This window comes from Geotrypetes seraphini, chromosome 10, assembly GCF_902459505.1.
Source record: "Geotrypetes seraphini chromosome 10, aGeoSer1.1, whole genome shotgun sequence".
In the NCBI taxonomy this organism is placed as follows: domain Eukaryota; kingdom Metazoa; phylum Chordata; class Amphibia; order Gymnophiona; family Dermophiidae; genus Geotrypetes; species Geotrypetes seraphini.
The window spans coordinates 3,296,573-3,404,574 of record NC_047093.1 but is presented as its reverse complement, the minus strand read 5'-3'; the positions used below and the strand labels follow the sequence as shown (position 1 = coordinate 3,404,574).

The 108,002-nt window shown below is 44.0% G+C and overlaps 2 protein-coding genes across 8 annotated transcripts; one reads left to right on the top strand and one right to left on the bottom strand.

Annotated features, from left to right (window-relative positions):
* Nucleotides 1-5,206: 5,206 nt before the first annotated feature.
* AFMID (arylformamidase) lies at nucleotides 5,207-47,262 on the bottom strand. Of its 7 annotated transcripts, none has more exons than XM_033962121.1 (13): nucleotides 47,169-47,262; nucleotides 36,001-36,164; nucleotides 35,158-35,248; nucleotides 32,823-32,927; nucleotides 25,384-25,432; nucleotides 24,404-24,489; nucleotides 24,248-24,320; nucleotides 18,420-18,517; nucleotides 17,916-18,029; nucleotides 17,455-17,533; nucleotides 13,631-13,766; nucleotides 6,620-6,724; nucleotides 5,207-6,433 (listed from the first exon to the last, which is right to left on the bottom strand). In XM_033962121.1, the coding sequence occupies exons 2-13, from the start codon at nucleotides 36,028-36,030 to the stop codon at nucleotides 6,281-6,283; spliced, it is 1,119 nt and encodes a 372-aa protein (XP_033818012.1). In that variant the 5' UTR covers nucleotides 36,031-36,164; nucleotides 47,169-47,262; the 3' UTR covers nucleotides 5,207-6,280. The 7 variants fall into 7 exon arrangements, with proteins under 7 accessions (XP_033818012.1, XP_033818014.1, XP_033818013.1 ...); XM_033962123.1 differs by having other exon boundaries at nucleotides 36,001-36,161; nucleotides 47,169-47,247; XM_033962122.1 differs by lacking the exon at nucleotides 47,169-47,262 and adding an exon at nucleotides 47,055-47,163.
* Nucleotides 47,263-47,339: 77 nt separating this feature from the next.
* On the top strand, nucleotides 47,340-105,110 carry TK1 (thymidine kinase 1). The gene is made up of 7 exons (XM_033960058.1): nucleotides 47,340-47,476; nucleotides 51,770-51,801; nucleotides 75,095-75,208; nucleotides 75,304-75,397; nucleotides 76,696-76,785; nucleotides 76,879-76,998; nucleotides 100,948-105,110. The coding sequence occupies exons 1-7, from the start codon at nucleotides 47,411-47,413 to the stop codon at nucleotides 101,149-101,151; spliced, it is 720 nt and encodes a 239-aa protein (XP_033815949.1). The 5' UTR covers nucleotides 47,340-47,410; the 3' UTR covers nucleotides 101,152-105,110.
* Nucleotides 105,111-108,002: the final 2,892 nt, after the last annotated feature.

Sequence of the window (108,002 nt, the reverse complement as noted above, 5' to 3'; positions counted from 1 at the left end):
TCTCTGTTTTCAGACCTATTATTTCTTCCCCTCATTCCAGCATATGCCCCTCTTTGGACCCCCTCTGTGTAACTTCTAATAGTATCCCAGACTAAAGCAATGACTTCGCTTTCCTTCACTCTACATTGTATCATGTTGTATTTTATTGTATTGTATAACATTGAATCCGACCGATTCCTACTGTATCTTGCATCTTTACTGATATGCCTCAGTTCTCTCGCTGTGAACTGCCCAGATCTTTATTATTATTATCATGTTGGAGGAGGGGCATGACTGCAGCAGAGGCTGATGGCAGCCTGCTAGAATCACACCATCAGAAAGATCATCGGAGAAGGACATCATGTTTGGGAAAATCGAAGGAACCAGGCAAAGAGGGTGACCTGCAATCAGAAGGCTGGACACATTGAAAACAACCAGGGGATGACACTGGAAGATCTTATTGGACTACCACAAAATCAGTTTCTTTTTAGATCTGTAATTCATCAGGTTGCTAAGGCTCGAACATGAGTCAATGGTACCTAACTATCTATGATGTGAAGTGGCCATACTTATATCTGCTGCAAATAACACTTGTAAGGTACAGTCATGTTGATTTGATGCTGAGTTTAGCCTTTAAGAAATTACATAATAACAGCCAGCTAAAGCAGTTCTTTGCAGCTGTCTATCCAGAATACACAGATGGTCTCTAATGCTATTTGCTGCTGAAGCCTTACCGTCCTGTAAATGTTTTTATGATATTGTCTTTCCATCTTTTTGGATGAATTTGAAAAAAAAAAAAACTAACTAAACTAAGCCTTAAGTTTATATACGGAAGTGGAGCTCGACACAGTTTCATAATGCGACTGTTAATGTTTTATTTTATTTGTTCTGTTGAAAAATGTATTTTTAATATGTATGCTTGTAATTTTGTAAACCACAATATTTATGCTGTATATAAATTTTTAAATAAATAATAAAAATGTATATTTCAAAATTTCTTATTGGGCAGTGCCATTTTCAAATCCAACATATTGAGAACCAATAGAGTATCAGTAAATGACTACAGATAAAGACCTGAACGGTCCATCTAGTCTGCCCATTAGTTATTCTCATTAAAAATACATGATTAAATTAACTTGTCTCTGATATTTCTGGGCCATAGACTAAATCCACCTGGAATTGTCCTAGGTTCTAATTGCTGAAGTTGCCATCTAAGCTCACTCCAGCCTATCCAACCATCCCGTTGTTTGCAAGATATCTACTGTAAAGTCTGGCCAGTTAAATCCTCTTGTTCCAAGTGAGTGATTGAGTCGGGGCAGAGCCCGGACAGGAGAAGCAGCCTCCTGTCACTGCTGTCAGGGCTTCTGCCGGTTGTTAAAAAACATGCAAAATAACTGCCCAATTGAAAAAAAAAAAAAAGGAGCTCCCCCCCCCCCCCCATGACAAGATGCCCCTTAACCCCCAAAAATGCCTGCTGCCTCAAAATTATGGCAATCTCAAGTTTTACTATTTTCCTTTCTGGAAAACATTTGGTTCTATATTAATACCTTTTAAGTATTTAAATTGAGGTAGACATTTAATCCTGCCCTCTGTTCCACAGTATTTCTTTGTCATCATTAGTGACAATAGCTCCTAGCCCAATTGAGTCACACCTGTCCTCATTTCTTTTCTGCCTGTGAATACTTGGAGTCTGAGACTCCCCCCATCCCTTTGTTTTTTTGGGGGGTTTTTTTTTCTGAACTTCTAAATTTGGGCTGTTTCTCCCTCATTTAAAGGGAGGGAAAACAGCCTTCCCTCTTCTGGCTTTTCTAGTCGGTATTTCCTTGTCTCTAGAGCAGGGGTGCCCACACTTTTTTGGCTTGCGAGCTACTTTTAAAATGACCAAATGATATTATAAGGAAATTCAAGTGATGTATTCAAGTTTTAACAGATATATTATTGTGTAAACTAAACTAAATCTTGGGTTTATATTAGAGAATGACACGGTGACGGTTTACCCGCGGCCACCGCATTTAAGCCGCAGGTCACCGCCGAAAACGGGGAAGAAAAATAGCAGTCGCTGCGGTGACGGGGACAAGGCCATTCACCGACCGCGGAAACGGTGAACAGGTTTGTCCCCGCGGGCCAATGTACCCCCTTCTAGGAACCGCTATTTCACCGTGCTCCTCATTTGTCATTTCAACCCTTCCTGCCAATCGCAGCAGAAGGGTACCCAACCCCTCCTGCCGGTCCTCCCAATGGCCTCCCCTAAGATCGCCGGCAGGAGGGTACCCAACCCCTCCTGCTGGACCCCCCCCCAACGAACCCTCCCACCCCGGAACCCCCTTAGTCTTACTTTTCAAGTTGGACCGGACAGCTCCTCGCTCGTCTGGCCAGCAGGCCTGCCTCCGTCCAAATGAGGCGGGCCCGCCCCTCCCCTCCCCTGCCTCCCAATGGCCTCCCCTAAGATCGCCGGCAGGAGGGTACCCAACCCCTCCTGCTGGACCCCCCCCAACGAACCCTCCCACCCCGGAACCCCCTTAGTCTTACTTTTCAAGTTGGACCGGACAGCTCCTCGCTCGTCTGGCCAGCAGGCCTGCCTCCGTCCAAATGAGGCGGGCCCGCCCCTCCCCTCCCCTGCCTAACCCACAGGATCCTAGGGCCTGATTGGCCCAAGCACCTAAGGCCCCTCCTATAGCGGGAGTGGCTTTAGGTGCCTAGACCAATCAGGCCCTAGGATCCTGTGGGTTGGGCAGGGTAGGGGCGGGCCCGCCTCATTTGGACGGAGGCAGGCCTGCTGGCCAGACGAGCGAGGAGCTTTCCGGTCCAACTTGAAAAGTAAGACTAAGGGGGTTCCGGGGTGGGAGGGTTCGTTGGGGGGGGGGTCCAGCAGGAGGGGTTGGGTACCCTCCTGCCGGCGATCTTAGGGGAGGCCATTGGGAGGCAGGGGAGGGGCGGGCCCGCCTCATTTGGACGGAGGCAGGCCTGCTAGCCAGACGAGCGAGGAGCTGTCCGGTCCAACTTGAAAAGTAAGACTAAGGGGGTTCCGGGGTGGGAGGGTTCGTTGGGGGGGGGTCCAGCAGGAGGGGTTGGGTACCCTCCTGCCGGCGATCTTAGGGGAGGCCATTGGGAGGACCGGCAGGAGGGGTTGGGTACCCTTCTGCTGCGATTGTCGGGAGTGCCGTTGGGGGGGTCTACAGGAGGGGTTGGGTGCCCTCCTGCCGTGATCGCTGGGGGGAGGGGAGACTTGCAGCCGTAGCCGCGGTCACTATGCTAATCACGGCAGCATTTAAAGTACATGTCGTGTTTGTTTTTGCATTGCTAGCCCCAGGGGTGGTGGAAGATTAGTGATTGAAAAACTGTATGAAAAATAACTATTTTAAATTTAGTGATCAAAATGTGTCAGTTTTGAGAATTTTTATTAATTAATTTTTTCTCTGCGTGTTTTGTTTTTGTATAGTTATTAACTAATATTTAACTAAGTTTTAAAGTTTTAAAGAATGTTTCCTTTATACGTAAATAAAGAAAAGTGAATGGGATTGCAGTGGCGGTGACGGGGCGGTGAATGGGGTGGCAGTGGCGGTGACGGGGCGGTGAAGAGGATGGTGAGACGGGGACGGGGCGGTGACGGGGTTGGTGAGACGGGGACGGGGCGGTGACGGGGATGGTGAGACGGGGACCAATTTTTTCACCGTGTCATTCTCTAGTTTATATACCGTATCATCTCCACAATGTGGAGCTCAGCACGGTTTACAGGGATTGGGATAGAACGGAACTCCAATGGAAGTATAGAAATAAGTATAAAGAGAGGTTAGGGCTTAGAGTACCAGAGAGGGGGAGAAGTTACATTTTGGAGAAGAGCCAAGTTTTCAGATGCTTATGGAATAGTTGAAGGGAGCTCAAGTTACGAAGAGGGGAAGTAAGATTATTCCAGAGCTGAGTGATGCAAGATGGAAAAATGAATAGAGAATTTGAAAAAAAAAAAAAAATATGACCAAGTCAAAATGATCTACCAACAATAAAATTTTAAAAAACACAAAGCACACTGTACACAGAGAAAATGTTAATTATCTTTTATATTCAGGTTTTTTTCAGAGGTCAAGGCAGATGACTTTAAAATATGCAATGTCACCTCAGTAACAACTATACAAAAATAGACAAATATACCCTTTCCCTTTTTGCTAAACAGCAATAGCAGTTTTTAGCGCAGGGAGCTACGCTGAATGCCCCGCATTGCTCTCGACTCATAGGCTCCCTGCGCTAAAATCCGCTACTGCAGTTTAATAAAAGGGGTCCATAGTGCAAAATATAGACAGCAGATATAAATTATCAAAATTGACACATTTTGATCACTAAATTGAAAATAAAATCATTTTTCCTACCTTTATTGTCTGGTGATTTCATGAGTCTCTGGTTGCACTTTCTTCTTCTGACTGTGCATGCAATATTTCTTCCCTCCTTTCTGCCTCCTGCATGCTTCGTCTCCTCCAGACCTCATTCCATTCCCCAACCAACATCCCTGTCCTTCCACGAGTCCAACTTTTTCTTCCTCTCTCCCTGTCTGCCACCTGACACTTCATTTCCTCCCCCTTTTTCTCTCCCCGCCCCCTCCCTTCTTTCTTTGTCTCCCTGCCCCCTTTCTTTCTTTTTATCTCCCTGTCTGTCTTTCTGTCTCCCCTTTCTTCCTCCCTGTCTTTCTGTCTCCCCAAGCAACCACCAGGGCTGTCGTCTGGAAACAGGCCCCCAAGCCACCGCTGATGTCTGGAAACAGGCCCCCAAACCACCACCGGCATTTCTACCGAGTTCTCCCTGTTTCCCGACGCCGCAGCCTTCCCCCGACGTCAATTCTGATGGAGAATGAGTTCTGGGCCAGCCAGGCAGCGATTGGCTGGCCTGGAACTTCCTCTCCAATGTCAGGGCAAGGGAGTCGGCTTGCCCAGCGCTTCTGCAGTTGCTGATGGCCTGTTGCATCAGGGAACAGAGAAAGCAAAGGCAATGCGAGTCTATCGCGGAGCCCGGGTTGCCTTTGCGATCGACCTTTTGAATACCCCTGCTCTAGAGGGTTTACAATCTGTTTGTACCTGAGGTAATGGAGAGAGAAGTAACTTGTCTTAGACCACAAGGAGTGCCAGTGGGATTTGGGGGTAGGGGACCTGGTGTGGGATGTACCCTTCCTTATGTCAGCTGTTTCTGCACCAAAACTTAGAGTAAAAGGCTTCATAGTAAAGAAAAAAAGAAGGGCTGCATTGTTAGTTTATTGAATTTTAATGTTCTGCTTTTCCTCATTGGATAGCAAAGTACATTACAAAAATTAATTTAAAAGAACAGGAACTCCATCATGTAAAAAGTCAGGAAAGTAGAGATAAAACAGTAGAAACTGCATACATCAATGAAACTATTACTACTATTTATCATTTCTATAGTACTGAAAGGCATAGGATAAGTAATTATTATTTTACTGGTTTTCATAGCCATTATCCTCCCTGGCTGCTGTGTGGGGAAGAAGTATTATAACTTGTCATCAGTTGTAGTGGTGGCCCCAGGAGAGTTCCTCACCTCTCTGGTACTCAAGGAAGCTTACTTGCACATTCCCAATGTTTCCAGTCCACCACCGCACATTACTAGTTCTTGGCTCCACCCTTCAGACTGGTAAAAACTCCCCATACCTTCAACGAGGTGCAGTGGTGTAGTAAGTGGATGGGGGTGTGGGAGTCTGCCCTGGGCGCCATGGTGGTATTAGCTTTGGCATTAGGATCTAATCTTCAATTTCTGCATTGCTCTTTGCCTATCTAGCTTCAAGGCGACTTACAAATCGAGCAGTTTACATTACTTTTAGGAGTTACCATAATGGAAATATTAATAAAGCAGTATACTATGAGATAGTTACCAGAGATAGGAGATGTAGTAATCATTTGTTAAGAGGAGCATTTTGCTGTCATTTCAATTACTGTACAGCAGTTTGAAGTTCAATACGGTTGACTTAGATACATGTAGATTGGTGCAATTATATTATGTAGAGTTGGGAGAGGGATCTCTTGAGGTTTCTGGCAGGGTGAAATGCTGTGTAAGTTGCTGTTGAAGAGCATACTTGTTCTCGAAAAGGAAAGTCTTCAGTTTCTTTCCAAATCTGGGGTCGCTAGATTCTGTCTTGATAGTAATTGAAAGATTATTCCAAATCTTGGTACCAAGGTAGGTGAGTAGTGGTTGTTCGACCCAGCTGAATCATCACATATACCGTGACTTTTGTTAGGATGGGAGTTCTTGTCTGCTGCTAGGGGGATATAACCCACTGGTCTGGCAGGATTCCAGGAAAGGAAAATTTTTAATGGTAAGTGCAAATTTCATCTTGGCCAGCAGGGCATGCTGCAGGAAGAGAAATTTCTGGTACATATAAAACAGGATCTAAAACGTCACTGTTCACTTGGCTGCAGCTGGAGGCTTTTGATGATATGCTTAAAATCATAGTCAAAATCATCTAAAATAAAAAGAAGCAAACATCTTTATCAGACTCTCTATTTCAAGCTGTTTCAAGCTGCTTCTTCCCATTAATTCAGTGTTGAACTCAGCAGAGATCTACCTACCCTTTACTTTGAACCTGAGACTAGTTCTAGAGACCTGATCTTGGAGAAAGGGAGAGGAGCAGTTCTGTCAGTAAGTGTACCTGAGTCAGGATATAGTCCTCTTGAGACAATTTCTCAATCACATCAAAATGATCAACCCCAGCCATGTCCTTAAGGCAGACATTTAATCCTAAGGCCTGCAAGCTCTGTAAAAGAGAGGGCAAGTGTGAAAGAGCAGAAGGACACACACACCTCATCATGCCTGCTCCTTCCTTTCCACTGGAACTGTGGACCTAGGGCCGCCTACTTTCCTGCAGCAATGTAGTTGAGATTATGGCATATCTGTCTAAATTTCCTTGTAACAATACATTGAATTATGAGAGAAAAAGACTGATCAGTCCTGTCTGCCCAGCTGAAAAAAATAATGTACTGCCAGCCTTAGAGTAGGGCTTGTGTAGGGCTACCCAGATGCCTGGGAAAACCTGGACATGTTCTCTCTTTAGAGGACTGTCCGGGAGCCTGAGGGGATTTCTAAAACCTAGCAGTTTGTCTGGGCTTTGGAAGGCTCGGAGCGCCACTAGTATCTGCGAATGCTCGGAGGCCCTCCAGATGCTGCCCTGAGCTTGGGGAAGAAGAAATTAAGTTCATGGGGGGAGGGGGGGTGGAACAGGTGGGGCCACGTGTCCTCTTTTTGCTGATAGCCAGAGTGTGACCTTATAGCGAGATCACGTCATTCTCCCTGGTTCTAGCACACAAATTCCCATGCTTAATTCATCAACTCTCTTCCATGCCCAAAGTCTGTCATAATATTTATAGTTATAAAACTGTGTGGCTATTCACTGAGCATCTGGCCTCCTATGTCCCAATGCTCTTGCTGGGTAGTTCTGACCACCACTGACCTGGTTGGTTTCTGGGGAATTGTATCTTTCTGGTAGCAATCCAGCAAAGCCATGGCCTATAGTATTGCAAAGGTTATATCATCTTTATCTGCCTGTTTTCTTCCCTAGTGATACTAAACTGGTTTCTCTTCATCTGCAGTGCTACATGCAGGTCAGAAAATGCTCTACAGTCACCAAGCCTTTTCTATCTGAAGGCACAGACCTAAATGCCCTTTTTTTCTGCCCTTGATGATCTACATCAGTGTTTGTCAACTTTTTCAAGCCAAGTACTCTCTAAGCCTAATAAATACCAACCGAGTACCCCTGCCCAAACTCCACCTCCATAATAATAATACTAATTGTAATGCAATTTCTTCCATCTGGGTCAGCCTGGGGGCAGGCAGGCTTCAGTGCAGCATAAAGGGACGGAGGAAGGACAAAGGCTGGAAGGTAGTGAGGGCCTCCCCCTCCAGTCACAAACTCGGGACATAGGCAGTGAGGCTGCTGATTCCTCCTCCCTCCCGGTCTGCTGCCACCCCCTGCCATCTGCATTTAATTATCCCTCTCCGCAACTCCGGGAAGGGAAGGGCCAGGTGGCCCACAAGCCTTCCCCCCAACATCAATTCTGACGGAGAGAAGGTCTGGGCCAGCCAAGCGGTCAGAAAATACCGCAAATGACTGAGTCCGTGAACCGCAAATTCATGGGGGTATACTGTAATTCAAAGCAACTCAAGAAGTGGAACCTAACTCCTTGGTATCATCCTTCACTATCATTACAGTTAGATGTAAAATAAAATCCTAGGAACAATTCACAGATATTGCTTAAAACTAAGCTTTAGGTCGATGCATCAGAACACAATAGTACAAAATTCTAGGGAGGAATTCACAGATATACATTGACAAAAAGTTTTGTTTTAAGCAATCTCTTAAAGCTAAAACGATCCGGACATAGTCTCAATTGACCCTGTAAATTACTCCATAGAGAAACACCCATGCAAGAACATTTTTAGTTGTATGGCCACATACCTTATGTTCGTAGCTGACTGAGATATCAATCGCATACTACCATCTGATCTTAAAGCTCGAGATGGTCTGTAGACCTCCCAAAGATCCTGAAACCAATTAGGCACAGAATCGAATAGTGCTGTACAGACAAGTTTCAAGTTTTATTCAATATTTGATTAATCGCCTATCGTAACTACTAAGCGATTTACATTTACAAAAATTACATAATAAAAAGTTAACAATAATATAATAAACTCTAAAAATCAATTTAAAACAAACTAGACAAATTAGACAGGAAACATTGGGAAAGAGGGGGAAGAAATACAATTTATAATAGGAAAGGAGGGATCAATAAGGGTAAATACACAGAATGGATGGGAAAACAAAATAAATATATATAGCTGACTGAAGTGAAAGGGAGTTGTTAAGAGTAATTGTCAATTCAATTAAGGATTAAAAGCGTCTATAAAAAGAAAACTCTTGAGTTGGCTTTTAAATTTGTCGAGGTTTTTCTCCTCCCTTAAATAAAGTGGTAGAGAATTCCAAGTTTGCGGTGCTGTGACTGAGAAAATATACTGTCTTCTGGTATTTATGATTTTGAGAGAGGGGATAACTAATAAACGTTGCTGATTGGATCGTAAAGTTTTTTGAGAAGTGTATGGAATTAGATTTTTGTAAATGAATGATGGAGTTTTGGATGATAAAGATTTAAAGGTGAGTAAAGATAGCTTGTATAAAATTCGATGTCCCACTGGGAGCCAATGTGCTTTTTGTAATAATGGGGTTACATGGTCAAATTTTTTGGCCCCAGTAATTAATTTAATAGATGTATTTTGTATGATCTGTAATTTTCTGATTTCTTTTTGGGCCATTCCTTTAAACAAAGAATTACAATAATCGATTTTTGCAATAATTAATGAATGAATTAATATATTTAAAGATTTGTCACAGAGAAATTTCGAAATAGAACGAATTTGACGTAGTCTGTAAAAAGAGGCTTTGACTACATAACTAATGTGGTCATGATAAGTTAAGTTTTCGTCAAGGATGACACCTAAGATCCAAATTTTGTTAATTTGTTTGAGCGTTACTCCTTGGATTTTAATAGGAACAGATATTTTATGATTTTCTTTCCAAGGGAAAAGTAATGTGTTGGTTTTATTAATGTTTAGGGACAGTCTATTGTTGTCCAACCATAAATGAATCTGTTTGAGTTTGTCATTGATATTGACGATTTCGGATTGATTATTGGGGTCGATGGGATGTAAAAGTTGGACATCGTCAGCATATGCGAATACTGTAAAACCGATAGATTGACAAAGAGTCAAAAGGGGTGAGAGAAAAATATTGAAGAGAAGAGGGGATAAAATAGAACCTTGGGGAATACCGTAAGGATTAGAAAAACTTGCAGAAACAGTATCGTTGAAAGAGACTATAGAAGTTCGATTGTCCAAGTACGATCTAAACCATTGAAGAACTTGCTCGGAAATACCTATAGACTCTAATCTATTTAATAATAGGTTATGATCGATTGTATCAAATGCTGCCGAGAGGTCTAATGAAATCAAAAGTACAGAAGAGTGGTGGTCCAAATGATAGAGTATTGAGGATGTCATACCTATCAGGGAATGTTCGGTGGAATGGTTTTGCCTGAAACCAGTTTGATTAGGGTGTAAAATGTTTGTTTGCTCTATATAATTTGATATTTGAGTGAAAACAATTTTCTCTATTATTTTTGCGAGAAATGGGATATTAGCAATTGGTCTATAATTAGTTTTATCTTCAATGCTTATTTTGTGATCCTTGATAATGGGATAAATAATAGAGGTTTTCCAGGCCAATGGCATAGTATTATGTTGTAGACTTTCCTTGATCATAAAAAGTATTAATGGTCCGAAAAAATCGAAATGTTGTTTAAGAAAAAAAGGAGGAATAATTTCATTTTGCATACCTTTACTGTTGATTGTCCTGATTATTGATTTTAATTCTTCAAGGGAGGGGAGATGAAATTGTGTACATTTAGCCGATAACTCTGAGAAGGTAGCTATATCGTTTTGTTCAATGATAGCTTTGTCATTAGTATCAAATTTTTCTCTAATTTTTTTAATTTTTTCAACAAAATGGGTTGCGAGTTCTTGAGCTGTTGGTAACTGATTTGCAGAGCATTTTGGTTTTCCACAAGATGAGGTAATTGTTTTTAATAATTTATATAGAGTGGAAACATTTTTAGTTTTTGAAATTTGGTTCGAATAATATTTCTTTTTGGCTTGATTTATTTTTTCCTTATACATATTGGAGTGAATTTTAAATTTTTCTAAATTAGTTTGATTCTTGTTTTTTCTCCAACAGCGTTCAATGGATCTCATTTGCTTTTTAATTAATGCGAGTTCTGCAGTAAACCAGGGATTAATACGTTTCCTTGCTGAAATAAATTTGGTTTGATAAGGAGCTACTTTATCAAGCAAAAGTTGGATGTTCTCGTTCCACAAAGATAGGTATTCATCTACAGTAAAAGAATCGGAGTTTGAAGGTGTAAAATGAAAATTATCAATTAGTTGGTTAGCAGACATTTTATTAAATTCTCTAAATTTTATGCTTTTCCCTACAGTTTCGTTTTTTATGAAGGAGACAGTCTCTGCTCGAAAGAGCAGTACCCAACCATTTTGGGCAAATGCACACAAGACCTCCCACCTCAACTGAAAGGACGGTCTTGAATGAGGGGGCAGAGGAAAAAGGTGAAAGGGGACAGACTCAGAAGTAACCTGAGGAAATACTTCTTCAGAGATAGGGTGGGTGGTGAATCTGTGGAACAGATGAAAGCTGTATCTGAATTCAAGAAAGCTTGAGACATGTACCCAGAATCTCAAGGAAGAGGATGGGCAGACTGGATAGGTCATATAGAAACATAGAAAAATGACGGCAGAAAAGGGCCATAGCCCATCAAGTCTGCCCACTCTAATGACCCACCCCCTCGACTTTACCCCTCTAGAGATCCCACATGTGTATCCCATTTACTTTTAAAATCTGGCATGCTGGTTGCCTGAATCACCTGCAGTGGAAGTTCGTTCCAATGATCAACCACCCTTTCGGTGAAGAAATACTTCCTGGTGTCGCCATGAAATTTCCCTCCTCTGATTTTTAGCGGATGCCCTCTTGTGGCAGAAGATATCATCTTCCATCTCGATACGGCCTGTGATATATTTAAACGTCTCAATCATGTCTCCTTTCTCTCTACGTTCCTCGAGTGAGTGCAGCTGCAATTTATTCAGCCTTTCCTCATACGGGAGATCCCTAAGCCCCGAGACCATCCTGGTGGCCATTCTTTGAACCGACTCAACTCTCAGCACATCTTTTTGGTAATGTGGCCTCCAGAATTGTACACAATATTCCAGGTGAGGTATCACCATGGATCTGTACAATGGCATGATGACTTCAGGCTTCCGGCTAACAAAGCTTCTGCGGATGCAACTCATCATTTGTCTAGCCTTGGATGAAGCCTTTTCTACCTGATTGACAGTTTTCATGTCTTCACTGATTATCACTCTTAAATCCCGTTCTGCTACAGTCTTGACTAAGGTCTCACCATTTAGTGTGTAAGTTCTGCACGGATTTCTGCTGCCAAGGTGCATGACCTTACATTATTTTGCATTTAAGCCGAGCTGCCAAGTCGAGGACCAATGTTCCAGTAGAAGTAGGTCCCGCATCATACTGTTGGGCAAAGTGCTTTTACCTACTATGTTGCAGAGTTTGGTGTCATCGGCGAACAATGTTATTCTACCTTTAAGCCCCTAAGTTAGATCACTTACAAATATGTTGAATAGGATCGGACCTAATACCGAGCCCTGCGGCACTCCGCTGGTCACCGCCGACGTTTAGGAGAGGGTACCATTTACTACCACCCTCTGAAGTCTGCCGCTTAGCCAATCATTGACCCATGCAGTTGAGTTTCTCCCAGTCCCATTGATTTCATCTTGCTCAGTAACCTGCGGTGTGGGAGCCTATCAAAAGCTTTACTGAAGTCCAAGTACACGACGTCTAGGACTCCCCCGCATCCAGCTTCCTTGTTACCCAGTCAAAGAAGCTAATTAGATTGGATTGTCAGGACCTATCCTTAGTGAATCCATGTTGGTGGGGATCCCGTAGATTCTCCTCTTCCAGGACCGTATCTAGTTTACGTTTAATTAGTGTTTCCATGAGTTTACTCACTATGGATGTGAGATTCACCGGTCTGTAATTTGCAGCCTCCGCCCTGCAGCCCTTTTTGTGAAGTGGGATGACGTTAGCTGTTTTCCAGTCCAAGGGGACTCTTCCCATACTCAGGGAAAGATTAAAGAGCACGGATAACGGCTCTGCCAGGATATCAAATAACTCTCTAAGCACCCTGGGGTGTAGATTGTCCGGACCCATGGCTTTGTTCACTTTGAGTCTTGATAGTTCGCAGTAGACACTGCTGGGTGTAAACTTGAAGTTCCAAAATAGGTCTTCCGTGCATTGCCTTGCTTGCAACTGTGGACCGGACCCCGGCGCCTCACAGGTAAAACCGAGCAGAAGTATTCATTTAGTAGTTCGGCTTTATCGGAATCCGATTCTACATAATTCCCGTCTGGTGTCCTGAGGCATACTATCTCATCCGTGTTTTTTCTTCTATCACTAATATATCTGAAAAAGGATTTATCCTCCTTCTTAATATTCTTTGCTAGATTCTCTTCTATTCGAAGCTTGGCCTCTCTGATAGATATGGTCTTTGTTTCCCATCCTGCAAACAAACCTCACTCCGTGGCAACCTGCATGGCCACCAGGAGTTCTAGCTCTTGAACAGGGAGATCTAGATGCTGGTTAATTCTACAATTGCAGCCTGCATTTCTGCCAGGTGTTCTACTTGTTACTGAATTGGCAGCCTTCAGGAGAGATCTACTTTGTTACTTGTGCTTCTGCTGGGACCTATAACAGTTCCTATTACCTTTTTTGCTATTCATTTTGGCAGCCTCAAGGCATTACTGTGTGAAAATAGGAAAACTCAGCCTTAAGATTAGACCACGTGTTACCTCGTGAGAACTTTTGGTGGGTATCAGTCACTACTAGTGCTGACATGTAACTCTCAGAACCAGCATGTGAAACCTATCAGTGAATGGATTGAAAAGAACATAAATGACTGGTATACATTCCTATCAAAGAACAGAGAAGTCTTCTCAGCTTCTTGCTCCTCCTCAGTGCAGTGGGCTGAGATACCTGGACATACTCCTGTGACTGTCTACGGAACTCTGGTGTGTCATATTCTGCCACAACCACCATAATAGAGCAGTTCTCGGCCCGGGACTTCACCTCCATCACATGCTGCATGGGACTGTTTCTTACAGCAAACTCCCTGCAAAGATACAGAGCAGCTTCAATCATGACGGTCCTTCAGTCTGGAAAGGCCCCAGCTTGTCAGTGTAGTCTGCCTTCTCACTTTTGGAGAGAAGGTTGGTGGCAAATGTTAAGAAAGCTCACAAAAATTGGGGTGCCATAACAGCTTCTCAAATTCAAGTTCAATTTATTTAATATACCACAAATGTAAAACCAGAAGGCAAATCTAAGTGGTTTACAATAAAAAAATTGAAATAAAACCCCCCCAATTAAATAGGGTAAGAACAGAAAAGACAAAATGTAAAGGAAAACAATTGAGAACATGGGGAAAGAGGGAATCATGGGGGTTACAATAAAAATTAAAAGGTTGGGGGAAAGGGATGAACACTGTGGTATGGGAACAAAGAATTTCAATCTGCCCACACAGAAGAAAAGTAATCATTAGGAGGAAGTAAGTTAAGAGCTAAAGGCCAAAGAGAAGCAGTATACCTTTAATTTTGCCTTGAAGGTTACAAATGATTTCTCTGAATGAAGGTAAAAAGGCCAAGAATTCCAGAGAGTAGGAGCCATAACACAGAATGAAGAATTCCTATGGGAATCCAGAAAAAGTTGTCTAAATGAAGGAATGACTAATAACACCTCAATCTTTGCCTATGGCCCAGCTACTAAGAGGGTAACCAGGAGTCACATCAAGGAGGGACTCTGCAGAAGGAAGGCCTCGGTGCAAGCCTCTAAAGATTCTTCTCTTTTGCATGGCTGAGGCTTCTGAAGGTAAAATAGGCACAAGGGGAGCTGGGGAGAAAGGCTTAGAGATGCTGACCCAAGTGAGGGGGGGGGTTGCTGCTGCCACTGTACTCATGTGGGGGGCTGCTGGACATGGTGGGGCGATTCTGCTGCTATGACCCATGGAGTGGTACTGGCTACTTCCAGAACTGAAGGGAAGAGAGAGAGAGGTTTTGGACCTGGTCTGGGGAGAAGGGAGATGGAGACTGGCTGGAGCTGAAGGGAAGAGGGTGACGAGCTAGAAGGAATGGAGAGAGACGCTGGGGCTGGACTTGCAGGGTGATAAACCCATGGGGGGCTGGAGGGAATGGAGAAAGGTGCTGGACCTGCAGAGGGATGAATGGAGCTGGAGGGACAGGAGAGAGATGCTGGACCCATGGGGGGTAGCTGGAGTTTGGAGGGGAGAGAGGTGGTGGACCCATAGGGGGGCTGGAGCGTGGAGGGGAGAGAGGTTCTGGACCCATAGGGGGGTATTGACTGGAGTTTGAGTAAATGGAAATGTTGGACCTGCAGGGAGGAGGGGAGAGAAGGGAAGGGAAAGAGATGCTGAACCAAAGAAATGAAGGAAGAGGAAGTGAAATACTAAGCACAATAAAGGGGGGAGAAAAAAGAGGGGGCAAGAGACACATTGATGTAAGGGAGTAAGAGGGGAGAAGCTGGACACAGGGAGATATACAAAAAAGGGGAGTTATTGGGCATGGATTAGAGAATAGGGACAGGGTCAGGGACGTAAAGGGGAACACTGCATGGGTGTGGTAAATGGAGACAGAGGGGTAAGACATGGGAGGGTATATGGCTAAGGGGGAGAATAGGAACACAGAAAGAAGTTGCTAGACGGGGGGGGGGGGGGGCAAAGGAGACAGAGGAGTAATGCTGGACTTGGGGGGGAGAGGATGGGGACATAGGATTATGATGAAGGCAGGGAGATGAGCACAAGAGAAATATTAGAAAGGGAAGTATAGGAGACACAGAGAAAAAAGATGCTGAACATGGGGAAAATTGCATACACAGAGATGGTAGGTGGATGGTAAGCTTAAATAAAGAAGCAATGTCAAACGGGTAGGAGACCCTGGTGAGTAAGTTAAGAAAAGACAGAAGGAAACAGAAACCAGAACCTAAGACCAACGTGATTTGAAACATAAAATGACCAGACAACAAAAAGTAGAAAAAAAACTTTTATTTTCTATTTTGTGATTAGAATATATCAGATTTGAAATGTATATCCTGCCAGAGCTGGTATTAGATAAAGCTGAGGACCACAAAGCCCACTACCAGGCTGTGACTTCTTCAGCTTCCAGCAGGCTTAGGGCTCTCTGGCCAGAGGTCTGTTGCCCTAGTTGCACTCCCCTAACACTATTCCTGCCATGTGTGACTGAGGTATTCTGTTAGTAATTTGGCTTGTTCAGTTTTCTCAATAGTGGGGGGGGGGGATATTTGGGAGGGGAGGCATGGATTTTGTTATCATTGTTCTGTATTGTTTGCGATTTATAAAATGACTTCAATATGTTTGCGGGGATGGGCAGGCACGGGGATTGAGCTCGCAAGGACAGGGACTGAGCTCATGGGGACGGGACAGGGACAAAGTTTGTCCCCATGTCATTCTCTAGCTTCCTCTCAAGAGTTTGTTAAAGGGAGTCATCCCTTCAAAGTTTGCTGAGCTGGGGGAGGAGGTGGAGGACATGTCTCCCCCTGTCAACTGGCATGCTACGAAAGGGAGATGGCAGAGAAGCAGATTCCCAGGGATCTGGAAGATGGAGTCAATAATAATATTTCTAGATTTCTTGAAATTTGGCAGACCTTTCCCTTTCTCCTGCATGTCCCACTAGAAAGCTTGCTCCCTCACCTTTGTCACCCATCTGCCCTTCCTACTCTTATCATTTTCCCTTCAATCCTCTCCCTTCCCTCTCTCTAATCCCCTATCCCATCACACCCTTACTTTCTGGCTTCTCCCATCTCAGATGTCATTTTCTTGCTGGTGGAACCTAAGAAACCCATCAGCCTTTTTGCTACTATTGCTATAAACACAACACATTTCCTTCATCTTCTGCTGCTAGGGTCTGAGAAACCCTCTTTGCATTTCTGCTGCCACCATGCACAGAAAAAATTATCTTCCTTCATGGGTCTGGTTCAGCTCTAACGACCATAATTTGGAGACCCAGGATGAATAACTTAGAAACATGGTGGCAGATAAAGGCCAAATGGCCCATCCAGTCTGCCCATCCGCAGTAACCATTGTCTCTTCCTCTCTCTAAGAGATCCCATGTGCCTATCCCAGGTTTTCTTGAATTCAAACACAGTCTCTGTCTCCACCACCTCTTCCAGGAGACTATTCCATGCATCTACCATTCTTTCTGGAAAAAAGTATTTCCTTAGATTACTGCAAAGCCTATCACCTCTTAACTTCATCCTATGACCTCATCTCATGTACTTCAGATTACATCACATCTGTGTGAAGGAAAACTATCTAGTCTGGCCATTCGACAAGCAACACTACACAGCCAGTCCAATTTCAGGCGTTAGCCTCTCATGGTCATTGATAAGGGCCCTCTGCGTTTATCCCAAGTTTTAACCTCTCATCCTCAACGCTAAATGTTGTTTGTGTTCCTTCTAGGTTTTAACCTCTTATCCTCAAGAGTAAGGCCCTCTGTGCTTATCCCAGTTTTAACAACTCATACTCATTTCTAAGAGCCCTTTGTACATATCCAGTGGTTACTGAATTCTGGAATTGATTTTGCCTCCTCTTGGAGGCTGTTCCATAGATTTGTTCCTTTCTGTTAGCCTTTTTGGACCCTTATACCATTAGACCAATGTTACTAGAGCTTCATTGCCTTTCAGGTACTTGAATTTCTCTGTACTATCCCCCACCCCTTTCCTCGAGATGAGAGTGTAAATATTTAGATGCTTATCAAGCTCCCAGCACTCACTCTGACATGTGAAGAACCGCATTGACGTAGGTGTGTGTGATGGGCAGCAGATCATAGATGCCACTCACCAGGAAAGCCCCTGAAAAGCCAAGAGGGAAAGAGATGAGCCAGATTTCTTTATGCTTTCATTTCATAAACCTACTTATGGTACTTCAGAAGACAAAGTTTTACTAATGTTTTGGATTGAAAACTCTCATTCATGGCACAACTTGATTCAGTCAACCGCTCAGCATCACATTAACTCTCTCCGTACTTTGCTCTCACCACCTCTTCTTGGCACTCTTCTGCTCGCTCTTATGAAACCACATCTATAGGTGCTGAAGCTCATGCAAACCGCTCCAAATTGACTCCCCAGTCATAGAAGCATCCAATAAACAATAATCTGCTCTAGAGACAGACGTGTGGGAAGCCAGCCACTGCTTGCTTTAAGCTCCCCTTCATAGCTCCAGAGCAACACTTGCCCTGCAGCTTCTGAGGCGTTTTCCCTTGTTCAGTTATGCCTGCTTGAAGATTAAGTTGAAAGTCGATAAGGGGTGAAGCTATTGAGCAGTTTTTGCTACCAGTGCAGATTTCACCTGGAGATATAGTAATAGTTTGATTTGAAGATTTTCTCTGGTTCCTCTATTTTTTATTTGTTATACAAAAAAAAAAAGACACACACATTACAGCAAATGACATCATGGGGGTCTTCATAATTTATAGATGTAAAACTCAAAAATGGAATAATTGGCTAAACTAAGTACAAGGTATTAAAAAATGATAAAAAATCAGAAGCCGTCACCTCCAAAGAGGAAAATAGCTAAGGCAAGGTAATAACGAAGCCGTTCTTTCCTACAAGCAGAGGAAAAGAACCACATTGAATGTCAAATCATCATCCACTCATAAGGAGCTTCTTTTTCCAATCGCATTCATAAATGCAGAGCAGTCAAAATTACTGCAACAACACTTGCCGTTCAGACTCTTACCTTTGATATTAGGTGTTGCCTCGTAGTCTGTCCAGTCTGTTGAAAGTGCCATAGCAACCAGGTGAGCACCTGCTGAATGGCCACAAAGGTAGAGGCCACTAGAAGGAAGACAAAGAACTTTTCTGACTAAAGTACTTTCCATTTTGACACATACACACCTCATTTAGGGGTCCTTTTACTAAGGTGCGCAAGCCGATTTAGCACAGCTAAATGCTAACACGCTCATTATATTCGATGGGCGCTATATCGGCTAGCGTGCCTTAGTAAAAGAGGGGGTTAGAGAGCTCATGTACAGTGACAGGTGTGTCATGGGAGCAGACCCAACCTACCCAGGAAGGGCTAGCTCCTTAGCATTCCACAGATCAGTCCAGAATGTGTGGGTTATGTCCATCGACCAGCAGATAGAGCCAGAGAAAGAAAGTAGTTCTTCATAAGTCACCCCTTATGTGTGCCTTGCATCTCTATGTCCAGTGGATGGTGAAAGTGAACCATGCAGATACTTGGCTACTTAGCCTTAATAGCACCAGAGCTAGCATATTCTAGCTTTTCTCAATTAAAGCTACTTTTGGTCTTAAAAGGCATCAAAATTTAGGAAATACTTGGAAGTCTCCCTGTCCTATTACTCCCCTTACCTCAGGAGGACCACTTGGGGTTAAGAAGCCTCCAGACTTGTCATCTAACACTCAACTAGAATCTAATTGAGTAAGGAGAGCTCTTAACTGGAATTTATTATAACCTGAGGGTAATACTCTGGTGCTGTTGCTTCCCTCCACCCCCCAAAGTGTTGATGTCTGGAGCTTTCATTTAGCAAATTGCAAATATACTCTTTTTCTTGTTTTGGGGCTATGATTTTGCATGTGGGTTAATGATGTTCCAATTTTTAATGTTTGTCTGTTATTATGCTGGCTGTGGTGCTTTACTTCCGTTCTGACAGAAAAATAACCCTTTGGTACTTTCATTTATAAAAAGTTAAAATGGGCAATTTTCTTGTTTCAGTTATTCATGAGGAGGATGTTTCTCATAATGTGGCCATTACTCCACTTTGTGCTATCTCCTTCCCTCTAGAACTGAGTTCCTGTCCACCATATTGTTCTTGATTGTGTGTGCATGTTAAACTGGTGACAATCCTTCTATAGAGTGGCTGACTTATCCTGCTGTTCACGGAGAACTCCTGTTACAGGTAAGTAACTTCGCTTTCCCTCTCACTTAAGAGAATATTTCATCTCACGGAGATTAACTAAGAGGCTTTTTCAGTAGACACTTCAGGGAGCTTATGAAAGGGCTGGGATGTACTGGGGAGGGGCCTAAGGCCCTGACTAGCCCAGGCACCTAAGGCCTCTCCAATAGGAGAGGCTTTAGGCGCCTGGGCCAACCAGAGTCTTAGGCCTCTTTCCCAGTACTTCATTTTGTACTAAACACAATCAATGACATACCCACGCGAGAGGGCTGGGCCTCCCACGTTGAGCTTAGGCCTCTTCAAAATCAACATCACCAGCTGATGACCACCTCCTGCCCCTCCTCAGGTCCAACAACTCAAACTTTCCAAGTTCTGCAGGTCGTAACAGTATTTCAGAGCTGCTGCTGCCCCCTCTCCCCTCTTTCATGCAAGCATGACAGCAGTGGCAGCATGAGGATATATACATTACAAATATATTTGTATTGTATTCAGTGGCATAGCCACACAGCTGATTTGGGGGGGAGGGGCTGGAGTCCAAAATGAGTGAATAGGCACCAAGTTTTCCCCTTGCCTGAATGCAAAATATAAATACTTCATCTGAAGACCTTTTCCTCCAGTCTGGCAACCAGAAATCTCCAAGCTTTGCAGCTAGTGGCCATATCTCAAAGCTTAATCAAACACCAGCAACGCAAGCACACTCTTTGGATACCATTTCAGTCTTTGTTTTGACAAGTAAAGACCAGGAGATGTTCATTTGTTAGCATATGTTCAGTTCCTCATGCAATTCCGTTTCTCAAAATTAACATATTCCAGTTAACACATTCTAAATAAAACACTTTTTTCTACCTTGTTGTCTGGGCATTTTGGTTTTCTATCATCTTGGTCCCAGTTTCTCTTTTTGTCTTATCTTCTCTTGCCAGTGTCTGTTGTCCATTTTCTTCTCCTCTTCTCTATGTTCCATTACCTCACGTTGCCTGTCTCCAACAAATTGATTTTTCCCTTTCAGATTTCTTCCCTTTTTTCTTTTCTGCCTCTGTCCACTCAAATCTCGCACTCTCTCACCCTTCTCCTCCTTTTATAATTTTCAGCTACCTATCAATTTTCTATCTCCTCTCAGTCCCTAGATCTCCCATTTCCCATCTCACTCCTTTCCCAGCCTCCTATTTCCTTCTATCAACTCCCCATTACTACCACTGTACTCACTGTTCTCTTACTCATCTTCTTGTCATCCCCCTTTTGACCTCTTCCACATGGCTCACCAATTCCAGAATCCCCCTCCCTCTCTCCACACTTGTCAGTCTATATCTCTGCCCTGCCCTCCCAGGGGTCCATCTCTCCTCCTCTCTCCCTCTCTTTTCTGTTGTTGTTCTTCCTTCTCTTGATACTGAACAATGGGATGGAGGGAAAAGAGAGACGCTGAATCTCTCCCTCTCTCTCTGTTCCACCCCCAGTTCTAACATTTCTCCTTCGTACCCAGGTCCAACTTCTCTCCTTTTCTTTTCCCAACTTCCCTCCCCCAGGTCTACCATCTCTCCCTTCGTGTGCACCACCAGCAAGTCCACTACATTTCCCTTTCTCTTCCCAACTGTCCTACCTTCAAGTATCTCTCCCTTCCTCCACACCAACCCACATCCAACTTTTCTCCCTTTCTCTTCTCTTCTTCCAGACCATTGCCCACTCTCTCACTCGCAATGGGAGAGTACCTGAAGAAAGAGCTGTTAGGATGGGAGGACATAAGAGAAGTGGAAGACAGTGGTCTAAGCTGAAAGGAGCGATAAAAATGGCTACGGACCTTTATGTGAAGAAAATAAATAAAAACAAGAGAAAAAGGAAACTAGTGGCGGAAAAAATAAAGGTGAAAGAGTTGGCATTCGTGAAATATAAAAAAAACCCAAGAAGAGGAGTGCAGAAAGGACTACAGGGTGAAACTAAAAGAAGCCAAGGGAGAGATACGTCTGGCGAAAGCACAGGCGGAAGAACAAATGGCTAAAAATGTAAAAAAGGGAGACAAAAATGTTTTCAGATATATTAGTGAAAGGAGGAAGATGAAAAATGGAATTGCTAGGCTAAAAGATGCTGGGAACAAATATGTGGAGAGTGATGAGGAGAAAGCAAATGTGCTAAACAAATACTTCTGTTCTGTGTTCACAGAAGAAAATCCTGGAGAAGGACTGAGATTGTCTGGGAAAGTTACACGAGAAAATGGAGTGGATTTTCTGCGCCATTCACGGAGGAGAGTGTTTATGAGCAACTTGAAAAACTGAAGGTGGACAAAGCGATGGGACCAGACGAGATCCATCCCAGGATACTAAGGGAGCTCAGAGAGGTTCTGGCGAGTCCTATTAAAGACTTGTTCAACAAATCTCTGGAGACAGGAGTGATTCCTGGGGATTGGAGGAGAGCGGATGTGGTCCCTATTCATAAAAGTGGTCACAGGGATGAAGCAGGAAACTACAGGCCGGTGAGCCTCACTTCAGTTGTTGGAAAAATAATGGAAGTGTTGCTGAAAGAAAGGATAGTGTATTTCCTTGAATCTAATGGGTTACAGGATCCGAGGCAACATGGCTTTACAAAAGGTAAATCGTGCCAAACGAACCTGATTGAATTTTTTGATTGGGTGACCAGAGAGCTGGATCGAGGACATATGCTAGATGTAATTTATTTAGAATTCAGCAAAGCATTTGATACAGTTCCTCATAAGAGACTGTTGAACAAACTTGAAGGGCTGAAGTTAGGACCCAAAGTGATGAACTGGGTTAGAAACTGGCTGTCGGACATACGCCAGAGGGTGGTGGTTAATGGAAGTCGCTCGAAGGAAGGAAAGGTGAGTAGTGGAGTCCCTCAAGGTTCGGTGCTGGGGCCAATCCTGTTCAATATGTTTGTGAGTGACATTGCTGAAGGGTTAGAAGGAAAAGTGTGTCTTTTTGCAGATGATACCAAGATTTGTAACAGAGTTGACAGCAAAGAGGGAGTGGAAAATATGAAAAAGGATCTGCAAAAGTTAGAGGAATGGTCTAATGCCTGGCAACTAAAATTCAATGCAAAGAAATGCAGTGTAATGCATTTGGGGATTAATAATCGGAAGGAACCATATATGCTGGGAGGAGAGAAGCTGATATGCATGGACGGGGAGAGGGACCTTGGGGTTATAGTGTCCGAAGATCTAAAGGCGAAAAAACAGTGTGACAAGGCAGTGGCTGCTGCCAGAAGGATGCTGGGCTGTATAAAGAGAGGCATAGCCAGTAGAAGGAAGAAGGTGTTGATGCCCCTGTACAGGTCATTGGTAAGGCCCCACTTGGAGTATTGTGTTCAGTTTTGGAGACCATATCTAGCGAAGGACATAAGAAGACTTGAAGCGGTCCAGAGGAGGGTGACAAAAATGATAGGAGGCTTGTGCCAGAAGACGTATGAGGAGAGACTGGAAGCCCTGAATATATATACCCTAGAGGAAAGGAGGAACAGTGGAGATATGATTCAGACGTTCAAATACTTGAAGGATATTAACGTAGAACAAAATCTTTTCCAGAGAAAGGAAAATGGTAAAACCAGAGGACATAATTTGAGGTTGAGGGGTGGTAGATTCAAAGGCAATGTTAGGAAATTCTATTTTACGGAGAGTGTGGTGGATGCCTGGAATGCGTTCCCGAGAGAGGTGGTGGAGAGTAAAACTATGACTGAGTTCAAAGAAGCGTGGGATGAACACAGAAGATTTAGAATCAGAAAATAATATTAAATATTGAACTAGGCCAGTACTGGGCAGACTTGCACAGTCTGTGTCTGTGTATGGCCGTTTGGTGGGGGATGGGCTGGGGAGGGCTTCAGTGGCTAGGAGGGTGTAGATGGGCTGGAGTAGGTTTTAACAGAGATTTCGGCAGTTGGAACCCAAGCACAGTACCGGGAAGAGCTTTGGATTCTTGCCCAGAAATAGCTAAGAAGAAAAAATTTAAAAAATTTAAATTGAATCAGGTTGGGCAGACTGGATGGACCATTCGGATCTTTATCTGCTGTCATCTACTATGTTTCCAGCCCCATATGTTCTTCCCTTTCTTCTTCCCCCACCCCCGGTCTGGCACTTCTCTCTGAATCCCCTCCCTGTTTTACTTTAAAAAACCAAGCAGGTCCAGTGGGCCTGGTATGTCCTTTCCCTTCTATCTGCCCCATTCCAATATTGCCCTCACCTTTGTCTTCTTGCTGACAAACCCCCCCCCCCCCACACACACAAACAAACATTTTTGTTTCAGGAGACTGTGAAGTGTTGCCTGTGGCCTCCCTCTGTGCTTTCCTTCGGCCGCAGTCTGCTCAGGCAGAAACAGGAAGTTGTGTCATTGAGGACAGACCGCAACTAAAGGAAACCACAGAAGGAGGTCGCAGGCAGCACTTCACAGCCGCTACCACTTCCAGCAGTTCCCTGCAACAAAAATGTTTTTTGTCAGCAAGAAGGCCGAAATTGAGGGCAATGTCGGAACAGGATGGATACAAGGGAGGAAACATGCAGGCCTGGGGGGGGTGCAGTTGACCTGTTTGCCCCCACCCCAAATACCAGCCCTGGGTGAGGGGAAGGGAGGGAGGTTACGTAAGGTCCCAAAAATATTGGGGGTGCTCAGGCACCCATAGCACCCACAGAGCTTGTGCCTAGGCCAAGGATTCTCACCTAATGTGGGGATACTGCTGTACAATGAAGACAATACTGCGCCTGACCTGCGAGATCATCAGATCCATGTGACCTAAAGGAAATGGCAGCAGGTTAAGTAGAAAGAACTGTGCACAGGCAACGTAGCAATTCACACATACCCAACATTTCCCCTACCTTTAGGAGCGATGTCATAATCAAGGGCTGCCACAGCAATTCCGTTTCTCACCAGTGGGGCAGCCATGAACCCAGATTCCTCCTTACTTGGGATAGACAAATGAACACAGGAACACATCATAAGCAAACCGAAAGGGTGAAGCAAGCAGTGAGTGATGGAAACCTGTGAAGAAGTAACTCCAAGGACACCAGCAACGCAAGCATACCATTTCAGTCTTTTGACAAGTAAAGACTAGGAGATGTTCATTTGTTAGCATGTTTTCAGTTCCTCAATGCACTTTAAATTGATTTTGTACACTAATAATTTTTAATGTGTGTTAACCTATAAATTAAATTAGTATTAAAATGAGGTCATTAATATTAAAACAAGCACTCCGACTGATGGCTTGACATCGCTAAGGCATGACCTGAAAAAAACATGTTACCTGTATTACCAACAGGTCTGCTATAAAAAATGAGATGCAGGAAGGATGCCTCGGAAACTCCCCCCCCCCACACACACACGAAGATTGCAGCCACCAGAATCCCCTGTGCTCCCAACCTCTCCCCCCATCTACACCCATTAAAAAAAGAAAAAAAACTAAAGTCTTCCTGCCCTGAACAGCTGAGCAGCAGGAGGCAGCTTCGGGGCTTCCCCTGCCAGCTCTGTGCATGTGTGAAAGTCGCTTTTCCAGCGACTGGTGGGATTGGATTACGGCTGGCCTCTACAAAACTAATTTGCATGCAGTCAGTTGTTTTAAAATCAGACAATGAATTGGCCCACAGAAACCCACTTAGCTAGAGCAACCATATTTAGAGCATCCGGGCCTCAGTAAGGATTTAATCACGCTGTGAACCTTGTAAATATGGTAGAGTTAATTTAGTTCTTGCTAGAGAACACTGCTCACTGCTCCAAGACAGAAATTTCAGGAAAGCAATAAAAGTAAAAAGCTGCAGAAACTGTAAGATACCTTCATCACTGAGTCAGCAGAGGCACCCACCTCAGAAACTGCCAGTATCCTCCATGGACAAAGACAAAGAATGGGAACTCTGGAATAAAGCAATGACAAGAAAGAAATGAAGACATTTTCATTCATTACCTGCTAAGTGGGAAGCACAATTTAATGCTTGACTCTCAGCATACTACTCAATGATCACTAAATTTTAGTGCTGGGGTCCAGTGAAGAAAGCCCAACAGCAGCCCCTAGGAGCACAGTTGGTGCTTGGGGTTCAACAATTGGTCCCTATGAATACAATCTGTGTTCGAGCCACTGCAATCATCAGACTTAGACCCACCTTGTATGTCCAGCAAGAGGGTGAGATCTGGGGGTCATGGGATGAACAGGGGGGGATAGATTCGGTGAAGGAGCAGAAGGACAGGTAATACTATCACTCTGAGAAAAAAAAAACCTAAATGAAGGAACAAAGAGATATGTTTGAAGCTACCACTTTGATAAAGTGACTGACTGGCTCTAAGAATACTGTGGAAAGGTAACTTTATAGGTTACTTATCAAATACCTCGCATCAACAATGCTTAGAACAGTGTTTTTCAACCGCTGTTCCGCAGCACACTAGTGTGCCGCGAGATGTTGCCTGGTGTGCCGCAGGGCCGCCGGGCCCGGAGCTGACAGGGGGCCCGAGGCAGGGGTGCCAGTAGCTCGCCAAGGCAAAGTGAGTCGATCACCCAGGACTCACTTTGTCTTGGCGATCTAATCTATCGAGCCGATAAGTCTTCTTCTCCCCGACGTCAATTCTGCAGTCGGAGAGGAAGTTCGGGCCAGCCAATCGCTGCCTGGCTGGGCGGAACTTCCTCTCCGATTGCAGAATTGACGTCAGGGAGAGCATGCGTCGGCGTCGGCTTTGGGGCCTGTTATCCATTGGTGGGTCCTGTTCCCCTATGGCAGCGGCAGTGGCAGTGGCTTGGGGAACGGCAGGGAGAAAGAAAGAAAGGGGGCAGGCAGGGAAACAGAAGGAAAGAAGAGAAACAGAAAAAAAGAAAGAAAGGTCAGGGAGAGAGGAAGAAAAAGTTGGGGGAGGGAATGAGGTGTGGAGGAGAGAAAGCATACAGGCTAATAGAAGGGAAGAAAAAGGTAGGAAAAATGATTTTATTTTAAATTTAGCAAAGTGGAGGCAGTATTACCACAGTTTTCAAAGGAATTTGCCCAAATAACTTAATAGTTAAGTGGGTAAATTCCCAGAGATGAAAACTTCCCTTCACTTACTATGCACAGTTCTGAATTTATATCTGCTGTCTATATTTTACAATATGGTCCCCTTTTACTAAACCGCAATAGTGGTTTTTAGCGCAGGGAGCCTATGAGCGTCAAGAGCAGCGCTGGGCATTCAGCGCAGCTCCCTGCGCTAAAAACTGCTATTGTGGTTTAATAAAAAGGATGGAGGGTATATTTGTCTATTTTTGTATGCTATAAAAACCAAATGCAGAGAGAGACTGAGAGCTGTTGACGAAGAGCTACGTGTGTGTCTTTCTTCGATTCCAGCCAGAATATCAGCTTTGTGTTCAGCCAAACAGGCCCAGGTTTCGCACTGAATAAAGTATTTTATAATTTTTCACTATTCTGTTTACTTAATATTTCATAATAAAGTAATTATAAAATACTTTCTTTGTGTTTATTTGATTCCTATTCAAGAGAATTACTTTATATACAGTCAATATAGGCAGAGAGTTAAATTTTTTAACATTTTCTAATGGTGGTGTGCCTCGTGATTTTTTTCATGAAACAAGTGTGCCTTTGCCCAAAAAAGGTTGAAAAACACTGGCTTAGAATATAAGAACATAAAGAGTTGCCATACTGGGACAGAGTGAAGGTCTATCAAGCCAAGTATCCTGTTTCCAATGCAGGTCACAAGTACTTGGCCAGATTTTACATTGCTTGTCCTAGAAATAAGAAGTGGAATTTCCCAAGACCATCTTAATAATGGCTTATAGACTTTTCTTTTAAGAAATTATCCAAACCTTTCTTAAACCTTGCAGAGCTTACTGCTTTGACCACATTCTCTGGCAATGAATTCTAGAGTTTAATTACATGTTGAGTGAAAGATTATATACAGAAATAAAACAAAAGGAATAAGACCAACAGTCCATCAAGCCCAGTAGCCCATTCTCATGGTGGCCTGGCCAAAGCACAAAGAGTAGCAAGATTCTGGAATTCCCAGAGTAGCAGCATTCCATGCTACTGACCCAGAACAAGCAGTAGCTTTCCTCAGGTATCTTTTTTATTGGACTAACTTACAGCAGGATGCACAAAGCTCTGGCACCACGATAAAAAAATATGGTGGTGGAAGCGACTTTTGTTTTCCGGGTGATGCTCTGCATAAATGCAAATTACATGCAAGCTATTTGTGCAGAGCAGCCTGGTACATGCTCAGAAGAACAATCTCAGGCACTTCTCCTCCCTCCCCATCCCTCTTGTCAAAAAAAACCCCAACAACAATTTTTTTCTGCTGTTGATGCTTCTCCCTGCCGGCTCAGCTGATCAGGGGATTCCTCTGCCGCAATCAGCTGAGCCATCAGAAAGAGCAGGGCTGCCTTACAAAAGTGACCCCTTGATTCTTCCCTCACAATGATTCCCCTACTGAGCCCTTCAACAATAACTCCCCCATCCCCTCTCCTGCCACCACCAAGCTCCCCCCCTCCTGCTCCAAAGCTTGGTGATCTAGCGGGATGGGCCAGACAACCCCAACCCCCTTGTACCTTCACTGAAAGAAGGGCTGGAGGGTTGCCAACTCCCTCCTGCCTCTGGGCCTGCCTCTTCAAAATGGCAGCCCTGCCCCTATTCACTGCATCCTGGGATGCATTGCAAGAGGCCTAAAGCCCTGATTGGCTCAGGGCCATAGGCCGCTCCCATTGCATTCCATTTTGAAGAGGTGGTCCTTGAGGCAAGAGTGAATGGGTATCCCTCCTGCTCTTCTTCCATTGAAGGTACCATTTGGGTTGTCAAGGGTGTCCAGCCAGTACGGACCGGTTGGGGGGGAGGGGGTGGCTCCTGAGCTGTAGAGGCTCACCCTGCCCACTAGACCACCAGGCTTTGGAGTGGGAGGAGAAGTGGGACCAGGGGGCTATCTTTGGAGGGCTCAGAGGGGGAGAATCAGTGGGAGGGAAGAATTGGGGGAGGGGCACTTTTGTAAGGCAGCCCCTGCTCATCCTACCAGCTCAGCTGATTGCAGCAGGGGAATCCCCAATCAGCTGAGCTGGCAGGACTCCCCGAACTCACTGATCGGCAGCTTCAGGAAGTCCTGCCATGATCTGCTCAGCCGGCAGGGTAAGCAGGAGCTGCTGGCTCATTGTGGGGTTTTATAATGGGGGTGCAGCTATTGTGCATCTTCTGTGAACAAGAACAGCTACAAGCAGGTCCAGACCGGCTGGAAAGGGTTCCCTTTTGTGCATCACAAGGAGGGCTGATTAAAATACTAATGGGCTCCTTGCAATGCATTTGCATAGGGTTCTCAGGGGCTGCTACAAAGATTGTTAGCAGCCACGGAGAAACCTTTGGCCATGACAGTAAGGCTCATTAAAGCAGTTTTACTGCCATGGAAAGCTTTTGTGCATCAGGGCTTTAGTGCATTGTTTGATTAACTTTCAAAGGTAACCCTTCTTCTTCAGATCAGAAATAAGCAAATGTTGACAAATACCAGTATATATAAGTAAAACATTAAAGCAGGGTTCAGTGCTTGGGCCTGTGCTCTTCAACTTATTTATAAATGACCTGGAAATTGGTACGACGAGCAAGGTGATTAAATTTGCAGACGATACAAAGTTATTCAGTGAAGACACAGAAGGATTGCGAAGACCCTGCAATGTCACATAAACACGCTCGAGAAATGGGCCGCAACATGGCAAATGAGGTTTAACGTGGATAAGTGCAAGGTGATGCATATCGGTAACAAAAATTTTATACACGAATACAGGATGTCCAGTGCAGTATTCGGAGAGACCCTCCAGGAAAGAGTCTTGGGAGTAACGGTAGACAAGTCAATGAAGCCGTCAGCGAAAAGGGCGAACAGAATGCTAGGAATGATTAAGAAGGGGATCACAAACAGATCAGAGAAGGTTATCATGCCGCTGTACTGGGCCATGGTATGCTCCCAGCTGAATACTGCATCAAGCACTGGTCACCGTACATGAAGAAGGACATAGTACTACTCAAAAGGATCCAGAGAAGAGCGACTAAAATGGTAAAAGGGCTGGAGGAGTTGCCGTACAGTGAGAGATTAGAGAAACTGGACCTCTTCTCCCTTGAAAAGAGGAGACTGATAGGGGACATGATCGAAACGTTTAAGATAATGAAGGGAATATACTTGGTAGATAAAAAAGGTTGTTTACCCTCTCCAAGGTAGAGAGAACGAGAAGACATTCTGTAAAGTTAAAAGGGGATAGATTCCGTACAAACGTAAGGAAGTTCTTCTTCACCCAGAGAGTGGTAGAAAACTGGAATGCTCTTTCGGAGTCTGTTATAGGGGAAAACACCCCCCAGGGATTCAAGACAAGGTTGGACAAGTTCCTGCTGAACCAGAACGTACGCAGGTAAGGCTAGTCTCACTTAGGGCACTGGTCTTTGACCGAAGGGCTGCTGCAGGAACGGACTACTGGACACGATGGACCACTGGTCTGACCCAGCAGTGGCAATTCTTATGTTGTTATAGTTTCACACGAGCAGAGGTGGGTAAGGTGAAAGACAAAGAGGGCTGGGTGGGTGAGAGAAAGAGATATGGGGAGGTGATAAGAAGGTGACAAAGCAGTAAAAATTCATAGTTTGTAATGCCATAGAAAACCAAGGTCTTTGTTGAGTCCTGTCCACTAAGCAGAGGGTTTCAACCAGTGTTCCCGCTAAGCTGCGTTGGCCTGCGCTCGCCCACAAAATATTACATCGCAGCGCAAAGTTTCTCTTCACAGCGCACACACGCGTCGGTAAGGTAAGGGGACGCATTGGGGGGATTGCACTTCCCCACAATTGCCATGCTTCGGTTCCTCTTCTTCCTTCCTTCCTCCCCCCCCCCCCCGCGGGACCCTGCGGCACCATCAACTCTTACTCCCTCTAATGTCGGCCCTGCAGCTCCAGACTTCCTCGCACCTTCTCCCCTCCCCCTTTGGATCGCTATTATTTTAAATGTTATAGCCGCGGAGCTGTATCCATCAGTGGAGATGTCTAACCTCGGCCTGCCCCGGAACTCTTACTGCAACAGTGACTTCCTGTTCCTGCCTAGACGGGCGGCTGCTGCAGTAAGAGTTCCGGGGCAGGCCGAGGTTAGACATCTCCACTGATGGATACAGCTCCGCGGCTATAACATTTAAAATAATAGCGATCCAAAGGGGGAGGGGAGAAGGTGCGAGGAAGTCTGGAGCTGCAGGGCCGACATTAGAGGGAGTAAGAGTTGATGGTGCCGCAGGGTCCCGCGGGGGGGGGGGGGAGGAAGGAAGGAAGAAGAGGAACCGAAGCATGGCAATTGTGGGGAAGTGCAGAGCTGCAGGGAAGAGTGTTGCGGTACCCAGCTGGAGGGAGAAGGAAGATGAGGGAGGGAATTAAAGGAGATGCCAGGGCTTGGAGCGTAGGAGGAAGGTATGCCAGTCTAAGGGAAAAGGAAGGGGGAGATGTGAGAGCATGGAGGGGGAGCGAAAGATGGAAGAAAAGGAAAGGAGAGAGATGCCAGAGAATCAGGGAAGGGGAGATACCAGACTATGAGGAGAGGTGTGGGAGAGGGAAGGCGAGGAGAGAGATGCCAGACCAATGGGGTGAAAGGAGAGATGGAAGGGGGAGGCATACAGTTTCTGGAAGGGGCATAGAAGGAGAGAAGATGCCATATAGGGGAAGAGAGACGGCAGACAGTGGATGGAAGGAAGAGAGTTACAAGAAGATGAGGAAAGGAGAAACCACAGAAGACAAAGGTAGAAAAAAATTTCTATTTATTTATTGCTTTAGGAGACATGTGTCACTGTTTCTGTGAAGCATTGTATGCAGAGTCCAGCTTCTTGCTGGTTCAATTTAACCTTTGTCTATGTATTTTTATTTTATCCCCCCTTTTACAAAACTGTGAAGCGTTTTTAGCACCAGCCTTGGTGGTAGCAGCTCTGATGCTCAGAATTTTATGAGCATCAGAGCTGTTACCTCCGTAGCTAAAATCCACACTACAGTTTTGTAAAAGAGGGAGGGGTTAGTTTGTGATTACATATTCCTTACTAGGCGAAGGTGTTTTCTGTGTTCTGTGTGTTCGAAAGACATGGTTTTCTGTTAGGATTGACGGTGTAGGATTGATCTGTGCTGGTCTGGCTTGTTTAGTTTTACAATGGGTGTATTGATGTACTGCTCACTGCAATATGTAAGATGCTGCCTTTTCCTAGGTACTCATGTGTGACGTGTGGTTTGTTACTAAAAATCATGTTTTTCTTACAGATGGGGGGGGGTGCCAAAAAATGATGGGCCCCGGATGTTACATATGCTAGGTACGCCACTGTATGTAAAGATACCAGAAAGCTGGCGTAGCAAAAACTTCTAAGTTTTGAGTATTTAACCCTCCCACAATCTCACGGGCACTCGTTTCAAGTTTATTGAGATTTTGATTTAAACGCAATATCAAATATTTTCAATGCGTATAACAAAAATAAATTTGGGGAAATAAATAAAACCATTTGAACCAGTGTTCCCGCTAAGCTGCGCTGGCGTGCGCTGGCGCACAAAATATTACATCGCAGCGCACACGTTTCTCGTCACAGCGCACGATCGGAAGAGGCGTACGGCAGATGGCAGGGCGGCGAGAGGAGAATCGGGCGAGTTGGCTCATAACTTGCTGGCGCCCGATATTTTTGGCTCACGGTGAAAAAAGTTTGCTCACAACACCCGCCCGCTTAGAGGGAACACTGGTCAACATATCATCAGCAATGATGCCTAGATCCATTTCCCTAATGTGGAATCCTGCATTACATAGCTATAGTTTGGGTTCCCCTTTCCCAAATGCTTAATGAATTGCTTCATAAAGCAAATTTCTTACTGATCTCATACAATAATAAGCTGTAAATATTAAACTGTTTAATCAGTTCAGCCAGCCTTGCTCACACCAGTCTTTTTCGATTTTTCCTGGAGGGAAAAGAAGGGAAATCTCACCCACTAACACTTTTCTTCCCCAGATGCAAAGTGAAGAAAAGACTCTTGCCAGGTTATGCCCAGAACCAAGAACACTCACAAAGGGTGCGTTATATCAAAATAAGGGGAAGGAATAAAATCCCTCTCATCCCTGGGTCTGGGAATGAAAGGACATATTAAATCCCAGTACTGTACTGTACAGCCTTTTATTATCTTTAGGCAGGGGAAGTACTGAAATTCCACCACTCTTCTCTTGATCCTAGGGTGGAAAAGTCTAGGGTTGGAATTGGACCCATCCCACTGTCCTTAGAGAGCAGGAAAGAGGAAGGGAATGAAATCGCTTTACCTCCAGAGGGATGGGAGGGTAGATAGATGTCTATCTTTTCTCCTTCTAAGGCTCCATAAGGAACATTTAACAAAGTCTCTGTCACAGACCGGCTCTTTTTTGTACCTACAGTAGAAATGGAAAGAGGGTAAGTACTCCAAGCGAGAGAGCAGCAGGAGCTGTCAATGTGGAAATTCACAATCGGTAACTCTGCCAAAAGTAATTATTGTAAAGTACCCATAAAATTTGGCTTAATACAATTTAGCACAGCTGTCACAGAAACTGAACCGATATATTATTAATAAAGCAAGTCTATGTCATATTAAACTCACAGGTTTATAAATCGTAGGCTCATCTTGCTGATTATGCTGACAGATTAAGGAGGAGTGGCTTAGTGGTTAGAGCAGCTGCCTCGGCAGCCTGAGGTTTTGAGCTCTGTTCCTACTGCAGCTCCTGGTGACTCTGGGCAAGTCACTCAACACTTCCAGGTACAAAATAAGTACAGTGGTGCCTCGCATAACGAACGCCTCGCACAACGAACGCTTCACACAACGAACTTCATGTCTTGATTCACACAACGAACTTCGTTTCACACAACGAACTTCACACAACGAACTTCGTTTCACACAACGAACTTCGTTTCACACAACGAACTTCGTTTCACTCAACGAAGTCACCCGAGCTGCCGATGTATTGCATCCTTCCGCGCAGGCACTGCAGGCAGTCGTTAGTCACTGCGCTTAACTGCCCTCTCTCACTGTATACAGTCGTCCTTTTAAGATAAACTCAATATTTTTTATATATCATGGCTTCTAAAAAAAGCAGGAAGGTGATTTCTGTTGAAATGAAACGGGAAATAATTAGAAGGAGTGAATGTGGGGTAAAACAGTGTGACCTCGTCAAAGAGTTTGGCCTCAGCAAGACCACCATTTTCACCATTTTGACAAATTTATCTTTTTTTATGTCATCTTAGCATATTTTATGCTGCAGAACGAATTATTTTTTTTAACATGTATTGTTATGGGAAAACGCGTTTCACATAACGAACTTTTCGCATAACAAACTTGCTCCTGGAACGAATTAAGTTCGTTGTGTGAGGCACCACTGTACTTGTCTAAACTATGAAAACTGCTTTGAAAGTGTAAAAACCACACAGAAAAAGCAGTATATCAAGTCCCTTACCCTTTACCCTGTAAGGTTTCATATTATATATGACATGGGTCCTAAAATCCAGTCCTTGAGGTCAACAGTCCAGCCTGGTTTTCAAAATTTTCACAATGAATATATATGAGAACTATTTGCATTCACTGTGGAAATCCTAAAAACCAGGCTGGGTAGTGGATCACAAGGACAACTGGTGTATGGCATATAAAGATTACCAGCCCCAATCCTCCTATCGGAGAGTTCTAAAGGTTTAGGACATAATAGGGAATGGCCTTTTTCCATATTTCCCAGCTATCTATCCTAAGAAGAGTGTATTTTGCTTATTTATTTTTAAAATTTATAAACCGCTTAGGTCTAAGTGGTGTACATATCAAATATACAAAATTGTAAAAACAAACAATATAGTAACAAAAAACCCCAATATTAAAATAACAAATAATGCAAAAATAGTAAAATGAGTCATCAATGAAACATTTTCAAGTGCTATAATGGATACAAATCATTCCTCCTTAACCTTAATCTTTCCTAAATCATTTAAGCCAATGTATTCAACTGCTGGAGCCTGTCCTGAGTTAATATCTTAAAATAACACATTTTCAGCCTGACTCTTTTGAAAAGCAAACTGAGCTTTTCGACTTCTATAACAAAGGTTGAGTTTTTATCAGACTTTTTGCTGCATGGCTACTCAGGCGTACCGAGTCCTGGCACCTCTTCCATTGCTTGATAAAAAATGACCCCTCAAGTTCTGCACGCTCAGTGCTGCCTTTCCATGGACTCTGTGCATGATTGCAGGGGGCCTGGCTACTTTGGGGTGGGTCCCTCAGTGATCACCCCACTCCCGAAGAATGGCTTGGTATTGAGTATGTCACCTTTTTTTTGGCTAGAAAACATGCACTGTATATACACTGAAGGATTCACTCTGCACCCCTCCCATCTCATATATGACACCAGCAAATAGTGAGGAAGCACCCCTCCCTACCCGACACCAGCATGAGACACCCCTCTCTGCCTTGCCCCCTGCTCAACAAGCACAGGCTGAGAGTGTCCCCCCCCCAACTCATGAGCACAAGCCAATAGCAGAATGGCAGAAGTAATAAACATTGTGTCCTTTCACCCCAGAGGTCTGACGTTTCGAACAGCTCCCTGCACTCATCCAATCACTCCCTTTGCCCAAGAGGGCAATAAACTTTACCTTCTGTGATCTCCCTGACATGGGCCTCAATGACGGCATCCTTGTCCATTCGAGGAGACCAGCGGCTCGGGGAATACTGATACTCCAACTCCTGCAAGTCAGAAAAACACAGGGAAAATACTTTCTGAATCTAGAAAAACTCGCCACAGAAAAAGGCTGTGAGCTAAATGCTTAAATAGCTAACTAAGGAAGGGAAAGAGACTGGGACTTGTATGCCACCTTTTTGTAGTTTCACAACCACACTCAAAGCAGTTTACATACAGGTACTTCAAGCATTTTTTTTCCCCCCTATCTGTCCCGGTGGGCTCACAATCTATCTAATGTACCCAGGGCAGTAGGAGATTAAGTGACTTGTCCAGGATCACAGGAAGCAGCATGGGGTATGAACCCACAACCTCAGGGTGCTGAGGCTGTAGCTCTAACCACTATGCCACACTACAAAAATCCACCCGCGGAACTTGGGTTAATCTCCACATCATGGACAAATTTTTTTGTGATCATTCTGACTGATGTGTTCAGTGAATGACTCAATCATTATAATTTTATAAGCTAGAACAGTCAACATATAATGTATTGATCAAAGCATTAAGACTCCTGAGGCAGGCCTTCAGCCCAAAACACATAGAATAAAGATATTGAGTACCACCTGGTCACCTTTTCTGTTTTCTTTGAGCTCTAACCACTATGCCACACTACAAAAATCCACCCTGCTTCCTGCTGGAGAGACTGCTGCAGCTCACAGATTCTCCAGCCTTTTCCAGATCCTGTGTGATAATAAGAATATTGCAGTTTAGGGAAGCTAAGATAGTATCACACTGTATATTCTAGCCCTTGGGCACTTACCTCCTTATGCAGCAACCTCCAGCTACTCATGATCCCAGCACTCAGCCTACGGGCTCTCTCTCTTGTTAGTAGCAATCACCTAACTGTACTCTCCAAACAGAAAGGAAAACGGACCCACTGACAGTTCCTCTGCACCAGCCCACATTGCCCAGACCTGCCATCTGCTGGAAACAGAAAAGCACAAACACCAAATCCTGTGAATGTCTGGGAGAAGGCCATGTGAATAAAGAAGAAACAGAATTTGAAAATACTCTTTGAAGAGCTGGAACAGCAGAAAGGAAAAGCAAGCAGCAAATTGATTTATACACCTGGGTAACACATTACCTTCTTTCTCTGTCACCGATCCTGTTTCATATGCACCTGATGCTTTAGTGGGGAGTGGGTAAAATGATGATCCATGGATCCAATGCGGATGGCCTTAAAAAGAAAGTGGCCATGGCATGGGGTCCGCAGGGATCCTTGTTTTAGCCTTTCCCACTTTCTAATCCCTGCATTACCTGCTGACGTGGATTTGCTGCTTTCTAATATATCCTCCTATTTTTCTGCTTTTGTTCATTATCTTACATTGTTATTTAGTTATAATATTTCGATGATGGCCATAATCACCAAATCTGCCCCAATCATGAGTCCAGCTTATATAGCAAAATATTTCTAGCAAATTCACAGAAATTGAACAGGTGGGCATGGTAAATGGCCATTACTCAGGCTTATTTTCAGCCTCAGGTCAGCTTTCTCGTATTCTTATTTCTCCTTTTCTTTTCTCTCTCATACAAATAGATTTTCAAGCTATATATAGCTCTCATACAAATACATTAGTACATTTTTATGAGAGAGAAAGGAAAAGTTTTGACAGCTGCTTTTTCTGTTAATTCAGACCTCACAGATTCTGGTTTTAACCCCCACAGACCCTACAGATTCTCATCTTACTCCCTCCTGCAGACACAGCTACTGATCTGTTGGATCTGTGGGGTCCACAGAAAGGGGGTAAGCGGGGTCTATGAGGTCTACGGGGGTTAAATCCAGAATTTGTGAGGTCCGCAGGACTTAACAGAAACCGCAGCTGTCAAAACTGTAGAGGCGGGCAATGCGTAGTCTCTGAAATCCAGCTTTCTAGGCTATGCGTTCAAATATACATAAAAGAAAAGCAAGCAGTAGATGTATGTTTATTCTGTAAAGTTTACACAAGAAAGATCTTACTAATTTATTCCTTTCCATACTGGAGTCTGTATCATTTTCAACGACTCCAGGTTATGATAATTATTGATAGCCGTTTACAAGGTTTAGGCATGCCTTTGCAGTTTGTATAGGATCAGATTCTGAGTCTTACTGTACCAACCAGTTCTTTTTTGGAAGAGGCAGGGGAGGTATCTCTTATCTTGTGTCAAAGGGAGGTGTCTACATTTTTGATAAGCACAATTTATTTACCAGTATAATCGACCCTTCATGAGGCAATTAAATGCTACATAAAATCGGTAACCAAACAGCAAAGAAAAAAGAAACCCCAATGGTTCACTGATGAGGTCTCTTACCTCATCAAAGAGAAGAAAAAAGCATTTCTCTCATACAAACGCACGGGGAAAAAAGAAGCAAACATTGAATACAGGACAAAGTCTGCAGCGGTCAAAACAGCAGTCAGGGAGGCCAAACTTCGAATGGAAGAAACTCTAGCGAAGAACATTAAGAAAGGGGACAAATCCTTCTTCAGGTACATTAGCGACAGGAAAAAGAACACAAACGGGATAGTACGCCTTAGAACACCAGAAGGGAACTATGTGGAAACAGATTCTGATAAGGCCAAACTACTGAATGATTACTTCTGTTCAGTCTTCACCTGCGAGGCATCAGGGCACGGGCCACGGCTGGAAGCAAAGCAAAGCATGGAAGACCCATTTCAGAATTTTGAGTTCACACCAACTGATGTTTACAGAGAACTGTCAAGACTCAAAGTGAACAAAGCCATGGGACCGGATAATTTGCACCCAAGAGTGCTCAGAGAGCTATGCGATGTTCTGGCGAAACCGTTAGCCATGCTCTTCAATCTCTCCCTAGGTACGGGGAGAGTCCCACTAGACTGGAAAACAGCCAACGTTGTTCCTCTGCACAAAAAGGGTTGCAGAGCAGAGGCTGCAAATTACAGGCCAGTGAGTCTCACATCAATAGTGTGTAAACTCATGGAAACTCTACTTAAAGGTAAATTAGACACGATATTGGATGAGGGAAATCTGAGGGATCCCTGTCAACATGGATTCACGAGGGGCAGGTCATGCCAATCCAATCTTAACAGCTTCTTTAACTGGGTGACAGGAAAGCTAGACTCGGGAGAGTCTCTAGACATAGTGTACTTGGATTTCAGTAAAGCTTTTGACAGTGTCCCGCACCATAGACTATTAAACAAGATGAAATCGATGGGGTTGGGTGAGAAACTAACTGCATGGGTCAATGATTGGCTGAGTGGAAGACTTCAGAGGGTGGTGGTGAACAGCACCCTCTCTGAGACATCAGAGGTGACTAGCGGAGTGCCGCAGGGATCAGTCCTGGGACCATCCCTTTTCAACATATTCATAGGGGACTTGACCCGGGGCTTCAGGGTAAAGTAGCGCTGTTCGCTGACGACGCCAAACTGTGTAATATAGTAAGTGAAAGCAATCTCAAGGATAGTATGACGCAAGATCTGATCACGTTGGAAAACTGGTCCTCGACATGGCAACTGGGCTTCAACGCTAAGAAGTGTAAGGTCATGCATCTTGGCAGTAGAAATCCATGCAGAACATACACCTTGAATGGAGTAGCACTAGCTAGGACTTCAGAAGAACGGGACTTGGGAGTTATCATCAGTGCAGACATGAAGGCTGCCAAACAAGTAGAGAAGGCCTCATCCAAGGCAAGGCAAATGATGGGATGTATCAAGAGAAGCTTCGTCAGCCGCAAACCTGAAGTCATAATGCCACTTTACAGATCCATGGTGAGATCTCATCTGGAATACTGTGTGCAATTCTGGAGGCCGTATTACTGTAAAGATGTGCTTCGAGCCGAGTCGGTCCAGCGGATGGCCACTAGAATGGTCTCCGGACTCAAGGGTCTCTCATATGAAGAAAGACTGGGTAAATTGTAGCTCTATACTCTAGAGGAGCGCAGGGAAAGGGGTGACATGATTGAGACATTTAAATACGTCACAGGTTGAGTCGAGGTGGAAAACGACATATTCGTTCCCAAGGGACCCTCGGTCACAAGGGGGCACCCGCTTAAACTCAGAGGAGGGAAATTTAGTGGTGACACCAGGAAGTACTTCTTCACGGAAAGGGTGGTGGATCATTGGAACAAACTTCCGGTGCAGGTGATCAAGGCCACCAGCATGCTCGACTTTAAGAATAGATGGGACATCCACGTGGGATCCCTACGAGGGTCGAGCAAAGGAACTAAGTCATCAGCACTCAGACTTAATGGGGTGGGTCAGTAGAGTGGGCAGACTTGATGGGCTGTAGCCCTTGTCTGCCGTCATCTTTCTATGTTTCTATGTTTACTTATTCAATTTTCTATACTATTCTCCCAAGGGAGCTCAGAATGGTTTACATGAATTTATTCAGGTACTTAAGCTCAAAAGACACCATCAACACCTTTTCTCACATTAGGCAGCATTATGGGGTAAAGATCTAGAACAATTGCTTACGCCTACTACTACTTATGGGGAATTCAGGAAACGCCTAAAAACTTATCTGTTCCTGAAGTATTTAGGTAGCTGACCTGTACAATTCTTACTCCAAAATAACTGTTAATCTATACCTGTTAATCACTAGCTCTTAACTCTGTTTATTCCACTCACGTTGTACCATCTTTTAATCTTTGTAAATCGCATAGAACTTCACGGTCCTGTGGTAAATAAACTGTTATTATTATTATTAAGCATTTTTCCCTGTCTGTCCCAGTAAGCTCACAATCTATCTAATGGGGTAATGGGGGGGGGATTAGGTAACTTGTCCTGGGTCACAAGGAGCAGCATGGGTTTGAACCCACAAACCCAGGGTGCTGAGGCTGCAGCTTTAACCACTGCGCCACATTCGGTAAAAGAAAACTTTTGGCAGCGTTGTTATAATTTTTATGGGGAAAGTCTGCAGTACTTAGAAACTGTCAATCTGAATAGTATTGCACAGTATACTTCCTTGTTTTGCACCAGCTGTATTAGCTTTTAATATGGTAACGGCGAAAGCTAGAAGGATGCTAAGGTGCATAAGAGGTATGGCCCGTAGGAAAAAGGAGGTATTGATGCCCCTTTATAAGACTGGAAAGGATCTGAGCGACTGGTCCTCGGCAGGCACTTATTTTTTGATCAGGCAGTCCAGTCGTTGTTCCTTAATTTTTTTTGTGAATCGCATCCTTCCTACTTTTGGATGCCCTTCTCTTCATTTGCATGCGTGGATTGGAATCGGATCGGCACAGAGGTTATTGAATCGGGTCGGAGGAAAATCGGGTCGCAAAGGGGTCGGTACACGATCGGTTTGCTTAGTGAATCTAGCCCTATGATCCTTGGTGGGCTTCCAAAGCTCATGTGAGCAAGGACTCTGTGGGCAGAAAGGTGGCCATTGGGTCTGGAATCTGAGTGCCAGGGTAAGTGCTGCATTGCAAAAGGGGATGAGGAACCAGTCCCAGAAAACAGGAATGTGTCTGGAGCCAGGGAGAGCACAAGGAAATGATCCAAGCCTGTGATTAATGGGAAGGAAGAAACTGAAGATGAGTTAAATCATCAAATAAAAGGCAGTTTCAGCTGTAAAGGAATGAGAAATGGGAATCAGCATCCTCCTCTCCGCCCTCCCCTGCCGAGCATGCGCACTGCTTCCCTTCCCTTGTACCTCTGTAGCGCTTCTGGCGCAAGCAGCAACCCCCAACCTTCTGTCGCGCCAGTGTCGGCTCTTCCTCTGACGTCACTTCCTGGGCCCATGCCTAGGAAGCAATGTCGGAGGAAATAGAAGTTGCTTACCTGTAACGGTAGTTCTCCTTGGACAGATGGATCTTACAGCCACACAAGTGGGTGACGTCCCCTTGACGGAGCCGACCCGGCAGTCTAAAAGCTGCAAAGCTCAAGAGCTTTGCACATGTGCCAGCCCTCCCCCTACAGGGTCCCACCCCGTACCTATATAAGCCCACCCCCAACCGGCAAAATCCAGTTAGGTATAAAGCTGGCGGCAACAATAGGGGAGGCTGGGCGGGATTGTGTGGCTGTAAGATCCATCTGTCCAAGGAGAACTACCGTTACAGGTAAGCAACTTCTATTTCTCCCTGGACAGGGATCTTCCAGCCACACAAGTGGGTGCCTCCCGAGCTGAAGGTAACAGAATATAATCATGCTATTATAATAATAATAAAGCTCTGTTACCTGAGATGGAGAGGAGGAGGGAGGTTGACGCCTCATATAGCCGCTTGCAGGACAGTAGAACCCAGTGATGCATCTGCGCCGGATTCCACATCAAGGCAGTAGTGTTTGGCAAAGGTATGAATCCTGGACCAGGTAGCCGCTCGACAGATCTCTTGGAGAGGAGCGAGGCGAAGGTTAGCCCAGGTGGTAGCCATAGCTCGGAGGTCATGAGCCGTGACACGCGGAGGGATCTCCAGAAGAGCAGGACTGGAGGTAGATGCGTAACAGCACGCAATGAGCTGTGTAATCCAAGAGGACAATGTCAGCTTCGTAACAGGTCTAGGAGAGGAAGATGGGCGTATGGAGAGGAACAACTGAGACGGGCGCTGAGGAGTCGCAGTTCATTCCAAATAGATGCGGAGAGCTCTGGCACAGTCCAGCGTGTGGAGTCGTTCGGCCTCCGGCGAAGGGTGAGGTGGTGGATGAAAAGTAGGCAGCACAATGGATTGGTTCGAATGGAATGCTGATACCACCTTGGGCAGGAATTTAGGATGAGTCCTTAACAGTACTTTATCATGAAGAAATTGTGTATAGGGACTATAAAATACCAAGGCATGTAGCTCTCCAATGCGGCTAGCCGAGGTAATAGCAACGAGGAATAGAGTCTTCCAGGTAAGAAATTTGAGTGGTGTAACTGAGAGAGGTTCAAATGGTGGAGCCATGAGAGCCTGCAGCACAAGATTGAGATCCCAGACCGGTGTAGGAGGTCGTAGGGGAGGATGAAGACGAAGAAGTCCTTTGAAGAAGCGCTTGACCACTGGATGGCGTACCAGAGAGATCGCGTCTACGGGATCATGGTACACTGAGATGGCCACCAGATGTAGGCGAATGGAGTTGTAGGATAGTCCGCAGACCTGCAGAGAGGTAAGGTATCGGAGGACCTGAGCCAAGGGGGAGGTGCTGGGGTGAACCCGACGGGTGGAGCACCAGCTCTGGAAACGTGACCACTTGGCGGCGTAGGAGCGTTGAGTCGCAGGAGCTCTAGAGGCAAGAGGGATGTGTAGGACCTCCGGAGGGAAGGCCGCATCCCCAGTCAGCGTGGGAGCAGTAGCCAGGCTGTCAATCTGAGAGACTTCAGATTGGGATGTAGCAGCTGCCCCTCGTGTTGCGTGAGAAGATCCGGGAACTGCGGGAGAATCCAAGGAGTCTGAGACGCCTGGTTGAGGAGGACGGGGAACCCAGCTGGTCGTGGCCAATACGGTGTGATGAGGATCAGGGAGGCCTTGTCTGCGATGGCCTTTTGAAGGACTTTTCCAATCAGAGGAATCGGAGGAAACGCATAGAGGAGATGCTGAGACCAGTGGAGGAGGAACACGTCTTCTGCCAGACAGGTTGTTTCTCCGTACCTGGAGCAAAATCTGGGACATGTGGCGTTCGTCTGGGATGCAAATAGATCGACGTGTGGAGTGCCCCATTTTGCAAAAATTTTTCGCGTAACTGTGTTCTGAAGTGACCATTCGTGAGGACAGAGTTGCCTGCTGAGTCTGTCTGCGAGCTGGTTGTCCGTGCCAGGAATGTAGACAGCTTGCAGGGTGGAGTGGAGCTGGAGAGCGAGGTTCCAAATGGAGACTGCTTCCCTGGACAGGTGAGCGGAGCCCATCCCCCCCTGTTTGTTCACATAGAACCGGGCCACTTGGTTGTCGGTGCGGATTCGTATGACCTGACTGTGTAAGTGGCGCTGGAACACCTGTAGAGCGAGATGAATGGCATGCAGTTCCAGGAAGTTAATGCTGTATCGAGTCAATGCAGGGGACCAGGTGCCCTGCGTGGACCAAGTGACGAGATGGGCGCCCCAGCCTTTCTTGGAGGCGTCTGTCGTGATTGTGACAGTAGGCTGCGGCGGATGAAACGGAATCCCGTGAGATTGGGGATCCACCTGAAACCACCATTGCAAGTCCTGAAGCACTTGGGACGTTAATTGTATTGGCGGGAAAAGAGGTTGAAGGAACTGGTTCCAATGGTTCTTGAGAAACCATTGGATTGGTCTCATATTTAGGCGCGCAAACTGCAGCACTTGTACTGTGGCCGCCATGTATCCTAGCAAGATGAGAACCGCCCTGGCTGTGACCCAGAGCCCAGAGTACCAGGGGGACATTAGCTGTTGGATGACGTGTGCTCGTAGCTCCGGAAGGAAAGCCAAAGCTTGCTGAGTCTGAAACATTGCCCCGAAGGATTGCTGAGATAGCGATGGGAGGAAATGAGACTTTGGAAATTGAGAAGAAAACCCCAACTGTAGAAGGAGGTTGATGGTTTCGCTCAACGCCTGGCTTGTGAGGCAGGGAGTCATAGCTGAAATGAGCCAGTCGTATAGGTATGGGAAAATAGATAGGCCCTGTTTGCGTAGATGTGCTACGACTGTGATGACACATTTGGAAAAGACCCTTGGTGATGACGATAGGCCAAAAGGGAGAACAGTGTATTGGTAGTGCCTGTTCTGAAACACACACCGGAGGTACTGTCTGTTATGGGAATATGGAGATATGCAGCCTGAAGGTCTATGGACGTGAGCCAAACATCTACTTGGATCAGAGGAGCGATGGCTGAGATCGAGAGCATGCGGGACTTCTCATTCAATATGAATTTGTTTAGGTTCCGCAGGTCTAGAATCGGGCTGACGTCTCCCGACTTCTTCGGTATGAGGAAGTACGGGAATAGAACCCCTGGCCCCACTGGTGTTCGGGGACCGGCTCTACTGCTCGAATGTCCAGCAACCGAGCCAACTCCTTTTGCCACGGACTCAGGTGAGAAGGTTGAACTGAGTGGTGTGCACCATGGAGGAGGAGTCAGGAATCGAAGGCGGTATCCATGTTGGATGATGCGCAAGACCCAGGTGTCCGTGGTTATATCTTGCCCGGCTTGAAGAAAAAGCTTCAACCGACCTCCCACCGGAACAGCTGGAAGAGGAGGGTTGTCAAAAAGGAGGGTTGGGGCTTCTGGCCCATAGGTTGAGATTGTATTGTTGCCGATAGGGCCGAAACTGCTTTTGCGTATGTGGAGTAAACTATCTAGCAGAAGAAACCGACTTCCTGGGATTGAACTGCCGTTGAGAGGGTAGTTGCTTCTTGAATGGCTGTTTTGAGTGATGCGCTGTATCCTCCTCCAGAGCATCCAGTTTGGTGCAATCCTCTTTAAGTCCTTCAATCAGATCCTTCACCTTGTCTCCAAACAAGTTGTCTCCGAGACAAGGAGCATTTGCCACCTTCGCATGAATATCCACCCCTATTTTAGAGCATTGTAACCATGCCAGTCTGCGGGTGGAAATACCTGTAGCCTGTTCCCCGCATGGCGGTATCAAAGGCATCGTCGGCTGCTCGGATACGGTTCTTGGAGCATTCTTCGAAGTTGGAGAGGACGGCAATAAAAACCTCCTGCGTGGGCACCGGGAAGGTCTCAACCAGGTTTCTCATACCCTCCATGGTAGAATAGAGGCATTGGGTGTAGAAAGACTGATGGATGGTAATTCGCCCAGACAGCATGGAGTATTGGTAAGCTCGTTAACCCCTGGGGTCCTTGATGCACAGCTCGCGGACCAGTTGAGTTGGTGCAAAGTATTTGTAGGATATGAATATCCGCAAGGCAGAACGGACCACCAGAGATTGGTGAGGGAGTTGAGATGCCCAACCCCGTCACTTCCTGGACTATGTAGTTAAGTTCCAAACTGTCGTGACCCGGGACGAGTAGGGCTTGTTCCAGATTGCTGTCTGAGAATCAGCTAGAGTAGCATGAAGGGGCAAGAAGACCACATCTTTAGGGAGAAGAAGATACTTAAGGACCTGAAGTCTCTGTTCCCGGGGGTCCGGCTGGGCCGTGTGGTCAATTGTAAAGAAGACGTCAGCTTGTGGGTAGGAGGTGTCTTCCGGGGGTGATGCCCAATCTCGCTCAGATGGAAAGACCACCTGAGCCCGAGAAGAGAGCAGGGGGTCCGTCAGCGGATCAGGCGAGGGAGAGCGCAAGGAGGAAGTATAGGAGGATTCCAGCTCCGGCGCAATAGAAGAGGTAGTCTTTTGCAAGAGCTGGATCTGCTGGAAAAGTTGGGGAGGAAGCACCTCCTGGGCTGGAGCCGTAGCAGCAGACAAGGCAGGAAGCCCGAGGAGGAGGAGGAACTGGAGGAAATCAGGCTAGGGTTTGATCTCATAACCCCTAAGAGCATAGGCAGCCGCATAACCAGGGAGCCACCTCACTTACCTGCGTATATTTCCTCTGCAGTTTGGGTGGTTGGCAGAAGCAGATAGCCCATGCCGGTCTGGGGAGGCAGAAGGCTATGCTGTAGGCTCTTTAGCTCGGTGCCGATGGCTGTCTGCAGTCGGTGCCGAGGGCGGGACCAAGAAGGAGCGATCCTGCTGGGATTGGTCAGTGGGATCAGCCACTGAGCCAATAGGCAGCGGGGGAGGAAGAGAGCCAATAGGAAGCGTCCCTGCGTGTGACGTCATCGGGCTCGACGTGACACACGCAGGAGACGTCGGTGCCTGAGCTGGTGTGCGACTCCCAGCTTCGGCACCGTCGGAGGCAGTCCCTGCGGCTCCGATGCCCCTTGCAAACAGGCGGAGGGGAGAGCGGAGGCCGCGGTAGGGTGTAAGGCAGTCCCTGTGGCTCCGATGCCCCTTGCAAACAGGCGGAGGGGAGAGCGGAGGCCGCGGTAGGGTGTAAGGCAGTCCCTGCGGCTCCGATGCCCCTTGCAAACAGGCGGAGGGGAGAGCGGAGGCCGCATTAGGGAGTTTTGCTTCCTTTGGATGAGGTGCTCGAAATTCGATCGAGCACCTGTGTAACTTCGCGCAGGGAGCGCAGGGAAACCTCCGGTGGAGGGGACCCAGGCAACGGACCCCCTGGAGGCGCGTGGAGCAGCTCCCGAATCCAGGTCTTCTTTAAAATTGTTGATTAGATCGAAATTAAGTTGGAATAGAAGTAAATAAAAGTTGAAGCGATAAGAGAACGGGTGGACCCGTTCAGACTACCGAGTCGGGTTGTATCGCGGAAACTTTAAAAACTGGATTTTGCCGGTTGGGGGTGGGCTTATATAGGTACGGGGTGGGACCCTGTAGGGGGAGGGCTGGCACATGTGCAAAGCTCTTGAGCTTTGCAGCTTTTAGACTGCCGGGTTGGCTCCGTCAAGGGGACGTCACCCACTTGTGTGGCTGGAAGATCCCTGTCCAGGGAGAAGAGTCGATGCTGGCGCGACAGCAGGTTGGGGGTTGCTGTTTGCACCAGGACCGTTACAGATGTATGGGGGAAGGGAAGTGGTGCGCAAGCAGCCGGAGGGTTGGGGAAGGATCGTGTGGAAGTGGGTGCCTCTCACCCTCACTACCCCACTGGGAATCAGTAATGGGATGGATTAACCAAACCTGCTTGGACCTGGCTGGGGAGCAGAAGGAAATAAAACGAGAAGCAGAACAGGTTAAAAAGATTTGGGGAGCAGAGCAAACCAAGAGCAATTAAATTCCCTGCCCCCAAATATGAAGCATGAGATTCTGCCTATGCAGGAGAAAAATTTAAAAGAACAGAGGGAGGAAAGAGGAGGAGATAAAATTAGGGGGGGGATGGAGTGTGAGCTGAGGGAAAAGAGGGAGTGGTTGGAGAAAAGTGTTATTAATGGCTTGAATGGAGGAAAGAAGAGCGAGCCCCTGCTCTTGACATCGCTACTATTCCCTACCAGGTGTATTTTGTCTTTCCTTTTCTGGAAGGGGGGAATTTGTTGCGCCAGTGCAAGAAAATGCCTCCAGGGCCGTCAGATACTCTAAGAAAACCAAAATTCCCGCCTGTTTACCTTGAAAGAGCAGCCGAGCCCCCTTAGTCCTTCCCGGGTTCCGGGAAAGGAGCCGCGCCTCGAGGCTTGTCTCTTTCTGATTGGTCGCTCGGCGTGGCTCGTCGCTGCCATTGGCCGTCGTGCGCAGATGAAGGGAAAAGGCGCGCGCGCGCGCGCGCGCGCGGAAGTCTTGGAAACCGCTGTTTCCCGCCTTGATTCGCTTCCGCGCTCGCGCTCTGCCGTTGCTCCTCACAGCTGGCGGGATGAACTGCGTTAACGTGCCCGAGGTGCTGCCCGGCTCCCCCAGCAAGATGCGGGGTCAGATCCAGGTGAGGGGAGAAAATGATTCGTTTTAAAATGTTTGTATGTGTAAAGTGCTTTTTCCCATTTGCTCTTGATAATTCATTGTAGTGCACTGTTATTATTTAAAAATCAATAAAGAATAAAAAAAAAAAAAAAGACAGGCTCTCTGATTAATTTGTGCTCCAAGAAATGCACTAGGGCTTTAATTTTTTCATATACAACAATCATCTCTCCTCCACCCCAATTCTTCCTCTTTCCATTTGCATCTCCTCTTCCCCCCCTCTATGTTTCAAGTTTATTAAGATTTTTATATACCGCCTATCAAGGTTATCTAAGCGGTTTTTACAATCAGGTACTCAAGCATTTTCCCTATCTGTCCCGGTGGGCTCACAATCTATCTAACGTACCTGGGGCTATGGAGGATTAAGTGACTTGCCCAGGGTCACAAGGAGCAGCGCGGGGTTTGAACCCACAACCCCAGGGTGCTGAGGCTGTAGATCCAACCACTGCGCCACACACAGCATCTTTCCTTGTCTCTCACCCATCCCCTTGTGTCTACTCTGTTACAAATCTTGGTATCATCTGCAAAAAGGCACACTTTTCCTTCTAACCCTTCAGCAATGTCACTCACAAACATATTGAACAGGATTGGCCCCAGCACCGAACCCTTTGGGACTCCACTAGTCACCTTTCCTTCCTTCGAGCGACTTCCATTAACCACCACCCTCTGGCGTCTGTCCGACAGCCAGTTTCTGACCCAGTTCACCACTTTGGGTCCTAAGCAATTAATTTGGGACCAAATTGATTTCCAAAATGCCATAATACAGGGACAAAAATAAAGTAGATGATCTAGAGTCCTTGCTTCCAGATTACAATGCCAGCATCTATTAGACTTAGAGCAATCCAAATCTAAATAAATATTAAATAAAGTTGGAAAAAGTGGTGATCCCTAGGAACACCACTTTCATTTACCCACCAAGTGGAATATTGTCCTGCACTAACAATCTGATATGACCTTTAAATAGAAAAGCTTTAAGATGGGATTTAAAGTTACTTAGGGTGTTTTCTTTCCTAAGGTAAATGGGAAGGGCATTCCATAAATTGGTGGCTGTAACAGAGAAGATTGTTTTTCGGGAGGTGTCATAGAATGTGACAAATCGAGGGGACTGATAGAAGATTTTGTTCGGCAGAAGATAGAGATCTAAAGGGGGAGTATGATATTAGCTGGAGTGTGTTCAGATCTAGTTTTAAATGTAAGCAAGAGAATCTTGTATGTTATCCTATGGACCCCTGTTGCTCTAGGCTCCTTCAGTCCCGTGCTAGCTCTGGTTCCCCTGCAGGAAGAGGGGGATCGTGCTCTGACTCCTGCTTGCAAGTGCTGAGCAGGTGTAGGCTGCAGCTACCTTGTCTGACCATAGGCCACCAGGCTGCACTGCCTCCACCCCCCCCCTTCGCAAACTGTGGACCTGGCGGATCTCCAGTGCACGGCCTTAAAAAGAAAGCAGCTGCAACGTGGGGTCTGCGGAGACTCAATTTAAGCTCAGCCCTGAGGCAAGCAATTAAGATCTGCAAGGTCTTACCCCTCTCTTCAAACCACTTGGCTGGCTGGCTCCCTGTCTACCTTCGGATACAGTTCAGATGCTTACCCGTGTGTTCATTCTGCAGCCCCTCAGTCTCTCCTCCCTTGACTCCGTTCCTCAGGAGAGTTGTATAATGGGTTTGGCTTAACAAGCTTTTAGGCTGTTTGTTTCATCTTCAGGAGTCCCCCTGTAGAGAGTTAAATGTAGCAAAAGATGAGAGTTGCAAATTGTAACTAGAAACTCTATTTTCTTTAGCACTCTCCAGACCAGTAGAGGTTAATCTTTATGAATGGGTATATATCCAATCATGACCAGCAGGTGGAGACTGAAAACAAAACTGTGGAATAGTATATAATATGTTCTCTTCTCTATTCTCATCTGTCTTCTTTCAGTCTCCAGCAGGTGTTGAGTGATCTGTACCCATCTCTCTTGGTAGAGCTGTTGGAATTTGTTTAGGGGGTTTCTAGTCCCTGTTTTTGGCCGGACAGAGCTTGGGTGGGCCCTGTTTGGGGGTTCGTCTGACCTCGGGGGTGTCAAACCCGGCGGGTCTCGAGCGGGGTCCCTCCCCCCACTTCCTCCACCTCCCCATATTTTTTTAGAGGAGCTTCAGCAATAAGCCTTGCCCCCTAAATCAAGCAAGGCATATTGCTTTGAGAGCCTATGGAGTCTGTTCTGAGAAAAAAATATCCTGAGGTAGTGCCTGTTTGCAGAGTTGCTTCCCTGTCAATTTACTGTATTTTACTGTATTTTTGCACTAATCGGCACTTTTCCTTCTAGCTAGGTCGCATATGGAGCAATTGTGCCCTTCTCCAGTGGGGAGTGTGACACAATTTGGTCCAGCCGCGAGGCACTCGTGGCCGGCCTGAACTCGGCGGTTTGGACCATTGTTGTCATGGAGCTCTGTCGGCAACGGTTGCAGGCATCCAAAGCTCCCCGGTCTTAGTGCCTCATGAGGCAGCTGAAGGCAGTGAGACAGCTTTTAACCCTGGCAATGAACCACTTGCAGATTTAGTTTGCACTTCCTTGTAGCTCTTATCTCCGTTGAGAAACAATGGGGAGGGCTTCTCTACACCTTAATAAGATGCTTCTGGCTAATCAAGCCCGGAACAGGATAATACCATATGTGCATAATACCATATGTGGTATCAAGTTCCCCCCTTCCCCCACTCCAAGGGAGAGGTGGCCAAATATTAAGTTCAACATACCCAACACCCTGAATCCGACCACATTATGGAGACCAAGACCACCACAAACTAGGCCGTACAGGACACAAGTAAAAAAATCACAGAGAAAGCCACCACTAGAAGCATCTATACCGCTACCCCAGAGGAGATTTCATAAACCCTTTTCCCTCACCCAAGAAGCCAAGACACACAGCAGCATTTTCACATCAAGTGGATGGAAACAGGAAATCCATTAGACTAGGATCGGAGAGAAACGCTCAGCAATCACCAAGTCGCGTAGCAAGCCAGCCTTCCAGGCTGCACAGCAATCTAGCCTACTGAGAGTAGAAAAGGTAGATCTGCGGCTGTCATCTTGCAGTGTCATGCGAGATGACAGCCGGGTGCTCACCTAAATTAACCGGGTGGAGCACCCAGCTAAAAAACGCTAGGGAAAACACTTCCCTCTACTGCCATATCCAACATTTCTCCCTCTCTCATCCCCAGACTAGGTGAAGCATCTTTCGTCCTTGTTCAACATTTCTCCTATCACCCCTCTCAAGCACCATGCCACATCTCTCCTTCCGTTCCCTTGTCCAACATTCCTCCCTCATTTTTCTTCCCCATGCATCTCTACCTCACTCCTCTCCCATCACCATGTCCAACAATTCTCTCCCTCCCTATGCCCAACAATTATTTCTTCCTTTCCCTATATGTAACATCTTTCCCTCTCACACTCATGCCCCAACATTTCTCCCTTTCTCTTCCCTCCCCCACCTCAGCATCTTTCCCTCCCTTCTGTGTCTCAAGTTCATGCTCCCCTCCCGCAGGTGTATACTATTCAAAGCAGGCCTCTTTTTTCCTGCCTTCTAGCCACACCTTCACAAAGCCACGGGCAGCAGTTCCTGCATGCTGCCTGCAGCTGACCCGGAAGCCTTCCCTCTGATGATGGCAATTTCAGAGGGAAGGCTTCTGGATCAGCTGCGGGCAGCATGCAGGAAACGCTGTCCGAGGCTTTCTGAAGAAGCAAGTGTGGCTGGAAGGCTTGGATGAGCAAGGTAATACACTCACGGGAGCCCTGCAAGAGGTGCCTCCATTTCTGGGGGGGGGGGGTGTTCCCCATATATTTGGGATTCTCATTGGCCCCATTCCCGTGCAGCTTTCTAGTTCTTGCTCCAGTTAGGACACTAGACTACTAGAGTGTCCAACATTGGCAAGGTGGGGGATCTGATGGGTAGCTCCAGGATAGGGGAAGGAGAGAGATTTTTGGTTTCAGTTTCTTCTAAAACTCAGCAACGATTCTGGTAGAAACTGAAGATGTGGAATTGGTCAGGCTTTAGACTGGCTTGAGAACCCCTGATCTAAACTTTGGTTGCCAATCAGAATTTGCATACAAAGTCTTTGTATGCAGTGGGTTAAACCCAGGTCTGGATCAAGCCAGCTGGCAAACCTAAATGGTTTTACTCTGCAAAAAGTCGATACTGACATATCCTATAGTTGGATCTTACAAGTTAAACTGATTCATGCTGTAAAGGAGCCTTGTGCTAATGCCTATCTTCTCTTCCTATTTATCCCATAGGTTATTTTTGGGCCCATGTTTTCTGGAAAAAGGTGAGATTACTTGTATTCATAATGAAAAAACGATTGTTTTTGTAATTCACTATAAATAACGCACCTTCTCCAACCAATCCCTCTCTTGCAGCTATCCTAGTTTACTTAAAATCGGAGATCTAAAATGATCCTAGAAGTTCCACATAAACAGAATAGTAGTACTATAGAGGATGAAAAATAGCAGCATTTGTGACACATGGCACAGGGAAGTGTCACTTGTATTCTGGTTTCTGAATAGGCCAGATTCTATAAATGGTGCCCTAATTGGAGACACCTAGCCAAGTTCCACGTAGAACTCAAAATTAATGAAAAGCTCATTTAGAAAAAATTAAACTCCGCCTAAAGATGCCTAAGTCAAAGTGCCTAACAGCGCCTAGCTCAAAAGTTGGTGTGGTTTCAATTAGGGATCTGTGCTAGGCACCAGTAAATTAGTCCAAGGAAAACCCTTGCCTAATATACCAATGCCTAGGCATGTTTCTGTAAATGGTGCCTAGTGGATGACTGACAATCGCACCAAGCAGCACTGTTTATAGAATCAACCCCATTATGTACAATAGCCTTAAAAGAAAAGGATTAGGTTAACCAGTTACTTGGGGAGGGAGGGGGAGTTCATCATCATTCTGTATGATATGCACTGTTACAAGGATTATGGTGACACTGAGAATATTTTATACTAAAGGAATGTGTCCCCATTTGGTGTTGCTTGGGTGAAAACTAATTTGGAACAATCTGGAGCCAAACGTTAAGAATTCAAATGTCATGATGGATCAGACCAGTCTTAGTATCCTTTTGCCAGCAGTGGCTAGTTGAACTCTGGAATATCTCGGATATAGTCCATTTTATTCAGAAGTGGAAGGTAGTAACACTAGCTAAATAAAAAGTTAGTGGACCTTCTCTCTAGAAACTTAGCAAGATTTTATTAGCAGCCTTCAACACATCCTCTGGCAGTCAATTCCGTAGCAAGTATGTGATTAGAATTCATTTTAAATCTGCTTTTAGTTTCTCTGAGTATTATGTCAAAAATGCAGCAGACTAAAATATGAAGTTCAGACAGATGCATCTGAGAAGGGTGAAAGAACAGAAAAATCTGATAACTAGTAAATGTAACAAAACTGCTGTATAAAGAAGTGGCTAAATTAGTTGATACAAAGGAGAGTTTGAAAAGCTATATGACTTCCTCTCATGACTTATACAGTTTAGAGGTAACTCTTGAAAAGTAATCAAGTCAAAGTCTTTTGAACATTAATAAGGTATTCCACTAGAGATAAACAGATAAATTTGAATTGTCCTTCCATTGTTGAAAAATTTAGTTTCAGGGCTATATATATATTCCATACTGACATGCAGAATGTCTCTAGGATGTCTATCATATTTCTCATCATTCATATGCTTGGGGGGGGGGATCACCAAAAGGAAAAACTGTCTTTGAGACATATAGAAAACAGTGGAAGTCCCAAAAATAAGTACACTTCCCCCTCCGCATTCACGGGGGTTAGGGGCAGAGCCGGCCCATGAATATGGAAAAACCGCAAATAATATTTGGGCCGGTTCTGCCCTTATCCTTGGCTTCCCCTGGATTTTTTTTAGCCCTCTAAGCCCCCCCTCCTTTAAGCCTTACCTGGTAATCTAGCGGGTTTTCAGACAGGAGCGATCATCCCGTAGTCTCTCGAGCCATTTCCTTTGAGCAATCTGCACGGAGCAGGAGCGTGGGAAGATCGCTCCTGCCTGAAAGCCCGCTAAACCACCAGGTAAGACTTAAGAGGGGGCTTACAGGGCTAAAAAAGGCTCGAAAAATTAAAAAAAAATTTTTGGTCAAAAACCGCGAATAACCGAATCCGTAGATACAGAATTTGCGAATACGGAGGGGAAGTGTACTAAATTGAGACTTCACTCTAAAGTGCACTGGAGGCTGAAGATATTCTTTCTAATCTACTCCAATAGCAATTTTTTTTAAGGCAGAATTAGATTTTACCTAATTCTTTCTTTTAGGCCTTCCAGACTGGTCCAGTTGCACTAACTGTAGGGTTATGTACACCTACCAGCAGCTGGAGACTAAAACTTATATCAACCAGCTTACCTTTATCCATTAATGTTAATTGATGTAAACACATTATCCCAGGAGAAGCAGGCAGCATATTCTCAATGATGAGTGACGTCACCGATGGAGACCTGGTACGGACCACTTTAAAAGTGCATCGCCACTTTAAGTCTTTGGAAAGTTCACGATAGCCTGCACTGCGCATGCGCGAGTGCCTTCTGTGTGACATAGGCGCGCAGTCCCTGTTTCTTAGTTTCCGCGGAGCTAAGAAGATGCATTTTTCAACAGTTGTTGAAATTTTTCTCTCTCGCTGCTTTCCCGCTCGTGGATTTTTTTGACTTTCAGTCATTTTTCTTTATTTCTTCTTTTCTAATTAATTGTAAAAAATAAAATAAAAATTTTAGTTTTTTCCCTCTCGCGGGTTCAGCCCGGCGGGGCCTGTTCAACCACCTTGGCCTCTGATTTTGATCTTGCTGGGGTGTTTTTCAGTCGATGTGGTCGCTGTGCTCAGCCCATCTCAGTAACTGATCCGCATCGCTGGTGTCTCCAGTGCTTGGGGCCTGAGCACCGCCTAGAGACTTGTTCCCTTCAAAAAAGAACATTGAAGAACTGCATCCAAGAAAAACTTCTCTTCGACTCGACACCACCAGAAACAACTCTGGTGTCGCAACCTTCTGTGGGTAAGCTGGCTAAGAAGCCTTTCCCTACCCCATCTGGCCTCAGGTCAAAGTAGCAGTGAGCCAAGTCCTGCTGACCTCAAAAAAGCCCAGAAAGCGCTCCACTCCAATATCTGCAAGTTTCTTATCATCGGCCTCATTACCGGAGTGTGGAGCCGCACCAAAGTGCCTGATTGTAGTGGCTGCATCTCTCAGATCACACGGCCTCCAAGTCTTTCCTTATCTGGACGACTGTTTGATCAAGGTTGTTTAATATCAGGAAGTATTCCAAGCAACATCTCAGACCATTTCTTTTCTTCAGATTCTGGGATTCGAAGTCAACTTCCCCAAATCACATCTTATTCCGACTCAACATCTTCAGTTCATTGGAACTATCTCTAGACACTACTCTCATGAGAGCATTTCTTACTCCGGATCTTCTTCAGGCTCTCGTCCCTCTCTGCGAGACACATGATGGTTCTTCTGGGCCACATGGCTTCCACTGTCTATGTGACACCACTGGCAAGGCTGCATCTTCGTACTCCTCAGTGGACCCTTGATGTTATTTCAGAAGGTAAACTGCTGGAATTTTCACAATTGCAACATAGATTTGGTCTTAGTAAAACACAAAGTTTTAAATGGTTGCAATTGAAGCAGGCCATTCAGGTTGGGTTCCCTGAATGGAAAACATTGAATAATCAATATAGTTTAGAGTTCTTATGTTTTCAAGCAGACTTCCTAGGGCATCAAGCCGCATTGTGGTATAAATTAATATCTGGATATTTGAATAAAAAACCAAAAAATGGTCTAAGACATTTGGAGCATTGAGATTAAGCATCAAATTACTGCATCTCAATGGCCACTAATTTGGTCTTGGAGAATGAGATGTACAGTGTCAGCATCTATGAGACAAACTTGGTTCTTTTTATTACATAGAGCTTTTTGGACCCCTACACGTTTGCAAAAATTAGATAGTTCTAAGTCCAATAAATGCTGGCACTGTAATCTGGAACCTGGGACGTTGGATCATTTACTGTATCATTGTCCGTACATTAAAAGTTTTTGGAATGCAATTTGGCCACAAATTAATAAATTGATGGAAAATCATATAGCAATATCATATGATACAGTGTTATTTGGAATGATGATGAGAAAAAAAAGTCAAATTTCACCAGAAAATAACAAGCTTTTACTAGTCATGACAGGGGTTGCCATTCAGCATATAACTAATAACTGGAAGAATCATAGTAACCTTAATTATACATTTTGGTGGAATACAATTTGTCATATATTCAAAATGGAAAGAGGAATAGCAATACAAAGAGGGATATATCCTGAATTTATAAAAATATGGGGGCCATTGACAAAATATTGTAGTGAATGAATAGTAGGATTTCTCTTCTTCTTTTCAATGTCTTCTTTGTGGCACACATGGAGGGGGGGTAGTGAAAATAATTTTTACACAACATGTTATAATATGGTATACAATATGTATGGGGTGATTGGAAAGTACTTGAAGGGTGGGGGGAGGGAGAGGGGATAAAAATATGTTTAGAATATTATGTATTAGATATAAAAGTGATATTGTGTATTCATTAGTTGTAATTCAATATTTTGTTTTATAAATCTTTATTCATTTTCTTATGTTACAACAAGTGTTCCAAATAAACTCATTAGAAACTTGAATATACACACTTGATTAACTTATATATTAACATCAAATTTAACATTTCTTTAGAAAATTAATATTATATAAAGTTATAATATTATGCAAGAAATCTAAATTTATATAATTCTTATTGAATATAATAATCCCCCACCCCTCCCTCCCTACCAATCAATAATACATAAAATCAATTTTATTGTAAATTCATTCAAATATTGATATAGTATGTAATAATCAGAAATAAATCCCACCCCATTCCCCTCTATTCAAATATCTTATCATGGGAAAAGTTAATCATTCATTACAGAAATCTGTTAACGGTCCCCAGACTTTTTGAAATTTACTCACATAGGCCGCGAGATGTTGCCTGGTGTGCCGCAGGGCCGCTATCAGGGCAGTACTACCAGTCCTGCATTCAGGGGCCCGGAGCTGACAGGGGGCCCGAGGCAGGGGCGCCAGTAGCTCGCCAAGGCAAAGTGAGTCGATCACCCAGGACTCACTTTGTCTTGGCGATCTAATCTATCGAGCCGATAAGTCTTCTTCTCCCCGACGTCAATTCTGCAGTCGGAGAGGAAGTTCGGGCCAGCCAATCGCTGCCTGGCTGGGCGGAACTTCCTCTCCGATTGCAGAATTGACGTCAGGGAGAGCATGCGTCGGCGTCGGCTTTGGGGCCTGTTATCCATTGGTGGGTCCTGTTCCCCGATGGCAGCGGCAGTGGCAGTGGCTTGGGGAATGGCAGGGAGAAAGAAAGAAAGGGGGCAGGCAGGGAAACAGAAGGAAAGAAGAGAAACAGAAAAAAAGAAAGAAAGGTCAGGGAGAGAGGAAGAAAAAGTTGGGGGAGGGAATGAGGTGTGGAGGAGAGAAAGCATACAGGCTGATAGAAGGGAAGAAAGATTGGATGCACAGTCAGAAGAAGAAAGTGCAACCAGAAATCACCAGACAAGGTAGGAAAAATGATTTTATTTTAAATTTAGCAAAGTGGAGGCAGTATTACCACAGTTTTCAAAGGAATTTGCCCAAATAACTTAATAGTTAACTGGGTAAATTCCCAGAGATGAAAACTTCCCTTCACTTACTATGCACAGTTCTGAATTTATATCTGCTGTCTATATTTTACAATATGGTCACCTTTTACTAAACCGCAATAGTGGTTTTTAGCGCAGGAGCCTATGAGCGTCAAGAGCAGCGCTGGGCATTCAGCGCAGCTCCCTGCGCTAAAAACTGCTATTGTGGTTTAATAAAAAGGATGGAGGGTATATTTGTCTATTTTTGTATGCTATAAAAACCAAATACAGAGAGAGACTGAGAGCTGTTGACGAAGAGTTACGTGTGTGTCTTTCTTCGATTCCAGCCAGAATATCAGCTTTGTGTTCAGCCAAACAGGCCCAGGTTTCGCACTGAATAAAGTATTTTATAATTTTTCACTATTCTGTTTACTTAATATTTCATAATAAAGTAATTATAAAATACTTTATTCCAGGACAAGCAGGCAGCATATTCTTGACTGATGGGTGACGGCACCGACGGAGCCCCGGTACGGACACTTTTAGAGTGATTGCAATCTAAGAACTTGGAAAGTTCTAGAGGCCGCACCGCGCATGCGCGAGTGCCTTCCCGCCCGACACAGGCGCGCGGTCCCCAGTTTCTTAGTTTCCGCGGAGCTAAGAAGACGCGTTTTTCAACGGTCGTTGAAAATTTTTCTTCACGCCTTCCCGCTCGCGTAAACCCCTTTGGCTCTATTGCCCTTTTTCTTTTATTTTATTTTGTAAAAAAAAAAAAACTTTGTCTTTCTTTTTCTATAATTTGGTTTTTCCCCGGCGGGGCCTTCTGCCACCATCGAGGCCTCTGCCTTCGATTTGGCGGAAGCCGTTTTTCCTTTCATGCCCCCTCAGCCAGGGTTCAAAAAGTGCCAGCGGTGTGCACGGCCTATCTCCCTTACGGACCCGCACAACTGGTGCCTACAGTGCCTGGGTCCGGATCATCAGGCGTCCACCTGCACCCGCTGTGCTATGTTGAAAAAACGTACATTGAAAAATCGTGAAATTCAACAAAGATTACTTTTCGGTACCGAAATGTCCGATCCCGCGACATCGACACCGGTATCGGCTCCAGTACAGTCGGCACCCACCTCATCGACACCGCGTGACACCGCGCCGGCGTCGCAACACTCAGGTAAGCCGGCTAAGAAGCCTTCCCCGCTGGAGCGTCCTCCGGTCTCGATTGCAGCGAGTCCAGTCCTGCCGACTGTGAGGCGCCAGCGGAAACGCTCCGCCCCTATTGAGGTGAGTCCCTCGACATCGGGCTCCTCATCTCCAGGGTGTAGAGCGGCACCACAGGTACCGCAAAAGAAAAAGGCGGTACCGGTGCCTTCCTTAGATGATCGCATAGCGGCCATCCTCCAAGTGCAGCTTAAGGAGCAATTACAACAACTCCTTCCAGCTATCTTGGCTCCGAATCTCCCGGCGCCGGTCCGTACTGAGCCGCCAGTACCGGCAGTGGAACTGCCTGTATTGTCTGCATCCGCTGTTTCGGTACCGGTACACTCGGCCTCATCGGTGTCGATGCCACTCCTCGCACCGGAGCCGACAGCCCACCACCAGTCGGTACAGACTTCGGCACCGATGCGACCGGTGACTTCTCCCAGTACCGCATCGATGAAGTCTGGTAAGTCACTTCGCAAGTCCCGACACCTGGAACCATCCACCCCTGAGTCTCGGGACCGTAGTTCCCATATTAGGGACCTTGATTTGTGGGGCGATTCCAAAGAACCTTTTCTATCAGAAGGTGAGTGTTCTTCGGATGAGGAGGATCCTGTTATTCCTGATCCATCCTCCAAGCATGACTCTTTGTCTTTTTCTTCCTTTTTAAAAGACGTGTGAGTCTCTTTCCATTCCTTTGGAGGCTGAGTCTCAAAAGTCTAAAGCCTTTCTTGATGCCCTTGACTTTGACCAGCCTCCAAAGGAATTTTTGAAACTCCCTCTTCATGACATCTTGAGAGAAACTTTTTACAAAAATCTAGAGACTCCTCTTACTATTCCGGGAGCTCCCCGCAAATTGGACTCTCTATACAAAGTCATCCCTATTCCAGGGTTCGACAAGCCCCAGCTTCCACACGAGTCTCTTCTTGTGGAATCTACACTTAAAAAGTCTTCAGGAGCTAGTGTTTATGCTTCTGTCCCTCCTGGCAGGGAAGGTAAAGCCATGGACAAATTTGGTAATTACCAGAATGCGATGCTCGCTAATAGATCTGGCAACTATGCTTTTCACTTTTCTTTTTATTTAAAGCATCTCCTTACCACCATGGCTTCTTTTGAACAGTACCTTCCTGAGCGAAAACGACTGGCTTTTCGCCAAGGTTCTTCTTCACTTTTCCAGCTGAGAAAGTTTATGGTAAGATCTATTTACGATACTTTTGAACTTACCTCCAGGGCAACAGCTATGTCTGTGGCCATGCGCCGCCTCGCCTGGCTGAGGGTATCCGAGCTTGATGTCAACCATCAAGATCGGTTGGCTAATGCACCATGCTTAGGAGATGAGCTGTTTGGAGAGTCTATGGCTCGACTACCCAAAAACTCTCCGCCCATGAAACACGCTGGGATACTCTCCTCAAGACAAAAAAGAAACCTCCACCGGCACGGCCTTTCAGACAACAATCGGCCTACCAACGCCGTTATGTGGCTCGTCCTCTGCAGTCAGCTCCACAACAACCTAAACGGCAACGTCAGCAGCAGCGGCAAACACCTAGACCACAGCAGCAACAGCCTGCCAAGCCGCCTCCTCAACAGAAATCCACGCAGCCCTTTTGACTTACTTCTCCAGGGCATAGCCAGCGTCCAACCATCTTCCCTTCTACCCCAACCTATAGGAGGTCGTCTTTCTTTTTTCCTCAGCCGGTGGGAAGTCATCACTTCGGACCAATGGGTCCTCAACATCATCCACCACGGCTACTCTCTCAATTTTCAAAACCTCCCAGCTCCAAGTCTACCAAAAGAGTCTGCTTTGAACTCTCCTCAGTCTTCCCTCCTTCAGGAGGTTCAATCCCTTCTCCTTCTGAACGCTATAGAGAAAGTTCCTCCAGAACAAAAGGGGCAGGGATTCTACTCCCGTTATTTTCTAGTTCCCAAAAAGACAGGAGACCTCAGACTGATTCTAGATCTTCGCGATCTCAACAAATGCTTGGTCAAAGAAAAATTCAAGATGCTATCTTTAGCCACGCTTTATCCTCTTCTCAATCAAAACGAATGGCTATGCTCCCTCGATCTCAAAGAGGCATACACTCACATACCGGTCAATCTGGCCTCCAGACAATACCTCCGCTTCATGATCAACCGTTGTCATTACCAATACAAGGTACTACCCTTCGGTCTTGCCTCCTCTCCAAGAGTGTTCACCAAATGTCTGATTGTGGTAGCTGCCTTTCTACGCTCTCACCATCTTCAAGTCTTTCCTTACTTGGACGATTGGTTAATCAAGGCCAATTCATCTCAGACAGTACTCCTGGCCACCAACCAAACCATCCTATTTCTACAACTTCTGGGGTTCGAGATCAATCTTCCCAAATCTCATCTCATCCCCGCTCAGAGACATCAATTCATTGGAGCAGTGCTAGACACAGTCCTCATGAGAGCATTTCTACCGGCCAACCGTCTTCAAAATATCCAATTTCTCTGTCAGCAGGTACTTCTTCAGAGTTCCATCTCTGCCAAACAGATGATGATACTTTTGGGTCACATGGCTTCCACAGTTCATGTAACACCTTTAGCACGTCTTCACCTGCGCACTCCTCAATGGACTCTTGCTACCCAGTGGTCCCAAGCAACGGATCCTTGCTCACGGCACATATCTGTGACATCATCTCTTCGTCAGTCTCTGCAATGGTGGTTGATATCCTCAAATCTATCCAGAGGTCTTCTGCTCCATCTACCTCCCCATCAACTAGTCATCACCACCGACGCGTCCCCTTATGCCTGGGGAGCTCATTTGAACGAATTCCAAACTCAAGGCCTTTGGACAGCCCAGGAAAAGAGGCATCACATCAATTTCCTGGAACTCAGAGCAATGTTTTATGCCCTCAAGGCCTTCCAACACCTTCTCTTTCCTCAAGTCCTCCTGCTGTGCACAGACAATCAAGTTGCGATGTACTACATCAACAAACAGGGTGGAACAGGCTCTCGCCTCTTGTGTCAGGAAGCCCAGAAAATCTGGACTTGGGCCACATCTCGCAGCCTATTCCTGAAGGCAATCTACATTCAGGGAGAACAGAATTCATTAGCGGACAAGCTCAGCAGAATTCTCCAACCTCACGAATGGACTCTCGATCCTTCAACCCTACAGTCCATCTTCGATCAATGGGGCACTCCTCAAGTGGACCTCTTTGCAGCTCCTCACAATCACCAACTGCCCCAATTCTGCTCCAGACTCTATACTCCTCACCGTCTGGCAGCGGATGCATTTCTTCTGGATTGGTCCAATCGGTTCCTGTATGCTTTTCCTCCGCTGCCGCTCATGCTGCGGACCTTGTTCAAACTCAAGAGGGAACGAGCCACCATGATTCTGATTGCTCCACGATGGCCCAGACAACATTGGTTCTCCCTTCTTCTCCAACTCAGTTCCAGAGAACCTTTGCTACTTCCTCTGTTTCCTTCTCTACTTTCGCAGCATCAGGAGACCCTCCTGCATCCCAACCTTCAGTCTCTACACCTGACAGCTTGGTATCTCTCGGGCTGACTTCCCACAACTCTATTCTATCTCAGCCCGTTCGTTCTATTCTAGATGCTTCCAGGAAACCCGCCACTCTGCAGTGTTATCATCAGAAGTGGTCAAGGTTTTCTTCGTGGTGTCTACTTCATCATCATAATCCTACGTCCCTTCCAGTGGAGACCTTGTTGGATTACCTGCTTTTTCTGTCTGACTCTGGCCTCAAATCTACCTCCATCAGAGTCCATCTCAGTGCTATTGCTGCTTTTCATGAGCCAGTCCATGGGAAACTCCTTACAGCTCATCCCCTGGTCTCCAGATTCATGCGAGGTCTTTTCAATGTTAAACCACCTCTTAAAGCACCTCCTGTGATCTGGGATCTTAATGTGGTTCTCTCCGCTTTGATGAAGCCTCCATTTGAACCTTTGGCGACTGCCACTTTCAAGTTTCTCACTTGGAAGGTACTTTTCCTTATTGCTCTTACCTCTGCCAGGAGGGTCAGTGAGCTACATGCACTAGTCGCAGATCCACCTTTTACGGTTTTTCATCATGATAAGGTGGTTCTGCGTACACATCCAAAGTTTCTTCCTAAGGTTGTCTCTGAATTCCATCTCAACCAATCCATTGTTCTGCCTGTCTTCTTTCCGAAACCTCACTCTCATTCTGGAAAACAGGCTCTACATATTTTGGACTGTAAGCGGGCTTTAGCTTACTATTTGGATCGTACTAAGCCCCACAGATCATCGCCTCAACTCTTTTTGTCCTTTGATCCTAATAAATTGGGTCATCCTGTTTCTAAGCGTACGCTGTCGAATTGGTTGGCAGCATGCATTTCTTTCTGCTCTGCTCAGTCCGGACTGACACTGGGAGGTTCCGTCACAGCCCATAGAATTAGAGCTATGGCAACATCTGTAGCTTTCCTCCGTTCTACGCCTATTGAGGAAATCTGCAAAGCTGCCACTTGGTCCTCAGTTCATACTTTTACATCACATTATTGTCTGGATGCCTTTTCCAGACGGGATGGACACTTCGGCCAATCTGTTTTGCAAAATTTGTTTTCCTAATGGCCAACCTTCCCTCCATCCCTCTTTTTGTTAGCTTGGAGGTCACCCATCAGTCAAGAATATGCTGCCTGCTTGTCCTGGGATAAAGCACAGTTACTTACCGTAACAGGTGTTATCCAGGGACAGCAGGCAGATATTCTTGACTGATGGGTGACCTCCAAGCTAACAAAAAGAGGGATGGAGGGAAGGTTGGCCATTAGGAAAACAAATTTTGCAAAACAGATTGGCCGAAGTGTCCATCCCGTCTGGAAAAGGCATCCAGACAATAATGTGATGTAAAAGTATGAACTGAGGACCAAGTGGCAGCTTTGCAGATTTCCTCAATAGGCGTAGAACGGAGGAAAGCTACAGATGTTGCCATAGCTCTAATTCTATGGGCTGTGACGGAACCTCCTCCCCGGGTTGGCTTCTTAGCTGGCTTATCATAACTGGGGACCGCGCGCCTGTGTCGGGCGGGAAGGCACTCGCGCATGCGCGGTGCGGCCTCTAGAACTTTCCAAGTTCTTAGAGTGCAATCACTCTAAAAGTGTCCGTACCGGGGCTCCGTCGGTGCCGTCACCCATCAGTCAAGAATATCTGCCTGCTGTCCCTGGATAACACCTGTTACGGTAAGTAACTGTGCTTTCTTTGTGTTTATTTGGTTCCTATTCAAGAGAATTACTTTATATATAGTCAATATAGGCACAGAGTTAAATTTTTTAACTTTTTCTAATGGTGGTGTGCCTCGTGATTTTTTTCATGAAACAAGTGTGCCTTTGCCCAAAAAAGGTTGAAAAACACTGGTTTAACATGTCATGTTTTTTCCAATTATATGTTATTTGCTGTATTGCTATTCCAGTTAAAATAAACAGTAATTTGTTGTTGCTTGCCGAAATTTGACTTCTTGCTCTCATAGTTATGCCAAATAAAATAGTATCATATGTCAAGGCTACTGGATTTTCTAACATCCTATTGATTTGAGGCCAAATTGACTTCCAGAATGTTAAGATGAATGGACAATAGAATAAAAGGTGGTCTAATGTTCCGACTTCAACGTGACAGTGCCAGCATCTATTAGACTTAGAACTATCTATCTTTTGTAAACGAACAGGGGTCCAAAAAGCTCTATGCAATAGAAAAAACCAAGTTTGTCTCATGGATGCTGACACCGTACATTTTAACCTCCAAGACCAAAGTCGTGGCCATTGAGATGCAGTAATTTGGTGCTTTATCTCAATGCTCCAAATGTCTCTAAGACCATTTTTTGGTTTTTTTATTTACAAATCCAGATATTAATTTATACCATTGTGCGGCTTTATGATCTGTTGAATCCATCTGGAAACATAAGAATTCCAAACTATGATAATTAGTAAGATTTTTCCATTCAGGGAACCCTGCCTGAATGGATTGCTTCAATTGCAACCATCTAAAATATTGTGACTTATTAAGATCAAATTTATGTTGCAATTATGAAAACTCCAGCAACTTACCATTTTGTATTACATCATCCAAAATACGAATACCTGCTATCATCCAATGTTTCCAGATGATTTTAAAACCGCCAACTTTGATCTTGGGGTTTAACCAAATCGTTTGTGTTGTTGATTTACTTATTGGAATAGGAGTTAGATTACTTATATATCTTAGAGTTTTCCAAGTATCCATAAATATTTTATGCTCTTTATATAACCTTGGCATTCTGATACTAACTACATGACTAAGACGCAAGGGAAACATAAGTCTCCATTCTAACCAGAACCAGTCTGGAATATTATCAGTGGGCTCTGGGAGGATCCAATACATACCTTGACGTAAAATATAGGCTTGATGGTACCTATAAAAATTGGGAAAATTTACCCCGCCCTCCACAATTGGCCTTTGCAACGACACTAAAGCAATTCTGGGGTTTTTTCCAAGCCAAATAAATTTTGTCAAAATCCTATTTAATTTTTTATAAAAAGATTCTTGAAAGAAAACTGGTATCATCCCCATTTGGTAACAAACTACAGGCAAAATCATCATTTTAACAGTTTGTACTCTTCCCCACCAAGATAAATGCAAAGGATTCCATTGCTCACACATTTCTGTCACCTTTTGTAATATGCTTTTTTCATTACTTTTCATTGTTTCATCCACTGTTTTTGTAATCCAAATTCCCAGATATTTAATAGCCGCCTCCTTCCAAACAAAAGAGAATTCATCAAATAATCCTTTTGTACAGTGTACATTTAATGGAAGAACTTCTGATTTATTCCAATTTATCTTATATCCTGAGAACTTTCCAAATTTCTCAATCAACTCAAGTAAATGTGGAATGGTAGATTCTGGATTCCTCAAATACAATAGTAAATCATCTGCATATGCAGATACTTTATATTCTCTATCTGAATGTGGTATACCTTGTATTTCCTTTACTTGTTGGATAGCTAATATTAAGGGTTCTAAAACAATATCAAACAGTAAAGGAGACAAGGGACAACCTTGTCTAACTCCCCTCTGTAAATTAAATTTTTCTGAAAAAGTATTATTAATATATAATCTAGCAGAAGGGGAGAGTATTATTTGTATGAATCCAGGACCTATACCAAACCATTCCAATGCCTGACACATAAAGGTCCATTCTACTCTATCAAAAGCCTTTTCTGCATCTAAAGAAACAGCAAAAGTAGGCTCATTCATTTTCTTTGTTAAGTATAACATATGGAATGCCAATCTGGTATTATGAGATGAATGTCTTTGAGCAACGAATCCTGTTTGATGCATACCTATAATATGAGGGAGAGCTTTAGCCAATCTTAATGCTAATATTTTTGCTAGTAATTTACCATCTACATTTATTAAAGATATTGGCCTATAGTTTGAAACCAAAGTGGGATCTTTATTTGGCTTTGGCAAAACAATAGTTAAAGATTCTGCTATAGTGCCATTAATAGAACCTTTATTAAGTTGGTATTGATAATGATTTAATAAATAGGGCAATAGAAAATTTTGAAATGTTTTATAGAATTCTACCGTATATCCATCACCACCTGGAGCGGATCCAACTCTAAGGGACTTCAAAGCTGTTCCTAATTCTTTTAGTGATATTGGCTCTTCCAAACTTCGTTTTACATGTTCAGGAATTTTTGGACCCTCTAACATTGTCAAAAATTCTAAACCATCTTTTTCTTTATCTAAATAAGTCTCGGAAGAATAAAGAGATCTATAAAACTTTAGGAACTGTTTTAAAATAGGCTCAATTTGTATAAATGTTTCACCATTTTCATCTTTAATGGCAATTAATTTTGATTTCCTTTTTTTTGCTTTAAGATAATTTGCCAATATTCTTCCCGCCTTATTTGAGTTACCATAATACAAAGCTTGTTGAGAAAATATATCTTTCCTAATCAATTTAGATGAAATCTCATTATATTTACCCTTAAGTTTTAACAATTCTTGTTGAATAGAATATTCCCATTTTTCTATAAGTTTTAATTCTAAAATTTTTATCTCTTTTTCTAAATTTAAAAATTGTTTTTTAATCTGTTTTTTAAGATAAGCCGAATAAGAAATTATTTGTCCTCTCATTGATGCTTTAAAAGCATCCCATAATATTTCCCTAGAGATCTCATCTTTATCATTCAATTGAAAATAATCCTTCATTTTTGTTTGAAGATTCTCACAAAATATTGGATCAGCAAGCAATGTATTATCAAACTTCTAAATTGGTCTATTAGTATTTTGATCTGCGATCTTAATTTCAATCCACACCCCACCATGATCAGATAAAATGATTGGATCAATGGCAGCTTGTGTCACCTGATGTGCCAAATTATTTGAAATAAAGATATAATCTATTCTTGAAAAAGAATTATGAACATGAGAACAAAAAGAAAATTCCCGTCCATCAAAATGAAGTACCGTATTTTCGCGGATATAACGCGCACCCGTGTAAAACGCGCACACGGGTATAGCGCACAGAAATCACGATGATATGTACAAAAACTTTTGTATACCGCGCTCACGGGTATACCGCGCATGATGCCCGACGCTCCTTTCGCCCGCCCTGACTTTCCGTGCGCTGTCCCGACTCTCCGTTCACCCCCCCTGACTTCCGTGCACTGCCCTGACTTTCCGTGCGCTGTCCCGACTCTCCGTTCACCCCCCCTGACTTCCGTGCACTGCCCTGACTTTCCGTGCGCTGTCCCGACTCTCCGTTCACCCCCCCTGACTTTCCGTGCACTGTCCCCCCTTGAAGTCCTGTCCCCCCTTGAAGGTCTGTCCCCATCCTGAAAGCTTGATGCCCTCCCCCCGACGTCCGATACATCCCCCCCCCCCCCCGGCAGGACCACTCGCACCCCCACCCCGAAGGACCGCCGACTCCCCAACAATATCGGGCCAGGAGGGAGCCCAAACCCTCCTGGCCACGGCGACCCCCTAACCCCACCCCGCACTACATTACGGGCAGGAGGGATCCTAGGCCCTCCTGCCCTCGACGCAAACCCCCTCCCCCCAACGACCGCCCCCCCCAAGAACCTCCGCCCGTCCCCCAGCCGACCCGCGACCCCCCTGGCCGACCCCCAAGACACCCCCACCCGCCTTCCCCGTACCTTTGTGTAGTTGGGCCAGAAGGGAGCCCAAACCCTCCTGGCCATGGCGACCCCCTAACCCCACCCCGCACTACATTACGGGCAGGAGGGATCCCAGGCCCTCCTGCCCTCGACGCAAACCCCCCTCCCCCCCAAGAACCTCCGACCGCCCCCCCAGCCGACCCGCGACCCCCACGACCCCCCCACCCCCCTTCCCCGTACCTTTGGTAGTTGGCCGGACAGACGGGAGCCAAACCCGCCTGTCCGGCAGGCAGCCAACGAAGGAATGAGGCCGGATTGGCCCATCCGTCCTAAAGCTCCGCCTACTGGTGGGGCCTAAGGCGCGTGGGCCAATCAGAATAGGCCCTGGAGCCTTAGGTCCCACCTGGGGGCGCAGCCTGAGGCACATGGTCGGGTTGGGCCCATGTGCCTCAGGCCGCGCCCCCAGGTGGGACCTAAGGCTCTAGGGCCTATTCTGATTGGCCCACGCGCCTTAGGCCCCACCAGTAGGCGGAGCTTTAGGACGGATGGGCCAATCCGGCCTCATTCCTTCGTTGGCTGCCTGCCGGACAGGCGGGTTTGGCTCCCGTCTGTCCGGCCAACTACCAAAGGTACGGGGAAGGGGGGTGGGGGGGTCGTGGGGGTCGGCCAGGGGGGTAGCGGGTCGGCTGGGGGGGCGGTCGGAGGTTCTTGGGGGGGGCGGTCGTTGGGGGGGGAGGGGGGTTTGCGTCGAGGGCAGGAGGGCCTGGGATCCCTCCTGCCCGTAATGTAGTGCGGGGTGGGGTTAGGGGGTCGCCGTGGCCAGGAGGGTTTGGGCTCCCTTCTGGCCCGATATTGTCGGGAAGTCGGCGGTCCTTCGGGGTGGGGGTGCGAGTGGTCCTGCCGGGGGGGGATGTATCGGACGTCGGGGAGTCGGCCGGACAAGAGGGCTTGGGCTCCCTCTTGCTCTGATTGTGGATGCGGGTGCGGGTGGGAGCGCGTGCGAGCGGTCCTGCTGGGGGGGGTGAATCGGGCGTCGGGCGGGGTGGGAACTATGTTTAAAAACTTTTGTATACCGCGCTCAGGCATATAACGCGCGAGGGGTATGCGCGGTAGGTAAAAACGCGTATAACGCGCGCGTTATATCCGCGAAAATACGGTATTCGCCAAATATCTGTCAAATCGCAAGATTGTACCAAATTATCTAATCCCATAGATTTCATAAATCTACTTGGGTTTTTATTCAATAGAGGATCCATAACAGCATTAAAATCCCCAGCTACTATTAGATTTGAAGTAGCCGTGGCAAAATCAGTTGTTGAAGAGTCTTAAAAAATTCATTTTGGTTCGAATTAGGGGCGTATATATTAAACAACGTCATGGTAGTATTTCCCATGTTCATTTCCACGTTTACCCATCTTCCATGAATATCTGATGCCTTTAATTTGAATGAAGCAGAGCATTTTTTATTCACTAGAATAGCAACACCCGCTTTTTTCCCTATAGCTGGTGAGAAAAAACAATGCTTGACCCAACCTCCTTCCAGCTTATTAGATTCAATATTTGAAAGGTGGGTCTCTTGTAAAAAGCATATATCCGCATTTTGCCTCTTTAAAAATAATAATGCTTTTTTCCTTTTTATCATATGATTCAGACCATTAACATTCAAAGATAGTATTTTAAGATCCATTTATATTTTTAAAGTACAAATTTCCCAAAATTAAACAGTAAATTATTTTTTGTAATAACTTTTCCCAATACACCAAATAGTTTATAATATCCCCATCCCCACCCTCACCCAACCCTCCATTATATATTTCCCCCCCATTCCCTCCCACCCATCCCCAATTAAATACGATAACTTGGATACGCAGATTGAGGTTAGGCATAAATAACTCCCACAAGCTATTATCAAATTTAACTATAATTACTACAATTAAATTTCTCTTTTTTTTTTTTTTTTCTTCCTTATATTCTAATCAGAGGAATCTATAAAAAACTCAGGATCTATCCCAGAATTATATAAGAATTATAAAGGAATCCTTATCTGTATTTGTCTATTTTTGAATCTTGAGGGTAGTATAAACAGAAATTAAAAAGAAATTTATATTTTCTAAGCTTGTTCTCTCTTCTCAATAATATATTATAAGATCCTGGCATCTAGATGATTTAAAATTCCTCATGAACAACATTACTACAGCTTCTAAACATCAGAATGACATGCTCTTAATTTAAAATATATATAAATATGATTATAATGAAGTATAAGCATAGGAGATTTCCTAAAATTAAAACTAGGAGAGCCAGCAAATCAAAATAGCAACAATGCTACAGTTTCGAAGCATCAGAATAAGACGTTATTGAACCATATAATATGAATAATTTTATGAAGAATATACAGGAGAATTCCTAAGATGAACATTAGGATCTTACCGGGAGAGCCAGTGAATTAAAATAAGATCGCCCAGTATACATTTTTTTTTTTTTTTACTTCCCCTTCGACCCTATTGAAACGCAAACTTAACCGGAAGTACCTCCTCTAGCCGGAAATCACCTAATTTAACCAATCGTATATTGCTTTTACACATGACACTATATTTGTTAATGTGATTGAAGGAGTTCCTTTCTTCCCTTGCAAATAACGCCCCTTACATTTTCAGAGCCAATCAGCAACTCTTTTAATTTAAGGTCAGTGAGTACAAACAGTATCCTGCGTCAACATTTCAATCGGACCACTGTCAGCTCCACGATGCTACATGTAAGTCTATTTTATTTTAAAACTCCAGAAATGAATTTTGAAGATCCGATAAGATTTATGTTCTCTTCTTGCTTCTTTTTAAGAACGTTCCACATAGTTCAAATTATAGTTCCATCCTTGTGTGATTCTATCCGTTACATTTAAAAGTTTTGAGTTTTAACTGAAAATTTCCTGTATATTCATTTGTTCATATTATCAAAGGTTAAAAGTAATAATTATATGTAGATAAATAATAATGAAAAGATCCTTTCAGGTTTTCTTAAGAGGACATTGGTTGCTCATATTGCTCAAGAAATTCCTGTAGTTTTTTGGGATCCGAGAAATTTTGAGTTGTATTATTTATTGTAACTTTCATTACTGCCGGATATAGGAGCCCATACCTAGCCCCCAGGGATCTTAATTGGGGTCTCAAGTCCAGAAATTGTTTTCTTCTCAATGCAGTTTCTCTTGCAAAGTCAGGGACAATGTGTATTTTTGCGTCCTGACATCTGAGATTTTTATTCTCTTTGGCTAGTTGGCAAATTTCTATTGCTTGTTGATGTCTCAGGAGTTTGAAAATTAAAGTCCTTGGTCCCATTTGTGAGTTTTTCCTCTGAGTTGGTATCCTGTGTGCCCTTTCGATTTCTAACGCAGTTTTGAATTTTAATGGCAACACTTTAGGCAAAAATTGTTCCAAGAAAGTTATAGGGTCGTTTTTTTCCACCCCTTCCGGCATTCCGATAATTCTTAAATTATTTCTACGTTCACGGTTCCGGCTATCTTCAAGATCTCTTTTAATTTCTGTGACCTCTTTCCATATTGTTTTACTGTGTCTCATATCCATATTTAGTTGCTCCGAGTTTTCCTCCAAAATAGTTATTCTATTTTCTGTCACCTCTACTCTTTTAGTGAGGATTGCAGCATCGTCCATTGCCTTTTGTAGTTTTTTATTACTGTCTAAAACAATTTCCTTAATTTGCCGTAATTCCTCCATAACGTCAGGGCTTTCATCTGATGGTAACGGCACCTTTAAAGGAGGAGTGCTTGGCTCCGGCTTTGATCTCTTGTTGCTTCCTGTACCGGATCCTCCAGCAACCGAGTCTCCTTTGTTTTGTTTGCTAGATGCCATATTTTGATGTTATTTAGCTGTTTTTCTTTTAAAATTTAATTATTTTTGTAGTATTTTCTATAAATAGAGCTTGTATGCACGGAGCTACTCACTCACCCAACCATCAGAGTTCGCGTCCAAGCCACGCCCTCTCGTAATTCAATATTTTGTACACTTCATGTAAAATTTGAAAATGAATAAAGAATTATAAAAAAAAAAAGTGGACCCTTGCGTCTCAGTGGTCTCAAGCGACAGATCGTCTCTCACAGCATATCTCTGTAACATCTCTTCTGTAGTTGCTTCAATGGTGGATGACCTTCTCCAATCTATCCAAAGGTCTCCTTTTTCACTTATCCCCTCATCACAAGGTACTCACCACAGATGCATCCCCTTATGCTTGGGGAGCACATATGGATGACCATCAGATCCAGGATCTCTGGACTGCCAAGGAACAGAAATTTCACATCAATTTCCTGGAGCTCAGAGCGATATATTATGCCCTCAAAGCTTTCCACCATCTTCTCTGCTCTCAAGTCCTCCTCCTTCACACCGACAATCAAGTAGCAATGTACTATATAAACAAACAAGGAGGCACGGGCTTTCTCCTGTTATGTCAGGAGGCCCAGAAAATCTGGACTTGGGCGATAGCTCACAACCTTTTCTTAAAGGCTGTCTACATTCAAGGGGAGAAGAATTCCCTAGCAGACAACCTCAGCAGAATTCTTCAGCCTCACAAATGGACCCTCAACTCTGCAGTTCTCCAGTCCATATTTACTCAGTGGGGCACTCCACAAGTGGACTTGTTTGCGGCTCCACACAATCATCAATTGCCCCAGTTTTGCTCCAGACTTTACTCTCCTCTCTGCCTGGAAGCCGATGCCTTTCTCCTGGATTGGATGGATCTGTTTCTCTATGCATTCCCTCCAATTCCTCTCATGTTGAGGACTCTATTCAAACTCAAACGAGAGGTGGCCACCATCATTTTCATTGCTCCTCAGTGGCCCAGGCAACATTGGTGTTCTTCCTTCTCCTTCAGCTCAGCTCCAGGAAGCCCATACCTCTTTCAGTTTTTCCTATTCTAATTACTCAGCATCAGGAATCACTTCTACATCCCAATCTGCAAACACTGCACCTAACAGCTTTGTTTCTCAGGCTGAATCCAACTGATTTACATCTCTCTTAGCCTGTTCGACATATTCTTGATGCCTCCAGGAAACCAGCCACCCAGCAATGTTATCAACAAAAGTGGATTCGGTTTTCTTCCTGGTGTCTTCATCATCACGATCCAATTTCCTTATCAGTAGATTTCGTGTTGGATTATTTACTTCATCTGTCAGACTCTGGACTCAAATCTACATTTGTCAGAGTCCATCTCAGCGCTATTACAGTGATTTCCAGAATCCATTTCAAATGCTCCTGCCTGGCTTTTAAGATCATTCACGGCATCCTTCCTCCCCTAATCCCACTATCCTTTAACTCCTCGAGTCCTGACTCCACCAGACCCACCCAAAGATATAAACTATCCTTCCCCTCTCTACGCGGTATTCTCAATGCAGGTAAACTGGGAAAATCTCTTCTCTTCAAAATCACAGGTCTCTGGAACGACCTTACTATCCCGCTGCGGAACCTGGGCTCTCTCCAACTATTCCGCAAGCAACTGAAAACTTGGCTCTTCTCTAACATGTAATTCTATTTTCCCCCTTACTCTTCCATTCTATATATAAGTTCATGTAAACCTTTTCCTTTCTCTTCTTATATTTTAAGATCTTGTAAACCGTGCCGAGCTCCACTTCCGTGGAGAGGATGCGGTATATAAACAGGTTTAGTTTAGTTAAGTTAGTTTAGTTTTCATGTACCAGTTGAGGGAAAACCTCTCACTGCTCATCCTTTGGTATCCAGATTCATGAAAGGATTTTTCAATGTTAAACCACCTCTCAAACCTCCTCCTGTAGTCTGGGACCTGAATGTGGTTCTTTCCAGATTGATGAAGCCTCCATTTGAACCAATGGCCACATTCATCTCAAATTTCTCACCTGGAAAGTTGTTTTTCTTATTGCTCTCACCTCTGCCAGGAGTCAGTGAGTTACAAGCGTTGGTGGCAGATCCACCCTTCACAGTTTTTCACCATGATAAAGTGATTCTATGCACGCATCCAAAGTTTCTACTGAAAGTTGTTATGGAGTTTCATCTCAATCAGTCGCTTGTGCTTCCAGTTTTTTTTCCTAAACCTCATTCTCATGCTGGAGAAACCACTTTGCACACTCTGGATTGTAAACATGCTTTGGCCTATTACATTGACAGGACAAAGCCTCATTGTACTTCTCCCCAACTCTTCGTCTCATTTGATCCTAACAAGTTGGGGCATCCTGTTTTCAAAAGAACAATTTCCAATTGGCTGGCTGCCTGTATCCCGTTCTGTTATGCTCAGACTGGACTGGCGCTGGAGAGTCGTGTCGCAGCCCACAAAATCAGAGCTATGGCAGATTCTGTTGATTTCCTTAGATCTACTTCCATTGAGGAAATCTGTAAAGCTGCCACCTGGTCCTCAGTTCACTTCTCACTGTTGTCTGGAGTCTTTCTCCAGATGGGATGGGCATTTTGGCCAATCTGTATTATAAAATTTATTCTAAAGGCCAACACTCTCACCATCCCATTCTTGTTAACTTTGGAGGTCACCCATCAGTGAGAATATGCTGCCTGCTTGTCATGGGATAAAGCATTTATTTACCGTAACAGGTGTTATCTAGGGACAGCAGGCAGATATTCTCACAACCCACCCACCTCCCCGGGTTGGCTTCTTAGCTGGCTTATCTTAACTGAGGGACCACGTGCCTACGTTGGGCGGTGCGGGCTATCGCAAACTTTCCAAAGACTTAATGGTGATGCACTTTTAAAGTAGTCCGTACCGGGGCTCCGTTGGTGACATCACCAATCAGTGAGAATATCTGCCTTCTATCCCTGGATAAGGGTAAGTAATTGTGCTGACTGCTCTAATGTAAAATGTGTTGGTTTTTTTTTTTTATAATTCTTTATTCATTTTTAAAACTTTCATCAAGTGGACAGCAATCATAATAAACACAATTAATCAGAGCACTTGCCTAAAAATACAAATGTAACCCTCTCCCCACCCTCCCTCAAAGCCCTTCATTCATAATAAGAAAGCTATATTTGTATCCCTCCCCCCTCCCAATACTATATGGTGTATAACTAATAGAAAAATGGCATTTAATCATGACAAAAAGACGTTAATGGCTCCCAAATTTTAATAATTTCCATTTTGTATCGCTATTGATCTTTCCATTCTATATATATAACATAATGAATTCCACCAAAACTTAAAATTCAGCCTACTATGATCTTTCCAATTATTAGTAATATGTTGGATGGAAACTCCAGTCATGATCATTAAAAGTTTATTATTACACGCTGATATCTGACTCTTTTTTCTCATAGACAGTATCATAAGATGGTTTTCCAATAAACAATTTACTTGATCCCAGATTGAGTTCCAAAAGGCTAAGATATTAATGTAAAATGTGTTTTGATACTTCAAACAACTTAGAATAAAACTGTAGAATTTTTAATCCTTTATACTCTTTAACAGTGTATATAAAGATGTAACCGGGGGGGGAAATCTCACCACGCCACTGATAACTACTGTAGAAAATGACACGCATCTCATCTGCATATTCTCAGTTTTAATGATGCTTGCCTGTTTTCAAATGCTCTTCCCAGACCAGCAGGCAAGAGCCTTCATTAGCCCTAGCTCAGGTTTAATGGTACCCTCTCTTCTGGCTGCAGTACTGAGCTGATGCGCAGAGTCCGCCGGTTCCAGGTGGCGCAGTATAAATGTCTGGTGGTGAAGTATGACAAGGACGTCAGATACTCTGTGAACAGACTCGCCACACATGACCGGTGAGATCTCTGTGCTGGAACCCAGAAAAGTGGGTGGGAGAGGGTTGTGTTAGATAGGTTTGCAGTGCCTTACTTAGTACTTTCTTCCATTCCAGGAACATGATGGATGCTGTATCAGCTAGCCGGCTCAAAGATGTGTACCAGGAAGCCATGGCCAGTGCAGTTATTGGAGTGGATGAAGGACAGTTTGTATGTTCTCAGCCCTGGAAATTTTGCATGTCTTGTAGATGAGCTTCACCCAATACTTTACTTATGACAGCCTAATTTCACGTCAGCTTTTGTTCTCATTTTAATGTCCAATGGGCTTCAATTGTAAGTAACTGGAGTCTTCACTTTTTTTATATCCCCTCCACGACACCTTTTGATTTAACCCCTTCTGTGACTGTTGCCTCTGCCACTTTACCTGGTTGCCCCAGGAATTGAACTCAAATCTTCACATTTCTCTTGGTTTCTGTTGTTTTTTGTTTTTGTGGTTACTCAGAAAAGAGAATCTAACATCCTTCTTCCTTTTTGGCTTCTCCCTCATTTGGAATCTCCTTTTTTTACCCTGTCTGGGGCTTTTTTATGGGGATGGGGCGGGGGGGTTGGTGATCACTGGGGTAGTGTGTGGGGGTCTGTATTATGTGTTTGCAGTGCTTATCTGGTCACTTTAGGTGGGTTTTTGTGACTTAGACCATGTTTTAAATGGTCTAAGTCACAATGTCCAAGTTCCGTCAATCCTGTGCTGTAATATGCAGTACGACTAAGTCTAAGCCTGCCCACGTCCCGCCCAAATCCCACCCTCGACACTCCTCCTGAAACGCCCCGTTTAACTATGGTTGTTCAGTGGCACTATGAAGGCCTAGGTCATTTAGCAATACGTCCAAAACCCGTTTTTATTATCGGCACTTGGACGTATTTTGACAATGTTCATCCAAGTGCCGACTTAGGCTGGTTTTTGGACGTTTTTCTCTTTCGATTATGAGCTCCATAGTGAACAAGATTAACAGGACTCACCAGACATGAGGAAAATGACATAAGGGAATATAAAATAAATCAAGATTAAAAAAATACAAAAAGGGGGTGAAAGGGTGGTGGAGAGTACAGGAGGGTGGGGGGTCACTTCTAAGGAAGCATTATGTTGTTCTATGCAGAGAGGATCCTCTCTTTTCTCTCCCCTCTATAGCGATTAACTTGTTCTATTGATCACTCTCTCCTCAAAAATGGATTTCCTGTCCTATTAACCCTCTTTCTTCCTCCCCTCTTAAAATCAATCAATTTGTACCTTTGCTTAATCTTTGTAAACCACATAGAACTTCACGGTATTGTGGTATATAAGCTGTTATTATTATTATTATTATTATTTTTCCTATAAATTTGCTAGCCAGTACAAATCTGCTTTATCTACAGGTGGCTAAAAGAATTTATCATGTTCTGTAAGGTGTGTTTGACTAATTTGGTGCCACAACTGGCAGTCTGAGCATTTCTTCTGTGTTCTTTCCTCCTAGTTCTCAGATATAGTAGAATTCTGTGAAGAGATGGCAAATGAAGGCAAGACGGTCATTGTTGCTGCCTTAGATGGAACATTCCAGAGAAAGGTCAGGCCTGTAATTGCTTCATGCTCTTGAGGGAGGGGGGTCTATGGGCTCTAAAGCATTTTGAAGAAGGCTTCTTTTTTTGTTGTTCTGCAGGCATTTGGGGGTATCCTAAATTTGGTGCCCTTGGCAGAGAGTGTGGTAAAGTTGAATGCAGTGTGCATGGAGTGTTTCCGTGAAGCTGCTTACACAAAGAGACTAGGAGCAGAGAAAGAGGTAGGTGTAGCCCTATGGCATAGCACTATTCAGAGGATTCTTTTCCCTTCCTCAAGCCAAAGACTGCAAGTGTTTTAAAAAGCCCACTTAAAATCCACAAGGAGTTCATGTGACTGGGGATTTCATCCCCTGTATTTCTTATGCAGAATGTGCTGGAATTTTGTAGCTGAATCCTGGCATGGTCTATTTATTCCTTCAAAACTTAATTCTATGGCATCCTTCCCACTATTCCAGACCAGTGGGATAGTTATATTCATCGACTAGCAGGTAGAGATGGAAACACAACAAAGAGCTGACTGATATAGGTCCCCTCTGACTCCACAGCTCCTCAGTATTTTCCATCTTCAAGCAGATGGATGGTCATATCTTTTGATTCTGGAGACCGGATAAGCCACTCCTGGCCCAGCTGATGAACTGGCTCCCAGTTGAGCTCTGTGGCCTTAAGTGTAAGCTTGGTGGTGCCAGCCTCTACCTCATAGCCCCCTTCCCCCTCCCTTCTCCCCTTTTGGGGTGAGCTCAGGACTGGTTAGTCTTAATAAATATATAATTTTTTTGTAATTGGTTAAGTTGAAAAGCCACACAACTTAAAATTGAAATAGAAGTGCCCAATTTTCTATGCAGTTTTCTAAAAAAAAAAAAAAGATACAGCACTGCTTCTTTAAGGCTGATCCGGAATTGAACCCTGAGCTCCTAGCTCTTCCAGGCCGCCAGCTCTTCCAGGCCGCCAAACTGAACACATGGCTAGCCCAAATGGTCCTCGAGGCCCCCACCTACCTCGGATTTAGAAAATTACTTATAAACGAACAGGGGTCCAAAAAGCTCTATGTAAAAGAAAAAACCATGTTTGTCTCATAGATGCTGAGACTGTACATCTTAACCTCCAAGACCACAGTCGTGGCCATTGAGATGCATTAATCTGATGCTTAATCTCAATGCTCCAAATGTCTCTAAGACCATGTTTTTGTTTTTTATTTACAAATCCAGATATTAATTTATACCACATTGCTTTTTGGACCCCTGTTCGTTTACAAAAACTTGATAGCTCTAAGTCTAATAGATGCTGGCACTGTCATCTTGAGGCGGGGACATTAGATCATCTTTTATTTTATTGTCCATTCATATTATTATTTTGGAAATCAATTTGGCCTCAAATAAATAGGATGTTGGAGAATCCGGTAGCCTTGACATATGATACGATTTTATTTGGCACAGCAATGAGAGCAAAGAGTCAAATTTCTTCAAATAACAACAAACTTTTATTTATATTAACTGGAGTAGCAGTTCAACAAATAACACACAATTGGAAAAACTATGACAGGTTAAATTTTAACTTTTGGTGGAATTCAGTATGCCATATATATAAAATGGAGTGTACATTTGCAACACAAAAAGGGTATATAGATAAGTTTAAGAAGATTTGGGGACCATTAACAGACTTTTGCAATGAATGATATAATTTTCCAATAATAAGATATTTGATAAGGTAGGTGGTGGGTGGGTTTATTTTATTCATCATAAAATATAAATAATTTAACATTATATTTTGTTTTATTGTATGCATTTCCCAAAGTAAGGGGAGGGAGGGGGGTTATAATTGAGTAATAGTTGACATACTTATTAAGTATTATATGCTGTTTAAAAATTATAGTAAAAGAGTATATAATGAAATGTTATATTTACAGTAAGGTATGAAAGAATGTCAAGTGTATACTTAATGAATTTGTATGAATTTAGATTGTACACTTGTTATATGAAAAATGAATAAACTTAAAACCTAAAAAAAAGAAAATTACTTAAAACTCATCTATTCAATGGACACGACCCTTAATCGCCCCCTCAACGAACCAAAACCTACAACTCCCCCTCTTCTCTACTACCCCCAACCTCCATTCCCCATATTCCTCCTCCTTGACCTACTCGTTCCCTCTCTATCCAACCTCAACTACTTCGTTGCTTGCAACTTTGTTCAATTGTCATGAACCGCTTGTAACTTTGACTAACAAATGTGAACCACCTAGAACTCCCTGGGTATGGCGGTATACAAAAATAAAGTTGTTATTATTATTATTATTCTTTGGGCTGTACTGAGTCAGCCAAGGGAATCCCTAGGCCAGTGAGTTTTCCCCAATCTGGGGATTGTCACAAGCAGCTTGAGAGATAAACAGGACTTTGCGGCTTTTCGATGTCTGCTCTGGCAGAGTTGGTGAAAAGATATTTGCACTGTGGCGCACATCTGGGAAGTGTGTAAGGGTGGAAAGGGGTACCCAACTGTCAAAGCCCAGGGATGCCATGGGTTCAGATGTTGGGCAGCTGAGACAGGATCTGCATTTTTCCAGTTCGGATGAGCCAGTTTCAGCAATTCCCAAGCAGCAGTGGTGATCATTTTGGCATCATGCAGCTCATAGGTTTTGGCGGGCCCGGACCTTGGCAGTCCTTTGGATTAGAGAATGACACGGGGAAAAAATCTGTCCCCGTCACCGGCCCACCATCCTCTGCACCGCCCCGTCACCGCCGTTCCCTTCACCGCCCCGTCACCGTCACCGCCATCCCTTTCACCGCCCCGTCACCACCACTGCCATCCCATTCACCGCCCCGTCACCGTCCCCGCTGCATCCATATAAGCCTTAGTACTGTAATATTTAGCTTATTCCTTTCTTATAAATCAGTTCCTGCTGCTGAACTAGAGAAAGAGATGTTCAGCTGGCAGGGCTTTGTTTATAAATTTTTATCAACACAACTAATATACTATTTTATCCTAAAGCAAAAAATAAATAAATAAATATAATTTTTTTTTCTACCTTTGTTGTCTGGTTTCTGCTTTCCACATCTTCTCATTGAATTCCTTCCATCCACTGTGTGTCTTCTCTCTGCGTCTTCCATTTGCTGTTACTGTGCCTCTCCCTTAACCCCCCCCCCAATTGGTCTAGCACCCATCTTCTTCCCTCCGCTCCCGCATAGTCTGGCATCTGTCTTCTTCCCACTCTATCTTCCACATTTCCCTTGGGGGTCTGTTCCTCTCCACCCTCCTTCAATGTCTGTTCTATTCCTTTCCACCACCACCCTTCCCTCCCTCCTTTACCATCTGTTCCTTTCTACTACCCTTCAGCTCCTCTCGCGTGGCCTATCTACCTTCCTTCCTCTTATTTTCATGGCACGTTACAATGTAATTTGTGCAAGCCACTGGAGCCTGCAAGCTCGGTCCCTGTCCCATCCCCACAAACCATCTCGCTTCTGTGCTCCTATTTTCTCCATTTCTAATATCTCCCCTATGTATCTGTCATTGCCCCCCCTGTGTCCATATACCATCCCCATGGCATGTCCCCTTTATGTCTCTGTCCCTATGCCCCATGCACATAATTTCCCCTCTTTCTGTTACCTTCCTGTGTCCAGATTTCCCCTATCTTCCTCTTCCATACCAGTGTGTCTCTTCTTTTCAACCCCATCTAGCTTTTTTCCCTCTTTCTTCCCCCCCCCTGCTTCTAGCATCTGGCTCACCTGCCAGTCCTTCCCTTTCTTTCCTGCTGTGGGTTTTTCTTTCTGACTTCATCCCCTTGGCCCAGAATCTCTTTCCCTTTCACTCCCTCCTTCCAATTTGAGCCGGGAACACTAGCGATCGCACGGTCCCCGCAGCTCACACCCGCCTGCCCAATCGATTCTAGTGTTTAGCCAGCTCTCTCCCTTCTCCTCACCTTAGTTTGTAGATTTTCTTTTTCGGCGACCCGCACGCTATCAGAGAGCCGCGCACGCGCGGCTGCTCAGTGTTCAATCTTCTGCTCTGCTGCAACTTCCTGTTTCCGGTTGCGTCAGAGCAGAAGAATGAACACTGAGCAGCCGCGCGTGCGCGGCTCTCTGATAGCGTGCGGGTCGCCGAAAAAGAAAATCTACAAACTAAGGTGAGGAGAAGGGAGAGAGCTGGCTAAACACTAGAATCGATTGGGCAGACGGGTGTGAGCTGCGGGGACCGCGCGATCCTTCATGCCTCACTGCGGGGACAAGACCATTCACCGCCCCGCGGGCGGTGAATGGCCTTGTCCCCGTCGCCGCAGCGACTGCTAGTTTTCTTCCCCGTTTTCGGCGGGTGACCCGCGGCTAAAATGCGGTGGCCGCTGGTAAACCGCCACCGTGTCATTCTCTACTTTGGATCTCCTCAGGCTCTCAGGGAATTCCTTCTCTTCAAAGATCTGCTTTTCTCCTGATTTTGTTCTCATCCTGTATCAGGCCTATCTCATGAAACAGGCCCTATACAGAACAGGGGCTTTGGTTTCCTTACCCTCTTGTCTTCGGCCCCAGCACAGCCTTCAGATTCTACTCCACTGTCACCACTATGGTACAGGGATTGCACCCAGCTCCGAGTGTCGCTGGGTGACCCTTCTGGGTCCTGGAGGCAGGGATGCATCAGTCTCATCCCTCTTCTGATGCAGCCTCTGTCAGTTCAGAAGAGGCTTTGCTTCGGGATTCTTTAGAGCAGGGGTGCCCACACTTTATGGGCTTGCGAGCTACTTTTATAATGACTAAGTCAAAATGATCTACCAACAATAAAATTTAAAAAAAACACAAAGCACACTGAAAGGCAGAGAAAATGTTAATTATTCATATTCCGGGTTTTTTCAAAGAGGTCACGGCAGATGACTCTATGCAATGTCACCTCAGTAACAAAATACAAAAATAGACAAATACACCCCCTCTCTTTTTACTAAACCACAATAGTAGGTTTTAGCACAGGGAGTTACGCTGAATGCCTCGTGCTGCTCTCAATGCTCATAGGCTCCCTGCGCTAAAAAACTCTATTGTGGTTTAGTAAAAGGGAGCCATAGTGCAAAATATAGACAGCAGATATAAATTCTCAAAACCAACACATTTTGATCACTAAATTGAAAATAAAATCATTTTTCCTACCTTTGCTGTTTGGTGATTTCATGAGTCTCTGGTTGCACTTTCTTCTTCTGACTGTGCATCCAATCTTTCTTCCTTTCTTTCAGCCTCCTGTATGTTTCCTCTCCTCCAGATCTCATTCTCTCCCCCAACTTTTTCTTTCTGTCTCCCTGTTCCCCCTTCTTTCTGTCTCCCTGTCTGCCCCCTTTCTTTCTTTCTCCGTGCCCTCCCCCAAGCCACTCGGTTTGCTGCCACTGCCATCGGGGAACAGTCCCCAAGCCACCGCCGTCCCAAGCTTTCCCTGCAGAAGCGTTGCGCTGACCAGCATTCCGCTCCCTGATGTCAATTCTGACGTAGGAGAGGAAGTTCCGGGCCAACAAGGCATTTCTCCTCATTCCATCCAGCCTGAGCCCCATCTCTCTTTGATCCAGCATTTCCCTTCTGTGTCTGTCAGAATTACCATTCCACCTATTTTCCAGCATCACCCTTCTTTGTGTCCATCTCACCTATATCCCTATCTCACAACTTTTTCAGAATCTTCATTTGTCTCTGTCCTTGTCTTTACCCCATGTTCACCATTTGCCCTTTCAATGTCTTTATCTCCCCCCCACACACACTTTTTCAGCATTACTTCTATGTCTCTATTTCACCTCCTCTTCATGTTCACTCTGTATCTCTATCCTTATTCAGTAAGTCCTGCTTACTCTTTCTCTTCTTTGTGTCACTATCTCCATTTTCAGCTTTCCCCCCTTTTCCTTTGTTAATGCACCCTGTAGCCAGAATCTTTCCACCCTCCCTCCACTTCGGCCCAGCCCAGTATGAAATATTTCCTTTTGTTTCCCTCCCCTCTCTTTCTCTCTCTCTTCAGCTCCCTCACCCAAGAGTCCTGCATCTGGCCCTCTCCCTTCTACCTGCACCTGGCAAAACCCCCCTGCTCCGCGGCTCTCTTAAGCAACTCGTCAGCAGCGGTGATCAAGACAAGCTGCCGACATCGAGGCCTTCCCTCTACGAGTCCCGCCTTTGTGGAAAAAGGAAGTTGAAACAAGCGGGACTCGCAGAGGGTAGGCCCCAACATCAGAAGCTTGTGTCGATCGCTGCTGCTGAGTTGCCGAAGAGAGCCGCGGAGCAGGGCAGGAAGCAGGTAGAAGGGAGAGGGCTGCTGGAAGAGGTAGAAGTTCCGGAGTATGACACCGACCCGGGCCAGGATGATTTCTTTTTCAGGCTGTTGCTGCTGCCGCCGCCATGCCACCACGCCCCCCCCCCCCCCCCCCCCCGAAATGACAAAAACCAGCCTAATGCCCGGCGTTGGCGTCTTTGACGTCGGGGAGAGAAAGGCTGATAGGCCCGGTAGATCGGGACGGCAACACGAGTCTATCACAGAGCCCGGGATGGGCTCTGTGATCGACTCACGTTGCCTTCCTGAGCTACTGGTCGATCGCGATCGACTATTGGGCACTCCTGCTTTAGAGGATATGGCACTTCTCCTGAAGATATTGACCCTAAGGTCTTACAGATGTTCCAGAGAGATGAGCTGGGGGCTCTCATATGTATCTGAGGCATTGGCAGAGTGCTCTATTGAGGAGCTGTCTGCCTCTGGTGCACAGTCTTTAGTGATGAAAGGTTTGTGGGGGTCTACCAAAGTCTTTCCCATGCATCTGGGTAGTCAGGATCTAATTTTAATGGCGTGGCAGACTCCAGCTATGGGCCTGAAGGTGAATCAGGTTATTGCTCTGCTCAGTCCCCTGATGCCAGAGGTTAAAAAAGGTTTTTAGGTGCCTAATGTGGATCACTTGGTGGTGGCCATGACGGAGAGAACTACCTTTCGGAAGTAAGGTGTATTGCTCTCCAGGACCAACAGAATAGGAAGATGAACACCCTGAAACAGGCTGTAATAAATATGCTGACAGCTATCATTCAGCAATGCAAGACTGACACAGGCCTTTGAAGTAGCGGCATTAGAGCTACAGGCCTTGGTGTGCTTTTCCTTTGTGGCGCAAGCGTGCTTGCAGTGACTGCAACAGAGCATGGGCTCACATCTCTTAAATGGAGGTTGGTGTGGCCTATCTGGTAAATTAAATTTGACATGCTCCAGGCCTTTGCCAGGGGGCTTTCTTGGCAGTGGTGTCTCAAAAGCAGCTTTGTTTACAGAACAGGGCAGATGCAGCCTCAAACCTGGAGTGGCTACACGTTTGGAATGGGTCTCGCAACTTTGGTCAAGGAATTGGGGGGGAAACCAAATGGCAGTATTTGCCAGAAGGTAGTCTGTAAAGTTTGTGACGTTCGGCTCTTACACTAAGGGTGCACTTCTGAGAGAGCGCATGGGTCCCTAGCAGTCCTGTATGTGGTCCCATTTCCTGAACAAGCAGAGCTCCTTTTGGTCTGACAAGGCATGGGAGATGAGCAAAGTCTCTAGCCATGGCCCGCAGTTCACAATGAGATGAAGCTGGTCCACTCCCCTTCCGGTGGGAGGTCGGTTGCGTCATTGCATGGAGGAACAGACCACTATTATGTCAGATCAGTTGGTCTTAGGAAGTCAGGGACACTATTCAGTGCATAGTACAGTCACTTATGGCTGTACAGGCCATAGCTCCAGTTCCTCCAAAGGAAAGACACATAGAGCTTTATGTGATCTACTTTGTGGTGCTCACAGGGCACCTTTCAGCCGGTGTTGGACCTCAAGGGTCTCATGCTTTTAAATGGAGATTCTGCAATCTGTCACTGCTTCAGTTTGGCCTGGAGAGTTTCTCACAGCCCTGGATCTCAAGAAGGCGTACTTCCATATCCAATTTAGCCTCTCACCAGCAGTTCCTGAGATTTGTGATCTTGGGATCTCGTTACTAATCCAACACATACCATTCGTTCTGGCTACAGCACCTCAGAACTTTTCCAAAGTGCTGGTGGTAGGGATGGCCTTTCTGTGTCCCTAAGGGATCCAGGTTCATCCTTCCCTGGACAACTGACTTTCGGATATTTCTTTCAGGAGAGCTAGGCAGTGACTGCGACAATGGTTCAGAGGCTACAGTTCCTGGGCTGGGTTAACAACTTTGAGAAGAGCAGTCTGGTTCCCTTGCAGCAGTTAGATGATCTGGGAGTTTTGCCAGACACTCATCAAAAATAAGTATTTCTGCCTGTGCACAGGAGAGAGAAGCTGCAGCAGCAAGTCCATGTGCTCCTTCTGCTTAAATGGCCCAGGGCTGTTGTAGTCTATGATAGAGGTGGAGTCCATGTAGTGGGCAAGGGCTCGCATACACTCATTTCAGAGGTTGTTCATCAGCTGGTGGTCCCTGGCATCCCATGACTGAGATGGGCATACCACCGTTGGCTCTGGCCAGGAAGCGCATGCAGTGATGACTTCCTGATGACAACTTAAGACATTCCCCTCCCAATTCAGAATTGGGAGGTAGTAACAATGGATGCCAGCCTCTCCAGTTGGGGCGCTCACTACCTCATCTCGTACAGAAGATTTAGTCTCCTGTGGAAGCAACATGGCCCATCAATCTCTTGGATTTGCAGATGATTTGCTTGGCTCTATGATTTGCTTGGTTTCTGGTGTGAGCCCTGGTAGGAGTGTTGGACAGTTCAATGGCAATTACCTGTGTCAAGCAGGGAAGGAACCAACAGCAAGCACTTGGCGGACAAGACAGCTCTCGTGTCTTGGGCAGAAAGTGGTCATCTCGGTTTGGCAGCAGCTCACATTGCAGAAATCCTGAAGGTACAGTCTCTTAGTTGTATTGCTTGAGATCTGGGCAGGGCTGTGGAGTCTGAGTCGGAGACATTTTGAGTACTGGAGTCGGAGTCAGAATCATGGGTACCAGAAACTGAACAGTCTGAGTTGAAGGATTTATCTACCAACTCCACAGCCCTGCTAGGGCGTCGGAGTTGGAATTGGAGACAATTTTGGGTACCTGGAGTCGAGTCGTGGGTACGAGAAACTGAGGAGTCAGAGTCAAAGGATTTATCTACATACTCCACAGCCCTGGATATGGGGGAGGGGGAGCTGTTGGACAAGGTCTTCCGCGCTGGGGGTTAGCCAAACCTGGACCTGATGGCCTTCAGACTCAAATCACCTTTTTCGGTCAATAGAGAGAACTGGGTAGGCAGGGGGGGGGGGGGTCACCCTGCTGTTGCTCTGGCTGAATGATGCCCTACTATGTTTGCCCGTGAGCCATGTTCTCAGAAGTGGCTTGTCATCTGGGGTCAGCTATCATTATGGCTCCAGATTGGCCCCGAAGACCCTGGTATGCGGACTTTGTCTGCCTGCAGGATGGGCAGCCTTTACACCATCGCCTTTTATCACGGGGCCTTGCTCTTGATTCTTGAGTTCTCTCTGCTTGTTTCTGAAAATACTGAGGAACTGTGGTGTTGGAGGGGACTTAGAAGCACAGTGAAGAGCTGCCTGATATATCTTCACTCACTGGTTGATGGACATAACTATCCCACTGGTTTGGAATAGTGTGAAGGACTAATGGAAAGAAAATTCATGAAAGACCTAATTTCCCCTTCTCAGCCCTGGAGCGTTGTTTCACAAGTCCAAAGTTTTTCAGAAAAAAGCTAAGAGATATGACAAACTTGCATGTCTGATATGCCAAGGGTTTTCAGAATATCCCTACTGAATTTGCACAAGTGAAAGCAGTAAGGCTTGGACTAAATTATTTCTTCCCTTACTGCTCTACACCTGAAGAGGAAGTCTGTTATTGGGTTTTTTCTGTAGACTTAGACCTGCCTCCTGCTGGTTGGGCTAGGACTTCTTTAGAAAGAGGCTGAAGCCTGGCTACCTGCCTATGTAAAGGGGTAATAAGTAGTGCATGAACTCTTGCTGCCTACCTTCCCTATAAGAGTAGTAAAACCTAAGATGTTTCCCTTACCCTGCTTCTAGCAATGGGCTTTTTTTTTTTTTTAAAGTATGTCCACTTTCATTCAGAACCAGGCCTAGTATTCTAAAACTTCATACGAATCAAAGTGAATTTTTTATTTTTTTCCAAAGTCTTTATTAATTTTTCATCTTACATCAATCAAGTACACAATATTACATCAATTGTACTTATACACATCACTTGAATTTCTTTCAGTTATTTATTATTGGAAAATCACGTAGCATTAACTTATGATACTGTACTTTTTGGTATGTCTATGAGAAAAAAGAGTCAGATATCAATGTGTAATAACAATCTTTTATTGATTTTGACCGGAGTAGCCATTCAACATATTACTAATAACTGGAAAGACCATAGTAGGCTCAATTTTAAATTTTGGTGGAATTCAGTTTGCCACATATACAGAATGGAAAGATCAATAGCGGTGCAAAATGGAAATTATAAAAACTTTATTAAAATTTGGGAACCATTAACGTCCTTTTGTCATGATTGATGCCATTTTCCTAATATTTCTATATTTAATATGTAAGATAAGGGTGGGGTGGGGGGAGGGTTTCTATTACATGAAAAATAAAAATTACTAAAAGGATTTCAGGATGGGAGAGGGAGGGTTATATTTACAGCTATAAGTTATAATGATAAGATGTACAAGTGGTTAAATCTATGTTATTGTGTTGCAATTTTTGTACACTTGATGAAAGTTTTAAAATGAATAAAGAATTATAAAAAAAAAAAAGAATTTCTTTCAGTTATCTTAAATACATGTAATTTATTCCCTCCCACCACCCTTCCCACAAATATTTAAACATAAATTTTGTATAAATATTTCATTTTTATCTAATGATTAAACCTTAAATAGAACTTTATACCACCCCCTTCCCCATATTATAAATGTACTTTCAGTGAAAAATGAATTTTTTTAAGAAATTACAACAATTATTACTCCCACTTGCTGCTTCTTTATTTATTTTTTTTAATTCTTTATTCATTTTACATATTACAACAAGTGTATCATAAAACAACATTTAAACTTATAAAATATCACTTGATTCTCTATCAATTTAACTTAAATCATAATATTTAAACCCTCCCTCCCAACCCTACTAATTCATATGTAGTACATATATCATATAATTATTGGATTATCATTTTTCCCTAATAGGTATAATTGCAAAGTATGGGGGGTGGGATTTCTGATTTGATATTAAATGATTAGATTAATAGGACAGAATATATAATATATTATATGATATATGTACCACTGGCTGCTTCTAATTTAGTAGTGGCTGGAGATTTCAATGCTGTTATAGATCCATTAATGGTTAAAAAACCAAGTAAAATTATGAAGTCTTTAGGGTTAGATAATTTGATACAATCTTGTGATCTGAAAGATATATGGCGGATACTTCATTTTAATGAGCAGGAATTTTCTTTTTGTTCACAAGTTCATAAATCTTTTTCAAGAATAGATTATATTTTTGTTTCAAATCAATTAGTTCAACAAGTGACAAAAGCATCCATGGACTCTATTATATTGTCTGATCATGGAGGTGTGTGGATTGAGTTTAAGTTTTAGGAACAAGAGTATAGTAGGTCTGTTTAATGATTGAATTTTTTCAAATTAACACCTCGGAAGAAATTACCATGGAAACATTATGGATGCATTTAAGGCTACCATGAGAGGTAATATAATCTCATATTCGGCATATATTAGAAAACAACTTGAAAAAGAAATTAAACATTTGGAAATTAAATTAGCTGATAAGTGGGAGCAAAATACCTTGCAGGCTTCATTAAAAGCAAAGGGTAACCCCTGTTAATATTAATAAGAATGTCAAGTGATGAATTAAGGTATTTCTGAATGAATGTTGTACACTTGTTGTAATTTTTGAAAATGAATAAAGATTTTTTTTTTAAAAAAGCAAAGGGTAAATATAATGAGATATCCTCAAAATTTATAAGGAAAGATTTGTTTTCCCAACAAACTTTGTATTATGGAAGTTCAAATAAGGTGGGAAGATTATTGGCTTTAAGATGGTGTTAGAAGAAATACAAGTGATGTTTTTAAGGTTAAATGATGTAATATTGTGTTCTTGATGTAAGATGGAAAAATGAATAAAGAATTTGAAAAAAAAACACACTTTATAAGCACTTGGATCTCCTTGCTCTCTGATCTGGCTACTGTGATGACGAGTTTTTGCCTAGGACCCTGGTCTGAGTCCTGGCTTCAGTCACCCTCAAGCCCTGCATTAGGGAACACAGCATGAATTTTATTAGATACTTGGAAAACTGTGAGGTATGTTAGCAACTTAACTGAAATTCCTATCAATAAATCAACAAATCAATCTATATGGCTAAACTCCAAGATTCAAATTGGCGGATCTAAGATTGTCTGGAGGCATTGGTTAAGTGCAGGAATACGAACTTTAAATGATGTTATTTGTATAAATGAAGGAAAATGTAAAAAGAAATATGACAAAGATTGATTCAATCAAATAATTGTATGGAAAGGGAGGGAGGGGAGAAGGGTTTAGATATATATACATTTGTTATTATCTTGATAGATTTATCAAGTGATGTTAGTAAATCTATGTATTACTTATATTGTACACTTGTTGAAAGTTTAAAAATGAATAAAGAATTAAAAAAAAAAAAGACTATGATCCAATAAAACATAATTTTTTTTTTTTAATTCTTTATTCATTTTTAAACTTTCAACAAGTGTACAATATAAGTAATACATAGATTTACTAACAACACTTGATAACTCTATCAAGATATTAACAAATGTATATATATCTAAACCCTTCTCCCTCCCCTCCCTTTCCATACAATTTACTTAATTGAATCAATCTTTTTCATAGTTCTTTTTACCTTTTTTCTTTCATTTATACAATCCCTCCCCTTTCCCTTCCATTCATAAATAATGTTAAGAAAATGGTGTTTATTCATTACAAAACAATGTCAATGGCTCCCATATTTCATTAAACTTTTTATAATTTCCATTATCCCAGGACAAGCAGGCAGCATATTCTTGACTGATGGGTGACGGCACCGACGGAGCCCCGGTACGGACAATTTTAGAGTGATTGCACTCTAAGAACTTTAGAAAGTTCTAGCTCGGCCGCACCGCGCACGCGCGAGTGCCTTCCCGCCCGACAGAGGCGCGCGGTCCCTCAGTTTCTTAGTTTCCGCGGAGCTAAGAAGACGCGTTTTCAACGGCTGTTGAATCTTTTTTCTCTTTGCCTTCCCGCTCGCGTAAACTTTTGATTATTTAATCTTATTTCTTTTCTTTTTTCTATTTTGAAAAAAAAAAAAAAAAAATCCTTCATTTTTTCTTTAATTTAATCTTTCCCCGGCGGGGCCTTCTGCCACCATCGAAGCCTCGGCCTTCGATTTGGCTGAAGCCGTTTTTCCTTTCATGCCCCCTCAACCGGGTTTTAAAAAGTGCCAGCGGTGTGCTCGGCCTATATCTCTCACGGACCCACACAACTGGTGTTTACAGTGTTTGGGTCCTGAGCATCAGGCCTCTACTTGCACCCGCTGTGCCACTCTAAAAAAACGGACATTAAAAAATCGCCAAATCCAGCAGCGATTATTGTTCGGTGCCGAGATGTCCGACCCCGTTCCATCGACTCCAGCTTCGGCACCGATTCAGTCGGCACCCTCTTCTTCGACGCCGCGTGATTCCGCACCGGCGTCTCACCAGTCAGGTAAGCCGGCTAAGAAGCCTTCCCCGCTGGAGCGTCCTCCGGTCTCGAGTGCAGTGAGTCCAATCCTGCCGACTGTGAGACGCCAGCGGAAGCGTTCCGCCCCTATAGAGGTGAGTCCCTCGACATCGGGCTCCTCATCTCCGGGGCGTCGAACGGCACCGCAGGTACCGCAGAAGAAAAAGGCGGTACCGGTGCCATCCCTTGATGACCGCATCACGGCCATCCTTCAGGTGCAGCTTAAGGACCAATTGAAACAGCTCCTTCCTGCTATCCTGGCTCCGAACCTTCCGGTGCCGGTCCGCACCGAGCTACCGGTACCGATTGTGGAACAGCCTGTGTTACCTGCTTCCACTATTTCGGTACCGCTTCAACTAACCTCATCGGTATCGATGCCAGTTCTTGCACCGGAGCCGAGAGCTCACCATCAATCGGTGCAGACTTCGGCACCGGTGCGACCGATAACATCTCCTGACTCGATATCGATGAGGTCGGGTAAGTCGTTACACAAAACCCGACACTTACAATCATCGACACCTGAGTCTCGGGACCATACTCCCCATGTCAGGGATCCTGATCTGTGGGGAGACTCAGAGGAACCCTTTCTTTCTGAAGGCGAATGTTCCTCAGAGGAGGAGGATTCAACTGTCCCTGACCCATCCTCCAAACAAGTCACTTCCTCTTTCTCCTGCTTTTTGAAAGAGATGTGTGACTCCTTATCCATTCCTTTGGAGGCTGAATCCAAAAAGTCCAAAGCTTTTTTGGATGCCCTTGATTTTGACCAGCCTCCAAAGGAATTTTTGAAACTCCCTCTTCATGACATCTTGAGGGAGACTTTCTATAAGAATTTAGAGACTCCTTTAACTGTCCCAGGGGCCCCACGTAAACTGGATTCTCTATATAAGGTAATTCCCATTCCTGGGTTCGACAAACCTCAACTTCCACACGAATCCTTAACTGTCGAATCCACCCTTAAAAAATCTTCAGGAGCCAGTGTATATGCATCGTTACCTCCTGGCAGAGAAGGTAGAGCCATGGATAAATTTGGTAAGAGGCTCTACCAAAATGCTATGTTAGCAAATAGAGCTAGCAATTATGCTTTTCATTTTTCTTTTTATTTGAAGCATCTCCTTACCACCATGGCTTCCTTCGAAAAGTACCTTCCTTCACGAAAACATCACTCCTTTCATACCTGCTTGTCGTCTCTTTTTCAATTACGTAAGTTCATGGTTAGATCCATATATGACACCTTTGAACTTACATCCAGAGCGACAGCAATGTCGGTAGCTATGCGTCGCCTGGCCTGGCTTCGGGTATCCGACCTTGATGTTAATCATCAGGATCGGTTAGCCAATGCCCCTTGCCTAGGGGATGAGCTCTTTGGGGAATCCATGGACTCAACCACACAAAAGCTCTCTGCTCATGAGACACGCTGGGATACCCTGCTTAAAAATAAAAAGAAGCCTCCTCCGCCAAAACCATATAGGCAGCAGTCGGCCTATCAACGCCGCTTTTCAGCTCGGCCATTACCTACCACTGCTCAGCAACCCAGGCGTCAGAGACAGCAACAACGTCAGCCTCCCAGACAGCAGCCACAGCAGCAACCTGTGAAACCACCTCCTCAGCAGAAGTCACAGCCCTTTTGACTTCATTCTCCACAGTATAGCCAGTATTCCTATTCCTGCTCTCCTGCCTCAACCTATAGGAGGTCGACTTTCTCTGTTCCTCAGCCGATGGGAAGTTATCACTTCGGACCAATGGGTCCTCAACATCATCCGCCACGGCTACTCTCTCAACTTTCAGACTCTTCCATCCCAAAACCTGCCAAAAGAGTCTGCTTTGAACAGTCCTCAATCTGCCCTCCTCATTCAGGAAGTTCAATCCCTCCTTCTTCTAAACGCTATAGAAGAAGTTCCTCAAGATCAAAAAGGGCAGGGATTCTACTCCCGTTATTTTCTAGTCCCCAAAAAAACAGGAGATCTCAGACCAATTTTGGATCTCCGCGATCTCAACAAACACCTGGTAAAAGAAAAATTCAAGATGCTTTCTTTAGCCATCCTTTATCCTCTTCTCAATCAAAACGACTGGCTATGCTCCCTCGATCTCAAAGAGGCATACACTCACATACCGATCCATGTAACCTCAAGACAGTATCTCCGTTTCATGATCAATCATTGTCATTACCAATACAAGGTGCTGCCCTTCGGCCTTGCCTCCTCTCCAAGGGTCTTCACCAAGTGTCTCATTGTGGTAGCGGCATTTCTACGCTCTCACCACCTCCAGGTCTTCCCTTACCTGGACGACTGGTTAATCAAGGCCACATCCGCTCAAGCAGTTCTACTGGCCACCAACCAAACCATCTTGTTTCTACGAATTCTGGGGTTCGAGATCAATCTACCCAAATCTCATCTCACCCCCACTCAGAGACTTCAATTCATTGGAGCGATCCTGGACACACTCCTCATGAGAGCTTTCCTACCATCCAATCGTCTTCAGACCCTTCAGTCTCTATGTCAGCAGGTGCTTTCGCTACCTTCCATCTCAGCCAGGCAAATGATGGTACTCCTGGGGCACATGGCATCTACAGTTCATGTCACGCCCCTCGCACGTCTTCACCTGCGCACTCCTCAATGGACCCTTGCTACTCAGTGGTCCCAAGCGACGGATCCTTGCTCACGACACATATCTGTGACATCATCTCTTCGTCAGTCTCTTCAATGGTGGTTGGTATCCTCAAATCTATCCAGAGGTCTTCTATTCCATCAGCCCCCTCATCAACTGGTCATCACCACCAACGCCTCTCTTTATGCATGGGGAGCTCACTTGAACAAGTTCCAGACTCAAGGTCTTTGGTCAGCCCAAGAAAAGAAGCATCAAATCAATTTCCTGGAACTCAGAGCGATGTTTTATGCCCTCAAGGCCTTCCAACATCTTCTCTTTCCTCAGGTCCTTCTGTTGTGCACAGACAATCAGGTTGCGATGTACTACATCAACAAACAGGGTGGGACAGGCTCTCGCCTTTTATGCCAAGAAGCCCAAAAGATCTGGAATTGGGCCATAGATCACCATCTCTTCCTGAAAGCTATCTACATTCAGGGAGCACAGAATTCTTTAGCGGACAAACTCAGCAGAATTCTCCAGCCTCACGAGTGGACACTCGATCCTGTAACTCTGCAGTCTATCTTCACTCAATGGGGCACTCCTCAGATAGACCTCTTTGCAGCTCCTCACAATCACCAGCTGCCCCTATTCTGCTCCAGACTTTACTCTCCTCACCGTCTGGCAGCGGATGCTTTTCTCCTCGACTGGTCGAATCTGTTCCTGTACGCCTTCCCTCCTCTGCCTCTAATGTTGAGAACCTTATTCAAGCTCAAGAGGGAACGAGCCACAATGATTCTGATTGCTCCAAGGTGGCCCAGGCAACATTGGTTCTCCCTTCTACTTCAACTCAGTTCCAGGGAACCTTTTCTTCTTCCTCTGTTTCCTTCTCTGCTTACGCAACAGCAGGAAACCCTTCTACATCCCAACCTCCAGTCTCTGCACCTGACAGCTTGGTATCTCTCGGGCTGACATCTCATGATACTCTTTTATCTCAGCCTGTTCGTTCCATTCTGAATGCCTCCAGGAAACCAACCACTCTGCAATGTTACCATCAGAAGTGGACGAGATTTTCCTCCTGGTGTCTTCTTCATCATCTTGATCCAACTTCTCTGGCAGTGGAGACATTGTTGGATTATTTGCTTTCTTTGTCTGACTCTGGCCTTAAGTCCTCTTCCATCAGAGTCCACCTCAGTGCCATTGCAGCTTTTCATGAGCCAGTCCATGGAAAACTTCTCTCAGCTCATCCCCTGGTATCCAGGTTCATGCGAGGGCTTTTCAATGTGAAACCACCTCTTAAAGCCCCTCCTGTTATCTGGGATCTCAATGTGGTTCTTTCCGCCTTAATGAAGCCTCCTTTTGAACCTTTGGCTACCTCTCCTTTCAAGTTTCTCACTTGGAAAGTGCTTTTCCTTATTGCTCTTACCTCTGCCAGGAGGGTCAATGAGCTTCATGCACTGGTCGCAGATCCACCTTTTACGGTTTTTCACCATGACAAGGTGGTTTTGCGTACACATCCAAAGTTTCTCCCTAAGGTTGTCTCTGAATTCCATCTCAACCAATCCATTGTTCTACCTGTTTTCTTTCCAAAACCTCATTCTCATTCTGGAGAACAAGCTTTACATACTTTGGATTGTAAAAGGGCTCTGGCTTACTATCTAGAGCGTACGAAACCCCACAGATCAGTTCCTCAACTTTTTCTGTCCTTTGATCCAAATAAATTGGGACATCCCGTTTCTAAACGTACGTTGTCTAATTGGCTGGCAGCGTGCATTTCATTCTGTTATGCTCAGACCGGACTGACACTGGAAGGTTCTGTCACGGCCCATAGAGTCAGAGCAATGGCAGCTTCTGTAGCTTTCCTCCGTTCCACTCCTATTGAGGAAATCTGCAAGGCTGCTACTTGGTCCTCAGTTCACACTTTTACATCTCATTATTGTCTGGATGCTTTCTCCAGACGGGATGGACACTTCGGCCAATCTGTTTTGCAAAATTTGTTTTCCTAATGGCCAACCTTCCCTCCATCCCTCTTTTTGTTAGCTTGGAGGTCACCCATCAGTCAAGAATATGCTGCCTGCTTGTCCTGGGATAAAGCACAGTTACTTACCGTAACAGGTGTTATCCAGGGACAGCAGGCAGATATTCTTGCGTCCCACCCACCTCCCCGGGTTGGCTTCTTAGCTGGCTTATACTAACTGAGGGACCGCGCGCCTCTGTCGGGCGGGAAGGCACTCGCGCGTGCGCGGTGCGGCCGAGCTAGAACTTTCTAAAGTTCTTAGAGTGCAATCACTCTAAAATTGTCCGTACCGGGGCTCCGTCGGTGCCGTCACCCATCAGTCAAGAATATCTGCCTGCTGTCCCTGGATAACACCTGTTACGGTAAGTAACTGTGCTTTTTGTATTGCTATTGAACGTTCCATTTTATATAAATGACATAGTGAATTCCACCAGAAATTAAAATTAAGTCTGCTGTGATCTTTCCAATTGGTAGTAATATGTTGTATGGCAACTCCTGTCATAATCAATAAAAGTTTGTTGTTACTTGCCGATATCGGACTCTTTTTTCTCATAGACATGCCAAATATCACAGTATCATAAGTTAATGCTACAGGATTTTCTAATAAAGAATTTATTTGATCCCAGATCGAATTCCAAAAGGCTAATATATAGGGACAGAAAAATAAAAGATGATCCAAAGTCCCTACATCAAGCTTACAATGCCAGCACCTATTAGACAATGAACTATTTAATTTTTGTAATCTAACAGGGTCCAAAATGCTCTGTGCAAAAGAAAAAAACAAGTTTGTCTCATAGATGCTGACAGTGTTCATCTTATTCTCCAAGACCAAATTTGTGGCCATTGAGATGCTGAAATTTGATGCCTAATCTCAATGCTCCAAATATCCCTAAGATCATTTTTAGGTTTTTTATTAACCAATTCACTAATAACTTTATACCACTGTGCGGCCTGGTGACCCAGAAAATCTGCCTGGAAGCATAAAAATTCCATGCTATATTGAGAATTTAGATTTTTCCATTCAGGGAACCCTGCCTGAATGGCCTGCTTCAATTGCAACCATTTGTAAAATTGTGATTTATTCAGTCCAAATTTATTTTGCAATTGTATAAACTCAAGCATATTTCCATTTGAAATAACATCATTTAAAGTTCGTATTCCTGCATTTAATCAGTGCCTCCAGACAATCTTAGATCCGCCAATTTGAATCTTGGAATTTAGCCATATAGATTGATTTGTTGATTTATTAATAGGAATTTCAGTTAAATTACTTACATATCTCAGAGTTTTCCATGTATCTAGTAAAAGTTTATTTTCTTTATACAATCTGGGCATCTTGATACTGAGAATGTGACAAAGATGTAAAGGAGACAGGAGTCGCCATTCCAAGTATAACCAATCTGGAGTGTATTCAATGAGATCTGGGAGGACCCAATACATACCTTGACGTAAAATATAGGCCTGATGATACCTATAGAAATTTGGGAAATTTACCCCACCCTCCTTAATTGATTTCTGTAAAGATACCAAAGCAATTCTAGGTGTTTTGCCAAGCCAAACAAACTTAATAATTATTGAATTCAATTTTTTATAAAAAGAGTTTTGAAAAAATACCGGAATCATACACATTTGATAGCAAACCACAGGCAATATCATCATTTTTATAGTTTGAACTCTCCCCCACCAAGATATATGTAACGGATTCCATTGTTCACATAATTCTGAAACCTTTTTTAATAACAGTTTTTCATTTTCTTTTACTGTATCTTCTATTGAATTTTTAATCCAAATTCCTAAATATTTTAATCCATCCTCTTTCCAAACAAAAGGAAATGCATCAAACATAGATTTTATGCAATGTACATTCAGCGAAAGAATTTCAGATTTATTCCAATTGATTTTATGTCCTGAAAACAATCCAAACCTTTCAATCAATTCTAACAAACATGGTATAGTTGAACCTGGATTGCGCAAATATAATAAAATATCATCTGCATAAGCAGATAATTTGTATTCCCATTCTTTCAGGGGAATACCCTGTATCCCCTTTGTCTGGTTAATAGCTACCAATAAGGGTTCCAACACAATATTAAACAGCAAAGGAGATAGTGGACATCCCTGTCTAATTCCTCTATGTAGTTTAAAACTTTCAGATAAATTGTTATTAATGTATAATCTTGCCATAGGGGAGCTATACAAAGTTTTAATCATTTGAACAAAACCAGGACCCATACCAAACCAATCCAAATAATTAAAAAGTACATATCAAATTGCAACCAACAATTGCATGACTCTTAGTAAAAACTAGAGCTCTAATGAAAAGCATATTTAACGATTCAACCGAATAAGAATGAAAATACTATTTGACCCAATATAGATTGGCTGTCTGTCTGGCTGCAGAGCTACCAGACAGGACACCAGGGAAAGGAGGAGAGGCCACTTCTTCCCTGTAGTGGTACTTGAATATAAACCACCGGTTTATACTCGAGCCAATCTTTTTTCCTCCTTTTTGGGGGCAAAAAGGGTCACCTCGGTATATTTTTGGATTGGTTTATATTCGAGTATATACTATACTTTTGGAATCCACTTAGGTTTAGATGGGCTTTTTAAATAAATGACCGTTTTAAGACTATTTGAGAAAAGGTGAAAGTGAATTTTTAAAATGTCTATTCTCAGTACTGTAACAGTATTGCCAGGTTGACTTTTTTAATCTATGTTGTCAATAAAATATTGAATTAAAAAAAAATAAATAAATAAATAAATGATGTTATTTCAAATGGAAAACTGCTTGAGTTTACACAACTGCAACATAAATTTGGGCTGAATAAATCACAATTTTATCAATGGTTGCAATTGAAGCAGGCCATTCAGGCAGGGTTCCCTGAATGGAAAAATCTAAATTCTCAATATAGCATGGAATTTTTATGCTTCCAGGCAGATTTTCTGGGTCACCAGACCGCGCAGTGGTACAAAGTTATTAGGGATTTGGTTAATAAAAAACCTAAAAATGGTCTTAGGGATATTTGGAGCATTGAGATTAAGCATCAGATTTCAGCATCTCAATGGCCACAAATTTGGTCTTGGAGAATAAGATGTACATTGTCAGCATCTATGAGGCAAACTTGGTTTTTTCTTTTGCATAGAGCATTTTGGACCCCTGTTAGACTACAAAAGTTGAATAGTTCATTATCTAATAGATGCTGGCATTGTAAGCTTGATATAGGGACTTTGGATCATCTTTTATTCTTTTGTCCCTTTATTTTAGCCTTTTGGAACTCAATCTGGGATCAAATAAATTCTTTATTAGAAAATCCTGTAGCATTAACTTATGATACTGTGATATTTGGCATGTCCATGAGAAAAAAGAGTCAGATATCGGCAAGTAACAACAAACTTTTATTGATTATGACAGGAGTTGCCATTCAACATATTACTACCAATTGGAAAGACCATAACAGACTTAACTTTAATTTCTGGTGGAATTCACTATGTCATTTATATAAAATGGAACGTTCAATAGCGGTACAAAATGGAAAATATAAAAATTTTATTAAAATATGGGAGCCATTGACATTGTTTTGTAATGAATAAACGCCATTTTTTCTTTTGAAAATACATCATTTAAGAAGGGATGGGGGGAGGGATTCTACATTTGAAGAGAGGGTAAAATGAACTAAGAAGAATAGTGTTGGGAGGGAGGGTGGGATATGGGTTTATATATATAAGATCCTTCAAAAAAGGCTCAACCACAAGCCAAAAAAATTCCAAACTGGAATTAATTGGAGATAGTTATAGGACTCTCAAGCGCTCACAGCTACCAGCTCGATATATCTTACGAGCAGATAACCCAGGGTGAGCTATCATCGGTCCATTTAATTTCTCCAATAAACTATATTATTTATCAAAAACACTTTATCAATTATTTTATTCTTTTTTTTTTTTTCCATTATTTTTTATTTTCTAATTTTTCATAAAGTGTACATAATAATAAATTACAATTGATAAATGCATATTATCACTTTTATATCTAATACATTATATATCTAAATTTGATTTTCCCCCTCACCCTCCCCCCTCCCTTTCATTACTTTAATATAATATTTTAATTTTTAAATTTTTATAAAAAGTATACAACATATTAGAATACAATTGATAAATATTCAATAACTTTTTTATATCTAATACAATATAATCTAAACAAATTTTGTCCCATTTCCCTCCCCCCACCCTTTTATTACCTTTTATTCATACGTTATATTTTGTATAATATATTATAACATACTATGTATAAATTAATTTTTCTTACCCCCCCTTTATGTGTGTCATAAAAAAAGATCCTTAAAAGAAGAAAAGAAGAAGAAAACATCATATTATTTATTCATTACAGTATTTTGTCAATGGCCCCCATATTTTTATAAATTTAGTATATGTCCCCTTTTGTATTGCTATTGTTCTTTCCATTTTAAAAATATGACATATTGTATTCCACCAAAATGTGTAATTTAGGTTGTTGTAATTTTTCCAATTGTTAGTTATATGTTGAATGGCAACCCCTGTCATAATTAATAAAAGCTTATTATTTTCTGGTGAAATTTGACTTTTTATTCTCATCATTGTTCCAAATAAAATTGTATCATATGATATTGCAATATGATTTTCCATTAATTTATTAATTTGTGGCCAAATTGAATTCCAAAAAATTTTAATATAAGGACAATGATATAATAAATGATCTATTGTCCCTGGTTCTAGATTACAGTGCCAATTATCAATTATAGATTATCAATTATTTTATTCTTGTTTTTACTATTTATACAAAAACTTATTATTTATTCTGCTTCTCTTGTATAGTAGCCCATACTTTTAAATTCCACTATACAAATCTGAGAGTACTTAGCTTTAATGGCATGGTGACAAAATGACGACGGAAGATCTCCGTTTCGCTCTTACGAATTTAAGGGGAGCTTCGTCAGGAAAGGTGCCAACATTAACACCAACCTGACCAAAAAAGGAAGAATAGAATCAGCCACGGAATGTCTGTGCATTTTCTGTAAATCTGGGGCCTCCACTGCCTCTGTCTGGAATTCTCATCTTCAGAAACCGCGCTGCTATTGTAAATTTTGTCACCATGCCATTAAAGCTAAGTACTCTCAGATTTGTATAGTGGAATTTAAAAGTATGGGCTACTATACAAGAGAAGCAGAATAAATAATAAGTTTTTGTATAAATAGTAAAAACAAGAATAAAATAATTGATAAAGTGTTTTTGATAAATAATATAGTTTATTGGAGGAATTAAATGGACCGATGATAGCTCACCCTGGGTTATCTGCTCGTAAGATATATCGAGCTGGTAGCTGTGAGCGCTTGAGAGTCCTATAACTATCTCCAATTAATTCCAGTTTGGAATTTTTTTGGCTTGTGGTTGAGCCTTTTTTGAAGGATCTTGTGTGTTTCACAGAAATTTTTAGGTTATTTAAGAGTTTATATATATATAATCAAGTGTTGTTTTGGAACAAATGTATGATATTTATTTTACACTTGTTGAATGATTAAAAATGAATAAAGAAGAAAAAAAAAAAAGGGAACGCAGCATGTCATTATGAATACTAGGGCAAATACTCAGTTCTTACTAAACTGACTTAACATAACAGTAGACTAGAAGTCACCAGCTCTGCCTGGTATATAAAGTTAAAGTTTAGTTTAGTGTGTGAGATTATAATATTGTGCTACATTTTGCTGCACATACAAGTCTTGTGCTGTAAGAAATGGCTATTCTTCTTTGCTAGTACTAGTCTTTAGCTTTGCTGTAGAAAGTTGTAGAAAAGAATAACTGTAGCTGGCCCTTGACTTATGATATTCTTTCCTTTCTGATATAGGTTGAAGTCATTGGAGGAGCTGATAAGTATCATTCTGTGTGCCGCCACTGTTATTTTCAGAGGGCTCTAGAAAACAAAGAGAACAGGACTGAACATGCATTGTCCATTCTACCCAAGACAAGAACTATGGCGGCTGCTTTTCCCCGTAAAATCTTTGGCCAGTACCAAGTTTCAGAACCAGCCTCTGCACATATACTGTCCTAACCTTATGCAACTTTTTACCTGTACTACCACTGGGCCAGTTTGCTGTACCTATCCAAGCTGCTTGTTCTGAATAAGTTTGCTTTCTTTGCTTCTGCTTATCCTCTCTAGGTGAGGTTGAAGCAGCATACTGCTCTCTTCCATTTCTCTTTAAGGGACAGTAGTGGCTACCTTGTAGAACTTATAAATACCAGGACTAAGCACTGAAGGCTTTTCAGAATAGGGAAAGCTCCCAGGCCTACTTATCCATGCCAAGGCAAAAGGTTTATAGGATACCATTTCCTTTGGTTCCTGTGTGTAGTGGGACACTTGCATTCACTCCTGAAGCTGTTACACTGCTGTCATCCTCTTGATGGTACTTGTAGGAGAATTCTACTGAAGCAGAACTTAACATCTTCTATTACTCTGAGCTCTAGAAACACTCTTAGAGCCCTAACCCTCCTCTATTCATAGCCTTATTACCACTCTTCACTTTCTAGGTCTGCTCTAGGAGGACCTGCTCTAAATGGTTTGGTGGAGAAGCAAGGAACTTTAATGCTTCTTGTATATCTTTTGTGGTGCCACAGTTGGTATGCCAATGGTTGATTCTAAAGACCCTGGCTTTAAGGCAGTGGTGTTCAATGCAAGGCTTGTGGGACAATGGTGGTCCCTGCTATCGGGGGGGGGGTGGGGAAGTTGGTTGTAACCAGTGATGTGCCTTCATTATTGAAGATAGTGCTGCCTCCAGGTTAAATCTTTAGTCAAGGGAAGTCCCCTCAGTATATTTAGTCCCTATATTTTGTCTGCTGCCATTTGCTCTGTCCTGTGAACCCACTCCTGTAAATTTGTAATTTCATTGACGATTAACACAAGCCACGGGGGCCTTCTCTCACATCCTGTTTCTGCACAGGCAGGACTGGTGAAAGGAAGGCTTCAGGAGTGCCTGTTGTCATTCTGCATTTTTTTTTTTTAATTATTTTTTATTCCTTTTTAATCATTCAATAAGTGTACAAGAAAAATCATACATAGGCTCAAAAACAACACTTGATAAATCCATCAAGACAATAACAATTATATATATATATAAACCCATAACCCACCCTCCCTCCCAACACTATTCTTCTTAATTCATTTTACCCTCCCCCCACCCTTCCTTAAATGATGAAGAGTGTGTTTACAGCACCTGGGGGAGGTAGAAGAAACTCAGACCTGTGGGAGAAGGAGGAAGAGGCTTGCGAGTGAGATGCTGGCTTGCATGCTTGCTCTGGGGAGGGAGGAGAAAGATGCCTCAGAACACCCAGGCATTAGCCTGTGTTGGCACTAAACAAGCATAGACAAAAAAACCAAAGCAAAAAAAGGGGTTTGTTTGGTTTTTTGCTTGGTACTTAACAGTTTTTGGACACTTTATTTTGCTTGTGGTAGTTTGTATGTCCTCTTTTTTTTAATTCTTTATTCATTTTCACATCAATTAACAAGTATACAATATGATATCTTACAATATACAAAATCACTTGTACATTCTTAACCTTAAATCTTAAATACTTTAAATTACCCCCCCATCCCATCCTCCCAGCCCTCCCTATATCAATAAAATCCATTCATATATGTATTATATCCCTTCTTATAAAATTTCAAACATTTAAAGGTGTCTAATCATTTGAATATTCAATCAATGGCTCCCATATCTTTTTAAACCTATCATAATTCCCATTCTGTAAAGCAAGAACTCTTTCCATTTTATATGTATAACATACTGAATTCCACTGTTTGTATTCTAATTGTTTGCACAGAATAATGCCTCGCTGTTGAGGTTTTTCCTTCTACAATTTTAGGGCTGCTTTTACAAAGCCATGGTCACAATTTCCGGTGCTGCAAATGCAACGAAGCCCATAGGAACTAAATGAGCTTTGTTGCATTTGCCACATAGAGATCGCTACCACTGAAGGAGCCCTTAGTGAAGCGCAGTTGCTTAGTGATTGGCTTTTGAAGATGCACATTTCTGATGTTTTGCATCTCTGTTGTTATGGCTTTAGTATTGGTGCTCATGTAGAGTCTGACTTTTCATGTAAATTTTTGCATACTGCTTTGATATTTGTTGAGGGTCTGTCTGTGACCAAGGTATGGTATTCTGTTGCAGTCCCATCTGGGGAAATACTTGACAGCTCTCCTTCAGCTCATTTGGATACAAAGTGGCCCGAGCTTAAGAATTTGTGGACCACTGCTCTAAAAACAGAATCATGCCATGTATGATGGAAGTAGCAACAGAAACGAATTTTACTGGTGGTAAGGGAGTGATATTAAACCTTTTATTGACAGAATGTGCCTAGATAAAGTCAGCAGTTACCTAGGTCAAACCCTTCAGTGTAGTAGTCACAGCCTACCTATACCAGCAATCTACTGCAAGTTAATACTGACAAGAGTTAGAAGAGAATCTGATAGGGGGGAAGGGGGTTGTAGAGCTGCAGGTGAATCTTAAAGAGCTGCCAAATATCTTCCCATGCAAGGCTGCAATACTGCTGACCACTAGCAACCACTAGCCCACCATCAACAGCATCTAGCCTACCTTCAAACTTTTCAAGGGTATTCTCAAGGAGGTGAGCATTTCCAAATGCATTCTTTTAGTCTACTGTGAAATGTCTTGTCTTTCAAGCATGCAACTCTTCCTCCCATCCACTTTTCCCTTTCAGGCATGAGCTTGGTTTGAGAGACAAAGAGTAGCAGGAAAGAAGGCTGCCATTGTCAACTGGCCTCTAGACCTTGCATTGAAGAACATTGGTCTAGCTCATGGGCCTCCTACCTGGTGGACATTAATGCACAAGTCAGTACCCCTGCCTGCCTGAATCTTGTATACATCCAAGAACCCCCACCTTTTTAAAAAATATTGGGCACTAAGCATGGGTCTACTTTGCCTATGCCTAATTCCCATGGCCTGTGGACATACAGCAGCACCTTTCTTCCAACTTCTCATGGTCCTAAAATGGTTTGTGAAATTTTTAGGAAATAGGACTATGAGGTAGGAATAGGAAATAAGAGGTCCTGAAACTAGACTGCTTTTAGTGGAGTATCTCGAGGGTCCCCACCGTCTCCCTCCTTGTTCAACATCTATTTAAGAGCCTTGACAAAAAGATTTTCCTCCCCTACTCCACACACTTTCTTATGTGGTTGACACTTTTGAGGCTACCCTACAATACCTAGCAAGGAAGATATGAGAATCTGAGCACGTGGACACAAGAACTTCCTTAAAATTGCTTTGGTATGGAGACTGTAACTCGCTAATATGCACAGATTTGGTACTGTCCACCGATGAGATCCTCAAAATAGAAAAAAAACAAAAACCTAATAGGCATTATCCTTGACTTTTGACTAACCTTTGAAGATTAAAACAATTCCCTGGTCAGAATTTCTTCAGGCTAAGACAGCTAAGAACAATATGATCCCTTCTGAGCCAGGCTAATTTTAGAACCATTGCACAGGCCATCTTGCTACCATACCTGGATTACTGTTAATACTTTGTCCTATGGCATCGCTGAGAAGGAACACAAGAGATTACAAGTACTCCAGACTACTGTGGCCAGATTCATTTTTGGATTAGGCAAATTCAAAGGGCTAGCCCACTGTTGGGAAAACTGCACTGGCTACCAATGAAAAACTAGGATTATTTTGAAGATCGCCTACATGGTCTATAAAGTGATTTATGGTGACAACTCTGGCGGACTAGTATCAAACATCAAGATTCCTTGTTCATTACATAATGCAAGAAAAACACAATGTCTTAAGCTGTCTCTCAGCTTACCTTGTGAAATGAAAAATGCTCTTTGAGTCCACCTTCGAATCCCTGGGCCCCAGAGTCTGGAATAATCTATCCTCATACTTATGTCAAGTTCCCTCCTATTAGAGTTATCTTTTCTCCTCATGATGACTGATCTTTACCCAACCCGCTATCTAGAATCTGTTTGATAATAATAATAACAGCTTATGTACCGCAATACCGTGAAGTTCTATGCGGTTTACAAAGATTAAGCAAAGGTACAAATTGATTGACTAAGAGGGGAGGAAGAAAGAGGGTTAATAGGACAGGAAATCCATTTTTGAAGAGAGAGTGATCAATAGAACAAGTTAATCGCTATAGAGGGGAGAGAGAAGAGAGGATCAGTTGTCTAGATACTTTAGGAACAGGTGTGTTTTCAGACGTCTCCTAAATTCCTCATAAGTAGTGAGCGAAAGCAATTGTTCTAGGTCTTTACCCCATGATGCTGCTTGGTGCGAGAGAAGATGTTCATGGTGTTTTTTCAGTTTACAACCTCTCACTGGGGGGGAAACGAAGTTGGAATGTGAGCTTCTCTTGTCTGTTGGCTGAGAAGACGAAAAGGTCAGTTATATATTTAGGGGCAAGTCCGTGTAGTGCTTTGAAGCAGAAGCAGGCAAATTTAATAACTAATCCCAATCTTATTGTAAGCCGCAATAATTCCTTGTAGAAAATTGCAGGATATATGAAACTATATGGTATAGTATGTTTGACTCTGTTCTGCTTAGCCACAGCTCTCTGCATTGGTCATTTGAGTCTGCTGTGCTGCTGCCATCTAAATTCTTAATAGCAGACAAGACAAAACTGAGGACAGTTCTGGGAAGAGGCGCCTATAATATCCCTTTGTGAAACCTATAAGGAAAATATGTGCCCACTTTTGAAGAATGTACCTGTATTCTAGACATGATCACACCTAGATTGCTAAAGAATGTGTAAATTATAGGATTATAATCTATTGTGTGCTTTCTGAAACTGTGTATGTGTGACTGCCCACATATGCATCTCATTTAGACTGGCATATTGGTGTTTCTACTGCAATAGGTGTGTCATTCTCGAAAGGGTATTCTCCCCATGCTCATGAGCTGTACAGAAGGAATCCACTCCAGGTTTTCAACTGCTCCTCCTACTGAGGGCTCTGCATCCCCCCTTCAATTTTTCCTTCAGCACACAAGCTAGAAGGTGTCTTTCTGACCTGCTCTGTATATTTATTAGTTTTGGTATTTTTCACGCGTTTTTGCGACAGTTGGTACACCAGAGCTCCCTGGTTCAGGGAAGAACTCTGCTTGTGTGAAGAAGCAGACTTGGATTTGCAGCTGGCAGGTTAATTCCTTGAGGACCTGTTTGGCCAGCCTGTAGAGATCGTTGTGGAGCTCTAGGTCCATACCCCTAGTATGTTAGCTTGCCTACTAAATCACAGGGGCTTGAGCACAGGCGGCTCATGGGGCTCCTTAGGGTGTTGGCTGCAATTTTACCTCTCACCCCCTCTCTTTGTGTGCGTGGTTCCGCAGGGGTTGAGTATCAGTCTGGCAGCCTGAAGATCTCGGCATTGAGGGAATGGCTAATTGAGGCAGTTTCTTCTCTCATATCTAACTATTTTGAGTTGAGGCAGGATACAGCACCTTCACAACACGTCACAATGAGTAAGGCTATTACAGTCTATGGGGGGGTATCCTGTTTTTAAGGGTTTCTACCACTTCCTATAATGTCCCCCACCTTTAAATGCTGTTTCTGTATCGCCTGATAGACCAGTATAGTTCTTCACTGATGGGTTATATCTCACTGTGACCGGCAGGTGGAGGCTGAGATCAAACTTTGATTGTAGTATATTAGCTGAGGCTCCCCCCTCCTAACCCAGTCTTCTCTCAGTCTCCAGCAGGTGAGATAGGACCCTTATGGCTCCCCCTGTTTAGCACTGTTGGTTTTTGCTTAGGATTCCTGGTCCCTTTTCTGGTGCCAGACGGAGCTTGGTCGAGTCCTGTTTGGGGATCAGTGTAAAATCTGGTGGGTCTCGAGAGGGATCCCCCCCCCCTTCCTCCACCTCACCATATTTTTGTAGAGGTGCTTCAGCTGGCAGCCTGGCCACCGATACCGGTGGAACCAGTGGAGTCTATTCTGAAAAAAATAAAATCCTGAGGCTGTGCTGGTCTAAAGGGCTCTTTTCCCTTTGAAATTGCTGTTTTTCTTTGTTTTCTCATCTAACCAGCACTTATTGTACAGCTAGGGCGGTTTTCAGCACAATGAGCACTTGCAAGGGAAAAAGTGCTCCAGACGCAAGGCGCTCGCGGCCCCTGTGCAAGTGATGTATAGGTCGGATTGGTGGGGAATCCTTGTCAGCATCAGGTGCCGGCAGCCAGGGAATCTCACTGCAAGTGCTTCGCATTCAAGAGGGGGATCCGGACACTTTGAAGTCACCTGAGGTGGACGTGGTGGTTTCGGCCATCGTGAAGCGGCATACTGTGCCTGTGGAAGGTGTCTGTGCTTTGAGGGACTCTGAGGAGCATAAGTTGGAGTCCTTCCTCAAGCAGAGTTTTGATGTGTCCGCCCTGGCGGTCCAGGTGGCAATGTGTGGCAGGCTGGTTGCTCGGACATGTTTTCGGTGGGCCGAGCGTGTCCTTGACCGTGAGTCTGATAACTGGGAGTTAGTTGAGCAAGAAGTAGCCAAAATTGAGATGGGTGCCTCTTATCTCTTGGATGCCATGTATGATCGTTTGCAAGCTTCTGCCAAGTCTATGGCTTTTGGGGTGGCTGTACGTCATACCTTGTGGCTTCAGGCATGGTCGGCGAATGCAGCGTCCAAGGCTAAGTTGACAAAATTCCCCTTTAGGGGGACCTTCTTGTTTGAAAAGGATTTGGATAAGTTGGTCCAAACTTTAACTGACTAAGGTGTCTCGTTTGCATGAAGACAGGGCTAGGCCACTGGCTCGAGGTGGCTCGGCGGCGCAGGCGTGATTTCTGACAGCTCTGCCCTGGGCGAGGGGCCACTTCCTTTTTGGGCTCTGGGGTTTCCAGGGGCCGTTTCTTTTAGCGCATGCAATCTTTTCATGGGGCCCGCCGGGGAGCTGGTACTTTC

What these genes read in the sequence shown, in the direction of transcription:
- AFMID (XM_033962121.1), bottom strand. Translation starts at nt 36,030, where the DNA reads ATGAGTAGCTGGAGGTTGCTGCATAAGGAG. An exon ending in TGTCAGGGAGATCACAGAAG is followed by an intron (nt 32,928 to 35,157) that starts GTAAAGTTTATT and finishes TTTCTACTGTAG; the next exon opens with GTACAAAAAAGAGCCGGTCT. An exon ending in AGTCACAGGAGTATGTCCAG is followed by an intron (nt 6,725 to 13,630) that starts GTATCTCAGCCC and finishes TCTCTTTTACAG; the next exon opens with AGCTTGCAGGCCTTAGGATT.
- TK1 (XM_033960058.1), top strand. Translation starts at nt 47,411, where the DNA reads ATGAACTGCGTTAACGTGCCCGAGGTGCTGCCCGGCTCCCCCAGCAAG. An exon ending in CCCATGTTTTCTGGAAAAAG is followed by an intron (nt 51,802 to 75,094) that starts GTGAGATTACTT and finishes TTCTGGCTGCAG; the next exon opens with TACTGAGCTGATGCGCAGAG. An exon ending in GAGTGGATGAAGGACAGTTT is followed by an intron (nt 75,398 to 76,695) that starts GTATGTTCTCAG and finishes CTTTCCTCCTAG; the next exon opens with TTCTCAGATATAGTAGAATT.